This window comes from Pinus tabuliformis, chromosome 3_2 (assembly GCF_031772625.1).
Source record: "Pinus tabuliformis cultivar Carrire ecotype Pingquan chromosome 3_2, CPIR1, whole genome shotgun sequence".
NCBI classification, from domain to species: domain Eukaryota; kingdom Viridiplantae; phylum Streptophyta; class Pinopsida; order Pinales; family Pinaceae; genus Pinus; species Pinus tabuliformis.
In genome coordinates, this window is record NC_142302.1 from 297305820 (window position 1) to 297449998 (window position 144179).

At 39.1% G+C, this 144179-nt stretch overlaps 1 pseudogene; it reads right to left on the bottom strand.

Annotated features, from left to right (window-relative positions):
• Positions 1-132986: 132986 nt before the first annotated feature.
• Positions 132987-133596, bottom strand: LOC149180756 (desiccation protectant protein Lea14 homolog; annotated as a pseudogene).
• Between the last annotated feature and the right edge of the window lie 10583 nt (positions 133597-144179).

Below are 144179 nucleotides of genomic sequence, written 5' to 3' on the forward strand. Positions count from 1 at the left end.
TGGATCGGCTAGTACAAGAGCTGAGGGGGTTGTAGCTCCCTTCCAGAAGTAGTTGGAAAATGAGAGAGGGTTGTAGCCCTCTGCAGTTTGTAGCCTGCGTACTGGTAAAGGACTGCACCAGTACATTGTAAAAGAAGTTTCTTATTAAAGAAGAAAGAGACGAATTGCAGCAGGTGGTTTTCACCCACACTGGGTTTCCACCTTATATCATGGTGTTCATGTGTGTGGCTCTTGTGTGATATTCTGCAACTGTTTACTATTAATATGCTTAATAATTTTATGTTTATGCACAAGTGCTACTATGTGGGAGATATGCAGTGATATTTGGAGCCTACATTAAAACTCTTTTAGTTTATGCACAAGTGCTACTATGTGGGAGATATGCAGTGATATTTGGAGCCTACATTAAAACAAAGCAAATTTTTCATATTTTTTACTGTTTTAGTCATTTTAGTGCGGTCCCATTTTACAACATATGGAAAGTAATTTTCAAAAACCAAAGGATTTTTCATTAACCACAAGCCATATAAAAAAAACCTCTTTCAGTTTATTCATAGGCGTCGTGAATTTGGATATCTGACCAGATCTGTATAGCTCATTTTCATAGATTTAAATTTTTAACGATTTTCTGTTTTAGATATACTTTTGTGGCACATATTACGAGCGACTGGAAACGAATTTCCCAAATTTGAGAGAGGTTTTTCTCCCACATGACCTTATATAAAAAAACCTCTTTCAGTGTTGTAATAGGTACTATGGTTTAGGAGATACGAGTTCATCTTCAACACCTATTTTCAGAAATTCGGTCCAAGTTTAATGTAACTGATTATATTTTGAAGAAGATGGTTGAGCTCATTTCCATTAATACAAGGATGAGATAAATGTATAAATTTTATGAATTTAATAGTGTAGAGGTTTGATTTTGTTATCAGAGAGGCTACTTGGCATTATGTAAAATTTTCCTGAATATCATTTTAATAAAGCAGTTTTCTGCCCTTTGGACCTGGGATCCATCACGGTATTATTGTTCAGTATGTTTTTCATGTAACTCACTTACACATTATGTTTTTTCTACTTTGTTTTAGCATTATCTAAATGATATGTTAGGAATTCATCTGTAATGATGCTCCTTTCATGATGATTTTATTGTTAGTTGTAATGGTTGTCTTAACAGAATTCATCCTTCGCTAGATGCTCTATTGAGCAACCTCGTTATTCTCTTTCATCTAAATTTTCTGCTGTAGATCCATCCTTTGTTTGATGCCTGCAGGGAAGCGGGCTTTCTCCCATATGCTACTCACATTCACAATATTTATTTGGCTGAACATGGTACTTAATTTTCCCCAAGTTTGCTAGCAGAAACCGGCATCGACTCCATAGTCCAAAATCATCCTTTCTTTTGTTGTTTCGACCCAAAACAAATCCAATCAAATCCTCTGAGCTACTATACCTAGCCTAAAATCCATATTTGATACAGTCATCTTAGCTAAAATTCACAAGGCAAGAGCCCTCTCCCGACTTGGTAGGGCTAGCTACCAGGTTAAGTGTGGTTTGATGTTACCCTAGACCTGCCTTCCTTCAACCCGAGGTAGATCTAGGCACTAACATAGTGGCGACCATACTGGGGAAGAGGTGACAAATTTTCTCCGGGAAAGATCATTCAAGTTACATATCTGATTGCTGATGATGGATATCAGTCACACACATATGAAAGCTGAAACATTCACCTGGTGACTCCAACTCAATCCAGAGATTCCAGCGCTCACTGATCCGTTCATGCACTAAAATAAAATGGTAGGGTATGTGGCAAACCCTATGTTTTGTGAAGTTTTAAAAGAAGATAGAGATCAGTTAGTGGATATTGAAATTGATGAAGTATTTTTCATTACCGTGCTTCAATGTTTGAGATCTCTAAAGTTTCGTCCTAAAGCTAAAACTGATTTCTTTGAGTTAGTTGTTGAAAAATTTGAGCATGAGATTCAATATTTAAATGTCCAATTCCAATCATATGAATTCCAAGATCCCAAAAAGTTCTTGGAAACTCTTCGTCCTTCAAAAAAAGAAACAATAGAGCTGACCATGGATTCTTGCATTGACATTTTGCAGTTGGAGGTCTGTGTTGAGGAGTTAGGGCAGCAAATAAAGTCTGGTTCCTTTGATCCTATTGTTGCATATATGGAGTATTTTTTCAGTTTGAATGATAAGTCAAATTGTCTTTCACACAGCCAAATTTAGTTTATGCATCGATGGCTGTCAGCATTTACATTTGTGTCTTGGTTGAAGCACTTTAAAGCAGCATCTTTGTCACAATTACTTGAATGGTTGATATGGCATTACAACATCACTTGATCCATTGATTTTGCAACAAAGTAGGGTAGATTTGTGTAAATAAATAAGCTGCCAAAGGTAGCATTTCAATTTGGATTGGTATGAGTTGTTTTGAGTTTGCAGTTGTTTGACTATATTTCCCAATGGATGAGGCACTTGTTCTACGGTGTTCTTGACACCTCCAGGGAGTTTCCATCCCCAATAAGGCCAATGTTAGTTCCAGTCTTCGCAGCCTATCACCACGGATCAAAATGGGCTCTTACTATGTCTTGTTTTCATAGATGTTTTGCACATGATCTTCAGTGCAAATCATATCCTAACTATTTCCATCGGAAGAAGCTCATAAAAATATTTCCAATGGTATGTCACACTCCCATAACCGGTTTCTGGATCAGAAGATATGATAGAAATGAATGAGTGATTCTTGGTTATGCATGTTTTGAGGTCAGTTGCTGCACACAATGACAAGTTTAGTACAAGATAAGTTTTTGAAATAATGGGAAGGAATTTTTTAAAAGTGAAAAGATTTTTGTCCATCACATACCCAGTAACAAAAGCCTCCTTCAGTTTATGCATAGGTGCTACTATGTGGGAGATATGCAATGATATTTGGAGCCTACATTAAAACAAAGCAAATTTTTCATATTTTTTATTGTTTTAGTCATTTTAGTGCGGTGCCATTTTACAACAAATGGAAAGTAATTTTGAAAAACCCAAGGAGGTTTTTGTTAATCACGAGCCATATAACAAAAACCTCTTTCTGTTTATTCACAGGTGTCGTGAATTTGGATATGTGACTAGATCTTTACAGCTCATTTTCACAGATTTAAATTTTTAATGATTTTCTGTTTTAGAGATGATTTTTGGGCACAGATTGCAAGCAACTGGAAATGAATTTCCCAAATTTGAGAGAGTTTTTTCTCCAAAATTACCCTTTCTACAAAAACCTCTTTCAATTTTGTAACAAGTGCTATTTTGTAGGAGATACGAGTTCATCTTCAACACCTATTTTCAGAAATTCGGTCCAAGTTTAATGTAACTGATTCTATTTTGAAGAAGATGGTTGAGCTCAATTCCCTTAATACAGGGATGAGCTAAATGTATAAATTTTATGAATTTCATAGTGTATAGGTTTGATTTTGGTAGCATAGAGGTTTCTTGGCATTATGTAAAATTTTCCTGAATATCATTTTAATAAAGCAGTTTTCTACCCTTTGGACCTGGGATCCATCATGGTATTATTGTTCAGTATGTTTTTCATGTAATTCACTTACACATTATGTTTTTTCTGCTTTGTTTCAGCATTATCTAAATGATATGTTAGGAATTCATCTATAATGATGCTCCTTTCATGATGATTTTGCTGTTAGTTGTAATGGTTGTCTTAGCAGAATTCATCCTTTGCTAGATGCTCTGTTGAGCAACCTCGTTATTCTATTTCATCTAAAGTTACTACAGAAGATCCATCCTTTGTTTGATGTCTGTAGGGAAGCGAGCTTTCTCCCCTATGCTACTCATATTCACAATCTTTATCTGGCTAAACATGGTACTTAATTTTCCCCAAGTTTGCCGGCAAAAACTGGCATCGACTCCATGGTCCAAAATCATCCTTTCTCTTGTTGTTTCGACCCAAAACAAATGCAATCAAATCCTTTGAGCTACTATACCTAGCCTAAAATCCATATTTGATTCAGTCACCTTGACTGAAATTCACAAGGAGAGAGCCCTCTCCCGACCTGGTACGGCTAGCTACCAGGTTAAGCGTGGTTTGATGTTACCCTAGACCTGCCTTCCTTCAGCCTAAGGTAGATCTAGGCACTAACATGAGCAAAGGGCCACCATCGCGGAACAAGGGAAAAGTAGGATGGAGGAGGAAAACGCGACACTCTTCTTATTACACACAGGATCAGATGAATTCCAAGCGGTAGTCACATCAGAAACAGAGATCATGGGGGAGACTATGGCAGTAGTGAATGAAGAAATGGAAAAACTACACCACACTATAACACCCATAGTGACCATTCAAACTCACTCAAAAGAAAGGGTTTCCATGCTCAAAGAGGCCATGACCACTTTAGATAAAATACATGAGTGGTTTGAAAAGTACTGCGAAGCCCCGACATGAATTCCCAGGAAATATTCGATCGCTATGAAAAATAACAAGGTCCAGCTTCGTATCAAAGTTTAGTCCAGAGAAAAATTGGCCAAAGATGCAGAGAGGGTGTTGGCCTCCTATAGACAATTGTTCAACAGTCTAGAATCAATTATCCAACTACATGGGGCCCCCTCTATGGGAGAGATTGGATAGGTAAAAAATCATGAGGAGATCAACAATGAGGTGCAGAAATTCGTAGATACATATGGAGAAGCCGCCCACACAGGAGATATTCCAATCTCAAGAGAAAATATCAAGCATTACATAGTAGAACTAGTGAGGCTCCTCACCAAGTTGGGTACCTTGAATAATCAAATACATGCCAAATGGAATACCTTTCTCCTAGATGCACTGAAGTGCTTGCACGACACGATGACGGCCAAGCACAAATCTCTCCCATCGTGGCAGAATACAACATAAGGCACACTTATGTGACAGAAAAGCTCGGGCTTAACATTCCAGAACTTGCCATCTGTATATTAGCCGATTAGGATGATAGCCATTTTTGTTTTATGTACTACGGTAGGATAGAATACCCTATGAATCTGAAAGGTCATATAAAATGTCAAGAGTCATTTGGTAGGTGAGAGGTCATGAGGAAGTCCAAGAGTCAAGATTAGACCAAAGGTCACTCTTATCCTATAAATGTAACCTCATGTCTCATTTGTAAGTGTTTTCTTGCTGAGGACTATTTTGGAGATTCATGGACATATTGCTTGAGAGAATTGTTTTCATTCTAGTCAATACAAGAGTTAATTATACACTTTCACTATTGAATTCTTTAAATATCTATGTGCTTGTGCCATGAGTATTTTCCTCACTTGACAGATCGAATGTTCCTGAAAACTATTTGATGTGCGGTCTCCCCACATGCTGTTTCATACTTCAAATCTAGTTTTGCTACATATGAATGGTATTTGGTTTACTCACTCTATACTCATGCCAATGAACTACTTCTTTATGTATTAGTATAATCTCTTTTGACTGCACAATTATGTACACTAATAAATGGTTGATTGTTGTCAACTAATTTACAATCGTTAAGCATTATTTATCTAGTATGCACAAGTCTTATCTAAAGTCCTGCTAATAGTAACTTTATGTGAGATTGTGTGGCTTACCTTTTTGCTACTCGTGGTATATATATGGTACATGATATTTGTAAATTATTCTATTTTGTTTATTAAAATTCAACATTCTACTAAGTTTATATCACACCTCCGTTAGAAGCTAATTCCACAAAATTGATCGACAACTGGGCCTACATACCGGAAGGGATCTCTAGCACACTCGGTGCAGGCTCTATTTGGGAACCTACATTGGAGAGATCCCCTTGAATGTTGGTGTAAAATTCTAGCCCATCAATAGATTTGGTGATAGAAGGAGGGCCATGGCAAGCACTAAAATCCCTCCTCACATAGAGACTTCCGATGAAGGAAGTAATCAACCTTGGCCTCCCACGCCCCCTGAGGTATGATATAATCCTCCTTTCATGAGACCCTTCATGAAGCCACTCTAGGAAGAACCCCACTGTTATCGGGAAATCTAGTGTCTATGCAGAGCTGCTAGTCCCACTAAGGCTGGTAGCTACCTTAGAAACAAACAAACTAAAACCACTTTCGTTTTCCTTTATGGGAAGTAGATAAGAGGGGAAAGAAGGAGACCAACCTCTGTCTTGCACTTGGTTCCTTGCTTGATTCCTCTCCCTTCTGATAGATCTTTGCCACTCACTTCCTCGTCTACCCAGCTTCAAAGAGCACCTGTGGAATCAAAGCAGGATAAAACTATCCAAGAACAGAGATCTACTATCATAAGCAATATAGGACCAGATATATATTGACCACACAAATGCATATATCATCAATCATACAAGAATGTGGAGGAAAACTTGAATAGCTTTATTAATATCAAGAATAGCAAAGAGGATTAAAACCAATTTTTCTGACCCAGCATCATCCTCTCAGCAAGAAAGCCCCTCTTCACCTCATGAAAAGCTTAGATCACCCAACACTATGATATTACACCAAGAAACCAGCAGCACTTCCTTACAAGATACAAAATTCCAACATAGATGTTTGCAAGGGGGGTGAGTCAGATTTTGAGATTTGATTAGTGTCCTCTCTCTGATAGTTCTTGATTCCACTTGGAGATTGATGATCTCTTACTCATCCCTGGGCGAATGCAGAGAGGCAAGTGTCAGAGGACAAGTTTCTGGAAGATTCCATGATCCTCCACCTCACAGATTGACCCTGCCATTTGTCCACTCTTGCCCATCGCACCCCATAGAAGGGCTTTTCAGTATGCATCGCACCTCCCGTGTGCATTTAGGTGGGATGCAGCGCACTTTGACCATGGAGCAGGTGAGATGGTCCAATTTTGACCAGTTCTGAGTAGTTTTTCATGGAGAACTTCTGGAAGATGATGTAATCAGTTGACCTTGTTCTTTTAGGGGTTAGAAAAACACTTTTAGGGACTTAAGAGCCCTTGGTTTATGTACATTTATGATTGGGGTTGCAATGCCCAAAAATGTCTATAACAGTTGCCCCCTAAAGCATGAGGTCGTTAATCTTTTGATGTCGGGTGAAATGATTTATCATGAGGATCCGAAGTCTTTCGAAGCTGAAAGGCGACCTGTAATAAGATACAATACAATACATTATCTTAATGAAATTCATAATATTTTCATGATCTAGCTGAGGCGGGCATTCCCATGCTCAGCTTTATAAATTCAATTTCATGTACATAAGACTGACAATCGTCTGAGTGCAGACTGATGATTCTGGTAGAGCCATCATCCCTTGGATTGGATGATTATCTGTGCAACAATGATGCACATTTGATGTTTTTATTTTCCTGAACATATATCACAGCCCGGATGGATGAAACTAGATCTGGGGTCTTCAATCTCATTCGATCTTCACTCAAAGTACAAGTTGATCCATGTGAGAGATGTTCTGAAGTCGAACATGGAAAGACATCACCTGATTACCAGCCAATGATGTAAGCTGTTAACAGGCGCGAGAGGAATCACCGATAATGATTATGACCGTCAAGGTACTACGGTACAATTCACGTGGTGTGAATAAGGGACTTGGCGTTGAACACCACGCAAAATCTTTCAGTCAAAGGCCATTGATGTAAACCTGTTGCCGGAAGTGAGAAACTTTCCGTTGAGGCATGCAAGCTTCAAAGTACTGAAAGGGTTGTTCCTAGATCGACTTCCTGGATAATGAGTTAATGTCGAAAAGAAGCGATCCGTCATAGGAGGGCCTTAGTGAATCCCACATCAATGACATGGAACAGATCAAATGATTTTAATGGAGGTGAAAACGATCTGATGACATAAGGTTTAGGGTGGCGGTCATGAAAGAATGGAGTGTAAATGTATTGCAGTGGATGAGACATAGGTGAATTCTCTGAGCGACTTCTCTTGAACATATCAGTGACACTGACATGATGGATTGGTAGCGTTAACCCCAAATATGGATGGTCTAATGGACCAATAGTGATATGACCAGTGAACGGAACAACCCAACCCGACTTGGATGCAGAGTGAAAGTGTCATGTTAAAGAGCGACTTGCTACCAATAAAGTTTCTTCAAGTTTTCTTCCCAATTTTTCCCTAGTCATTGCTGACCAGTACCTCTTTATTTTTGTCAAGCTTGAGGAGGATAACATATCCTTGTTCTATAATTTTCCCTTCAGGCAAACCCATCACTATGTTTTAACGAGCCTAGCAATAGTGAAACTCGTTCTTGTCTGTATGGACAAGTTTGTCGCTATTCGGTTTTAATGAGTTTAACGACAAAGATAACTCGATCCTTTTCAATTTTAGAGAGTCTGAAAAGGGACGTAAAGAAAACTCCAACAATCCTTTTTCGTCATATAATCCCTTAAGTCCGAAAAAGTATAAAATAATACAAAAGGGATGAATTTTTGGTATTTTTAACGAGCCGAACAAAACAAGCGCTCGATCTTTTTGTGTAATAATCCCTCAGGTCCAAAAAGATTAAAATCTAAAAGACGGATAGCACTTCCAATCACTTTAACGAGCTGGGGAGGCCAATTACTTAGCAATCTTTTCATATTTTACGAGTCAGTTGAAAAGAGCTTAAAGGAGACTCGTCTTTTGAGGAACGAGTGATAAATTCGGGTAGCAGCTAATTCCAGGTAAGGTTTGGAATTTTCCAATCATGGCAGTGTCACAAGGATGGCTAACAGGATCACTCTTCGCAGCTTTTCCTCAAAAGGGTAAACAATCAAATGGAGGTGAATGATCGGCCAATACAGAGTGGAGGTGATGATGAGAACACGACCAAGGCTTCAAAGGCTAATGATAATGCATTCATGATGGTTATTTACCGAAAATTGGTTCATTTTGTAATGAGCTTAAACTCTGGGGGAACGTTTTCTCATTGCTTATGTTTATTTTTTAACGAGCTTGAATTCCACGTTAAAACTGCTCGATATAATGGTCATTGATTACTTTTATTTTACCATTGACAACTTTTTTCTTTCAAAGGTTGCACTGCCTATTCAATCGCTGCATCAAACTAGTAAGAAATGAATAATATACGCTTGAAAAATGAGTCAAAACACTAATATTTTACTTGAATTATGTGAAAAGTAATTTAAAAGTGGTCTTTACCTCTCATTTTACCATTTCATTTGAACTTTGGTTTGTTGGAGCTTTGGAGGTGCTTTCCCCCTTGATTTTCACTAGCTGATTCTGGGAGATTCTGTGGATGATTCTTGGTGCTGTCTAGACCAGGTGGGAGCTAAACCTGAGCTCTTTAGTTTCATCCTTTCCTTTTTGAATTCTAAGCATGTTTTCTGGTTTTTCTGAGCCTCTGGGTTTGAAAAACTCGCCCTGCCTCCATCGCACCTCTTCTATATCGAAAGGTGTGATGCATGCTGGCTTGGCCATTGGCCAGTTAGCATGCATCCCACCTAGAACACTGTTGGGGGTGTGATGGGCGCAAAGACGGAAATTTATGCACAGTTTTTCATGGAAATTTTTGCCTGTTTTTCACCAAATTAGGATCCTGACTCTTCTCTTGTTTGTTTCAGAGATTCATTGGAGCAAAATGCCTGTTACATGGTGAGAACGTGAGCATGAAGAAGAGGACATGCTTGCTTTACATGATCCGGTTACAGTAAATGCACTGCGGAACTGTGGTCTGTTCAAGTTTTTCCGCATCTCTAGCATGAGGCAACAAATCAACTTGTTGCAATATTTTCTCGATGCATGGGATCCTACCACCCAGGTGTTCCAGATTAGGGGCAAGTCCATCCCCTTGACTATCGTGGACATCTATTTTTTGACCGGTGTATCGAGGCGGGGTGCCCCTATCTCATTATCAGGTTTGGCCCGTGGGGGTGAATCCATGAGAGATTACATTCGCAGGTATTGCAGAGATGTATCTCAGCCGAGTAAGGACGGAAAGATCAATATCCAAGATGTCACTGATAGGTACTTGAGGACCATTCTATTCACTTTTGCTAGACTGGCTGGTAGTGCGGCTCTTCATGTGGCCAACCGATCTTATATACAGTATGCCTTGGAATGCCTTGAACCAAAGGTATTCAACTGGTGTGATGCAGTACTCTCTGTGATGAAAGAAAAACTGACAAAGGTGAAAAACGTAAGATTGAAGAACTTTGGATATGGTTCTTTTTTGACCACTTTTGCCTTGGAAAATATCCCGCTGATGCAGCCGCAGTATGTTTCACATGGTTTACCTCCACCGACTGAGCCACAGATGTAGAGATGGGTCGACCTTATGGCCAGACATGCTGGTCAGTCCCAGGTTTCCTTTTCTGATACCTTCTTTGAGTGGTTCAACCGTTAGGATATGGTTTTTTCCGAGTATCCATATGCTGGTATGGATTTCCGGGGTGACCCAGATTTGGTACTACCGGCTGGCGAGCAGTGGGGTGTCATTGGTAAATTCTTTGACCATATCTCTGTTTATCGTTTCTCTTTATAATGTTCTTGTGATTTCTTCTACTAGGAGTAATCAAAACTCATGTGCTCATGCAGATGTTGGACTAGTTCGGCCAGTAGTACGCCTGAGAGTGCCAGCTGCCGCTCCAGCAGGAGAGGCTGTGGGAAGGGCTATCCTTCGCGACCTTGATGTGGTCGAGACTCTTTCAGCTTTGTAGGATCAGGTCGAAGGCCTCACTCTTGGTATTCCATACGTGAGGACTGACGAGCTGCCTCTAAGGTTGCAGCGACATACTACCGGCGTGCCAAGTCGATGGACTAGGCTTTTACGCATGATTGCACAAGCGGTGACTTGTTATCACCAGCATCATTAGACTAGGGTTCCCCCTAGAATTTTGAGTTTTGGGTCATTTGACCAATTTTGTCTTGGTTACAGAACATTATGTGTAAACCATAAATAGTTATATATATATTTTTTATTTTCGGAGTTTTATTTTGGTTAAGTTACATGATCCTGATGCAAATATTGATGAAATGCTTCTTTTTATAAATGTTGCAAATGTCTATCTAACACATAATTTGCCAATGAGTCCGTTAATGTGTTTAAGTTTCTGGAAATATGTTGATATTGAATAAAATCAAATTGCCTTTCCAAAATCTTGACCCTTAGGAACATGCGATAGATAGCTAGATTTCGGACGGAGTAGATACCAGTGAGCCGTAGTATGATGAGTTGTGAGTCTAGCCTAATGATAAGTCGGTGTATTCCATGTGTGATGGCATCAAAGAGAAGTTCTATCAACGCGCTATATTCAGCGATGTTATTTGTTGACTGACCAATACATACCCCTCTAAAACTTACCAACTCGCAGCTTGGATCAAAAATGGCCCAGGCCGCAGAAGATAGGTTCCGCGAACTACGACTTTCTCCATTGGCATATCCAACAAAATATTCCAATAGGTTCAACATCTGTGACAAATGTAAAAAGTGGATTACTTGACCAAAACAATTACTCTTAGCAAAAACAAAAATGTAACAAAAGCATAGGGGTTACTACACTGAATCATGTGTAGTAACGCTTAAGGTAAAACCCATTACGGGGTTGCGCCAGTGGAATCCCGTCATAATCCATTAACTCGTAGGCCCCTTTTGCGAATACATGTTTAACAATATAGGGGCCCATCCACAAAGACTTGAATTTACCTGCTCCCAATTTATCAGATTCCTGGTCGTAAAGTAAGACCAAGTCACCTTCTGAGAAGACACGGGGTTTGACATTCTTGTCGAACTGTGCCTTGACTCGTTTCTTATGGGCTTCGTTAGCCAAAGCGGCATAACGACGGGTTTCATCCAATTGGATTAGTTCCAATAAACAAGCCTCCTCTTCTGAAGTTCCGGGGAGAAGGTCGACTGGGAGTTTGAGGGACGAGATCTCACACCGAACTGGTAATATTGCCTCTAGGCCATACACCAGTTGAAAGGGTGTAAACCCAGTTGCATTCCTTACCGATGTTCGGTATGCCCACAAGGCTGAGTACAGGATCAGGTGCCAACTCCTTTTGTGGACTCCAATAATCCTTTGCAGCATCTGCTTCAGGACTTTGTTGATTGCTTCAACTTGTCTGTTGGCATGCGGGTAATATGGAGTAGAGCTGTCGTGGGACAACCCCAATTTGGCAACCAATTCAACCATCATGTGATTACGAAAATGCGATCCATGATCTATGACTATGGCCTGTGGAACGCCGATTCTGGTGACTACATGATTGAAAAAGAAAAGGGCAGCTGTTTCGCCAGTGTTGTTTAATGTAGGCATCTCCTCGGCCCATTTGGTAAAATAGTCTACTGCGACTATGATATACCCATGTGGTAAAATAGTCTACTGCGACTATGATATACCCATGGCCCCCCGGTCGAGGTGGGGTTACATGTCATGAAATCTATGCCCCATTTGGCGAATGGCCCAACTGCAACTATTGGTTGCAGAGGTGCGGGTGGTCTCCTGGTTTTGCTATCGAAAATTTGACATGCATGGCAACTTCTAACTGCGGTTATGCAATCTTTGAACATTGTTGGCCAGAAATATCCTGCTCGTAAAAATTTTTGCACCGTAGCGTAACCAGATTGATGCCCCCCACATGCGCCTGAATGACAATCATTTAGGACTTTTTCGACCTCCTCATGGGTGAGGCACCTCCTCAGAACTGTATCGACACCACGACGGTAAAGCATATCACCGACGATCATGTAGTCTTTTGATTGGTATCAAATACGTTTTTGTTCCGAGCGGGAGGTATTAGACCTATATTTTTGGGTTTGGAGATAGATAATTATATCTCCACACCACGGATTGCTTGAAGATATCAGAAAAAAAGATTCATCCACGATGGTTTCTTCGGATTTTTCATCGTTGGACGACGATGGGAGATCGCACAGTAATTCCGCGAATACCAGGGATTTCTTCGATTTGGATTTTACAAATTCTAGATCGAACTCTTGAAGAATTGCTATCCATTTTGAATATTAGCCCCCCAGCAACTGTCGCGACAATATATAAGTCATCGGGTTGCAATCTGACAAAATGGTAGTTTTTCGAAACAGGACATAGTGTCGAAATCTCTGTATTGCTTGAACAGCTACGAGAGCCAGCTTTTCAACATAGGAATACTTGCTTTCTGTATCATTTAAGTTTCTACTCAAATAATATATGGGATGTTCAATTCCATTGTCTTCTTGAACTAAAACCATTGCGATGGTTGTATCCGCTACAGCTAGATACAGGTTAAAGTCCTTTTGATAATTAGGAGCATACATTAATGATGCTTTCATTAGGGATTCCTTTAAAGCATCAAAGGAAGCTTGCGCAACCTAATCCCATTTGAAGGGTACTTCTTTTTTCAATAGACATGTATAACCTTTAGCAAGTTCGATGTAATTTGGAATGAACCTCCTCAAAAAGTATGCTTTCCCTTCGAGTTTCTGAATCTGAAGCAAATTTGAAGGTGGAGGCAAATTTATGATTTCCTGAACCTTACATGGGTCAAGACGAATCCCATCCTTTGAGACTACAAAGCCAAGTAAATGACTAGAACTGACACATAACACACATTTGTGCGGATTGAGTCGTATCTTGTAGTGTCGGCAACGTAGAAATATTGCTCTTAAATGCTGCGGATGATCGGTCCGCTTTTGCGAATGAGCCGAAAGATCATCAAGATATGGTTGAACGATTTTTTTGATGTCATGGAAGGCATAATTCATTGCCCTTTGAAATGTTGCCCCTGCGTTCTTTAAACCAAAGGGTAACTTGCGATATGCAAATGTGCCCCACGGACAAATAAATGCAGTCTTTGACTAGTCTTGTGGGCGGATATTTATTTGATTATACCTGGAGAATCCATCCATAAATGAAAAGATTTCACATCCGGCGCATTCATCAATTATCTGGTCAATAAAGGGTGTAGGGTAGTTGTCTTTTCTACAAGCTTGATTTACATCCCTATAATCGACGCACACTCTAATCGTTCCTTGTTTTTTCATTACAGGAACAATGTTCGATACCCAATCGGTTAGAGGAACCGGGTAAATAAAACCAGCATGGAGAAGTTTTTCAACTTCTGCCTTGATGGCAGCGGCTTTCTTGGGGTGCACCTGCCGTAGCCATTGTCGTACTGGTTTGACATCTGGATACCTCTTTATTTCTTGTTCAACTATACTCGAGTCAATGCCTGGAATTTCATCATATGACCAAGCAAAGAAATTTCTGAATTCACGAAAAAGAGCTTTGTATATTTCCAGTTCTAGAGGAGAACGGCACTTTCCAACATAAATGTTCTCTACAACATCTGTTTTGGTCGAGATATTTATGGCGATAGTCTCTTCAATATTGGACAAGTTTCGCTCGGAATCCACCGTGTTTACAATATTTGATAGGAAATCAAAAACTGAAGGATGATGAAGGTCATCAGGAGTATCTTCTTAACAATCCGGAAGATGGGAACGATGGTGGTATTCTTCCCATTGCGCCCTGTCAGTTATCATTGACTGAACAATTCCTTCGTCGGTGTAATGCACTTGCGACCAAGGATCTAAAGGGGTGTCATTTTCCTTAGACCTATCTATCCAGACGCTTGATGAGCGTCGATTTGGGTTTGCCTTCCATGCCAAAAACATTGATTGCTACAATATTTCTATTGGGCTTGGAGGCAATACCTGCAGATGATCCATGCTAATATCGTTTTCTGAGATCTTTTTAATAGAAGATATCATATTGTAGGTTCCTATCGTTGCCACTTCCACCAGATTGATTGGAGGTGGGAGGGCAAAAGTCCACATTAATATAGGGTCTTTTAGTAGGCCTACTCCGATATTTTGAAGCGAATGGGGGCTTCCATGGATCATCGGAATGCTTCCCGTAACTTGGGAACTATTGGGGAGAAATCTTTGTTGGTCGACGATTTTAATTCCTCCTTGAAAGGGAAATGCAATCTTCCTAAAGTAGGTCGACACAATGACAGCCATAACATATATCCAGGGCCTTCCCAGTAGGATGTTGTAATCGAGGTTTCTGTCGATTACTTCAACATCTATTTCTATTGTTTTCCCCCCCAGTTCAACTTGCAAGTTACTTAAAATCCCATATGGGGTATATGTTCGTCCATCAAATGCTTTTAATGTCGTCGAAGATCGCGACAAGGTTGGAGATCCTAAATTTTTCCAGCAACTCATCAACATAATACATGTAGATGCCCCCTCATCAATAATTGTTCGATGAACAGTTTTGTTGAGGGCTTTCACTTGAATGAGGAAAGCTAGTTGATCTGGTAACTGAGGGTCATATCCTTTGTGATTAAAGGACACAAGATTAGAATCCTTTGGGTCAATCCCACCTATTGCTGATAATAAAGCCTGCTTTTGGGAGGGGCAATTTTGCAGTACCTCAAGTGTCGACATAGCGGACGGTGATTGGGCCAGATCTTCCACTATATTATAATGTTGTGTTGCTCTGGCACACAGATTAAATGTCGACTTGTGTACTACTCCCTTTGGCGGCTTTATTGTTAGCTCTGGAATGATGGGCGGTGCAACTTCTGTCAAAGTTGTTATCGAACTACTAGGTTGATCTTTATCCTTGTTGTTCAACAGTTGTGGATTCCCGTAATCTTTATTCCTTGTCGTTATCAAAGCATCATTTTGCTGTTTCAAAACCAACAACATCAACACTTGGGACGGGGAAGCATTGTCACTAGCAACCAGATTTGTTCCTGGATTTGGAAACAGATCAGTCAATATTGCCGAGGTTTTTGAATTCTCGAAGAATTTTCTAAGATCAGCTTTATACGAACACTCTCTTATCCAATGATCCTCATCACATATAAGACATGGATGATTTGGTTTCTTATCTCCAGAAGGGTTTGCAAAAGATTTTTCAGGTGATGATTCCTCCTATTTCTTCTTCTTCCCTTTGTTTTTCTTCTTGCCTCCTGGTTGCTTGGTTTCTTTGCCTTTGTCTGTTGAGATGACATTTACTTCCGAGGCGAGAAGTTCTTCTTTCGCATTTTGACTAGAAATCTTACGGGCCTTTTGAGATGTAGCCTTTTTTGATTTTGTGTCTGTCGTACCAATCATGACATCGCCGACATGAGAGTCATTGTTCGATTTAGGAGGAGGAGGAATGGAAAATTTCGGTCTGGGAGCGTCAGGGATTTTATCGTAGAGCGTGCTAGATTGAGTATAAATCAAGTCTAAATATTGCGCACGAGCAATAAATTGCTCTTCAGTGACGACTCCTCCCTTTGCCACATCTTCTATAATGGAAGGTAATAATGACCTAATAAACCATTCAGCTAAAAGCTGATCAGGAACATACGTTTTTACCATTCTACGATGACGTCGCCACTCATGAATATGATCGGATATGTGAGTGGCCGTCGTTTTTTTGAAATTGGTAAGGAGTTCTGTTCCCATTTCGTACCTTATGGGTAACTGAAAATGGGTTAAAAAGGTTGTGGCTAGGGTACTGAAGTTATCAAACGAAGCTCTAGGTAATTCGATATACCATTTTGCTGTCAGACCAGTTAACGTTCTCTGGAAAAGGCGAAGCCTAATCGAATCATTGTTTAGGCTGTTTGATGAACACCATAGATGAAAGGTCATCACATGATTCGACGGGTCTTCGCCCAGATTTCCATTAAATTTAGAAATATCTGACGGAATTTTATGCGAAATCGCTGGCCACCAAGGGGCGTAAGCAATTGGATCGTTTATTAGCTGATTTAGATCCGGTAACTCTAAAGTTGCCATGAAGGGTAACTGTTGATTCAGGTTTGGCGAAGCATACCCAGGATAAGATGGAATTGCCTGAGCAGTTGGTCTTTGCATACCAGCATAATGCATTTGATGCTGGTAACTTTGGTAAGGTTGATGGGCATAACCATTGTAGAATGGTTGATTTTGACCATTTTGAATATACGGCTGCCCATTATTTGCAAAGATTTGTTGCTCGGATCCTTGGTAAACTTGTTGGAATTGCGGTTGTTGATATTGCACCAGCCATGGTTGTGAAGCCATGTGTTGTTGTCGAATACTGGTTGTTTGACCAAGATGAGGGGTAATTGTACCCGTTTGGGCCTGTGTCATTCCACTAGTTGGCGATTGTGGTTGAGTCGCAAGGACAAGAGGCTATTGCATTACAACCTGAGAAACCTGAGGTTGGCATACAACAGGCAATGCTTGTACTTGCGACACCGTCACAATAGCCGGTGTAGTTGGTATATTAGACATAGGTAAACATTGTTGCATCGAGTATACAACTCTTGGTTGTTGAGGCAGTATTGGAACCCAACCGCTAGATGTAATTCCAGCATAACCTGAATTTTGTTGTGAACTCTCGTATGGTTGTCCTCCCGGAGGAGACAATGAAAGGGTATATTGCCCCCCATACGGCGATAATCTGGTACTTAAACGAATGATTTGTCCTTGAGGACCAGACTGCCCAAATTGACACCGAGAAGGGTCAATTTGTTGAGGCTCAACATAAGAGTTCCCAGATATTATTCTAGATGAAAAAACAGGAACGGACCATACTGTCGAAATAGCCCTTGAGTGGGCCCCATCTGGTGATTGAGAGCTAGTTGGGACAGATGGTATGCCGGCGATCATTGTTGGAGTGATAGCAGGAAGTTCTGCCGTTGCTGTGTCGGATGACACCGTCCTAGATGTCGACGGTTGTTCAGACATTTCTAGTCTATCCAAAAGATTTCCTAGCGATTCTACAGGAGCTTCCAATAACGGTAGACTAATTTCTGATGAAGAAGGATATAGAGTGATCCCGAATCCAAATTGTGATGGAGTACTAGATGGAGGATCCTCCACAATCTCTTCTATAGCAATTAGACCAGGTGGGAGAGGTAGACTGTCAGGTCCGTAAAATATTTCTGGTGCTGAAGAAGGTATAGAATCTGCAGCGATAGATGTTTGGGGAATAACACCTTCTGAATCAGCTGTAGATGGAGCTGGTTCAGTAATACAAGTGTTTACCTTCACACTAGGATCAGCTCTACTGTCCTTTGGTGGCTGCGGAACTTCTTCTATAAAGGCAGGGATACCAGAAATGTTTGGAGTAACCGGAGTCTCTGGTGGTGTTGGAAAACTTGTTCTAACTTTACCAGGGGATTTGGAACCGGTTAAACAAGTTCACTTTGTCCGTAACAGTTTTGATTCTAGAGACAGAGATGGTTGACTTGTAAGTCTCCGCGAACGACGGGGTTTCAATTGACTTTCTTCCACGATTGCAGATTACTCGACCAACTAAAAATGAAGAGGAAATATGTTTCCAAATTAAATGAATTTTAGACGCTTTGACACAACTTGTTTTTTCAATTTTTAAGAGTCGAGAAAAAACAAAAGATGACTCTAGTCACCTTCGATTTTTAATGAGCTTGAAGTGACAAGTGCTCAGATGGACCTTTTCCTTTAAGGAGTCTGAAAAGGAACGAAAGAGACTACTCTGGAAATCTAGACAGAGGGATTACCAAACCAATTGCAAAACTGCAGAATATTTTTTACGGTATGGCAGTCAATCTTCTCGAATGTTGTGTTCAGTGCATTGCGACCGATAGGGCGGCAGACACGGCTTCCTATGGATAAAGGATAAAGGCTATTGTGGTCTCCCAATATATACTCGACGGTATGTGGGAGCACAAGTCCATACTGGCACTTATCGTCTCAAAGTGGAGGAATCACCCAACCAGCAATGGAAACAACAGTTACCAGGCTTTACGACGTTTGAATACGTCTCTAGCCTAGACTTCTAAATGTTGTGCGTTAGGTTCCAAAGTGTTTTTAGATTCATTAAAATTATTTTACAGTTGATCTTGCTTAAGAAATTTTCCTTTCAGGTTCACCACGTGATGTAGATATACAATTCCTAAAATGCAATCTAAGATGATAAACAATCGTTTAATCTTCTTTTTGCAATGAAAATCCTAGCTACTAAAGAAAGAGAGACGATATTCTTTCAACATAGAGCAGAGAGCACACACTATATGCACTGTCCTAAATCAAACCAACAAACATTCTAAATGCAAATGCACATGCATGTATTTGTTTTCAGCCTTCTTAATGTGTGAATGATAATGTTGTGGGGAAAAGTATCCGATGCGGATGACCCTATCCCTACTCTAAAGGTGACAGTCTTTAGCAACAACTGAAAGTAAAGTTTTGATGATTTCCTTTATGAAAGTACAGAGAGAATGAAGAAAGATTAACCAACCTGGTGTCTTTCGTTTAGTCGATCCTTGTCCTCTCTCTTTGTCTCTTGTTCCCAGCTCCTTGCTCTCTTTGCCGGTCCAGCCACACACAGATCCTGCACAAACAAGAGAGCAAACTACAAGATACATGTACTCATAACTGAAGCATGGATTAGGATGAATCAAATATACATGTAAATACAATACATCAATGCAATACAAGTATATAGGAGAACATGCAAAACTTTATTGATAGAAGTAACAGGGTTCTGAGAAGGTTACAACCAATGATGGCTCCAATCCAGCAGCACCTCCCCAGCAGCAAGAACTCTCCTCTTCACCTCTAGTAAAACAATCACCCAATAGCTCTAACTATAAACCAACAGCACCTCCTTGCTTTACACAAAATTCCAGCCCCCTTAGACCTCATAGAAGAGTTCTATATATAGGAGAGAAGAAGAAAGGATGAGTCAGCTTGAGACTGACATGAAGCTGCCTTGTGTCCTCTCCCTCTTCAGTTAATCTTCAGTTCTTGAGTCCACTTGGAGATCCTTGCTTACACATGGTGATCAAGTACCTCTTACTCATCACAGGGCGAATCTCATGAACCAAGTGTCAGTTTGGAAGCTTCCTGGGCAGTTGACACCTTGCAGGATGACTGTGCCACTTGGCCAATCTCGCCCAGCGCAGGTAGCCTTCATTAATCTTGACTTCCAGCGCAGGTACAAGGAGGGACAGTTGCATTCCAGCGCAGAAGCTCAGTGGAGCAGCTGACATGATCCAAAATAAGCCTGTTTTGAAGTGTTTTCAGGTGGAGAACTGATTGGAAGTGCTGTTGTTTGATGACCTTGTTCTTTTAGGGGTAAGAACAACATGTTTAGGGACTGAGGATCCCTGTGATTATTGACATTTCATGCTCCATGATGCGAGGCACAAAAATGTCTATAACAGTTGCCCCCTAAAGTATGAGGCCGTTTATCGGGTGAAATGCTATATCTAGAGGGTCCGAAGTTCATTCCAGTGCTGAGGAGGCGCCCTGTAATACAATACAATACAATACATTATTTTTCATTCTATTTTCATGATCTAGCTGAGGCGGGCATTCCCATGCTCAGCTTTTATAAATACATTTTGGTACATATGACAGACGATCGTCTGAAGGTAGACTGATAATTTTCTGCTGAAATTATCATCCTTTGAATAGGATGATCATCTGTTGCAATGATGTACATGACAAATGCTTTTATATTTCCTGAATATATATCGCAGCCCGGATGGATGAAACTAGATCCGGGGTCTTCAAACTCGTTCGATCTTCACTCTAAGTACAAGTCGATCCATGTGAGAATTGCGCTGAAGTCGAACATGGAAAGACATCGCTTGATTACCGGTCAATAATGAAAACCGTTAACAAGCGCGAGAGGAATCACCAATAATGACGATGACCCTCAAGGTACTGCAGTACAATTCACGTGGCGTGAATAAAGGACTTGGCGTCGAACGCCACGCAAAATCTTCTGGTCGAAGGTCATTGATGTATACCTGTCGCCGGAAGTGAGAAACTTGCCATTGAGGCATGCAAGCTTCAAAGTACTGATGGGGGTGTTCCTAGATCAACTTCTTGGATAATGAGCTGAAGTCGACAAGAAGCGATCCGTCAAAGGAGGGCCTTAATGAATCCCACAGCAATGACACGGAACGGAGCTAATGACTTTAGTGGAGGTGAAAACAAACTGTGACATATGATTCAGGGTGGCGATCATGAATGGATGAAGGATAATGTATGGCAGTGGATGGGACACGGTTGACACTTTCAGAATGACCCCTCTTGAACATATAACAACACTGATGCGATGGATCGGTAGCATTACCCCAAATGTGGATGGTTTGGCGAGGACCATGGTGATGAGACCGGTGAATGAAACAACCCAACCCGATGTGGTACGGAGGAAAAGTGTCATGTTCAAGAGTGACTTGCTACCATTAAACTTTGATGTTCTCCCAATTTTTCCCCAGTCATTTCTGACCAGTACCTCTTTATTTTTGTCAAGCTTGAGGAGGATAACATATGCTTGTTCTATAACCTGCCCTTCGGGCAAGCCCATCGCTATGATTTAACGAGCCTAGCGATAGGGAAACTCGTTCTCGTCTAAAGACAAGTTTGTCGCTATTTAATCATTTTAACGAGTCTAACGACAAAGAAAACTCGGTTCTTTTCATTTTTAGAGAGTCTGAAAAGGTACGGAAAGTCAACTCCATAATTCCTTTTTCGTCAGCAAATCCCTTAAGTCCGAAAAAGTATAAAACAATACAGAAGGGATGGCTGTTCGGTACTTTTAACGAGCCGAACAAGACAAGCGCTCGATCCTTTTGTGCAATAATCCCTCAGGTCCAAAAAGATTAAAATTTAGAGGAGGGATAGCGTTCCGGTCATTTAACGAGCTGGAAGGCCAAAACTCGGCAAACTTTTCATATTTTACGAGTCAGTGAAAAGAGCTGAAAGAAGACTCGTCTTTTGAGGAACGAGTGATAAACAGGGATAGCAATTGATTCCAGGTACAAATTGGAATTTTCCAATCACGGCAGTGTTACGAGGATGGCTAGGTGGAATCACTCTTCGCAGCTGTTTCTCAAAAGAGGTAAACACACAAATGGAAGTGAATGATCGGCCAAATGAACAGTGGAGGTGATGGATGAAAACACGATCAAGGTTCTTATGGCTAATGAATTTACGATCTCAAAAGGTTATTTACCGGTTCATTTTTTCATGAGCTTGAACTCTGGGGGAAACTTTTGCTCACACTTTTCTATTTTTTAACGAGCATAAATTCAGTCATAAAACTGCTCGAATTTGCGTTTATTTTTTAACGAGCATGAACTATATGCTAAAACTACTCGATATACCAGTCATAAAAAGAACGCCTCCCGTAAGGACCAATTTTTATAGAGCTTATGCCTTACCACAGCTATGCTCACTTTTGGCAAATTTTACTTTTGCCCCACAGGCTTCTTTCATGCAAGTTTGGAAACAGCTAATCTTAAAACCAGATAAATAACCGCCCCTAGCTTGCACTCCAGAAGGTTTGCATGCCCCCAGGTATAGGATAGAATTTCGAGGCTGCCCCTCCTCTCCCCTACCTCTGCTTTTCTTTGGGTGTTCACAGTTACTTGTCATCTTGCCAATCTAATGTTAACGATACTTGTCTTCTCGTTGTTCTAAGGGGTCTTACGCAGTACTCAGGCTTCCCGTCGGCCCACTTTTAACAAACAGCTATTTGTGACAATGGAAGAACACTACTCAAAGATAAAACATTGGTATTATTGAGGGAGGCTTGCCTCTTTCTTATTATTCCAAAGACGGTTCGATTTGCTGCCGCAAATCAATCTCTTTCTTCGGCGATGTCTAATGTTGGGTTACTAAAGATGGTGACCACCGGTTGTAGCAATAGAATCTCTTTGAAGGCTGCCCCTGCTTATCCTTCAAAACATTCGTTTTAATGGGCAAGGCTTGAATTCAAAGACGGTTACTACTTGTTATCGCAAACGGTCTTCATCTTCGGTGTCCCTATTACCTAGACAAGGGGAGCGAGAAGCCAATTATCTCACTCACATAACTTTGACAAAAGAATATTATTCCAGAACAACCCCACTTCCTTCCACGGACGGGGTACGGACTAGTCATATTCTTTTGCGGAAATTCTTCCTTATACCCGGGGTTTCTTCTGCCCGAAGCAGACCAGGGTGCATGCCCCCTGGGTTCCAGTCTTTCTTTCCGAATCACTCGCACTCATCGGGAAGAAGGACTGGGGGTGGAGGCGAATCTTGAGTGAACAGACCATTTAGGAATGGTATTTGACTATTTGCGATGCGAGATCCCGGAAACGAAAGTTGGTCTACGAGCTTGACCACCTTTCCTTCGTGTGGAAAACACATTACTCTAAAGAGTGAGGAGACTATCGCTCCCATGCAATAACTATAGTCCCGCCCAAGGAGTAGGTTATAATCCAAAGGTCCTTGGACGACCATCACGTTCATCTCGACGGTCTTCCCTTTCAATGTAACAGGTACATTGGGGAGGATCCCTAATGGTCGACTGGTTCCTTTATCAAAACCTGAGAGATTTCTCAACTCAGGTAAAAGCGCTGGGGAACCCAGTGCTTTCCAAGCAACAGAGGAAAGGATACTCACAGACGCCCCTTCATCAATGATAGTACCAGCCATGATCATTCTATAGATCTGGACAATGATTCTGAATGGTACACTGGCTGGTAACCGGGGTCTGCCTAGTTGATTCCAATCAAAGGATACAACCAGGTTGCTTGGTGGTGGGACCGAATATACGGCCGGATATGACTCTGATGATGTTCCTTCCTGCGATAAAGGAATGGGCGCATTGCCCTGACGCTCATCGGAGTCGGTGCTGATGAAAAGAACCTGGATGGTGTCATCCTTATTCTCTTCAGTGAGGGTGTCGCATGAAGATGACTCTTCGGCGACGGTGTCATTTGAAGGCGGGTCTTCAATGACGGAGTCATTGGACGATAGAACCTCTGAAGGAAGAACCGGGTCAACTGCCGTTTCGACCTTTAGACTTTCGTCTGGTCTGGATTCAGTAGGTTCATTCTCAATGACCGACACTTCAGCTGACCACTTGAGCGGGCCAGCTGGATTTTCAACTATCGAGGGATTAGGCACGAGTTTTTGGTATCCAGGAGGAAGTCGTAACGGTGATACCGGACGATCTTCCAAAACTCTCTTTGCCTCATCTAAGAATGGACATTTGTGGATGGCATGATTGCCTTCACACAATAGACAGGGTGATCTTGGTCCCCTTCTTCGTCCTTCACTCTCATTAGTCGACGGATTGCAATCAACATGACAACCAGAGGTTGATGCTACCAGATTGTGCAACCTTGGGGACCAGTCCCTTAGTATCCGGGGAATACAAGGACAATCACGATGGAAGTGGATCCCTTTGCAAATGACACATGGCGATTTAGGCCCGGTCGGTGCAGTGTGTGGGTTTTTGTCAGCTTTCTTCTGCTTGCCCCCAGTCGCCTTTGCCAGAGGCTCCTTCTGCTTCTTTTCTCTCTTCTTCTTTTCCTTCTTCTCCTTGGGAGGCTGACTTTTGCCAGCTCTACCTTGGGAAGATGAAGGATCAGAGGAAGTATCATAAGAAGTGGAAGGCTGGTGGGTAGTTCTAGATTGTTCTGACTGTTGATTCGACTGCTCAGGATTAGTGGCGATCTGGACTACATTAGTTGAAAAGAGCCATACAGGGAGGCCGATTGTCAATCCTGGAAGTGACAATGTAGCCATATGAGGCGCACCAACATCTCCCCAAGAGGAGAAGGGGTTTGGACTTCCGCCAAGGTTATTTCCTTGGTTGGTGGGCTCCATACTTTTCAACTGAAAGATCAACGTGGGAATAACAGGTGATTATGTTCCGCTTAAAATAAATTTTATTAACGACGTTTTTAGACACAAACTTGCTTTTTCATGTTTTAAGAGTCGAGAAAAAGCTAAAGATGACTCTAGTCGCCTTCGATGTATTAACGAGCCCGAAGTGACAAATGCTCGGTTGGACTTTTTCAGTTATAGAGTTTGAAAAAGGCCAAAAGAAACTGCTCTGGAGATCTAGGCAGAGGGTGTGCCAAACCTTTCGCGAAACCACAGAATACGTTTTACGGTACGGGTGGTCGATCTTCGTGAATGCTGTGTTCACTGCATCGCGATCAGTAGGGCGGCCGACACGGTTTCCTAAGGATAAAGGATAAAAGCCTATAGGGGTCTCCCAATATACGCGACGGTACGCGGGAGCTCAAGTCCGTGTTAGTGCCACCGACTCTCAGGAGGAATCACCCACCTTCGTAGAGATCGACAGTCACTATGTTTAACGACGTCGGAACACGTCTCTACCTAGACCTCTAGATGTTTGCGTTAAATTCCAAAGCGTTGTTATGTAAATTGAGTTTATTTTAATGTTGATCTTTCTTAACAGTTTTCCTTTCAGGTTCACCACGAGATGTATATATACAACTTCCTATATGCAATCTAAGAATGAGAAGCAAATCTTTTCAATCTTTCAACTTTGAAAACCTTAATCTACTTGAGGGAAAAGAAAGACACAACTTTTTCCACAGATCAAAGAACACACACTAAAATGCACATCTTCCTAAATCGTCAAGCATACAGTCAAATGCAAAATGCACAATGCATGTATTTCTTTTCGTTATCCTTAATGTTGATGCTAGACAGAAAGGAAACTGTTGTATAATTTTGAATCTAATTTCAAGTAGAAATAAACAAGCTTGTCCACAATCAAAAAGACACCTTATGATAGACTTGTTTAAAACACAGGAAATGTATAGATTCAAACCATGAAATGAAAAGCAAACAAACTCAAACAGCCATGAACAGTAATAAAACTAGCTCTTAAGATCACAAAGACACTTTTACAGTTCAGGATCTAAGAGGTCACAACTATACTGGTTCGCTTTTCACAATGGGAAACTGTAACTGAAACAAGAAATACTGAAAGAACATTCACAGTTTCATCACACAACTGAGGCGGAATAATGTCAAGGAGAAGTGGTCTACAGCAAGTACAATGACCAGCAAGCAATCAGCTAAAACTCAGTGAAAACAGGGCCAAGACACAAAGGGAAAGCTGAGCAAGACTATGGCTAACTAGACCAGCGCAGGTTCTAGTCTGCCAGTTTGACTCTCAGCGCAGTTCCCGAAGGGAGCACCTGCGCTGTAATGCAGACTGCCTGTGGACAGCCTGCACTGACTCACGAGAGTTTCGTCTACAAAGAATTCCGGGTCATAAAAAACTCAAAAATGCACTGTTTTTGCTGAAATAAAAAGCTATAGGTCAAGTACAGGCTAAGGGATGATCAAGAGGATGAAGATCTATCACAAAGAGTAAAGAGTCTTTTGTAGATTAGCTCTTTAAATCTTGAATTTGCTCAGCAAATGAGCAAGAGTAGCAGTCCCTCTACTTCGCTTTTGATATAGTCAAAAGCTTTTCGATTTGGTACTCTTTTCTTCAAGAAATGAATAGCAAAATACTACAAACACCAACAAGATACTAGGCTCCCCAGTGGAGTCGCCAGTTTGTTGTGGGGAAAAGTATCCGATGCAGATGACCCTATCCCTACTCTAAAGGTGACAGTCTTTAGCAACAACTGAAAGTAAAGTTTTGATGATTTCCTTTATGAAAGTACAGAGAGAATGAAGAAAGATTAACCAACCTGGTGTCTTTCGTTTAGTCGATCCTTGTCCTCTCTCTTTGTCTCTTGTTCCCAGCTCCTTGCTCTCTTTGCCGGTCCAGCCACACACAGATCCTACACAAACAAGAGAGCAAACTACAAGATACATGTACTCATAACTGAAGCATGGATTAGGATGAATCAAATATACATGTAAATACAATACATCAATGCAATACAAGTATATAGGAGAACATGCAAAACTTTATTGATAGAAGTAACAGGGTTCTGAGAAGGTTACAACCAATGATGGCTCCAATCCAGCAGCACCTCCCCAGCAGCAAGAACTCTCCTCTTCACCTCTAGTAAAACAATCACCCAATAGCTCTAACTATAAACCAACAGCACCTCCTTGCTTTACACAAAATTCCAGCCCCCTTAGACCTCATAGAAGAGTTCTATATATAGGAGAGAAGAAGAAAGGATGAGTCAGCTTGAGACTGACATGAAGCTGCCTTGTGTCCTCTCCCTCTTCAGTTAATCTTCAATTCTTGAGTCCACTTGGAGATCCTTGCTTACACATGGTGATCAAGTACCTCTTACTCATCACAAGGCGAATCTCATGAACCAAGTGTCAGTTTGGAAGCTTCCTGGGCAGTTGACACCTTGCAGGATGACTGTGCCACTTGGCCAATCTCGCCCAGCGCAGGTAGCCTTCATTAATCTTGACTTCCAGCGCAGGTACAAGGAGGGACAGTTGCATTCCAGCGCAGAAGCTCAGTGGAGCAGCTGACATGATCCAAAATAAGCCTGTTTTGAAGTGTTTTCAGGTGGAGAACTGATTGGAAGTGCTGTTGTTTGATGACCTTGTTCTTTTAGGGGTAAGAACAACATGTTTAGGGACTGAGGATCCCTGTGATTATTGACATTTCATGCTCCATGATTCGAGGCACAAAAATGTCTATAACAGATAAAAAGAAAGCTAAGCGCAAATCTGAATTATTTTTCAAAGCGACATTACTAACAAGTTTCTTTTCAAGACAAAATGAAGACAATAACGACACTTTGCGATTTGGAATTGAAAACTCACTTTCGACACTTGAAAAACTACTAATTCAAATCAAATACAAGAGTAACAGTGTAATCAACTATCAAGAACAATTGGATTCTCTTCTATGACTAAAAACGACACTTGCGACACTTCCAAATCAAGAAACGACAATTCAATTATGCTACTTCTTTGTAAAAGAGAACTGAAAATGGCTCAAAATACATAAAAACATTTACAATTCATTGCAAAATGGAGGTGGAATAATGGCAAGGAAGGGGATTTCCAACAGAGGTATACTGACTACAAACAACAAAACTCCTGAATAGAGCTGAAAAGAGTGAAAAAAGCAAAGTCTGAAGGAAAAATTAGCCCTCTCTGATCAGCGCACCTGTTACACAGGGATTCCAGTATGCATCCCACCTACAGCACACGGGAAGTGCGATTCATACTGATATCCTTGAAGAGAGGGTGCAATGGTACAGTGCGAGACTTTTGATCCAGTTCTTGATCACAGTTTGCAGCACAGTTCAGGGATTTAGGCCGAGCAAGTGATAATTAGTAAATAAATCACAGGGGTAGATCTAAGGAGGTTACTAGAGCCACCATAGGGGCAATTAGAGAGTTTGTAAATCGATTGTTCAGTTCATAAACAAAACCCGGAGATAGACTGAAGCAGCATTGATCTACTTTGCACTTACATAGCAAATGCACTTTGAGGGCTAGCTAGCTTGACTTCAGGCTCCGTCTGTAAGTTTATAAAGCAAACAAATATAGACAAACAAACAATATATTCGCTCCCCAGTGGAGTTGCCATTTTATTATCGGGAATTCTAGTGTCTATGTAGAGCTGCTAGTCCCACTAAGGCTGGTAGCTACCTTAGAAACAAACAAACTAAAACCACTTTCGTTTTCCTTTATGAGAAGTAGATAAGAGGGGAAAGAAGGAGACCAACCTCTATCTTGCGCTTGGTTCCTTTCTTGATTCCTCTCCCTTCTGATAGATCTTTTCCACTCGCTTCCTCGTCTACCCAGCTTCAAAGAGCACTTGTGGAATCAAAGAAGCATAACACTATCCAAGAATAGAGATCTACTATCATAAACAATATAGGACCAGATATATATTGACCACACAAATGCATATATCATCAATCATACAAGAATGTGGAGGAAAACTTGAATAGATTTATTAATATCAAGAATATCAAAGAGGATCACAACCAATTGTTCTAACACAGCATCATCCTCTCAGCAAGAAAGCCCCTCTTCACCTAATGAAAAGCTTAGATCACCCAACACTATGATATTACACCAAGAAACCAGCAGCACTTCCTTACAAGATACAAAATTCCAGCCTCTGGATCTCTGGGATGAGGGATCCATATATAGATGTTTGCAAGGGGGGTGAGTCGGCTTTTGAGATTTGATTAGTGTCCTCTCTCTGATAGTTATTGATTCCACTTGGAGATTGATGATCTCTTACTCATCCCTAGGCGAATGCAGAGAGGAAAGTGTCACAGGAGAAGTTTCTGGAAGATTCCATGATCCTCCACCTCATAGATTGACACTGCCATTTGTCCACTCTCGCCCATCGCACCCCATAGAAGGGATTTTCAGTATGCATCGCACCTCCCATGTGCATTTCGGTGGGATGCAGCACACTTTGACCATCGAGCAGGTGAGATGGTCCAATTTTGACCAGTTTTGAGTAGTTTTTCATGGAGAACTTCTAGGAGATGATGTAATCAGTTGACCTTGTTCTTTTAGGGGTTGGAACAACACTTTTAGGGACTTAAGAGCCCTTGGTCTATGGAAATTTATGATTGGGGTTGCAGTTCCCAAAAAATTCTATAACACCCATATTCCCCTCCTTGAAGAAACCCCTGGAGGAGAGGAACTTCCCATGTACGAAGTCACTAATGAACAACTCAGGGCTCTACACCCTATCACATGCCAATTCGCCAGGGGTCTAATATGTATCCTCGCCACTAACTCCCTAGCCAACTCTCGCACCTCCAACCTTCAACATAGGTGTCAAGGCGTCCTTGTTAACTCCATATCACAGTTACTCGGCTTAGCCCTAGATGACTATCCAAACGATGTTGAAAGACTATCTATCGAAGGGTTGGTAAGCCAACGTGAAAATGAAGAAGGGGAGCCTAAGAGTACCTTTACTGGCAAGAATAACTAGATACATAGAGAGGAAATGCATGGGAACAACCGTCAAATCACTCAGGAAACCCACATTAACAATCAACCTCTCACCGGGGGCACTCATGAGATCTTTAGACAAGGAGTCAGGGACTACCTTAGAGACCGCATAAACTTCTACAACAACCATCGTCTCCGTAGAAACCTAAGAGACACCTCGAATGTGATAAACACAAGAGACCTAGGACATCATAGAGTGCCAAGAAGAGAAGGTAGGCACCCCCCTCACACCAGCGGGAGGTTAGGCACAGACAGTGAATCAGAACGTAATGATCGCTACATCCTTTTCGACCCTAGAGAAAACCGTTGTCCCCCACCGCTAGCCTGGATGGAAAAATCCCCCTTAAACCTTAGAGGCCTCCTTCATGATATGCCCTGTTATTCTAAGAAACACCTCCCAAAGTTCGACCCGGAGAAAGGGACCTCAGACGATGACCACATTAGCAATTTCTACTTAGCTTTGTGATGCAGGAGGTTGACGAAAATGAGGTGGTAGTCTTTAATTAGACTAATGGTTAACTTTATAATCAATCAGCTGCATGGAAATAGGTTTTGTGCATGTTCTTTCCTTCTAAAGGTCCCTCTTATCCTAACCAATCACCATCGGTCCCACCTTGACTTTTCCATAGGCTGAGTGCTTCAATCTACACTGTTGATCTCACTTCCCCAGATCCAACAGATATCGTGTCGTGCAATCTCGCACGGATTCTTGCATGATCGATTATCGAGAGCGCGCCAGAAAAGTGGTTTTCCTCGACTACGTGTCAGTCGCTTCGATTAATCACACGGACTTGGAACAATACCATTTACATCCTTTTGGGCACGCGAGAAACCGCTTCCCACTTAGCAAATACAGCCCTTGTGCTTAATTTCATTCTTTAAGAAAAAGCTCTTAAGGAAAGGTTTTTAGCATTTAAGCTCAATATTAACACTTAATACTAATTGACTGCGATTTATAAATAAAGTGTTATAAAAAAAGAAAATACCCGATTAGGGACCACAATGTCGATACACAGATACAATGAATTTCTACACCAAGATTAACACGCAACACCACACTTGATCATTTATTCAACAAAATGTAAATTACAGAGTCTTGGCCCACTCAGCTTGATTACAACAGTTTATGTGACCTCTATTGAATCTCAAACCCTACCTCTATCACTCAAACTCTCTCTTACTCACTCTGTTCTCAATCATCTGATCTCTCTGTCATTACATTCTTTTTCCTTTTATGAGTCAAATCATATCCTAACTGCATTGACAACTCGATCCCTATTTTTATCAGTCTAACAATCAAATCCCTATTTCCAAGCTCTGAGACACATCCATACTAACAACTTATCTCTTAGTCTAAAAATAATACAATATTCTAATTACTACAATAATTGAGATAAAGATTAATTCGAGAGATCCATCCCTCTCTACTAAATCTGATTTTGACTACTCGGGTCAATGAAATTCATCTCTTGTAAGCCACAACATGTGAACATACAATCACATTCCTGGCTAAGTCTAGATGCTCCTACATTAGACTCCCAGGGAAGAAAAGAATCATCCCTCAAACTTTTAGGGTTTACTCCATACTTCTGCAACTCTGCTGTTGTTAACCAATTGGCATCCTCTACTAGTTGTCCCTTCGATTTGACTAGATACTGAAAATGAACATACCCTATGGTTCTTTTGGATACTCTTTTCTCCAAAACAACTTCCACTTCTTTCTTGACCTTCTTTGGCATTTGTTCTTCCCAGTTTAAATTCTGAACTTCATCTTTTGTAGATTCCTTCTATAGCTCTGACTATATCTCCTTGTATGGATACAAATTTGCAACATTGAAGATAGGTGATATTCCAATTCCTTCTGGAAATTCAATTTCATAAGCATTAGTTGAAAACTTCCTCACAATTCTGCATCGCCCTATCTTTTTAATTTTTAGTTTATTATAAGTCCCAATAGGAAATATTTCCTTTCTCAAGTATACCATCACTAGATCTCCCACTTGGAATTCTTTTTCTCTCGTTTTCATATCAGTTGTCTATTTGTATTTGTCACTACTTTCCTGCAATCTATCTTTGACATATTCTTGTAGTCTCTGCATTCGCTCTGCAAACTCTTCAGCTTTTGGACTTCTTGTCTCTTGTTTAACTGAACTTCTAAGTTCATACACACCTCTTGGATTCATTCCAAAAATAATCTGAAATGGACTCATCCCAGTACTTCAGTTTGGAGTTTCATTATAAGAAACTCAGCTTGAGCGAGTACTAAATTCACTGCTTAGGATTTTTATACACTAAACTTCCCAATATGTTCCCCAAGCTCATGTTTACTACTTCAGTCTGTCCATCTATTTTAGGGTGATATGCTAAACTGAAACTGAGGTTGGCACCTAGTTTCTTCCAAAGAGTTCTCTAGAAATGCCTAACAAACTTTGTATCCCTATCAGACACAATACTTATAGGAAATCCATGTAACCTTACAGCTTCTGAAAAAGACAGATTAGCAATATGTGTTGCATCACTAGTATTTTTACATGAAATGAAATGTGCCATTTTGGAAAATCTATCTACCACAACATAAATGGAATCATTCCCTCTTTGAGTTCTAGGTAGTCCCAAAATAAAATCCATACTATCAGCATCCGATGGTCAGTCTAGTATTGGCAATGGTTGGTACAATCCTATATTTTGGCTTCTTCCCTTACCATGCTGACATATCCTGCACTTCTCAACAAATCTCTTAACATCAGTTTGCATCTTTGGCCAATAGTAAAAGGAGTTTACATGAGCAAAGGTTTTGTCTTGTCCAAAGTAACCAGATAATCCTGCACTGTGTTTCTCCTTGATTATTTTTTCCTTCATAGAACAATTGGGAATGCACAATTTGTTACCTTTAAACAATAAACCTCCTTAGATAAGATAATATAACCACTGACTTCTGTTATGCATTATTTGATTTTGTACAACTGCATAAATATCTTTGAATTTTGCACCATCTTTATACACATCAACCATTTCTTCAAATCCTACAACACCAACTTTTAATTCTTGTACAATGAAATTTACCCTGCTCAAAGCATCAACAACTTTGTTCAACTTACCTTGTGTGTTTTATCACAAAAGTGTTAACTCTGTAAAAAATCTACCCACTTGGCATGTTTCTAGTTGAATTTTGGTTGATTATTTATGAACTGCAATGCGTGATTGTCAGAATATAATACAAACTCCTTTGGTAGCAAATAATGACTCCATTTTTTTTAAAGCTTGCACAATAGCATAAAATTCTTTATCATAAGAAGAATACTTCTTCTTAGCTTCATTTAGTTTCTCACTAAAGTAAGTTATTGGTCTCTGCTCCTGGCTTAAAACTACTCCAATTGCAACTCCACTAGCATCAGTTTCAACTTGGAAAACATTCCCAAAATTAGGTAAAGCTAAAACTAGTTTCTCTGTAATTTTCTTCTTGAGCAAATTAAAATTTCAGTCTGCTTCTTCTGTCCAATTGAATGGTTGATTAGTCTCTTTAATTTTTTCAATAATTTGTGCACAAATCTGACTAAACCTTCCGATAAATTTTCTATAAAAACTTGCAAGACCATGATTCTTACCTCAAATATGTTTCTTGGAGTAAGCCAATTACAAATTTCTTGGACTTTCTCTGGATCCATTTTCAAACATTCTTTAGAAACTACAAATCCTAAATAGATTAATTCTTCTTTCATGAAACTACATTTATTCAGATTTATCAACAGTTTCTCTTTCTGCAGAGTTCTCAAAACCAACTTAAGATGCTCCAGATGTTCTTCTTTGCTTCTACTGAAAACTAGAATATCATCAAGATAAACAATGAAAAACTTTCCTGCATATTCCTTCAAGATTTCATTCATTAATCTCATGAATGTGCTAGGTGCATTAGCGAGTCCAAAAGGCATCACTAACCACTCATACAACCCACTATTTGCTTTAAATGCAATCTTCCATTCATCTCCTTCTCTAATCCTTAGTTGATGATATCCACTCTTTAGGTCTATCTTAGTAAAATACTTTGATCCACATAAACAATGCATCAAACCATCCATACTTGGTAAAGGAAATCTATACCTAATAGTAATCTTGTTTATGGCTCTAGAAATTGTACGCATATGCCATTCACCACCTTTCTTTGGAATGAGTACTGTTGGTATAGCACATGGACTAAGACTCTCTCTCATTAATCCCTTATCCATCAGTTCCTACACTTGTCTTCCAACTTTTGCATTCTCTTGAGGAGTTAATCTATATGCTGCTTTGTTTGGCAAACTTGCTCCAGGTATTAGATCAATATGATGACTAATACTCCTGATGGGTGGTAATGCATTTGGAAACTCATCCACAATCATTCAACAACGTTTTGATTTCTTCAGGTAAATCATCTAAGTTTGTAGAAGTTAAAATTAGCTTAGGTCTCCTTATGATAGAAAAATGCATCTGTTCATCATTCTTGACTTCTTGCAACAATTTATTCCCACTCATCAGCATAACACTATCTCCAGGCGCTTCATAGTCTACTTCATCCTTCAATGGCAGCAGTGTGTGTTCATTTCCATCCTCCTCCAGAGTGTAAGTATTCCTTCTCCCATCATGAATAGCTTTCCAATCAAATTTCCAAGGTCTTCCCAACAATATGTGGCATACATCCATTGGATTTTTATCACACAATACCACATCCTTATAAGTACCAATCTGGATCTCTACCTTGCATTGTTCTGTTACAATAAGTTGATGTCCTTTTTGCAACCATGATACTTTGTAAGGGGTAGGGTGTACTATTTTCACTAGTCCCAACTTGTCCACCATTTCTGTAGAAACAAGGTTATCAATGCTTCCACTATCAATTGTCACTTTACGTCATTTTCCTTTGGACTTACATGAAGTTCTAAATAAACTCGTTCTCTGAGCCAGTTTTCCTGTCTCTTTCTCTGCCTTAAGCAATACCCTTTTCAACAACAAGGATTCTCCTACTTTAGGTGATTCTTCCTTGTCTGCAATTTGAGGTTTCCCTTCCCTTGCCTCGACCACATTCACATTTCTCTAATTCATTTCTTTATTATGAGGACAGTCCCATGATCCATGTCCCCATTCTCCACATGTATAACACCGAATTTCTCTTCCTTGACCTCTTCCTCTAGGTGAAAATCTTCCTCTACTAAATTGTACTCTCTGTGGTGGTCTATTACCTGAACTTCCTTCTTCACCCTGAGGTGCTGAAATCTTGGTCTAGTAGTTCCTCTACCTCTTGCTGGACATTTTCCTTTGTTCCTTTAATTCCGTTTCCTTAAAATCTTCTCCTCTGCCTTCAAAGCTACTTAATAGGCATCTTCAATTGTCTTCAGACTCAACAAGCAAATTTCATCTTGTATGTCGTATCTCAAGCCATAGATATACCTAGATACCTTCTCTTCATCATCCTCTACATGTCCTGCTCTAATGTTCAACTTATAAAACTCTTCTGTATATTCTTTGACAGTCATTTCTTTTTGTCTCAAATTTTGCAATTGTTTGAGAATATTTAATTGATAATCTTTTGGCATAAATTTGGCTTTCAATTTACTTACCATTTTATCCCATTGTTTGATCTTGGAATTCCCTTTTCTTGTTGTGGATGTTTGTAGTTCATCCCACCAGATAACTGCATGACCCTTTAATCTGGTAACTATAAATTTCACCTTCCTTTTGTCATCAAACTCCTCCTCATAGTCAAAATACTTGTCTAATGAATTGATCTAGTCCATCAACTCTTCTACATTGAGATTCCCATCATACAGAGGTATTTCCATCTTTGGTCTTCCACTTGCTTTAGCCAACGCCTTGAGAACTTTGGCAGCTTCACTTTCATTCTCATCTTCTTCCTCAGAATATTCTTTTGTCGCATTGGAGTCTCCTTCATCAGTTGCTCTCCTCTGAGCAGTCTCCATTGTCTCCATCCTTGTATTCAGACTCCTCATCTCATCGAGTAGAACTGCATTTGCTATAGGTCTCCCCCATCCTATGCTAGGTCCTCTCCTCCGTGGCATGTTTGCTGTAGAAAAAAATAATCTTTGTTCTCTGACACCAAAAATGATGCAGGAGGTTGATGAAAATGTGGTGGTAGTCTTTAATTAGACTAATGGTTAACTTTATAACCAATCAGTTACGCGCAAACATGTTTTGTGCATGTGCTTTTCTTCTAAGGGTCTCGCTTATCCTGACCAATCACCATCAGTCCCACCTTGACTTTTCCATAGACCGAGCACTTCAATCTGCATCATTGATCTCACTTCCCCAGATCCAATGGATATTGCATTGTCCATTCGTAAACTAGCCGAACAATCTCCACCATCGAAGTGACCCATCCATTCAGGTGACTACCATGCAATCTCGTGCAGATTCTTGCATGGTCAATATCAAATTGAGAGCACGCGAGAAAAGTGGTTTTCCATGGATAAGTGTCAACCGCTAAGGTTAATCATGCAGACATGGAACAATACCATTTACCTCCTTCCGGACGCGCGAGAAACCACTTCCCACTTAGCAAAGACAACCCTCATTCTCAATTTCATTCTTTAAGAAAAAGAGCTTAAGGAAAGGTTTTTAGCATTTAAGCTAAATATTAACACTTAATACTAATTAACTGCGATTTATAAATAAATTGTTATAAACAGACAAAACACCCGATTAGGGTACAAAACAACAATACACAGATACAACGAATTTCTGCACCAGGATTAACACGCAATACCACACTTGATCATTTATTCAACAAAATATAAATTACGAAGTCTTGGCCCTCTCGGCCAAATTACAATAGTTTGTCTTACCTTTGTTCAATCTCAAACCCTATCTCTATCACTCAAACTCTCACTTACTCACTCTATTCTTAATAATCTAATCTTATTGTGTTATAGACATTTTTGTGCCTTACAGCATAGAGCATGAAATGTCAATAATCTAAGGGATCCAAAGTCCCTAAACAAGTTTTTCTTACCCTTAGAGGAATAAGGTCAGCAAACCACAGCACTGCAAATCAGTTCTCCACTGAAAAACACTCAAAAACAGGTCAATTTTGGATCATTGCAGCTGCTCCACTAGGCATCTGCGCTGCATAGCAGGTACAACAAAGGCTACCTGCGTTGCATAGCAAGTAGAACAAAGGCTACCTGCGTTGGGCGTACTTGGACATGTGGAGGAATCTTTTTCTCAAAGTGCCAGTGCCCAGGAAGCTTCTAAAAAGACACTTGATGATAAGATTCGCCTAATGATGAGTTAAGAGCTTCTAAAACTCCAAGTGGAAGACAGAAACTCCGAGTGAAGAACTGAAGAACAACTGGAGTTGAAGAGGACAACAAGTCACACATCAAGCTGACTTATCTTCACTCCAAAACTCTACATAAGGATCTCATCCCATGGGATCTGGGGCCGGAATTTAGTGCAAAGAATTGCTGTTGGTTTACAGTTGTGAGCATTGGGTGATTGCTTGAGGGAGGTGAAGAAGAGATTTCTCTCCGCCGGGAAGGTGATGCTGGATTGGACCTCTCATGGTTGTATCACCGCCTGAACCTTACTTCCATATATTAATAAAGCATTTGAGGTTCTTCTATTCGCATGTGTTTCAATGGTGTATTGTCTTACTTGCGTCTTTGATTTATGCTAATCCTTGAATCGATTATGAATGCATGCTTCTTGTAGTTTCATCTTCTTGTCTTATTTGCAGGATCTCGTGTAGCTGGGCCCGTGAAAAGACTTGGAGCTGGGAGCAAGCGGCAATCAAAGAAGATTGGATCGACCATTTGCGCAAGACATCGGTAAGTGGATCTCTTCCTTTTATCTCTTGCATGTCATAAAGAAGAAACTTTAGATAGCTTTGCTTTCAACTGTTGCTAAGGAACTGTCACCCTTAGAGTGGGTTAGGGTCATTCCGAGTTGGATACTTTCCCCCACAACAGACTGGCGACTCCGCTGGGGATCGTGTCTTGTTGGTAGCTTGTGTTTCTTGCTATTCATTTCTTAAACAAAGGGAGTACCGAATCGAACTGCATTCGAGTCCTTCGAATGCAAAGTAGAGGGCAGCTACTCTAGCTCAGTGCTGGGCATGTTTATGATTTGAAGAGCTGATCCACAAGGACTCTTTTTAGCTCTTTGTGATAGTGTTCATCTTCCTTTAATCATCCTCTAGTGTATACTTGACTGATAGCCTCTGATTTGGCCAAAAACTGTTCATTTTTTAGCAAACTGTGACCCGGAATCTGAGAGAGACGAGAGTTGTCTCATTCAGTGCAGCTGCAACAAAGGCTACCTGCACTGCAACGCAGGTCCCGAAGGGGCTACCTGCGCTGCATCTCAGATCGACAGTGCAGCACCTGCGCTGATCCAGTTTTGCCTTGTGCAACTTGGATTCTCCACTGTCTGTTGCCCAGTTTTCAGTATTGTTTTTGCAGCCTGTTGTCAACCTGTATACCCAGCTGAAACCACTTCTCTTTGCCTTCATTCCGCCTCAGTTGTATGAAGAAACCGTGATTGTTCTTATTGTATTTCTTGCTGTCATTCACTGTTTCCCATAACGAAAGCGAACTAGTCTTGTTATGACCTCTTGGATCTAGACCTGTGAGAAAGCGTCGTTGTGATTCTAAGAGCTAGTTTATTGCTGTTCATAGCTGCTTGAGCATTTGCTTTCGTTATATGGTTCGAATTTCATTATTTCTTGTGTTGAAACGAGTGAATCTTAAGGTGTTCTTTTGATTATTGGACAAAACTTGTTTGTTTACGCTTGAAATCGAATTCGAAATTATACAACAGCTTTCTTTTTGTAATTCACCAACATTAAGAAAGAAGAAAAGAAATACTTGCATTGTGCATGTGCATTTTGACAGTTTGCATGTCGATTTAGGAAAAGTGCATCAGTGTGTGCTCTATGATCTGTTTGAAAAGATGATGTCTTTCTTTTCCTTCAGTAGTTAAGGTTTTCATAAGTTGAAAGAATTGAAAAAGCTTGCTTATCATTCTTAGACTGCATTTAGGAGTTGTCTCATACATCACGTGGTGATCCATAAAGGCAAACTGCTAAACAAGATCAACCTAAAAAGAACTGAATTTATCTAACAACGCTTTGAAACATAACGAAACACAGTAGAGGTCTAGGTAGAGACGTGAACCGGCATCGTTAAACATAGTGACTGTCGATCTCTACGAAGGTGGGTGATTCCTCCTGAGGGACGATAGCACTAATACGGACTTGTGCCCTCGCGTACCCTCGAGTATATTGGGGGACCCCTATAGGAACAAAGCCTTTATCCATAGGAAGCCGTGTCGGCCGCCCTACTGATCGCGATGCAGTGAACACAGCATTCATGAAGATCGACCACTCATACCGTAAAACGTATTCTGTGGTTTCGCGAAAGGTTTGGCACACCCTTGCCTAGAACTCCAGAGTAGTTTCTTTTGGCCTTTTTCAAACTCTATAACTGAAAAATTCCATCCGAGCATTTGTCACTTTGGGCTCGTTAATACATCGAAGGAGACTAGAGTCATCTTTAGCTTTTTCTCGACTCTTAAAACATGAAAAAGCAAGTTGTGTCTTAAAAGCGTCTAAAATTAATTCAATTCGAAAACACATTTTACCCTGTGCATTGTTGGTTGATCAAGTAATCCACAATCGTGGAGGAAAGTCAATCGATGAACCGTCGTTCGCGGAGGAATACGAGACAAACGTCTTTGTCCCCGGAATCGAAAACAACCTGGGCAAAGCGACCTCGTTCAGCTGGTTCCAAATCTCCTGTCAAAGTTAGAACAAGTGTTCCAACGACATCTGAGGTTCCAGTTACTCCAAACATTTCTGGAAACCCTGCCCCTATTGAAGAAGCTCAACAGCCCCAGAAGGACAGTAACACTGATCCTAGTCTGAAAGCAAATACTTGTGTTATTGAATCAGGTCCATCGGTGATCGGTTCAGAGAGTCTTGCTCCTCAAACAACTGTCGCTGTCGAAACAACCCCTTCTTCGGCACCAGAGATATTCTACGGACCTGACGGTCTTCCTCTTCCACCCGGTCTGATCGCAATAGAAGAGATTGTAGAAGATCCGCAAGCAACTACTCCAACACATCTTGGAGCAGGGATCACTCTACTTCCTACTGCATCAGAAGCTAGCCTATCACCTAGAGAAGTTCCTGAAGAATCACTAGGAAATCTATTGGATAGACTCAAAATGTCTGAACAACCGTCGACATCTAGGACTGTGCCGAATTACACAGCGATAGCAGAACTCCCTGCAGTCATTCCGACAATGTTCGTCGGCATACCATCTGTCCCTAACTCTCAACAGCTGGAGGGGGTCCCTTCGGGGGCCATGACGACAATATGGTCTGTTCCTGTTTGTTCTCCTGGGATAATGCCCGGTAACTCCTATGTTGGAACTCAACAGATTGATCCTTTTGGAAATCAGTTGGGGCAATCCGGTCCTCGAGGTGTAATAAATCCTCTCGGTTCCGGACTACCACCGTATGGGGGGCAATATGCCTTTTCATTACCCCCTCCGGGAGGTTACCCATACGGGAGTTCACAACCATATTCAGGTTATACTGGAATAACTACAAGTGGTTGGATTCCTATGCTACCCCAGCAACCAAGAGTTGTGTATTCTATGCAACAACAAATGCCTGTGACGAACATCCCAACGACACCAGCAATTGTGACTGTGTCGCAAGTTCAAACGATACCTGTTGCATGTCAACCTCAGTTTTCTCAGGTTGTAATGCAACAACCCTTTGACCCTACAACCCAACCACAATCGCCAACTGGCGGGGCGACACAAGCACAAACGGGTACCCTTACCCCTCATCTTGGCCCAGTGGTAAGCATCGCACAACAACCAATGGTATCACAACCATGGTTGGTGCAGTATCAACAACCGCAGTTCCAGCAAGTGTACCAAGGTACCGAGCAGTAAATTTTTGCGAACAATGGACAACCGTACCTACAATACGGTCAAAACCAACCACTCTATGGTGGAGTAGTCCATCAACCGTATCAATCATATCAACATCAATTACATTATGCTGGTATGCAAAGACCAACTGCTCAGGCGATTCCGTCGTATCCTGGGTACGCTTCACCTAACCTGAGTCAACAGCTGCCATTCGTGGCAACTTTGGAGTTACCCGATTTACATCGGTTGACAAACGATCCGATTGCTTATGCCCCTTGGTGGCCAGCGATTCCTCACAAACTTCCCTCCGACATTCCTAAATTCAATGGAAATCTGGGTGAAGACCCATCGAATCACGTCATGAATTTTCATCTGTGGTGTTCATCGAACACTCTGAACGATGATTCGATAAGACTTCGCCTCTTCCAGAGGACATTGACAGGTCCGGCGGTCAAATGGTATATAGAATTGTTAAGAACCTCTTTCGACAATTTCAGCTCCTTAGCCACGACTTTCTTAACCCACTTTCAATTACCTATCAGGTATGAAACAGGAACCGAGATACTGACCAACTTCAAACAGACGACAGCTACTCACATATCTGATCATATACATGAGTGGCGTCGTCGTCGAAGGATGGTGAAAACATACGTTCCTGATCAGCTATTAGCTGAATGGTTTATAAAGTCTCTACTTCCCGCTATAACGGAGGATGTGGCCAAGGGGGGAGTCGTAACAGAGGATCAAGTCATTGCTCGTGCTCAATATTTAGACTTGGTATATACTCAGTCAGGCACGCTCTATGACAAAATACCTGATGCCCCCAGACCTGAATTTTCAATTCCTCCCCCTCCTAAATCGAATATTGACTCTCATGCCGGAGATGGCGTGATTGGCACTGCAAGCGCGAAGTCGAAAAAGGCTTCACCTCAGAAAGCCCGTAAGACTTCAGATCGAAATGCCCATGAAGAGATTCTTGCTTCGGAAGTAAATGCCATATCAGCAGATAAAGGCAAAGAAACCAATCAACCAGGAAGCAAGAAGAAGCAAAACAAAGGGAAGAAGAAGCAACAGGATGATCCGTCACCTGAAAAAACTTCTTTGAACTCTCCTAAGAAAGGGAAAAAGAAATGGTCCTGTATGATATGTGACGAAGATCACAAGACAACAGATTGTCCATACAAAGCTGAGCTCAAGAGATTCTTTAAAAGTCCAAAGAACCCAGCTGTGCTGACTGATCCATTTCCCAATCCAGGTCAAAATATGGTTGATAGTGGAAATGCTTCCCCGTCGCAAGTTCTGATGTTGTCGATCTCTAAGCAGCAAAATGATGCTTTGATTTCGACAAGGAGCAAAGATTACGGGAATCCGCAACTGTCAAGCAGAAAAGGTAAAGATCAACCTAGTAGTTCGACAACGACTTCGATAGAAGTTGTCCCACCCATAATGCCAGAATTAACAATAAAACCACCTAAGGTTGTAGTACACAAGTCGACTTTTAATCCTCGTGCTAGAGTGGCGCAGCATTATAACATAGTGGAAGATTTGGCTCAATCGCCATCCGCTATGTTGACTCTAGAAGTACTACAAAATTGTCCATCCCAAAGGCAGGCATTGTTATCGGCAATAGGGGGGTTGATCCTAAGGATTCCAATCTTGTGTCCTTCTATCACAAAGGGTATGACCCTCAGTTACCAGCTCAACTAGCTTTCCTTATTCAAGTAAAGGCCCTCAACAAAACTGTTCACAGAACAATTATTGATGAGGGGGCATCGACATGTATTATGTCAATGAGCTGCTGGAAAACGTTAGGGTCACCAACCTTGTCGAGATCTTCGACAACACTAAAGGCTTTCGACGGTAGGACATATACCCCTTACGGTATCCTAAGTAACTTGAAAGTTGAACTAGGTGGAAAAACAGTAGAGATTGATGTTGAAGTCATAGATGGAAATCTGGATTACAACATCCTACTGGGAAGACCATGGATTTATGCCATGGCAGCTGTCGTGTCGACTTATTTTAGGAAGATCGCTTTCCCGTTTGAAGGAGGGATTACGGTCGTCGACCAACAGAACTTCCTCCTTAATGGTTCACAAGTTATGGGAAGCATTCCCATGATCCATGAAAGCGACCATTCAATTCAAGATATAGGAGTAGGCTTGTTGAAAGACCCCACAATGATGGGAACTTTCTCGCTACCAAATCATATGTACATAGGAAATGTACCATTGGTGGCTACCTGCAACATGATATCTTCCACGAAGGTCGCAAAAGACAAAGTCATCATGGATCGGGCAATGGTTTTACACCCGAGCCCAATCGAAATATTGTAGCAATCAATATTTCAGGCATGGGAGGCGAGCCCAAATCAACGCTCGTCAAGCATGTGGGTAGATAGGTCAGGAGAATGTGGTACCCCTTTGGATCCTTGGTCACGAGTGCATGCAAGTGACGAAGGAATCCTGCAGTCAATGATGATTGAGGGGGCACCATGGGATGATAACCACCATCGTTCCCTTCCAAAGGAAGATACTCAAGGCGACCTGTATCACCCTTCAGTATTTGAATTCCTAACAAATACTGTAAATACGGTGGACTCCGAGAGAAACCTATCCAATATAGAAGAAACTATAGCCATAGATATCTCGACAAAAACAGACATTGTAGAAAATATTTATGTTGGCAAAGGTTGTTCCCCTTCAGAACAAGAAATATATAAAGCTCTTTTCCGTGAATTTAGAGATGTCTTTGCTTGGTCATATGATGAAATGCCAGGCATTGACTTGAGTATCGTTGAACATGAAATTAAGATGTATCCTGATGTCAAACCAGTGAGACAACGGCTTCGGCAGGTGCACCCCAAGAAAGCCGCTGCCATCAAGGCGGAGGTTGAAAAGCTCCTCCATGCTGGTTTCATCTACCCGGTTCCTCTAACCGATTGGGTATCGAATATTGTCCCTGTTATGAAGAAACAAGGAACAATATGAGTGTGCGTCGATTATAGGGATGTAAATCAAGCTTGTCCAAAAGACAACTACCCTACACCCTTCATCGACCAGATAATTGATGAATGCGCCGGATGTGAAATCTTTTCGTTTATGGACGGATTTTCCGGGTATAATCAAATTAATATCCGCCCACAGGACCAGTCAAAGACTGCATTTATTTGTCCGTGGGGCACCTTCGCTTATCGAAAATTACCCTTTGGTTTAAAGAACGCAGGGGCGACGTTTCAGAGAGCAATGAATTATGCTTTCCATGACATCAAGAACATCGTTCAACCTTATCTCGACGATCTTCCGGCTCATTCGCAAAAGCGGACTGATCATCCGCATCATTTAAGAGCGATATTTCTACGTTGCCGACACTACAAGATAAGACTCAATCCGCACAAATGTGTGTTTTGCGTCGGTTCTGGTCGTTTACTTGGCTTTATAGTCTCCAAGGATGGGATTCGTCTCGACCCTTGCAAGGTGCAGGCAATCATTAATTTGCCTCCACCTTCGAACTTGCTTCAGATTCAGAAACTCCAAGGGAAAGCAAACTTTCTGAGGAGGTTCATTCCGAATTACGCAGAACTTGCTAAAGGTTATACCCGTCTCCTGAAAAAGGATGTACCTTTCATCTGGGACCAGGTTGCACAAGCTTCCTTTGATGCTTTGAAAGAAGCGCTAATCAAAGCATCATTAATGTACACCCCAGACTATCTAAGGGATTTTAACCTGTATCTGGCTGCAGCAGATACGACCATTGCAATGGTGTTAGTTCAAGAAGTCGATGGAATTGAACACCCTATATGTTATTTAAGTAAAAACTTAAATGATACGGAAAGTAGATATTCTCATGTTGAAAATCTAGCATTAGCAGCTGTTCAAGCGATTCAAAGATTTCGACATTATGTCCTCTTTAGGAAGACCACTGTATTGTCAGATTGCAACCCCATGACTTATATACTGTCGCGACAATTGCTTGGGGGAAAATATTCTAAGTGGATAGCTATCCTTCAAGAGTTTGATCTGGAATTTGTGAAATCCAAATCAAAGAAAGCTTTAGTTTTCGCAGAATTATTATGCGATATCCCGTCATCGTACAACGATGAAACGTCCAAAGAATCGATCGTGGATGAAAGTTTGTTTCTGATATCAGCAAGTGATGAGTGGTATGGAGATGTAATAGTTTATCTCCAAACCCAAAAGTTTCGGCCAGACACCTCTCACTCAGAACAAAAACGCATTCGATACTAAGCGAAAGACTACATGATCGTCGGTGATACGCTTTACCGTCGTGGTGTCGATACGGTCCTGAGAAGGTGTCTAACCCATGAGGAAGCTAAAAAAGCCCTGAATGAATGTCATTCAGGCACCTGTGGGGGGCATCAATCTGGATATGCTACAACACAAAGAATCTTACGAGCAGGATACTTCTGGCCGACCATGTTCAAAGATTGCATAACCGCAGTTAGAAGTTGCCATGCATGTCAGATTTTTGATAGCAAAACCAGAAGACCCCCCGCTCCTTTACAACCAATAATAGCTGTGGGGCCTTTCGCCAAGTCGGGCATCGATTTCATGCAATGTAACCCCACCTCGACCGGGGGGCATGGGTATATTATAGTCGCAGTTGACTATTTTACCAAATGGGCCGAGGCGATGCCTACATTGGATAACACTGGTGAAACAGCAGCCCTATTCTTTTTTAATCATGTGGTCGCTAGATTCGGCGTGCCACAGGCCATAGTAATAGATCATGGATCGCATTTCCGCAATCACATGATGGTTGAATTAACTGCCAAACTAGGATTGTCTCACGACAGCTCTACTCCGTACTATCCGCAAGCTAACGGACAAGTTGAAGCGATCAACAAAGTCCTGAAGCGCATGCTGCAAAGGATGGTGGGGGTTCAAAAAAGAAGATGGCATTTGATCCTGTACTCGGCCTTGTGGGCTTACCGAACATCGGTAAGGAATGCCACTGGGTTCACACCGTTTCAACTGGTGTATGGCCTGGAAGCGATCCTACCAATCCAGTGCGAAATTTCGTCCCTTAAACTCGCAATTGATCTCCTCCCCGGAACCTCAGAAGAAGAAGCTCGTTTCTTAGAGTTAATCCAGTTGGATGAAACCCGTCGTGATGCCGCCTTGGCCAACGAAGCCCATAAGAAACAAGTCAAAGCGCAGTTCGACAAAAATGTCAAACCCCGTGTCTTCTCGGAAGGTGATTTGGTCTTGCTTTATGACCAAGAATCCGATAAATTGGGAGCTGGGAAATTCAAGTCCTTATGGATGGGCCCTTATATTGTTAAAAGCGTGTTAGCAAAAGGTGCCTACGAGTTGGTAGATTATGACGGAATTCCACTGGCGCAACCCCGCAACGGGTTGTACCTTAAACGTTACTATGCCTAATAGTAACCTGTATGCTTTTGTTACATTTTTGTTTTCGCTAAAGCGTTTGTTCTGGTTTAAGTAATCCGCTTTTTACACTTATTGCATATGTCAAATCCATTGGAACCATGGGTTGGATATGCTGACGGAGCGAGTCGTAGTTCGAGGAACCTATCCTCAGCAGCATGGGCCATTTTTAACCCAAGCGGCGAGTTAATGAGTTTCAGGGGGGTATGTATTGGTCAATCAACAAATAATATCGCTGAGTATAGCGCGTTGATAGAGCTCCTCTCTGATGCCATCACACGTGGCATACGCCGGCTAGTCGTCAGGCTAGACTCACAGCTCGTGGTACTACAGCTCAATGGTACCTACTCTGTCCGAAATCCAGCTATTTATCGCAAGTTCCTAAGAGTTAAAATCTTGGAAAGACAGTTTGATTTTATCCAATATCAACACATTTCCAGAAACTTAAACACATTAACCGACTCATTAGCAAACTATGTGTTAGATAGACATTTGCAAAATTGATAAAAAGAGAAGCATCATCGATGTTTCATACATGGATCACATAAAAACTGGAATAAACTCCGAAAATCAAAAATATACATAACTGTTTACGGTTTACATGTAATGTTCTGTAACCAAGACAAAATCGGTCATATGACCCCAAAACTCAAAAATGGCTGGGGGGCACCCTAGCCTAGTGATGCTCATGATAACATGCCACGGCCTGTGCAATCATGCGCAGAAGACGAGACCATCGTCTGGGAACACCAACAGTATGTCGCTGCAATCGTAGAGGCAACTCGTCGATCCTTACATCCGGAATCCCAAGGGTAAGACCCTCGACATGTTCCTGCACAGCTGTAAGAGTCTCGGCCAAGTCAAGGTCACGGAGAATAGCTCTCCCAGGAGCCTCCCCTGCGGGGGCAGCGGCCGGAGCTCTCGGACGAACTGCTGGACAGACAGGGCCCACGTCTGCATGCACACATGAGTTTGATTAGAGTCTTGATAGAGTAAAGCACAAGGACATTATAAATAAAAATAGTAAACAGTGATAAGGTCAAAATATTTACCAAAATCACCCCACTGCTCGCCATCCGGTAGTACCAAATCCGGATCACCTCGGAAGTCCATCCCAATATATGGATACTCGGAAAAAGCCATATCCTGCCGCTCAAACCACCTAAAGAAGGCATCAGTAAAAGTAATCTTAGATTGACCCGCATGTCTAGCCATGTGGTCAACCCACCTCTGCATGCGTGGCTCAGTAGGAGATGGCAAGTCGAGAATAATGTACTGAGGTTGCATCAGGGGTATCTTCTCCAAAGCGAAGGCAGTCAAAACTGAACCGAAGCCAAAATTCTTCAGTTTCCCGTCCTTTACTTTGGTCAACTGGTTTTTCATCTGAACTAGTACTGCATCACACCAGTTAAAAACTTTCGGCTGAAGACACTCCAGGGCGTGCTGCACATATGACCTGTTGGCAACATGAGGGGATGCACTACCGGCCATCCTACAAATCGTGTACAGAATAGACCTGAGAGACCTGTCAGTGACATCACAGATAGAAATCTTGCCGTCTCTGCTCGGCTGAGATCCCTCCCTGCAATACTGACGGATATGATCTTTCACGGAATCACTCCCTCGGGCCGAACCGGACAAGGAAATGGGGGCACCCCGCCTTGACAACCCAGTCAAGAAGTAAATGTCCACTATGGTCAAAGGGATGGACTTGCCCCTAATCTGGAACACTTGGTTAACAGGATCCCAAGCATCAAGCAGGTACTGCAGTAAACGTATCTGTGCCCTCATGCTAGATATCCAGAAGAATTTTAGCAAGCCACAGTTCCGCAACGCGCTCACGGTAACAGGATCATGGAGGGCAATCATGTCCTCCTCTTCATGCTCTCGTTCTCGCCACGTAAGAGTCATTCTGCTCCAATAAACTCTGCAAAACAAACAAGAGGAGGAGTAAGATCCCTGACTCAGTAAAGAAAATGGCAAAAATCTCATGAAAAATTGTGCAACCAAGATGTTTTCTGCGCCCAACGCAGGTAGGGAAGGGTCTCACCTGCGTTGGGGCACAAACTGCCTTTGAAGATGAGAACCCCAACGCAGGTTTCGATATAGGGAACCTGCGCTGATGGCAGAGCGCCCTAGAGAAACCCCAGGGGCTCATGGGGGCAGGAAAACAAGCATAAAACTGAGAAATTAGACCATGAAAAGATAGAGCTAGGGTTTAGCTCCTACCTGGTGGAAACGGCGCTGAAAATCGTCCACAGAATCTCCTGAAATCAGCTGGTGAAAAATCAAGAGGAAGAGGCACCTCCAAAGCTCCAACAAACCAAATGCACATGAAATGGTAAAATGAGAGGTAAAAACATCTTTTAATTGCTTTTTACGTAGTTCGAAGTGAAATATTAGTATTTTTACTTCATGTTATCTGTTTCTAACAAAGTTTGTTGCAGCAATTGATGATACAGTACTATCTCTGAAAAAGAAAAAGCTAGTCATGGTAAAATATGAATTTGATCTTATCAAACAAGCAGTTTTGGCAAAGTTCATGCTCGTTAAAAAATAAACGCAAGATCCGAGCAGTTTTCGCAAGTGTTCATGCTCGTTAAAAAATAAACGCACATGTGAGCAAGCTTCCCCCAGAGTTCAAGCTCATTAAGAAAAATGAACCGGTAAATAACCATTTGAGACCGTAAATTCATCAGCCATAAAAGCCTTGGTCGTGTTTGTGTACCGTCACCTCCACTTTTCATTTGGCCGATCATTCACATCCACTTGATTGTTTACCTATTTTGAAGAACAGCTGCGAAGAGTGATCTCACCTAGCCATCCTTGTAAAACTGTCGTGATTGGAAAATTCCAACCTGTACCTGGAATCTGCTGCTATCCCTGTTTATCACTCGTTCCTCAAAATACGAGTCTTCTTTGAGCTCTTTTCACTGACTCGTAAAATATGAAAAGTTTTCCGAGTTTTGGCCTTCCAGCTCGTTAAAAGGACCGGAAGAGCTATCCCTCCTCTAGATTTTAATCTTTTTGGACCTGAGGGATTAGTGCACAAAAAGATCGAGCGCTTCTCTAGTTCGGCTCGATAAAGATATCGAACATTCATCCCTTCTGTATTGTTTTATACTTTTTCGGACTTAAGGGATTAGATGACGAAAAAGGACCCCTGGAGTCCACTTTATGTACCCTTTTCAGACTCTCTAAAAATGAAAAGGACCGAGTTGTCGTTGTCGCTGGGCTCGTTAAAAATATTAGATAGCGACAAACTTGTCTTTAGACAAGAACGAGTTTCCCTATCGCTAGGCTCGTTAAAACATAGCGATGGGCTTGCCCGAAGGGCAGGTTATAGATCAAGCATATGTTATCCTCCTCAAGCTTGACAAAAATAAAGAGGTACTGGTCAGAAATGACTGGGGAAAAATTGGGAAGAACCTCAAAGCTTAATGGTAGCAAGTCGCTCTTGAACATGACACTTTTGCCTCCGTAAATATCGGGTTGGGTTATTATCATTCACCGGTCCATTCACCATGGTCTCGCCATACCATCCATACATGGGGTAATGCTACCGATCCATCACATCAGTGTCGTTATATGTTCAAGAGATGTCATTCAGAAAGTGTCAACCGGGTCCCATCCACTACCGTACATCATCTTTCATCCTTCCATGACCGCCACCCTGAATCATATTTCACAGATCGTTTTCACCATCATCACTAGCTCCGTTCCGTGTCACTGATGTGGGATTCATTAAGGCCCTCCTTTGACGGATCACTTCTTGTCGACATCAGCTCATTATCCAAGAAGTTGATCTAGGAACACCCCCTCAGTACTTTGAAGCTTGCATGCCTCAATGGCAAGTTTCTCACTTCCGGCGATAGGTATACATTAATGACCTTCGACCGGGAGACTTTGCGTGGTGTTCAACGTCAGATCCTATATTCACGCCATGTGAATTGTGCTGCAGTACCTTGAGGGTCATCATCATTATCGGTGATTCCTCTCGCGCTTGTTAACGGTTTACATTATTGACTGGTAATCAAGCGATGTCTTTCCATGTTCGACTTCAAGAAATTCTCACATGGATCGACTTGTACTAGAGTGAAGATCGGACAAGTTTGAAGACCCCGGATCTAGTTTCATCCATCCGGGCTGCGATATATATTAAGGAGATAAAAACATAGACATGTGCAACAGATGAGCATCCTACTAAAAGGATGATAATTAAAAGCAGAGAATTATCCGTCTCTTATCAGACGATCGTCTGTTTATGTACGGCAAATGTATTTATAAAGCTGATCATGGGAAATGCCCGCATCAGCTAGATCATGAAAAGAAAGTATGAAAATATAATATATTGTATTTTGTTACAGGTCACCTCCCGGCGATTGAATGAACTTCGGATCCTCCTAATAAAGCATTTCACCCGATAAATGGCCTCATACTTTAGGGGGCAACTGTTATAGACATTTTTGTGCCTTACAGCATAGAGCATGAAATGTCAATAATCTAAGGGATCCAAAGTCCCTAAACAAGTTTTTCTTACCCTTAGAGGAATAAGGTCAGCAAACCACAACATTGAAAATCAGTTCTCCACTGAAAAACACTCAAAAACAGGTCAGTTTTGGATCATTGCAGCTGCTCCACTAGGCATCTGCGCTGCATAGCAGGTACAAAAAAGGCTACCTGCGTTGCATAGCAAGTAGAACAAAGGCTACCTGCGTTGGGCGTACTTGGACATGTGGAGGAATCTTTTTCGCAAAGTGCCAGTGCCCAGGAAGCTTCTAAAAAGACACTTGATGATAAGATTCGCCTAATGATGAGTTAAGAGCTTCTAAAACTCCAAGTGGAAGACAGATACTCCGAGTGAAGAACTGAAGAACAACTGGAGTTGAAGAGGATAACAAGTCACACATCAAGCTGACTTATCTTCACTCCAAAACTCTATATAAGGATCTCATCCCATGGGATCTGGGGCCGGAATTTAGTGCAAAGAATTGTTGTTGGTTTACAGTTGTGAGCATTGGGTGATTGCTTGAGGGAGGTGAAGAAGAGATTTCTCTCCATCGGGAAGGTGATGCTGGATTGGACCTCTCATGGTTGTATCACCGCCTGAACCTTACTTCCATATATTAATAAAGCATTTGAGGTTCTTCTATTCGCATGTGTTTCAATGGTGTATTGTCTTACTTGCGTCTTTGATTTATGCTAATCCTTGAATCGATTATGAATGCATGCTTCTTGTAGTTTCCTCTTCTTGTCTTATTTGCAGGATCTCATGTAGCTGGGCTCGTGAAAAGACTTGGAGCTGGGAGCAAGCGGCAATCAAAGAAGATTGGATCGACCATTTGCGCAAGACATCGGTAAGTGGATCTCTTCCTTTTATCTCTTGCATGTCATAAAGAAGAAACTTTAGATAGCTTTGCTTTCAGCTGTTGCTAAGGAACTGTCACCCTTAGAGTGGGTTAGGGTCATTCCAAGTTGGATACTTTCCCCCACAACATAGTGTCATTACATTCTTTTTCCTTTTATGAATCAAATCCTATCCGAACAGCATTAACAACTCGATCCCTATTTTTATCAATATAATAATCAAATCCCTATTTCCAAGCTCTGAGACACAACTACACTAACAACTTATCTCTTAGTCTAAAAGCAATACAATATTCTAATTATTACAATAATTGAGATAAATATTAATTCGAGCGATCCAACCCTTACTAAAACTAATTTTGACCACTCAGGCCAATGAAATTCATCACTTGTAAGCTACAACATGTGAACATACAATCACATTGTTGGTTAAGTCCAGATGCTCCTGCATCACTTTCCAAATGATGAAGGTCCAATTCGACGACATATCATCCCACCTATTCCCACATACCCTTGAAAATAAAGCGGCCACTTGGTATCGGATGCTACCTATCGCCTCCATCTGAACATGGGACGAGTTTCGAAAATCCTTTCTAGACAAATTTTCAGAAGATAAGACACCTTCCATGCTCCTCACCGAGCTTAGCACACTGAAATGCCATAAGAAGGAGAAGGTAAAATATTTTAATCAACGTGTCACCACTATTCTGAACAAATTCCCCATGGATGTAGCCCTTGATGATTCCATCACGATTGATTATTACACAAGGGCCTTGTCGCGGGACATTGTCGTATTCGTTAAGCATGAAGCAAAGCTCACTCTGGTAGAGAATTTTGCCATGGCTCTCGAGGTCGAAAAAGATATTCTTTCGATCGGTGCCTTGGAACATGAGTCACGAAAAGACACAAAGTCCTCCAGTAAGAAAAACCAGACCTCCTCAAGTAAAATGACAAATAAAGAGAAAGACTCCTTCGGTTTTGAAGGACTAACCAAATCTCTAAAACAGCTAACCAATGATGTATCTGAGCTAAAGAAAAGAACCAGTGATGCTTCGAGAGGGTCCAAGCCCACTAAGCCTTTTTTTTGGAAGACCAATAATTTCCCCCCAAGTTCTTGCAAAATCCTAGCTCAACCTTCAACATAGAAGAGTTAGGCAAAGATAACTTCTGCACTTTCCACGAGGCTTCACATGCCAAAAATACCTGCCGACAATGGCCCCATAATATGACTATCATTTTTGCCCAATTGTTAGAAGACCATACCGTTGAGGAAGCAGAAGAGGAAGCTGATGAGTCGGGAGAAGATGATCCCCCCCTTGGTGATGATTCCCTGCCCACTGTGTTAACTTTCGAGGTCATCTCAAGAGGATACATGTGCACTGCACAAGAACACTTTGTCACATAGACTCCCCAAAATCCCCCCAAAAGTTACAATCTCAGGAGTAAAGACGTTGTAGCGGACCCTTCCGTGGAAGACAAGAAAAGGGCTTTGTTGTATAGGATCTTTCCCCCAGCTGATACTAGTCAACCATCTTCCTCCTTACCAAGAGGAACAGATGATCTATTCGTGAACAAATCGCTAGCCAAAATGAAAAGGAACTCTTCCACACCTAAAGATGTATCCAAAGAGGTTACTACTAATACCACCGCAGCAAAACCACACATAATGCTAGAATATTTACCCACGGATTTTAGATTACAATATCATCAAAGATTTAAAGAAAACACGAGCTAATATCTCATTATTCAAGTTGTGAAAATTGACCATTGAGCATGAGGTAATAGCCAAAGCCTTCTCTTTCTCCCCTGCCCTTGTTAAACCTGATGTGTAAAACAAGCGAAATTCCATAGGCCGATCCCCAGCTGTGGTTGACCTCCAAGCCATAGTAAATGCCACAAACACCAACTCGAGAGGCTCAACTCCCCCATTCCTCTTAACCTTTGAAATGTTTAATTTCAATATCCACAATGGCCTCATCGACTCCGCCGCATCAACCAATATTATGCCATTGTTGGTATGCAAGAAACTGAATATTCAATTAGAGAAAACTGATGCCAAAATTGTCCAATTTGACAGGTATCAAGTCCCCGCCATAGGAGAATTAAATAATGTCATAATTCGGTTATCTTCTGATTCCTGAGTGCACCAGTGCATCAACATTATCATCATGGACATCCTAAAAGCCTATGGTATTCTTCTCAGCAGAGAATGGTCTTGCAAATTGTAGGGCTACTTCGCCACAGATTGGTCTCACTTATGGATGCCTACAAAGGAAGGAACAACCAGATCAAGGTAAATAGTGAACCTTGTATGAAACATACTTTTACCAACCTTGAAAAATCTAATGAGACAATCAGTTATCCACAACAAGATCTGTGAGTATGCCTCCTTGAATATTCATTTGGATGCTATCAGCCTCAAACCTCAACCATTTCCCTGGATACCCAGATTGAAATCCCCATGCAAACCCCACGCCATGGTGAGGAAATTTTTTCCTTAAACTTACATACATCAAGTTTACCTTCCCCTAGCACAGAGATGTGGACATTATACTATGATGGTTCAAAAACCCAAGATGGATCAGGGACTGGATGTGTTCTACTAAACCCCAAAGCGGATAGATTTTTGATCTCATGTAGGTTAGAATTCCAATGTACCAACAACACTGCAAAATACGAGGCATTGGTGATTGGCCTAAAAAATGCTATCGACATAAGAGAAGATTGTCTGAAAGTCATGGGGGATTCAGAAATCATTACGAGACAGGTACACAATACCATCCATTGTTTGTCCCCGCATCTAAAGAACTACCAGCAAGAGGTATGGCATCTCATAAATTATTTTAAAGCTTTCAATATCATGTATGTTCCTAGGTTTAACAACGTTGCTGCTGATACTCTAGCTAATGTCGCATCTAGGTTCAAACCCCTTAGAGATGGTTTTTCTATTGAAATTATCTATAAACCATCAATACTAGACAACATAACTAACTTGCACATGTTCAATGATGACCAATAGATTCTAGAATTCATGGCAAAAGTGGAAGTATTCAAAGACGTGGCTATCGACGAAGAGGAACATGAGAAATCATTACAAGATGAGGCAGATTCCTGGAAAGGAAATACCTTACCAAAATGGGTGGTGTCATTCGAAAAAAAATTTGACCTTCAGAATCGTTTTAGAGGTCCGCCAAATGCCAAGACACATAGTTCCACTCTCTTGCATGGGTAAACCAATCTCAGGACCGAGTCTGACGCCCAGTACATTAACATGGGAACATGGTGCACCCCAGAGGAAAGACAAGCTTTCATTAGTTTATTTCAAAAGTACCATGATGTCTTTGCTTGGACTTATGAAGACATGAAGGCGTATAATACCCAGATTATTTAGCATGTTATTCCTACTAGAGAGGGGGTCCAACCATTTAAGAAGAAACTGAGGAAGGTGCATCTCACGTTAGAACCCCTCATACAAAAGGAGTTAAAGAAATTGTTGCATGCCCACATTTTTTCAAGGTCAAACACTCGACATGGGTATATAATCTGGTTCCAGTAAGAAACAAATCCAGAGAAATACGCCTATGAGTCGATTTCCAGAACCTTAATCAGGCGTTGGACAAAGATAACTAGCCAATACCATCCATGGAGAAAATCCTCCAAACCGTCTCAAGAGCCGAGGTCTTTTCTCTACTGGATGGATTCTCCAGTTAAAATCAGGGTTTTATATCATAACTAGATAGGATTAAGATGACATTCCAAACAAAGTGGGGGACATTCGCTTTTTTTCGTATGCCATTCAGACTCATAAATGTTGGGGTGACTTTCTAGAGGGCTATGGATATCGCTTTTCGAGGGTTAATGGGTCAGAGTGTGGTGTTCTACCTGGATGATGTCACCATTTTTTCAAAAAGACGAAGTGACCATCTCAAGCACTTGAAACGGATTTTTGAAAGATGTCAAAAATATGGGATCTCTCTCAACCCTAAGAAGAGCATATTTGTAGTTTCGAAAGGCAACCTGCTGGGCCACATCATCACCAAGAAAGGAATCACCGTTGACCCTAATCCCGTGAAATCCATAGCACGGATCCCTGATCTGAACACCAAGAAAGGTATGCAAACTTTCCTCAGAAAAATTAATTTCCTGCGCAAGTTTATTTCAAATTTTTCACAAATCGTCAAACCTTTACAAAACATGATAAAGAAAGATATGGTTTTCAAATGGCATCAGGAAAAAAAAGAATCTTTTTATTCGATTAATGTAGCTATCACAAAGGCATCTTCCCTTTCAAGCCCTAATTTCAGCAAATATTTTATCTTGTACACTTTTGCTTCAGATTCATCATTGGCCATGATCCTTACCCAAAGGACTGTGATCATGATGAATGTCCTATTCCATTCATGAGTATAGGACTCCAAGGGGCAGAGCTAAATTACCCGGACATCGATAAGCAGGCTTATGCTGTTTATAAAGCAGTGAAACACTTCAGGCCCGACATCCTAAGGAATCATGTCATCGTGATGGTCCCCCATCCTGTCGTCAGATCCCTCTTCGTAAAAGAAGAGTTGGGGGAGAGAAGAGCCAACTAGATGACATGCCTCCAAGAATATTATTTAAAATTTAATCCCTGCCACACTGTAAAAGGGAATGGTATTTGTAAACTAGATGTCGAGGCCATGGATCATCAGGACAGAGAGTCTAATCGACTGGCTTAGGAGACATAAGGATGGGAGCACGAGATTGAAATGTACCACAATGAACTACTCAACTCACAAAACTCCTCATCATGGTATGCCAATTTAAAAAAAATACCTAATGTAGGGGTCTTTACCTGAAGCCATGTCCTCCAAAAAGAGGAGAGCCATCAGGCTTAAAGCTGCCTCATATCAGATGGTCTAGGAGAACCTTTTTAGGAAGCATCACCTCGGTGTGTTACTAAGATGTCTAGAATAGGATGAAGCTGAGTAGGTGCTAAAAGATCTACATGATGGACCAACAAGAGGTCATTATGTAGATGACACCATGGATCACAAGGTCATGCAGGCAGGTTTTTACTGGCCCACTCTGTTCAAAGACGCTCATGCCTATGTATGAAACTGTCGGATTTTCCAAAAGCATGCAGGGAGACAAGCAAGGTCATTTGCTCCTCTACAACCCATAGTAGACGAGGAACCCTTTCAACAATGGGGTCTGGACATCGTAGGTGAGATCATCCCTAACTCATCAAAACAGCATAGGTACATACTCACAACCACTGACTATTTCACCCGATGGGTATAATAAATCCCATTACGAAAGGTTAATGATGATGAGGTAATATCTTTTATTAAGCAGTACATCATGGCCAGGTTCGGAGTTCCAACCTTCCTTGTTTTTTATAACGCTACTTACTTCTCATCTTTGAAATTATATGATTTTTCTCTAGAAAATAGCATAGTGTTAAAACATTCGGCCAATTACTATCCCCAAGGAAACAGATTGGCAGAATCAACCAACAAGAACCTCATTTGTATTATCAAGAAAACCCTGCTCTCTCAACAGAAGAATTGGCACAATGCCCTCAGTAACGCTCTTTGGGCTGACCGGGTCACTCCTAAAACCTCAATAAGCACATATCTGTATTTCCTGGTCTACGGGAAAGAAGCCATCCTGCCACCTACTCTATATCTCCCCACCCTTAGGCTAGCTCAAGAGTCACAAGGCACCCTGTGCCCATCTATACAAAGTCGGATTGATACCTTGGTAAAACTGGATGAAGAAATGTCTAAAACTAAGGAGAAGTTCACCATACACCATGCCTAGATCAAAAGATGGTTCGATAGGAAATCCATAGGGTCCCACAAATTTGAGGCAGGGTACCTTGTGCTCAAATGGGATAGGGCTCATGAGGACAAAGGAAAACACACAAAGTTTCAAGCTTTGTGGGTAGGTGCATTCCAGATTGTAGAAAAAATTGGTCATCACACTTTCAGATTACAAACCCTGGGAGGGTGAGTGGAACCCCTCCTAGTGAATGGCCATGACCTCAAACGTTACTTCACCTAGAAAACCTAGAGTTTCTAGCCCCACCTTTTACTATAGTCTACCATTACTTTCATAGATAGTTGTCATTTACTGTCAGTTAGTTTCCATTTCTAGTTTAATCGTTGTCTTTTGGAATAAAGTAGAGATGGCAAGTTAAAATTAAAACAACCCTGAACTTTTGATCCCTCATATGTTCTCTGGATCCGTTAACGGACCAAATCTTAAGTTGCGACAAGAGTATAGTAGGGTGAATTAGTGACAACAGGGAACTCGATGGCATACACAGGTCCTCATTTGCGCCCACGTCGGTCTATCCCCACTGCTTACATGGTCAAAATTCTTGAAGCCATTCTAGCTCACTCGTAGTCCTCGGAACGAAAGAGAAACTGAAGAAACTAGTAATGAGTATACATATATCCCAGGAAAATAATAAGGACTCTAAAAAAGCCAAAAACAACCTCTTTGCAAGTCAAATAAGTTGGGATCCCTTGTCTGCCTAGTTTTTAAGCCTTCCTCAAATAAGTGCATATATGCACAGGAAAAATAAGTGCCAATGAGCACCTACACCTTTTCATAATAAGGGCTAAAGGACTGAGAAAGGCTTCTGGCACAAAGAGGTGAAGCAATGACTCTGCTAGGATACTGACCAAGCTCACTCATAGTGGAGCAATGTTCATGATTTCTAGGTAGTGACTCTGCTGGGGTACTATTCATGATCACTGGCAGTAGAGCAACACTAGAGTACCATGACCACTATACCGGGAATAACTCAAAACTCATACAGTAACTTCAGTTTCCCTTTTGGGCCCAAGGCAGTAGGAGGTAGCACCCTATTACCTGTGCAAAGATCATGTCAGGGCAGTTGAGACAACTGACCAAGTTCGAAAGGGGGACCAGGAATACGATCACTGGGACCCGTAGCTCCATGAAGTGATATTCACTCAAGTCCCCTTAACCTGGGTTCGTAAACGTCAGAGATCCTGGGTTCTTCTAAGGAATTTCCAATTTTTGTAGTTGTTACGACAACACCTCCAAAAATCCAGGTAACCATTAAATTTATAGAGCCCCTACATCAAGCCTAAGCTTCGGCACCGCCAGGTCCTGCCCAATGGTTTGTCAGTGTTGGTAAACCTGAAGATAAATCCATGTCTTTGACTAAGTTAAGCCAAGTTTCCAGTTCACGCCTTGGTAGACCATGTTGCATAGTCAAAACGTGACTATCACTTGTAATCACGATCAGGGCAACCATTGCTACCACAGTGACTCGCGGGTCACAAGGTCACATAGTCGCACCTTGAGCCGCTCAACTATCCTGCGACCCCACGACCTTGCGACCTTCCGAGTCACAAAGTCGCAAAGTCGCAAAGTTGCCTTAATTATTGTCAGTCACTTGTGGGACTATGTGACTATGCGACTCCGCGACTTGCAAGGTTGCAAGGTCGCAAGGTCGTGCCACCTATTCACACCCTCCAACATGACCTCGCAACTCATTCAAATTTGCGACTTGTGAGTCACAAGGTTGTAATAGTCGCACTCCCAACCCTCACGACCTCCACTCATACGATTATTTTACAAATAGGAGGGCACCCAGTCGCATTTTTCAAGGCTTCGTTGGTTGCACTAGAAGCCAGAAGCCCCTCGGACCCAAATTCCCGCACTTGTCTAACTCTAGTAAGTATCAGTCCTCCATCTTGTAATGATTATTTTCTTCCAAGTGTCACTGACTGCACCTCCTGAAATCCAGCTTATCTCTCACCCTAGGGTTTAGCCTTTTACTTAGCTTTCCTCTTTGTTTCATGCTTCATAGTTTGCCCTAGCCTTTTCCCCTTGCCTCCACTCAGAGTTTTAGCTTTTCCTTGCATCTGATCCCCTCATTTGATCAATAATCCGAAACTCCATCCTTTTGAAAGTGACGCCAGTCTCCCAAAGCCATTCAGGGCCTTCTCTAAGTCGTTCTAAGCCATAGTCGCGCTCCCTGTGGCAATGATACCCTTTCCCTCATGACTTCGTGACTTCTCATACCCATGACCTCCGACTGTTTGTGACATGTGACCACCACCTACTGTGTGATCTGCGACAAAATTTTGCGCATCGTGACCTTACAGTGGCTCCCCGACCTTTGACCTCAGTCGCACAGTTACATTCTTAACATTGGAGACTATGCGACTTGCCTTCCCTGTGACCTTCCTTTCACCGACTAGGTCTGCTTTTATTTCTCCAATTTATTTCCATGCCCTATCTCTCATCGTGGGAATGAATTTGTGACATGCCAGGTGACGTCGAGCTCGAGGGCATATCCATTTCTTATTTTGAAGACGAGATGGGTCACCCGACTACTAAAGCATCTCAAGGCACCTCGCGAAGTGGGGCATGGGAAGCCGATCCAAACAAACAACCACCTATCTTTACATACATGGATTGAAACATAAACAAAACCACCAGGCTCTCCTGGTATGAAATCTATGAGGAATTTTCTAAGAAGGATATCTTGGAAAAACAGGACTTCCAAGTATATATCAACGTCAAAATGTCAAAATTACATAAAGTAGCAGCCCATCCACGAGTATTCCTATGCACTAAAACCATCGAATGGATCTTACAGTGTACAACCATAAATGACTGCATGATCAGGGGTCATGATGGAGCACCCATAGCCACCATTGCTTCAACAAGCATCATCGCCTACTACAAATTGCCTGAGAAGCAGCATATTTTTAACACCAAGTGGCTTGCCGGGTTCACCATCCCAACGAAAGAAATCTTGAGGGATTGGTGGCAAGAGCCTACGAAATTCTTGGTTACGACAGACCATGCTTACAAGACAGAGGGGCTGCGTAAAGCATATCAGTTAATTGTTGTAATGATGTGCCAGCTATATGGCAAGATAGAATGTGATGTTTTTTTTGGCACATGTGTTCCACTCATGTATGTTGTTGTCACTCAAGGAATTATTTTTAATTGACCGAGCATCCTCTCATCATCCTTCAAGACAAACATAGCCGCCACCCAAAGCCCACCCCTCGAGCAACCTCCGAAATTTTATATGTCTTCATACCTCCTTGATGTTGTCTATTCGAGGTGCCACTTCGAGCACTGGAGCTGTAATTGGGACACATAGGTAGCCCAACCCGTCCACTGCCACTACAAAGTCTTCTTGGACATAGCTTATAGAAGCATGTTGGATGTGATATACAAAACATTTATCATCCCATTATACCAGCTATTGTTCTGGGAAGAACCACCTTGCATGTCACAGAGAGCCATGAGGACCGTGGTTAAAGTAGCTCATTAGTTCCCCATTGATGAAGGAACGATTGCCAGGGTGTTTGGTACTCATAAAGCTCCTCACGCTCTACCCAATTTTGTCACAGATCGGACACTTCTACAATAGGTCTATTACCAGATGACACAGGGTTTCTCGAAGGTTTTGAACGAAGGCAAGAAGAAACCTTGGCTGCCTTTCCCTCTCACTATTCAGGCGTACATAGTAGAAAACTTCAAACATGTAGAAGGAAAGGCTGAAGAGCTGGAGGGGAGCCATTTCATGACCCTGAATTACCAAATGTATGACCTCGAGAAAGTTGTAGCTGCCCACTGTAAGAAGGCGAAATTCAATTGGCCTTACGCCCACACTGGGAAGGATCTCAAGGATGGGATTAGGAATTGGTATAGCTCCACAAGGGAGATCAGCCCCAGTGAGCAACAAGCCATAGAAGATGAGCTCCTTGATGATTTCTAGGATGATGTAAGCCTCAGAGAAATAACACCAAAGGGAGTCGAGGAATCAGGGATGCGAAAAGCAAAAGAGGTTGAAGACCCTCTAAGCGACAAGGAGGAAGAAGAAGTTATTCTCATACAAAGAAATGCCAAATTGGCAAGAAAGAAGTGAGAGCTAAAGAGGAGAAGAGAACTAGATAGCAAACAATTGCAAGAATCCAGCAACCAAAGCCAGAATGAGAAAAGGAGAAAACAAGAAGAAGAAAAGAAAGAGCAGGATGAGATAAAGAAGAAAAGGCAAGAAGATGAGAAAAGGTGGTAGGAAGAGGAAAAGAGAGAACAAGATTAGATAGAGAGGAAAAATAAATAAGAAGCTAAAAAGAAGAGACAAGCAGAAGGAGCTACAAAGAAAATACAAGAGGAACAACAAATATTAGAATAGGAGTTGAAGAACATGGTCGAGGAGCTAAAAAGGCAATGGGCACTAGTAGAAGGAGAAAAGTGGACAGGGAAAATGAAGCTGAAGTAAATGAACAAGGAGAGACAAGAAAAGCAGTCGACTCAGGCTTTGGATGTACCTCCTGTTACTCCCCTCAATGGTGGACATCTCCCCCTCTGAGAGCTAGGCATCTCAGAAGATCAAGATGAAGAGGTTCTAGATCTAACTAAAATCACATTTGATGAAGTAAACCTCGAAATTATACAGGAGAGGAAGAAATCTTGCAGCCAGAACCCAGCTGACCCATTGTCAGTAACTACGATAATGGATATCATGCTAAATATCACAACAAATCCTCAAATGATCGCCTCCGTTGGAACAACATTTGTGGCTGCCACAAAACACAATGTAGCTTGGATGAGTAAGCAGATTGTAGATTTGCAAAACAAGCTATACGCATCCGATCAAAGGGCCATTGTTGTGGAACAAGGGAAGATAAGGATGGAGGAGGAAAATGTGACACTCCACTTATTACAAACAGGATCATATAAATTCCAAGCAGTAGTCGGATCAGAAATAGAGATCCTAGAGGAGACTATAGCAGTAGTGTATGAAGAAATGGCAAAACTGCACCACACTATAGCACCCATAGTGACCATTCAAACTCACTCAAAAGAAACGGTTTCCATGCTCAAAGAGGCCATGACTACTTTAGATAAAATACATAAGTGGCTTGAAAAGTACTCCGAAGCCCCGACAGTAGTTCCCAAGAAAGACTGGATCACCATGCAAAATACCAGGGTCCAACTTCGTATCAAAGTTTAGTCCAGAGAAAAATTGGCCAAAGATGAGGAGAGAGTGTTGGCCTCCTACGGACAAATTTTCAGCAATCTCGAATCAATGATCCAACTACATGGGGCCCGTCAATAGGAGAGTTTGGCAAGGTAAATCAAGAGGAGATCAATACTGAGCTGCAAGGATTTGTAGAGACATATAGACAAGCCGCCCACACGGGAGATATCCCGATCTGAAGAGAAAATATCAAGCATTACATAGTAGAACTAGTGAGGCTCTACACCAAGTTGGATACCTTGAATAATCATATACATGCCAAATGGAATACCCTTCTACCAGACGCACTGGAGTGCTTACACTGACATGATGGAGCCACAGGTCTCTCTCATCATGGAAAAATACAACATATGGTGCGCTTACCTAACAGAAAAGCACGGGATGAACATTACAGAACTTGTGATCTGTAGATTAGCAAATTAGGATGATAGTCATTTTTCTTTTGCATACTACAGTAGCACAAAATTCCCTATGAACATGAAAGGTCACATAGAATCCCAAGAGTCATTTGGTAGCTGAGAGGTCATGAGGAAGTCCAAGAGTCAAGAGTAGAGCAAAGGTCACTGTTATCCTATAAATGTAGCCTCATGCCTCATTTGTAAGGGCTTTTTTGTTGAGGACTATTTTGGAGATTCATAGACATATTGCTTGAGAGAATTGTTGTCCTTCTAGTCAATACAAGAGTTAATTGTATGCTTTCACTATTGAATTCTTCAAATATCTATGTGCTTGTGCCATGAGTATTTTCCTCACTTGACGGATCGAATGTTTCCAAAATCTATTTGATGTGCAATCTCCCCACATACTGTTTCATACTTCAAATCTAGTTTTGCTACGTATGAATGGTATTTGGTTTACTCACTCTATACTCACGCCAATGAACCATTTCTTTAGGTATTAGTATAATCTTTTTTGACTACACAGTTATGTACATTGATAAATGGTTGATTGTTGTGAAGTGATTTACAATCATTAAGCATTATTTATATAGTATGCACAAGTCTTATCTAAAGTCCTATTAATAGTAACTTTATGTGAGATTATGTGGTTTACCTTTTTGCTATTAATGGTATATATATGGTACAGGATATTTGTCAATTATTCTCTTATGTTTATTAAAGCTCATACATTCTACTAAGTTTACATCACACCTCCGTCTGAATCTAGCTCCACAAAACTGAACAGAATCCAGGTCTACATATTGGAAGGGATCTCCAACACACTCAGTGCAGGCTCTAGTTGGGAACCTACACTGGAGATATCACCTTGACTGTTGGTGTAAAATTCCAGCCCATCAATGCGAAGACAAGAAGCAAGTCCAACTAGGGCTAAACATGCACTTTGGCAAGTTGATGTGCATGACTACCAACAGACACTTCAAGATCAGCACATACATTATGCATTAGTGTGTTTCCAATTCAACCGTACCCAAGAAGACCATGCACATGTTAGCAAACAAGTTGGATGAAGCAGTCGATCCAATGCACTAGTTGCAATTAAGGCAAGAGTTCGCTTCAACAAGATGTCACCATGAGGTGCATGCACACCATCACAGACAACCAAGCTTGGCATCAACTCACTAGCTTCACCATCACAAGCACATAAAAGAGTTGGTCTCACCACATCGGATCAAGTGTGAGTGATATCTTGCAAGGCTTTCTTAGGCCACGTTGTCTCACATGAGTACATGTGCATTGTAATGTTGATTCATGTCAAGTGTAATTCGAGTTTCAACAATTGGATGTAACAGTCATAGAGTAGGTGAAGAGTCATGAGAGTAGTTGAGTTGTCATCAAGGGTCACCCCACCCTTTGCTATAAATAGTCTGTCATAACTCATTGTATAGGATTTTGGTCAGCCAAGCTTCTACTAAGACTATCTTGAAGAAGGCTTGGAAATTATTGTAATGCACCTTGGCTTCTCCACTGCACAGAGCTAGTACATCTCTTTGGAGGAGCACATAGATGTGGCTGTAACATTCCACTGATGGGGCTAGTAGGTTTACATGGTGTATTGTTTGATTGTGACTTACACTTCCTTATATAATAAAATCCAACACATTTTCATGCATATGTTGTTATTGTAGTTGGACTTCTCTAGTTGCCTTAATGATATATGTTGTTTAACTTACGTACTTGTATATGAATTGATTTGTATGCAAGTATATGAATCTTGTTGTTAATGTTGTCACTTTCCGTGTCGACTGCTCTGCCGGAAATTAGACAGACCTTTCTTTGAACCTTGTTATATCAACTGTCACACTCATCTCAGACTGATATGTGAGTGATGTTCATGTTATCTTACCTTGTGTGTTTTGACTGCCACATCCGTGTCGATTACTCTGCCAGAAGTTGTGCATGTCCTTTGTGTTGTGTGTTCCTAGCTGAGTTGGGACTGATCCCTTTCAACCTAGAACTCACCTTCACCTTCCTCTCCCTTTTAAGTGTTGGAACCTCTCACACCCATTCCTTGAGTCACTGCATCAGTCACATCCTTTCTACTTACAAAGTTACTTTACTTGCCTTTGTGAGACATCGCAGTCAAGGCATTACCTTACGACCCACTGTTGGGACTCCTACACCAAACTGTTTGAGGTCTAATTTAGACTTCTTACCACGTAGATCCCCTTGACATGTTAGCAGGTCTAGCACCATCAACAGATACCAAATGGTATGTAACTAGATCAAAATATCATAGAAACATGAGAAAAAATAGATAAACAAATATAAAATAAGCTACTTTGAGATGAAACCTCCCTTTACATGACATAAATGAATAATTCTTCGATGATTCAGATGAAAAGACCTCCTTGGTATATATACGAGTCTAAAGCATCAAAATATATCTAGGTCCTACATAATAATAATGATGTAATGCGTCAACAATAAGAATACTATGTTTTTATGCAGCACAATAATAACAATATGGGGGCTACACTAGTATTATAGGGAGCTAACAAAATTTTTTGTTTACTATGAATATCAAAATTGTAATGATTGTAGTGGTTAATTGGATCATTACACTTATGTATAATAGCCATAATTTTGTGATATTTCCCTTTTCGCACTTCTTCCCCTTATTGAAACAATTTTTTCAAACTTTATATTTAAAATCACTTGATTATCCTCTCTTATGGCCTACGTTCTCTAGGTGTTGTTCTTACATGTAAGCCTCATCAACATTTCTAGGGTTGAAGAGAATCAATTATGTTACATCGATGGTTGTGTAGACCCCTGATATACTTGAGGAATATTTGTAGGCTATTGGGAAATAATATAATATAATCACCATTTTCCTAAACTTGGTGATGTACACTTACTTGCTTGAACTTGTCCTCTACCTAAAGTGATGCCAATAGATACATTGGTCATCATGTGTGGTGAGTATTTTAAACACCTCCCAAGTTACTAGTGGATCACTATCAAATTTAATCATCGATGTCTAGCCTTCCCACTAGGTTAATGCCCGACACTCCATTTTATGTCAACAAATATTTTTTTATTATTTCTCATATATATTATGGACATGGAAATATGCTTCTAACTATTGAAACTGATTATTCAAACTAACATCATCAGTCTCGCCTTGTCATTGTAGGTTTGAACCCTTTATAGTGAATTTTTTCAAGTATATTCTTACCAATATAGAAAATAGGCAATGACACAAACACAAATACACACTTACTTTAACATAGATATTTTACTCTAGAAATGCAAACTAAGAAAACTAGAAAGATTTTCAATATATTCTTCCTTATCTATATATATATATATATATATATATCCAAGAATCCATGAACATCCAATCCATTTCCTTTGGATTTAAATATAGTCGTAGTTACTTGACTAGAATTACAAAACCATAAGACAAACCACCATGCCCCACCAAATCACTAAACGAGAAAACTGGGTGCCAGAAACAACTAAACAAATGCAAAACACCACCCAATTCTATTTTTATTCTCATGGGTACTACCCCATAAGCCCGCACATGGGAGTATTTTTTCAAAGAATACAACCCATACCCAACATTCTCTCACCTGTTGTTTTCTTTTCATACTGCTGGTCATAGGAGTACATGATCAATAACCCAAGGTAGCAATTCCCATTGTTTCTCTATGCGAAGAGAACTTCTTAGTGCTCAAAGAATTCGTTAATGAATCTACAATATTCTTGAAAGTGTTCACTTTTCCCAGTAGCACATTATTCTCCCTAATCAAATATCTCACAAAGTGATATTGAAAATAAATATACTTTATATTTGAATGATAAGGTGTCTTCTTCAAGAGAAATATTTCACTCCAACTATTGCAATATATCATTTCATCTTGTTTACCAACCCAATATCTAAAAAAAACATGTGTAATGATAATTCTTCCTTTCTTGCATAAGTGGCTGCCATGTATTCAACTTTTATATTTGAGGGTGTGACTAGAGACATTCTCTTCCTCATCTAATTGATTTCTCCTCCAAATAGGTTAAACATATACCCACTTCTATATCTTTTGAAATCCATATCTTTATACCCAAATTTATCAATAGAGCCCTATATGTGTAACACTTAGTCAAATCCTATTCTTTATTGGTAGCAAAATTCATACCCAGTTATGACACAAAAATACCTATAAACCCTCTTTACTACCTTCCAATTCTCCTTCCCTTAATTCGACATATACCTGCTCAATACTTCCAATACATGTGTAATGTTCGATCTAGTGCAAACCATTGTATACCTAAAACTCCCAACCACACTACCATATGGAAACCATGATGTGTCCACTTCCTCTTCTTGTTATTAGGACATTGATATCAAAATAACTTTACACCTATAAGAACAGGCACATTTACTATCTTACATCCTTTCATGTTAAACCTTTGCAACATTGTCTCCATGTGTTTCTTGTAATTTAGCTATAGTTTCTTATTTTTCCAATATCTTCTAATTTCCATGCCCTAAATAAAATTTTAGGCACCGATAAGTCTCGTGTGAAATTTAGAGGACAAATGAGTTTTAACTTCTTGTGTGATATCCCTAAAATTTCCAATCTGCAACACAACATCGAAAACAAGACAAAATAAATAATATGATAGCCAACTAAAATACACACACTGATCCACTTTTGTACTTGTGAAGCCAAGCCTCAATATATTAGTGTCAAATTTTTGATACCACATCCTTAATGATTTCAATAACCCATATAGGGACATTTTTGGCCTTCTAGCTTCTTCATTCAGATATATATTTCTAGATCCCCATGTAGGAATGTTGCCTTTAAATCAATATATTTTAATTTAAAATCAAAAGAGAAAATAAATGTAAGAGAATTTAACATGGAAATGGGAGAACAAATCACACCAAAGTCAATTCTCTCTTCTTGGGAATAACATTTTTCTACTAAATGATATTTGTCTTTCTTGCCTTATGTATTCAACTTCTTAAATACCCATCTGTTTCCAATGGGATTTATTCTAGCCAACAACTCCACAAGATGGCAAGCGTGATTTTTATCTAAGGATTCGATTTCTTCAACCATGGTCTATTTCTATAGTTTTCCATATTCTGATTCCACTTTCTACTTTCCATCCTTCCTAAATTGATCTCCTCAACACTATAGTATATCGTTCTTCTTATTGTCATTCTTGTTCTTATACGAAGCCTCATTCATCATCCTCTAATTCAAAAGCCATATTTTCTAGTTCTTTCTGCCTTAGTAGTATTTTCTATTTGATATCTTTTATTTCTAAAGATACCACATCTCTACTATACACAACTTTAGTAGTTTCATGGTTCCAAAGCTTAAAACCTTTAAAACCATCTTTATATCCAATAAAGATATAATTTTCAACTTTATCATTTAGCTTGGTCCTATTCTAATTTGGAACATCTACATAAACATCAGAGCCCAATACCTTGATATTTTAAACAGAGTTTTTCTTACTATTCCATACCACATGTGAACTATTTTCACACAATAGTAATGAGGATGATCTATTTACCATATTACACATAGTTTCCATTTGCCCTATCAAAAATTATATTTAAACTCGACATTAGTAAGCATTCTCCTTGCCTTCTACATGATCATCATATTCATCCTCATTGCAACTTTGTTATATTGAAGTGTGTATGGATTATTCTTGTAACTTTCTATACCATAATTTTTACCACACTCTTTGAATTGATTCCCACAATTTTTTCAACCATTATTTTTCCCTAGCACCTCAATTTTTTTTATTTTTCTAATTTTCCATAAGATCCCTAAATTCTCTTTAAACTTTTCAAATACTTCACATTTCTTCCTTAGGAAATAAATCCATGTGTTCCTATATAATTCATATATAAATGAGACATAATACATATATTTACTTAGTGATGGAACCTACACAATTTCAAACACACTAGTGTGCACCAATTGTAATATTCCATCTACCTTTGTAGCACCAGAGAAGAATATTACCTCCTTCTTCTTTCCTCATAATTTTTTTTACAAAAGTCAAATTCGAGAGAGAAATTAGACATACCTTTTACCATACCATTACTATGTACTACAAGAAGGCCCTTCTCTCTAATATGTCCCGATATTTGATGCCAAAACATAGTATTTTCTCCAGAATCTATATGAATTTTTCCTTCTTATAATCCACTTTGTGAACAAAGGAGCTATTGCAACCGTCACTAAAATATGATGCCAGCAACCTATACGTAATTTTAATCCAAAATACACTAAAAAATACCATTTCTACTTAAACCATCTTATAGGTATAATTTTCATACCCATTTTTTACACCATCATCACTCATCTTGCTTACACCAATCAAATTTCTCACCAATCCTAGGATGTATAAAAGACCAAGGAGTGATCTACTCCTTCCTCCAATTAGTTTCAACTTTAAATTTTCTCATCCTATGGTTTCGTCTTTCAGGAGATTTCTTATGAAAAAATCACCACCGTCATATCTTTCATACTTGCAAAACAACTCCCTATGAGGAATAATATGAAAGGATGCCCCTAAGTCAACTAGCCATGCTCATGATCTACATGCTTACTTGATGAATCCAATTACATGCCTCCATCCTTCATCTAAGGATGCTTTTTCTTCTATAAAAGGGGCATCATCAAATCCCTTCCCCTTCTTGGAAATTTCATATCTGCAATATTTCCTATAATTATGCTCTTTTCCACATACCCAACATAACTTTCTGAATTTTCATCGAGATTTAGATATTCCTCTATACTTTCACCTCCCATTTGAGTACTTATGTTTATTTATATTTAGGTAGTTTCCTCTTACAAAAAATTCAAATGTGTTCTGAATTTCCATATTTTTTGCTCTCATCTCTTCTAGTAACAAGGTTGAGAATATTTCATCAAAAATTTAAAGTAATTACATTACTAAGTTTATAACCAACTAGAATATCCCGCAATTTTGATAGAGAACATAAAAAAATGGTACAATTAACTTCAACTAAAATCTTAATATCAACAAAAAATAACTGATTTACCACAATACTGAATGGGTTTAGATGCTCTATAATTGATTCTCCATCCTTCATTGTTAAGTTATACATATTTTTATTTTGGAATAGTTTGTTCACTAGGGACTTGGATTGATATAAATCCCATAACCTAATAAAAAAAAAAAAAATTCTAGCTTATCTTGAAACATTTGGCAATATTGATTCTGACACAAAGAATGACATCGTTCACTTTTGCCTTTTGATCAGACTCAGTCTAGTATTTTGCTGACATACCCATAGATGTCATGTTGGATTCCACAATGATCCATTAATCTTTGCCCACCAATATATCTTCATTTTGAGCTTCCATAACCTAAATATTTCTCAATCTATATTATTGAACGATTGACCACTTCTTTTCACCACAAGGATTTTTGTAGGTTCCCACTATAACAAGGTCTTCCATGAGCCTATGAAAAAATAAAAAACCCTTAGAAACAAACGTGTTCCCTTGAAGCCAAAATTGGCTCTTATACCAAATATAGGTTTAACCTTGTACAATTAATTGCTCCAAATATACATTAATAATGCATAAAAGATGCAACGGTGCACACACACCAACATAGATATTTTACCCTAGAAACCAAAACCAAGAAAACATATATATATTGAAGAATCCATAGATAATCAATCAATTTATCCAGGATTAGAATACAACATATTTTTTCAACGATAATTACAAAACATAAATTAAACAACCACGCACCCAAAAACTACTAAAAGTGAAAATTATGGTGTAAATTGGCGAAAGTGAATGCATAAAAATATATAAAAAAAAAGAAAAAAATTGTGGCACTACCACAAACCCCCACACAATCGAGATTAATCCCCCTATTACCCCTTCATTATTCCGTACAGAATGCACAACACATGGAGGTTTTCGTCCAAGAATATAACACATACCCAATAGGTAAGCCTTGATGTCCACTTTCACTTCCATTCAAAATAGAGGTTGTGAAAGTGTGGTCATATTGGAAGTGATTTCCTCTTTATCAAGTTCTTTTTTTCGTCATATTTAGGGTTTTCACTATATCTTGGTTTCTCATTTAATCCATCTTCTAAGTTAGAATGGAAAACCTCCCCAAAGATCCAAACTTATCTTCTGAAACCACCATGAGGAGGGCCATGTTAAGAAATATATTGGTGGTTTTTCTTCTATCCTTTCAAACCTCTCTTATACTACATCCTTAGGTTTGTTGTGATTAGACTCATTTCCCATGTCTAGGATTCTATGAATTCCTCCCTAAGCCATTTCCTCAACCCTGCAACTTCCCATGAAAACCATATGAAAAATCATTGTTGTTGGTATTATGGCTTGTGTAGTTGTAGCTAGTTTGTGTTGGCATTAATGTCAACCTTGTAGCATGTCATGCAGGTGTTTAGTAATCCATGTTTTTGATAGGTTGTATCTAGTTTTGTTTTCATTGAGTTGGTTATGTTGCCTTTGATTTCAACCTTTTGTTGGAAAAATGATGCATTGACACTAACCTAATGATGGTCTACATGTTGGAAGATGTACGATGATGCCCATGATGTGGCTTGATTCTTGAACATGTGTTAGAGATGTTTGTGGTTGATGAGATGTGAAATTATAAGTTTCCATGTTCATGTTTATGCACATGAATTGTGGCACATGTGTTAGGTCCCTATAATACTAGTGATGCCCCCATTAATATTGTAGTTGTATCCCTTATTAATATTGTTGTGCCCCTATTCTCCCCATATTGTTATTACTGTGCCCCATAGAATCCCTCTATTGTTATTTTTGTGCCTTTATATTATTATTATTAGGTCAGCTTGGTTATATTGTGACCCCTTAGACTCTTATATATAGAAAGGAGGTTTTGTCATTTGAATCATCCAAGAAATGTTCTTTTGTGTAATGTAAAGGAGGTTGCCGCCTTGAAGAGGCTAAATTCTATGGCATTCCACTATCTTTTCTATCTTTTTGTGAGTTGGTTTCATAACATTTGGTATCAGAGCTTTGGATTCTAAGGTTTCGCTGCTCCAAATAGGTCATAATGGCATTTTCGCTATATTTTTTTTTCTGCGATGTTTCAGAAGTGAAAAATAAAAACCCATTTGAGATGAAATCGCACTGAACCTCAGGTCCGAATTTCAAAGCTTTTCATGCTATATTTGTGGAGATATGATTTGAGGAAGTTGGTCTTTTTGCAAACTCCTGAATTACATTCCAAACAGGTAACCTGGGGAAAATCGTCATAACTTTCTCTCTGAGGATCAGATTGAAATTTTGTAAGAAGGTACAGAAAGAGGACGGACTGTAGTTTCTTTTATATATATTTTTATAGCCAAAGGTCGAAACAGTGACACGTGGCACTTCATACAATTTCACTCTTCTAGAAAGGTCTATAATGAGGTCATCTTGGGAGATTGTGCATAACTCTTCCTTGGAGAATCCAATTTGGATCAGACTGGTGGCATTGGAAAGAGGACACAACGGGCTACTACAGATCGCAATTTCAGAACTCGGTGATTTGAAATTACATAGATACATCAGATTCAATATCAAGCTCCTACAAAGTGAAAAAAGGTGTGTAGTTTTTTTATAAATTTTTGCATAAGCTTGGTTTGAAAAATTAGTTTGAAGGAATTCAAAGGGCATAGTAAAGCATTATTATCAGTAATTTATGCCCCGAGGAAATAAAATGAAAACACCTAGTAAGCAACCTGAAAGCTCTAGCATGACTCATGAAGAAGAGGAAAAAATGCAACATGATATATCAAAATTACGAGACCAAGTGCAATAAGTGTCACTTGCACAAAAAGTAACAGAATATGAGATGGATGTTTTAAAGAAATATGTAGAAGCTAAGATGGATGGTTTAAATAAAGGTGTAGAAGCGAAGATGGATTGTTTAAAGAAAGGCATAGAAGCTAAGATGGATGGCATGGAAGCTAAGATGAATGGCATGGACGCTAAGATGAATGGCATGGACGCTAAGATGAATGGCATCGACGCTAAAATGGATGGCATGGACGATAAGATGGAAGAATTGAAGATAAATTTGAATAAGTTGCTACAAGAAATGGTCACTAATGGTGAAAGGGTACTAAAGGAAGCTCATGATGAGAACAAAATAAATGTTAATCATGATTCCATAGACTGTAATGTTCGATGGAAGACCCACCATATTCCAAAAATCGATATGAGGAAGTTTGAGGGCAAGGATCCTGCAACATGGATATTATAGATGGAGAAATTTTTCGATCTCAATAATGTGCAAAACACACAAAAGGTACATATTGCAACTTTATATTTGGAACCAAATCAGTTTGTATGGTATCAATGGCTTTGCTCTCGTAAACAAATTATCACTTGGGCAATTTTTACGAAAGAATTGATAGCACATTATGAGGATACAAAAAGCAACACTTTTTTAGGAAGTTGATAAGTTTCAAACAAAAAGGTTCAATAATGGAGCACATTGAGGAGTTCCAAAGATTAAACATAAGGGTAAAAAATATTCTAGAGGAGCATAGGATTGATGTGTTCATAGGGACTTTAAAGGATAATATACAACATGATGTTCACCTTTGGGAATCTGATTCATTAGAGAAGGCATTCATGTTAGCAAGAAAAATGGAAAGCAAAATTATGGCAACCAGGAAGCATACCACTCACAACTATAAAGATGGAAGTGTTGTTGCCCCTAGCCTTCCACAACCTATAAAGTTGACACCAAAACAATTGGAAGAAGAAAGTGATAGAAAATACACTAAAGGTCATAAGTGTGTTGAGAAGAAATTATTCTACATAGATTGTGAAGAGGAAGAAGAAAAGGAGCAAGAAAGGTCAAAAGAAGAGTATATACGCCATGAACAAAGCCTAGACAAAGAGGAAATGAATCCAACCATATCTTGTAATGCATTGGCTGGAATTACCACTCCTCAAACCATCAAGATAGAAGGACAAATCAAGAAGAAAAAGGTAATAGTGTTGATTGATTCAGGAAGTACCCACAATTTTATTAATTGTAAGATAGCAAAAGAATTGAATTGCTTCATATATCCAACACTAGAGTGTCAAGTGATGGTTGCAAATGGAGGAATGATAAATTTCTTTGGAAAGTGCCATAATATCAAGTTATCCATGGGAGAATATGTATTGAAAAGCCCAATGCTTTCCATTCTGATGGGAGGTGCCAATGTTGTACTAGGAGTCCAATGGCTACAATCCTTGGGTACAATAGCTTTTAATTTTCAAGAACTTTTCATGAAATTTTATGCGGAAGGAAAGGAAGTTGAATTGAGGGGTATTGCAGGGAAAATGGGAAAGATAATAAGCTCTAACGGTATGACAAAACTTCTAAAAAAGGAACAATGAGGTGTAATTGCACAATTATGTTCGCTAGATGTTTCCACATCGAAATCATCTATTTCTCTAGATCTCCAAAAAGTCTTGGACAATAATTCCAAGGTATTTGAAACTCCCAAAGGTCTCCCACCTATTTTTGATCATGATCATGCTATTCATTTGATTCAAGGAAGTGTTCCTCCAAACATTAGGCCATACAGATATCCCTATGCCCAAAAGAGTGAAATTGAACATATGGTTGTAGAAATGCTTGAGGCTAGTATAATTCAACCTAGCCAAAGTTATTTCTCTACTCCAGTAGTATTGGTGCACAAGAAGGATGGATCATGGTGCATGTGTCTAGATTATAGGGAGCTAAACAAGCTCACTATTAAAGATAAGTTTCCCATTCCTCTCATTGATGAATTATTGGATGAATTGCATGGATCAATTTACTTCACCAAGTTAGATCTTTGTTCATGATATCATCAAATCAGAATGAAGACTCAAGACATTCTTAAAAAGGCATTTAGAACTCATGAGGGTCACTATGAGTTTTGGTCATGCCTTTTGGCCTTACCAATGCACCTTCTACATTTCAAGGTTTGATGAATTCCATTTTCAAACCCTTCCCTAGAAAATTTGTGTTAGTATTTTTTGATGATATACTAATCTACAACAAGTCTTGGAAGGATTATGCTAAACACGTTGATAGGGTGCTACAACTATTGGAGGAGAAACAATTATATGCAAAAATACCCAAATGCTTCTTTGGAGTACAAGAGGTGGAATATTCGGGTCATGTTGTATCTCATGAACGAGTTAAGGTAGTCCCTAGCAAAATTAAAGCCATCAAGGAATGGGAAATCCCCACATCCATAAAGCATTCGCGAAGTTTTCTCAGGTTGACAGGGTATTATCGCAAGTTTGTTAATAATTATGGGAAAATAGCAGCACCTCTAACAACATTGTTGAAGAAAGATGCATTTTCATGGACTCCAAAAGCAACAAAGGCCTTCGAATATCTTAAAGAGATAATGTGCCAAGCATCGGTCTTAGCTACACCAGACTTCACAAAAACCTTTATTGTGGAATGTGATTCTTTTGGAAATGGAATTGGTGATGTTTTAATGCAAGATGAAAGACCCGTTGCTTTCGAAAGTCGTCCAATCAAGGGAAAGTATTTACGCAAAGCTATTTATGAGAAGGAAATGTTGGCAGTACTACATGCACTTAAGAAATGGTGACCCTACCTAATGGGAAGACACTTCAAGGTAAAAATAGATCATGATAGCCTTAAATACTTTTTAGAACAAAGATTATCCTTTGAAGAACAACAAAAATGGGTCACAAAGATGTTGGGTTATGACTTTGAAATCATATACAAAGAACAGAAGCAAAATGTTGTGGCAGATGCCCTCTCAAGAAAGGATGAGGATGTGGAAACTATTATCCAACCAGATTGGATAAACAAAGCAAGGGAGGAATGGAAGAATGAAAAAGAAGTGTGGGAGATTATTCGAAAGTTACAACAAGATTCCAGTATGTCTGATACATTTAGCTGGAAAAATGATTCATTATGGTACAAAGATCGCTTATACCTCTGTAAGAATTCCCAACTCAAACAAAAGATTCTTCTAGAATTGCACGCTTCTCCCATAGGAGGGCACTCAAGATTTTTAAAAACTTACCACAGGGTTAAGAAGGAATTTTTTTGGGATGGCCTTAAATCGGATATTCAAAGTTTGTAGCGGAATGTTTGGTATGCCAACAAAATAAAGCTGAATCAATTAGGACACCAAGTCTATTACAACCTTTATCCATTCCAAGCCAATGTGGGAGGAGGTTTCAATGGATTTTATCATAGGTTTACCCAAGTCTGAGCGAAAGAGTGTCATCATGGTGGTAGTTGATAGACTTACCAAGTATGCACACTTTTGTGCATTATCACATCCTTTTAAAGACAGTACAATTTCTAAGCATTTATGGGAACAATTCAAAAACTACATGGAAACCCAAAGATTATTGTAAGTGACAGAGATCCCATTTTTACAGGAAATTTTTGGACAAAATTATTTTCTTGTCTTGGTACTCAGTTAGCTAATAGCTCATCTTATCATCCTCAATCTAATGGACAAATGGAGATAGTAAAAAAATGTTTGGAAGGATATCTTTGTTGCTTTGTATTTGAGAAACAGACACAATGGGTCAAATGGTTGCCTCTGGCTGAATGGTGGTATAACACTTCCTTCCATACTACAACAAAAATGACCCCATTTATGGCACTTTATGAATATTAGCCACCATCCATCACATCATATTTAAGAGAAAATTCTAAGGTTCAAGAAGTGGAACATCACATCAAGCATCAACAAAAAGTTCTCCAACTCTTAAAGGATAACCTCGTGTTGGCGCAGAATAGAATGAAACAACAAGTAGATCAACATCGCAGTGAAAGAATTTTTGATGTAGGTGATTGGGTATTCCTACAGCTACAACCATATAAACAAATTTCCCTCAAGCAAGCTAAGAAGGATAAAAAATTGTCACCAAATTATTATGGTTCGGACAAGGTGTTTCAAAAGATTGGTACTATGGCATACAAATTGGAGCTTCCTGCAGCTTCTCGAGTGAACCCAGTTTTCCATGTTTCATGTTTAAAGAATGTTATAGGCGACAAGCTCCCAGTTCAAACAATATTGCCAGAACTTGACGAGGAAGGAAAAATTATATTGGAACCGGAAGTAGTCATAGAAACAAGAACTCGACAACTACAAAATCGATCCATTTCAGAGTATCTCATGCAGTGGAAGAACTTATCCGTTGAAGATTCCACATGGGAGGATGAGAATTTTATACAGAAGCATCCATAAATACTTAAGTGTTGAGGACAACACTTTTTTGAAGGAGAGGGGCATGTTAGGTCCCTATAATACTAGTGATGCCCCCATTAATATTGTATTTGTATCCCTTATTAATATTGTTGTGCCCATATTGTCCCCATATTGTTATTACTGTGCCCCATAGAATCCCTCTATTGTTATTTTTGTCCCTTTATATTATTATTGTTAGGTCGGTTTGGTTATATTGTGACCCCTTAGACTCCTATATATAGAAAGGAGGTTTTTTCATTTGAATCATCCAAGAATTGTTCTTTTGTGTAATGTAAAGGAGGTTGTCCCATCGAAGAGGCTGAATTCTAAGGCGTTCAACTATCTTTTCTATATTTTTGTGAGTTGGTTTCATAACAACATGATTGTTGTAATTGATGATGAGTTTGTAGAAATGTTATAGGTGTGTGTAGAGGTGTTGCAGCTTATGTAGTTGCTAGAGGTGAGTGGTTGACATGATGACAATTGGTTTGGAGGCCCTAGCATGCTAATCAATTATATATGGTTTGATTCATTGACATGATGACTTATAGTCTTCATATGAGCTTGATATAAGGGTGTATTTATTCTACTAGCTTAGGAGGTGATTGCATGCATAGATAAGATGATTCTGGAAGCTTTGGAGAAGATTTGACATATTTTTGGGTGTTAAACCTAGGTAACACAGCCCAATATCATATGGGAAACATGACAACTCAGGTTGGCTTCATTAGAAAATAATTAGCTCTGTCATGAACCCTTTTCCCGAAGGCAAAAGGAGATTTAACTTGTATACACTCTATTTTCCCGTATTCCTCGTGTATCAAATGATTTCCAGAGAATGATACAATGGTAATTACCCATGGTATGAGTTGGAATATTATGTTGACTTAATATTTAGCTCATATAAGTGTTTAGAATATGAATACATTGACGATATGAACAGTGGAGATGGGGACAAATATGTTTAAGTAGAGGAGTAGATCCATCATTCACAAGTTAGATTGTTGAGTGCAGGGAGAGAAGATGGAGTAAAGACAAAGGAGGTGGATCGTATATAGCATATGTGCATATGGACAGTGATATTGAGCATTGGAGAAGCTACACGATGTTTAAGATCTTATTGTGAATAAAGTTAGTGTGTGGAGGTGTTGTGAATGTCAAAGAAATGAGCAGAACAAATGGTTGTTGTGAAAGATTGAAAATGAACATTAGTTTGTAAATATATTCTGTAGTGAGGTTCAAATTTACTATAGGAGTATTCTTATATGCTGCTAGTTGATCATGGAATTAGTGATTTTATGGTTTTATTGGAGCCACTATTTTCTTTTTTAGAGAGCATCTTCTTTGTCGTATTTTTATGATGATTTGTCTATATTCTTTCTGTTGAGAGTATGATTTCCAAGATGAATTAGTTGAGTTGAGATTATAGGATCCAATCTGAACATATATGAAATGATGTCCGAATAGAGTATAAGAGCAGTGACTTCATGAGATTGGAGAAGTGATTTTGAATCTTTAACGAAATGAAAAATTCCTCCATCCAATCGAAGTTGGGTATTTCAATAAAAGTTGGGTGAGGATCATTCATCATGATGCGATTCAGTAGATGGTAGTTTGTCTATACATTTGAGAACATAATATTTCGATCTGATTAGTAGAATCAAATCTTGTAGATTATGGGAGTCAGATGATTATATATGAGAACTAGTTTCCTAGCTAATGGGAGTAAACTATCTATGCAAAATACAAAATGCTTGACATAATAGAGATTTTAGAGCAGTGTAGTGATAGCAATGGTGGTTTTCCTCCCAGAAGGTGTTGGCATTATGAGACAAGTGTTGTCCTTGATGGCAAATCACACTGATGACAAATCATAGTGCAGAAGGATAGCAGCAAGGAATTGATGATCAGTCTACAAGTATGAAGAAAAATATATACACGCTGGTTCACTATATACCAAGTCGCGTATACAAGCAGGTTCACTATATACCAAGTCGCGTATACGCAGGTTCGCTATATACCAAGTCGCGTGTACACGCAGGTTGGCTTCAGTAAAAGAGCGTGTATGTGGAAATCTTATCTTTGGTCCACGGCGGTTATTCCTTGGAAGTTGTGCCTATGGTTTTGGACCTTGGTGTCTCGACGGACGTGTTGATCCCTAGTTTTGAAGTTGATGGTATTGGATTTCTATGGTCTTGGCCCTTGGTATTGAACAAGGCCTAAGGCTATATAAAGGGAAGGAAATCATTAGGCAAGTGTATCTGAAATGTCTTGAATATCTGATGAAGTATTAGATCCAGTATGCAGGTTATGGGTTGATGATGCATTGCTTGATCTGAGCTAAGGAGAGATCTCACCGGTTGATGGAGAACAAGATCTAAGGAGAGATCGGGATCAAATGGTTTGAAATGAACTATCTTTATGATGCTTATTCTAGATCTACATACTGACGCATGTATTGTTCTATAAGTGTTATGAGTATGACTGATGTCTGGTACAGCTGCAAGTTATGAGAAATTATTTTTAGATATGTACGCGGTTTGTATTTGGCAAAAGCGCGTATACACGCGGGTTTGATTCATCGAAGTAGCGTATACATTGTAAATCTTGATATTTGAAGTTGCAGATGGATCTAATGGTTATTACAGAGTTCTGTGTCTGCTCTGTGTTCTGGTGACTGTTGTTAACAGGGTTTCAGTGATTCAGAGTTTGATGATTGTTTTGAGCTTCAATGATAGTTATGGGTCCAGTATGAAAATTGGATGAAAAGTGGCCTTTCAGATTAGGTGTTGTGCTTCAGTGTATCCAGTCTGAAAATTGATGAAACGTGGTACCTGGAGGTGAGAAGATTGTAGGCAAGCACCTACGTACTAGTATCTAAGCTAGTACAAAAGCTAAGGGAGATCTTTGGAGCATTGTAGCAGGTAGCAGCCTGCGTACTAGTAAATGGATCGGCTAGTACAAGAGCAAAGGGGGTTGTAGCTCCCATACTGGTATAAGACTGCACCAGTACAAATATTGTAAAAGGATTTTCTTATTAAGAAGAAGATTGAGATGACTTGCAGCAGGTGGTTTTCACCCACATTGGGTTTCCACCTTATATCTTTGTGTTCATGTGTGTGGCTTTTTGTGTGATGATCTGTTCCGTTATACTGCACCTGTCTACTGCTAATATGGTTAATAATGTTCTGATGCATTTACTGAAGATAAGCTAACTGAATCATAAGATTTCTGGATATACGCTAGTTGCTTTAGACACAGCAGCGTGTACACGCGGGTTAACTTAACTGAAGTAGCGTATATGTTTTTGAGCATTGAAAAAGATTGATTGATCTGATAATACTGATTCACCCCCCCCTCTCAGTATTATTTCCAACAGAAGGGATTCCACTAGATATAACGTGTCTCATGTGTGATGATGGTTTTTATAGTTGTTATTTGATGGTTTTGTTTTAGTACATGTTTCTTATATGTGTACATGTTTATCATTTATTTTACTATGATCTACGTGAAGCTTCTAACAAGTGTGTGATTAAGTAAATTAAATAAAAGGAAAAAAAAATTAATAAGTCACACTACTAATTCGCCCCCAATCCCCCCCCCCTCCTTCCCCTGTGCTCTCAATAGGTCTCAAAGTTTCCAAAAATAGGTATCATAGTGAGGCTCTCATTTGTAGCTTGATTGTTGGAGAGTAGATCTCATGTTTGTTGATAGAAATTTGCAACTTTTTAGAATGAACACTTAAGGAATACATATACACAATGCTGCAAATTTTAAGGTATGACAGGAAAGTATGAAATATAAATTATTTTCTTGTGGTTATAAATCATGTATATTGGTATGTGAAGGATATGATGCAGATTTTCTTGCATCCAAATAAATGAATCAAAACGATCAAGAAAGGCGAATCATTCTTGAAAATATCCATAATGTAGACTTAGAGAAAGTTGGAGATTTAAAATCTACCAAGGAAACTAGATATGTTATATGGAGCAAGTTTTAGCAACAGTGATGAAGAGGTTGAGAAAAGCAGTAGAAAGAAGAATAAGAAGAGATCCATGAAGAAGGAAGCTCCAGTTGAACAAGTTGTGCAAGACGATAACGAATATGATGGCATAAGCCACAACAATTTACTTATGAGTTATATTTTTTATAGTAGTGGTGATAATAATTTAGATTTGGTTAGTGAAGAAAATGATGATCATAGCTATATTCTCCTTGAGGTAAAATAAGAATCTGCATCAATTGTTTTTGAAGAGATTTCTGGTGAAATAGGTAGAGTAATTGATGCATACAAGGAGCATGAGAAGAGATTGCAGATTTGTGATGGAAAGGAGAAGAATATCAAGGAAGAGATGGCTACCTTGAGGGAAAAACTCGTAGAACAGAAAATAATAGAAGAGGTCAACCACAACAAGAAAATATATAGGAAGGATTATGTTGAAGTGCTCGAAGGTGTGGTTGACAAATTGAGGAAGCAATGTGAGGAAAATAATGAGCAGTTGGAGCAACTAAAGAGCACCATAGCAGTGAACAAATCTAGCAGCAATTTTTAAAAGGGGAGAGATATGTTTGCATGTAGGGAAGAATAATAAATAAGAACTAATGAAACCTACAACAAATAATGTGACCAACAATAAAAAAAAATAAAGGAAAAAGAAAAAAAATCACCAACAAGAGTAGAGAACAGAACCAAAAGGATATTTCACATCAAGAAGATTGTTTTCTCCTATGCTTGATAGCAACAAATTTTAGAGGACAAATCGAAACTCTTTTTCCCCCTTGAATGATAAGATTGAATGCTTCAATTTCCATGCTTTTTGACATGTGGAAACTGACTGTAGGAGGATAACGCACACATTTGTGTAGCAGTATGAACAACCAAGAAGAGGACCCACTTTTAGGTATACAAGTTCATTTAATGGTTACTGTCTTTCCCGTAACCTGTTTGGCCGCAAGGTTATTTATTGTAGATCTATTATGAGGAGATGGAGATTTGGCATGAGAAGTAAATGCTCAGATCCTCTCACTTCTTATCTTGGCCACATAGAGTGTTATGTGTCTCAAAACTCTGGGCACATGGCCAAGGATTGCAAGATGCCTATATTCTTGATGCCTTTGTTTCAAAAGCAGTAGTCAAAGTAGAATACACAACTGATGAGGCTCATCAATAGGTAAATTATATGGACCTTAATGCCACTCTCTAGCTTATTAAAATCAACATTTCTCACATTTCTTTACATGTTTTGTTATATTTTTTATAGTGACAAAGGTAGATGAGATGTTATGTCATGTAGAGTAATGTGCATTAATTTCAGGATTTGGAGCAATTTTGGCTAATTTAAGTGCACAAAATCAAAGTAGACAAGGAAGAGGTATTTTAGGAGATTGGATCTCCCTCCTTAACTCCTCACTCACTTGAAGGTTTCTCCACTAGATCTCATCAACTAAGAGTTACAAGCAATCAAGCCATCGAGGTTATTGGCAGGCAAGCCAGTGATAGTTGAAGACAAGTTGATCTCAAGGTGGGAGCCAAGCCTCCCTATATTTAAGGAGGTTGTTGGTAGCTTCAGTTGTAGAAACAAGAAGTCCTAGAGCCTCATTAGGATTTGACGTTTTTTGCTGTAGCCAAGAGGCATTTTCGAGCTAAGACATAGTGAATGATAACACTTATGTACTTTTGATATTTTAATGAAAATGAAAAGCATTCCCTTGATGCAACACTAAGTTGACTTAGAGGACTAAATCTCTTTGGTTAGGGCCCCACCCTAGCAACAAAGGTTCCTCTTTTTGTACATGTATGCTTAGATTACATTCCTAGTTAGCTGCTGAAGTGATTTTGGTTGTGTTTAATTTGCAAGTATTTGGATGATTACTTATTTTTCATCCATTTGTGGATAGATAGATTAGTGGTACAATAGTGACAGTAAACATTTTATAAAAGCTTGTGATAGTGGCCTTTTCCTCATCTACCTTATGAGGTCATGGGTTGAGGGTTCCATTCACATAGCCCAAAAACGGATTTATTGTGTGACTACTACATAACTTAGGATTTATTATTGAATAGATCATTATCTCTAAATTCCTTAGAAGTATCCACAACTGTCATTTTGATCTCTTGAGTTTGCTATGGTTTAAAATCACTTCCATTCATAAATTTAGCCATTAGCTATTAATAAATCTTTTTTTCCTACATTCAACTCATCTTTTCCATGTATAAATGAAGTTGTGCATAAATGAAGAAAAGAGTGTATGTTGTTGCAGGAGATATTGATCTATAGTGAGACCTCATCTCATTTGCCTCATCCATGCCTTCTCATTTGCTGCAAAAGTCCAACAAACCCTAATCTAACTTCTTGTTTTGTAAGCAAAGTTGACGTTTTCCTTGAGCAAATCAAACCATCTTGAAGCCTTGGACTAAGGCTTGGTTAGTGTTCACCTCCTCTATGCCTTATTTCCCCATCGCACACCTTTCCCACACTTCATTCAACTTTTCCTACCTCCTTATAAGCCTTCGACCTGTTTCCTGTAGTAAATAGGGCATTGTGTAGTAGAACTAGGGCATCCTATAGTACTACAAGAAACCCTATAGCAGCCTGTTTTAAGCCCGAATTGAGCATAGACTTTCCTTCCATATCCTTGACTCCATTCCAAACCTATTTCCCCATACCTGTCTCCCTTGCCAAACAAAATATTGGTTAAATTAGAATTTGCATTCATAAAACTAAAAATAAAAAAGGATTTTTTTACAATTTCTAAGTTACACATGCATGCAATAATCACAATAGTTCTTAGATAATATTCCATGCTAATTTAGTCCAGATAACTATATTTTGTATACAAGGTTAAGTTAGGTCTCTTTTGCAAGCACAATGTGTAGATTATTAGCTAGATGATTTCATGTCACTTTATAACACCTTCCAATTCATCACTTTCATTTCCTAGAGTAGGAGTCATTGCATTTTTTCATTAATAATATTTTCCCCCTTTCCATTTGGTAGTTAGACTCCTTCTAGTCAATAGAAGACTGGTTGGAAAAACCATAGTGGTCTATCACCCCAGTTGCAAAGTGGCATGAGTAGACCATTGCATATACTATGTATACAACACTGTCACATCCAATTTTGTACAAAACGCAGGTTGATGAAGTGAATTTGGTAGCCCTAGGAGTTGCAACATTCTTGCTACAATACTGGTGCTCATCACTTTTTGGTGTCGTTGCCCAAGAGTTGTCTAAGTAGATGTGACTTATGCTTTCCTTTTCTTCATTTAGCAAGTATTGCAATCTTTTCTTTCTTTCCAATTCTACAACGTAGTTCCATTCAGCAAAGAGTTGCAAACTTCGATTTCTTTCAAATTTTGCAAAGTAGTTCCATTGAGAAAATAGTTGCAATATTTGCTTTCTTTCTAATTCTTCAAAGTAGTTCCATTCAACAAATAGTTGAAATCTTTTCTTTCTTTCTGTTCTGCCAGAAATTCTTAAAAACCCCTAAAAAAAATGGATTTCCTTTCATGCCTGGTAGGAGTAGAGACAATTTAGGAAACTTTTTGCCAAATACCCACACCGCATCTAACAACCAACATTCCCTCTTCTTCGGTGGCTCTAAGCTAGAGGTCCCATATACCTTTTTATTTGAGTTTTTTGTCATACGTAGAACTTACGATCACACCTCTAATGACCAGAAATTGAAATTTTTCCCATCCACCCTCAAAGATGTAGCCTTCCACTGGTTCATGTGTTTACCTAGGGATAGCATCACCACCTTCACTCAGATGCATCAAGCATTCAAAAATAATTTTAGGGACTATTTCAGGTCCAAACATACCAAAGAGGAAACTTTTAGAATGACCTTGGGACATGACGAATCTTTGGAATATTAGGAGGAAAGGTTCCAACCCAACTACAAAAGGGCCAAGTGCACCCTCGATCCTGAATAACTTAAGCTAGTCCTTCTTAGAGGGATCAGGGAAGATCTCCTAGAAACCCTAAACCTGCTATCAAGAGGGGAAATCTATCAGTTAGCCTATGACGATATCAAGACGATTTTCAAAAATGATTATAGGGTAGCCAGAAATATGGGTAGGGCTAGTCAAGCTTTGGCCAATTCATCCTCCTCAAACACATCTATAAAAAGTGAAATTGGGAACATGTTGGGAGACTTCAAGAGTGTAATGTTGCATACCTTTGCTCTGCAAACACCACGTAAATCAAGAGGAAGCGGGAGGAAGAAGAAAGATCCTTCTCTATCTTCTTCCCTAGATGCACTAGAAGGCACCCTAGGAACAAATGTCCATTGAATCTTATAGATATCCTCTCGGTCTGTGAGGAGAAACACTCCATAGACAAGTGCCCTTCTCTTCCTAGATTGAAATCTATGCATCAAGGAACTGAACGGGTGACTGAATAACTCTGTTATATCAACGAAATGAGGCCTCAAGTACCTCGACCATACCGCCAAGGCATGCAAGGGGCATCCTATCAATATTCCAACCCTAACCAAAATGAATCCATTCTCCCTTGGTTCCCTCCTGCTCATCCTTCGTGGTCCACACCTTCTCCCTCGTCTTTTTCACCTCAATACCATTCCCAACCTGCCAATCAAGCATTTCAGCCATATACTCCTCCACAACCTTAGTGGAATGCACCATCGTAGGGGTGGAGGCCCCCATACAACCAATATTGAGCCTTACTACCTCCAACTCCATATCAACCGTAGCTCCTTCACCCTACTCCACCTAAGAAACCTCAGATACCTTCTCAACCAATCCTGAACCCGAACAAGAAACAGACACAACAGGTCTACAGTGGGGAAGCATCTTACCCTTCCTATGTTGTGGTAATTCAAGAAATCAACCTTAGGTTTGGAAGAGTGCTCCTAGATAATCAACCTCCATCACCACCTGAGGAGCTTGAAGAAGAAATGGAGGAGAGTGTCCCTCAAGTGAATCCACCTACTTTTCCTGATAGATTAGTCCATCCTATCCAGCACACCACAAAAGAGATTGAACTTCTGGGTGAATTTCAAAACTTGTGTGTTAAAATCCCGCTCCTCCAAGCTATCAAGGATGTCCCCATCTACAACAAGCTAATCAAGGAGAAATGCTTCAAACATTTTGGGAGATTTTTATAGCACCATTTAACACCCTTGGTATTTGTGATTCTCGGTTTATGGCCTAAGGTAACCCCTCCTTCCAGACTTGGTCCAAATATTTTAAAAACAGTGTTTTATTCCCTGTACGCTACTTTTCTCTGAGATAAAAGCTTGTACACACAGTTTAGGCAATACCCAACCCGTGTATATGTGTTAAAACACTTTAAAAAAATAAATTTCCTTAATTTTGGCCGAAGTTCACAGGTTTTACCTGCTGATTACCTCCTAATGCCCATGGCCCAACTGTTTCCCAACTAAAAAACTAATTGGAAGAAGTATAAATAGACTTCTATGGGAAGGCCTTAAGGAGGAGAAGAGATAGAGTTATTATACTAAGATTATCCCTGACTGAGTCTGAAGTATCCCTGTGCTTCATGCACTTCCCCAAGTTTCAGGAAACCATTGTTTCCTTGATTGTTGATATTCTCCCTCTTGCTTGAGATATCATGGTATTGGTTATGGAAGGAGGTTGTTGAAGACTGGGACTGGATGGACCTGGAGGACAGTTTCGCTTGGATCCAGAAGAAGAAGACTCAGGTGAATTCTCTCCATGTTAGTTATAGCTTTCTACAATAAAAAGAAGCATTGTCTTGTTTCCAAGATTAATTGTGTTTATGCATCATATAGTGTTGTAATTCATATATGAATGCTATTTTGATGTATAACTAATCATTTGCTTATATGATACAAAGTTAGTTTCATTAAAATGCTTTATTTATATTCTACTATGTATGTTCGAATTGGATGATTTTTAGGTTCGAAGTTCATCAGGAGTTGCAGAGGGTTTGAACCCTGCTGGATCTACCCAAATGAAGGACATTCAGGTATGGTCGCTCTCACATAGTTTGTTTATATAAGCATGTTGCGTAAGTTGTATGAGTGTTTCTTACTATAGTTTTCTCTTGCTCTGTTGGGGTTCCAACCCAAAGCCCTAGGGTACTTATTCTCGTAATAGAATTGGCAACTCCATTGGGGATAACAATCTTTTTATTCCTAGTTTGGGTTGTTTACTGTCATTCAGGGCTCACTTTTTGGTTTGCTCGTTGTTACAGTATTATTTGGTCTGGTAGAGTCTCAGGCCTTACGCCTGATCTTTTTGATCTGGCTTTGTTTTTTAATTTTTATTGTAAAGCTTTGTATACGCACTTTACTCTAGTTACAGTAGCATACACACGCTTGTTTCTATGAAGTGAACCCTTGTATAAGCGAGTTTCCTTTATCAAAGGTGCATGTATATGCTTCTGTGCTTAAACACAGTCGCGTATACCATTTTTTGCATTGTTTTTGTAAATCTATCTACCCAAAAAGATTTGTTGCTTGGTCTGTTTAGTCTTTGAGTGGTCAATTTCTCTCTGAAGAATTTCATTATTCCGCGAGCTTACTGTTTTGAGGTCTCTTCTATTTTGAAAATATTTGGCCAAGATTTGCTTTAGAGTGAGTTTGTGATTGGTGTTTTGGCACGAAAGACTTCGTACAGAGGTTCTTGATTGTTCTGGTCCTCCAAAACAACAGATTATTTTCAATCTTAGTGTCAAGCTCACTTGTTGGTCTACTTGCTTTGCTTTTCGTCATTCTGTGGCCTTATAGCTTTTCTTGCTTTTTGGAAGTCTTTTGTTTTGACGAATTTGAAAGTATTTCTTTCCTAACTTCTTGATCAGTTTGTCAAGATCTTTGCTGTTGTTTGGGTCATTTAGTACAAGTAGAAGCCATTTTGTTCAAGTTTACATTCATTGTCGAACTTGGAACTTGAAAAAACTCCGTGTGCTCTTTTTTTGGTCTTTGAGTTCTAATGGCATCTAGAGTGCTTTCAAAAGGTTGTTTTGACTGTTTCTTGAAAAAGAAAAGATCTTTAAAAACATTGTTTTTGTTTTCTTTTGCCAAGTTTGATTTTGGTTTATTTTGATTTGTGAAAGTGAATTGTGATCTTCTAGGATTTTCCCTTCTTGTTTGGAGAGAATTTTGTATTCAAAATTTGTATTCTTTTCAACACTTAAGTTGGCTTATTAATAGTTATACACAATTTCTTTCATTCCTTTTTAGAGTAATTTAGGATCTTGCATCTTCATTACACCTTGCATTAGGGTATTTTTGCATTTTTAAAGCATCAATAGTCTTTTTAGTTTTTGTATGTGTGGAGTGTGTCTTAAGAAAAGAAAAGAAAAAGTTTTTTGCTTTATAGGAGTTTCGTAGAACCCACGTAGAAATCTCTTTTCATCAAAGAATAAACAATTACATTCATGTAGTTAGTTTTTCATTGATTTCTTTTGTGTCATACAAACATCATTGTTTTCATTTCCATCTAAATCCTTGACTTAAAAGAAAAACCATTAAAATCAAGTGCTTAATTAAAATAAACTAGAACTTTTGTATTGTCATCATAATACACCAACAAGTTTAGGTTTATTAGGGCCTTGGATTAGGCGAGTGGAGAGTTAACTCTCCAAGGCCGATCTAAATTACAAAACATAGAAGTTTGATTAAAGAGAGAAATATAATAGCGTTAGGGAGACCATGGAAGCTCCATGGCTGGGAGTAAAGCACGAGGGTTTGTGAAGATAAGGATGAGAGATACCCCGTCTCTTACTTGTCAGATCTTACCTCACGACTGTTCCGCCCGGCTTCTGATATGAGTTGGTGACCATAGTTGCATATCCTAGGAATTACACAGGTGGCTCCGGAGGGGAATCCTGTGGCACCTGATGTTGACATTGTATCACATTTAGTAGTACTTCTAGAGGGAACCCTTGCGAAGCTTGGGGGCTTGCACTGGCAAAGGGTCTTGCCTAGAGGTCAGTGTAACTACCTCTGATACCTTCGCTAGTACGCCTGGGGCGTAATTACCCAAGTCTGTTTTCAGAAGGCCCTTATTATTAACTTTCTCATATTTTGGTGTCCAGTCCTAATCACCTGGAGCAGAAATACTTGGAAGTTGTTTGATTGTTGATATCTTTAGGGACATTTTAGTGAGTGTTCTATGCTCCTAGCCGACCTAGCTTTATAATTTCCTTGAGTCTTTAAGTAGATTTTTTTTAGATAATTCAAAGTGGCTGACCGACCATCTCGACGATCTCGAAGACTTTGTGTGCTTTTACCTATGAGTCCAGATCCTTCTTGTAGAAGGCATAGGAGCGATTCTACCAGTGGTTTCCAACAAGTGGCAGCAGGAGCATCGGAGATTGATCCTCCACTTGGGGGCATTAGTTCATAGCATAGACCTGGTACCAGTACAGAGTTAGAGAGGAACACACCAGTTCTTTCTCAAGTACTCTTTTAGTTGGAAGATAGTATTGAAGTAGAAGAACTTTCAGAGTTAGTTGCAGCTCCAAACTCTCCTCTCCCTCCTGATCATTTAGATGTTTTGTTATACGTTGGAACTCTAACTCATAGGCCTTCGAGCCTAGGTCCACATACATCTATCCCTTCGATGACCACTGTTAGTAGCATGGCATCCACAACGAGTGTTGAGAGCATGCAGACTCCCATATATCTACAAGGAGGAGGAACTATTTCCATCCGTTCTAACACTCCCAACACTACTATATTTGGGACTACTTCCATTCCATCGGTGAGTGGAAGTTCTCAAGCTGCTGCATCTAGTTTTGTATTCTTCCCTTTTGGAATGCCATCTCAAGGTATTCCTTCAGTTCCTTTAAATATACCATCAACTGCCTCTACATCCATGATGAGTGGATTGGCTTCTTTTCATGGTTTCCCATTTGGAAGTGGTCATATACCACATTCCAATCTGACAGTAGGATCAATGCCTTTTCCTTTTACAAGTCAAGGCAATAACCCCATCCAGAGTTGGACAAACCTTGTAGTTAGAGGGATAGGAGCTGGGAATCAGTTTTTCAACTAACAAGGGAATATGCCATATTCTTTGGTTAAATCATTTCAAATATTTTCACCCTTTTCTAATGCATGGAACCCTTATCACGGGTTGCTAGCTCCTTTCAATACTTCGTTGGGGGGAAACTTCACTGGTTACGAAGGATTTTCAGCAGGAGTTGGTCAAACTCTGAATTTTGCTGGACCACAAGGATCACCTTTTGGTTCAGTAGGATCTACAGGTTACTTCGAGCAACCTGGTGCCTTTTAAAATTGAGGTCATTCTTTTCGGACCTTTGGGAACCATGCCCATTTTGGATGGAATTCCCAAGGTCCTCCACGACTTCCTTTTATGGCCATGCTTAATTTTCCAAACTTAATTAAATTGACAAATGATCCAATTAGGTGCAATCTGGCTTAGCCTCCGATCCCAACTAAACTTCCATGAGATATTCTAAAGTTCGAAAGGAAAAGTGGTGAAGACCCGGGAAGCCATGTGACCACATTTCACTTATGGTGCTCATCCAACTCCCTGATAGATGATTCGATTAGGTTCAGGTTATTTCAGCGCACCCTAACTAGGAATGTGGCCAAATGGTATATAGAGTTGCTAGGGGAAACCTATACTTATTTCACTAATTTGGCTAATATCTTCTTGAACCATTTTAAGTTACATGTCCGCTACGAAGCTGGACCTGAGCTTCTGGCCAACTTTCATCAAGACACGACAACTCACATTTTGGATCATATATAGGAATGGAGATGGAGAAAAAATCTTATCAAAGCTGAAATTCCACCAGAGTTCCATCTCGAATGGTTTCTCAAATCATTACAACCTGAGATATCACAGGGTGTTTCTCTTTCCAGTGTTTATTCGGAAGAGCAGGCTATTTTTTGAGCCTAGGAATTAGAACTCATATATTCTCAGTCTGGGACTCTTTAGAAAATCCAACCTGACGCTCCTAGATCCAAGGTTTATTTAGCAAAACCGAACCCAAGCCCTCACACCAATGGTATAGTTGGATCAATTGACGCAAATACGGTGAACCTTTTGAACCAGTTGGAGCAATTGTCTCTACAAGCACCTGCTTCTAACCAGGCATCACTATCTACACCTTCACCTGCCCAACATACCTCTATAAATGTCGTCCAAGCCTATAACCCCAATGGAAATAAATAAATCGATGGGAAGAAGAAGGGAAGAGGTAAAAAGAAGAACCAGGAAGGGAAGGGTAATGAAAACAAGCCTGACAATGGTGCCGGTGATGGTAGAAATGAGTCAAAGAAAAAGGCTAAATTTCCATGCAAGTTATGCAATGGAGATCATTTGACTCACCTCTTCCCTAAGATTCAAGATGCTCAGCGCTTGTTAGTGCAGTAAGGGTCCTCTAGCTCCCAAGCTATCCTGACTAACCCTTTCCCCAAGGGCAACAATTACTTGATGGTGCGAACTCAAACCCTGGTACCTCCGCAGGGGGCAACCAGTAAGGGGAAAATTCCTCAAATGTGTATATGATGAACTCTCATGTTGACGTTGCTACACGAGCATGCGATTATGGTGAAACAGAAACATCTAAGGCTAAATATGTTCCTGAAACCATGGACCCACTTCATATTGAGCGACCATTTGCTGAGTCTATACCTAGAGGTACGGAAAGGTTCCATAAAGTGCTTGACTATTAACCCTAGTGCTAGCGAAGCCTATAACTACTCGATTGTAGAGGATCTGGCTCAAAGTCCTTGTGCTATATCTGCATTGGAGGTACTCTGGTTGTGTCATGCTCAGAGAAGTGCTTTGCTTTCGGCAATCAGGGCGGTGGATCCAAAGAAATATTTACTGCTCACTTTTGATATGCTAAATGTCAAAAAGAGACTTCCTCACCATATGGCTTTCCAGATAAAGTCCACTTACCAAAAAATCAATATTTTTCGTATAGTTATAGATGAGGGAGCTTCCACATGCGTAACGTCTATGTCGTGTTGGAAGGCCATTAGATCACCTTCAGTTATTCCTTCACCAACTCTCTTGACACCATTTGATGGACATTCTCATAGGCCACATGGAATTATCTCGGCCTTTCTTATATGTGTTGGAGGAAAGGTCGTTAATATTGAGGTAGAAATGATTGATGCCAACCTAGATTACAACCTCTTCTTAGGAAGGAACTGAATTTATGAGATGGATGCCTTAGTTTCATATTTATTCTGCATCCTTTGTTTTCCTCATGAGGGGAGAATTGTTAAAATTGATTAGTTAGATTATTCTCCAAGTGACTCCCATGTAACATCGGATTCTAACATTCCATTGGTGGATAACCCTCGTCAACCTATTGAGAATTTAGGAGTTTGGATGTACTCTTTGTTGATGGGTATATTTGACCTTCCCCCTCCTATAGCTAGGAATAATGCAATTTCATCCTCCAAGGGGCCTTCACGGAAAAAGTTCTTTCGAACTCATTATTTTTCAGACCCTTGGACCTTACCTTCATTTACGACCACATTAGATGGAGGGCAGATTGGTGGAATGGCATTTCCCATATCTTCAGCAGAACTTAGATATCAATCTATCATTAAATCTATAGATAACCATCCCACTCCCTTTTCAGAGTAGGAGTTAGATGGTGATGTGGCTCCAGCTTGGACCCTTGACTCTACTTCTACTCTGGATTGCTTAGATACAGTTTTACCATCTGAAGAAGCAATTTTAGAAGTAATGATGGGTGTAGATCGATGGTGGGAATATTTACATCATCCTTCATATTTTCTTCCTCCATTGCATGAAGTCGAATCCAGGTTCTCCAATCTACTTGCTAGAGATGTTTATACAGTTTCAAACCCTTTGGCTCCAGCACAATTATTTGTCAAAGGTAATATGTCAGTTATCTCAAAATTTGTACCTATAAACATCTCTAGGAATCCTAACATTATAGAAAATGTCTTCATTGGAGCGGATTGTTCCCCTGAAGAGATTCAAATTTACACCGACCTCTTTAAAGAGTTTCGAGATGTGTTATGAGGAAATGCCTGGAATTGATCCATCTATAGTCCATCATGAGATTAAGACATATGAAAACGCGAACCAGGTCTTATGAGTAAATGCCTGGAATTGATCCATCTATAGTCCATCATGAGTTCAAGACATACAAAAATGCCAAACCTATTCGTCAAAAGCTTCAACCGGTCAATCCTCAGTAAGCAAAAACTATTAAAGCTGAAGTTGAATATTTTCTTAACATGGGTTTCATATACTCGTTCCTCTAATGAAGTGGGTTTCCAATCTAATCCCGGTAGATAAAAAGCAAGGAACGATCCTAGTGTGCATCGACTTTAGGGATTTGAATAAATCTTCTCCAAAAGGAAATTACCCCACAACTTTTATTGATCAAATTATTGATGAATGTGCGGGTAATCAAATTTTTTCGTTCATGGATGGATTCTCTGGTTACAATCAAATTACTATCCGTCCAGAGGACCAACATAAGACAACTTTTATTTGTCCCTCGGGCACATTTGTGTACAAGAAGATGCCTTTTGGTCTTAAAAATGTTAGAGCTACGTTTTAGTGGGCCATGTCTTATGCTTTCCACGACATCAAACATGTTATCGAAGAATACTTGGATGAATTAGCTACTCGTTCTCGAAAGAGAATCGATCATTCCAACCACCTTCGATTAGTTTTTGAGAGATGTCATTTTTATAAAATCTGGTTGAATCCGAATAAGTGTGATTTTTTGGTCACATCCAGTCGGTTGTTAGGGTTCATTGTATTGACTGAAGGGATTCAAGTAGATCCTTTCAAGATTGAGGCAATTATTCAGTTGCCTCCCACGTCTTCCATTCGACAACTTCAAAGTCTCTTGGGAAAAGAAAAATTCTTGAGAAGATTTATAGCAAATTACATCGAGATTACCAAAGGATTTATGCATTTTCTTAAGAAAAGAATTCCATTTTTATGGGACGACCTTACGCACTAATCTTTTGATGCCTTGAAGCAGGCATTTATCTCTGCTCCAGTGTTGAGTCCACCAGATTATGGAGAGATTTCCTTTTGTATCTTGCAGCAGCAGAATCAACCATAGGTATGGTTCTAGTTCAGGAGGATGATGCTCTCACTAAGCATGTAATCTAATACTTGAGTCAAGTCTTAGTAGGTCCTAAACTACACAATTCTCCTATCGATAAATTGGCCTTGCCAGTTGTCCATGCTGTCCAACGGCTTCGTCATTATATTTTGCTATGCAAAACGTTTGTCTTAGCGACTGTCAATCCTTTTCAGTTTATCCTCAGTAGGCGAGTGATTGGGGGAAAATACAATCGTTGGATTTTTATTTTGCAAGAATTTGATCTCATGTTCTTATCAGCCAAGTCTAAGAAGTCATTGGTTTTTGCATAATTAATTTCTAAGCTACCTTGTGAAGAAGTCATTGTGTATGAGGAAAATTTCCCCGACTGACATTTATTCCTCATTTCTTCACAAGATCCCTGGTGTGGAGATATCATCATATATCTCCAAACTTTGAAGTTCATGCCTTCTTCCTTCAAGGATGAGCTTCGAAATTTACGTCACCTTGCCAAAAACTGTTATCATTGGTGATACATTATATCACAGAGGGGTTGATTCAATCCTTAGGTGTTTCTTACTTTGGAGGAAGTAGAATCTGTACTCAATGATTGCCACAATGGAGCTTGTGGTGGTCATTTATCAGGGCTTGCAATAGCCCAAAAAAATTTGCGTGCCGGCTACTTTTGGCATTCAATTTTTAAAGATTGTATTGAAGCGGTCAAACGTTGCCACCCTTGTCAAATCTATACTCGAAAAATATGCGTGCATCCACCTCCACTTTTTCCTATTATCATTGTTGGTCCATTTACGAAGTGGGGCATTGACTTTACTACTTGCAATCTACCCTTGGTAGTGAGTCACAAGTACATCATTATGGTCGTAGACTACTTTACGAAGTGGGCTAAGGCCATGCCTACTTACAAAAATGATAGTGAAACAACAACCTTGTTTCTCTTCAATCAGGTTATTTCACATTTTGGTATCCCGAGAGGGATTGTCACTGACCATGGAAGTCACTTCTAGAATCAACTGATGATCGAATTAGCTCTCAAGTTGGGCTTCCGGTAGGAGAATTCATCTCCGTATTATCCTCAAGTAAATTGGCAATTCGAAGCCATGAATAAGTCCCTCAAGACTATCCTGCAAAGGACAATCGGCAAAAATCGCTCCAATGGGCACATCATGTTTTACCCAGCTCTCTAGGCATACCGAACCTCGGTGAATACTGCCACCAGTTTTATGCCTTTTCAATTAGTTTATGGGCTGGAATCTATTTTTCTTATCAAATGTGAAATTACGTCCCTTAAGCTAGCTATATAACCTCTTCCAGAGACGTCTAGTCTTGAAGAATGCCTTCTTCATTTGGAACATCTTGATGAGCAATGTCGAGATGCCGCCATAATAAATGAGGCTAATAAGAAAAGGGTTAAAACTCATTATGATAGAGTTGTATGTCTTCGGGTATTTTCTGAAGGAAAACTTTTCTTAGTCTATGACCAAGATAAAGACGTCTTGGGGGCAGGCAAATTCAAGTCTATGTGGTATGGTCCCTTTATAGTAAAATGAGTTTTAGGAAAAGGGTCTTATGAATTAGTTGATTTTGAAGGGAACAAGTTGGCGGAGCCCCGAAATGGGCTCTACCTTAAGAAGTATTTTGCTTAGGTTCCGGCCGAGCAATTGTATATATTGTATTTTTGTACATATTTGTTAGGAATTTTGTGATATCGACATTTTTTTGATCTGCTTTGGTAGGTGTTGATGGATGACATGATATATTTTCGATTTGCTAATGGTGCTAGTCGGCACACTCGGAATCTTTCTTCTACAGCTTAGGTGATTTGTTATCCATCTGGGTAGTTGATGGTGTCGAGGGTAGTATGTACTGGTCTTGCTTCGAATAACATTACCAAATATACTGTTGTTAGTAATTTACTATCTGAAGCAATTTCTTATGAGATTGATTCGTTCATAGCTTATCTTAACTCACAACTGGTAGTGTCACAATTAAATAACATTTATCGGGTTTGTGATCCTTATTTATATCACCAATTTTTTAGAGTCAGAGTGTTGCAATGATCATTTGTTTATATTACATATGTTCACATTCCACAATCTGAGAATTCATTAGAAAACTCTATTGCTAATCAAGCATTAGATTGGCATATTAATCATCCATCAAATTAAACAAACATAAAAAATTTGGATCTGTATATATATCATAAAATTGCCTGTGTATAGATAAAGTGTTCAAAAAATAATATACAAAATTGGGACAAAATGCCCTCAAAATTTGGGTCCATGCCCATAATCATGTCCAGTCTGTCTATCAACCCGGCTTAGAATGAGCGGCTAAAAAGTTAACTACTGCATTGGCTACATGCTGAAGTATGCAGACCCAGTCCCGTGGTACCCCTACCATGCGACACTACATCTCCTCAGGTAGGTCCTCTATGGCTATCATAGGTACCTGGTGAGTAAGCCTCACCAAGTTTCTCTGAACTACATATAATATTCTCTCTGCTTCAGTTACTGCCTCTTCGGCACCTCTTCCCTAATGCTTGTGCCTCGGAAATCCATTTGGTCTCACTAGAACCACATCTGGAACATGGTCATTTTTTTCAGTATTTTGTCTCATCAAAAATATTTATAAGTTCATTTCATATTTATAAATGCAAAAAAAAAACCTTAAAAATTGTTAGCTATTTCTCCCCATGTTACGTTTTGTGGGAATACCAAGTCTAGATCTCCTCGAAAATCCATACCAGCATACGGGTAGTCATTGACTGTGATGATCTATTGGTACCACCAGGTGAAAAACTCATCATCAAAAGTCATCCTAGGCACGTCCCCGCCTCCAAGGAATTTCATCAAGTTAGCCCATCTACCCATCCGAGCATCTCAAGGGCTGCTGATAGAGATGGATACTTTGGGATGTAGCCCAGGTACCTTCTCGAATAAGAATGAGAATAAGATAGTCCCATATCCAAAGTTCTTTGTCTAACCCTTTGGAATAGAGGTTAGCTGACTCTTCATGTTTGTCAAAAGAGGTGTGCACCAGTCAAAAACAGTGATAAGGCACTCCACTGCTAGGCTCATGGACACTCGTGAAGCATGATGCAGTGAAGCTAATATATTTATCCTCGCAATGGAAAACAGTAGAATTTGTTAGAAAAATTATATATTACAGAGCAATGGAACACATAAAATATTGCAGAAATATAAACACAGAAAACGCATAAAACAAGAGAGACATAGATATACGTGGTTCACCCAGTTTGGGCTACGTCCATGGAGAAACAACCAGTCCTTCCTTTTATACTATCCAGCAAACTGAAGAGATACAACCTACAATAGATCCGCTATAACACACTCTTCACTCTCAATCTCCTCTCTCTTCCTCACTCAGAATCCAGATATATATAGACACAATACAATTCCCTCATATATTTTGAGGGGTTTTCTTTTAGGGCAAAAAACCCTAAATTAAAAATAACTTCTACTGTCAGATCATCTACCTAATGAACGACCTAGATTGACTAGAAATTACTAGACTTTTACAAGGCAATTTTACATCTATTTTTAGCTTTAGGGGCGCTGTCCCTGAACCCCCACCGGGGGACCGCTGGCCCCCAAACCCCCTGGACCCCCCCGTGGGGGACAAGTCCCCCGCACAACCCCCCGCGTGGAGGGGTGTACAGTCTTCCTAGGGTATACATCCGGCTGAAACCTTTGAGTATAGAAGATAATCAGGCTCCACACCCAACAATCTCCCACTTGGAGACTGATTATAGCAATTCCACCGCTGCTTCATTTGCTAGACAATGACTCCACTTTGGACCTGGCTGTTTTTCATCTTCTTCATCATACTTGAAGACCAATTGAAACTGAGCAGATTCTCAGTTTCTCCCTGGTTACAACTTTTGTTAACATATCTACAAGATTCTGGCTAATGTGTATCTTTTCTAGCTTCAACTGTCCATCTTTCAATGTTGACCGTATGAAATGGTGCTTGAGCTATATATGTTTAGTCTTGGAATGAAATGCAAAGTTCTTTGCAAGATGTATGGCACTCTAGTTGTCACTGTATAACCTGCCCAACTCCTGCTTCCTACCCAATTCATCCAGAAACCTTTGTAACCAAATCATTTCTTTACTAGAATCTGTAGTAGCAACATACTCTGCTTCTGTTGTTGAAAGTGCAACAACACTTTTGATTTTTGAAACCCAACTGACAGCTGTTCCACCTACAGTAAACACATATCCTGTAGTGCTCCTCCTGTTATCTCTGTCACCTGCCATATCTGCATCAACATATCCCTGTAGAGCAATGTTTCAACCACCAAAGCATAATGATTGATTTGTGGTACCTCTCAAATACCTAAGAATCCACTTCACCGCCATCCAATGTTCTTTTCCTGGACTATTCATGTACCTGCTTACAACTCCCACTGCATGTGCTATATTAGGCCTTGTGCAGACCATTGCATACATTAAGCTTCCAACTGCTGATGCATATGGAACATTAGCTTCCTGAGTCTTGTGACATGCCTCCTTAATTTGAAATGGCTAGCCAAAGGTATACTAACTAGTTTTTCATTCTGCATATCAAACCTTTTCAACACCTTTTCTATGTACTCACTTTGAGACAATGTTAATTTGCGATTCTTCCTGTCTCTAGTTATTCTCATACCAAGGATTTGTTTTGCAGCACCCAAATCCTTCATTGTAAATGAGTTTGCCAATTTCCTTTTGAGCACATTTATTTCTTGCATGTTAGAACCTGCAACAAGCATGTCATCTACATACAATAACAATATAATATAGCTTCCATCATTTTTCCTTTTGAGATAAACATAATGATCAAAGTGACATCTAGTATAACCTTGTTTAGGCATAAACTTGTCAAATTTTAGATACCACTGCCTTGGAGCCTGTTTTAAGCCATACAAGCTCTTCTTCAACCTGCACACTAGTTTCTCCTTCCCTTTTACCTCATATCCTTGTGGCTGCTGCATATATATCTCTTCCTCCAAATCCCCATGGAGAAAGGTTTTCTTTACATCTAACTGCTCAAAATGCAAATCTTCAACTGCTACTAGACTTAAAATAGTTCTAATTGAAGTCATTTTAACAACAAGAGAAAATATTTCATCAAAATCAATACCTTTCTTCTGTGCAAACCCCTTCACTACAAGTCTAGCGTTGTACCTCTATTTTCCTCCATCTTCTTCCTTCAGCCTATAAACCCATTTATTCTACAATGTTGTTTTACCTGTAGGCAACCTGACTAAGTCCCAAGTCTGGTTATGTGCTAAGGATTCCATCTCTTCTTTCATGTCTTGCTCCCACTTCTTCCTGGTTTCTACCTGCACTTCTTCTTCATAACATTCTGGTTCACCAGAATGAGTCAACAATACATAATATAATGAAGGAGAGTATCATTCAGGGGGTCTACTTATCCTCGTAGATCTTCTAACACCACTTTTAGGTGTTTGAAGTGCTTGTTGCTATTGTGGTTGTTGTTTTGGCTATTGATCATTATGATTTTCAAGCACCATCACTTTTCTTGTGATATCGTCAAGCACTGTGTATTCTCTGTTTTATTTTTCTTGTTTCTTTTCCTAAAACTGATTCTTATACAAGACCTTTTCATTGAATATTACATCTCTACTCCTAATGATTTTGTGATTTTCATAATCATATAAGCGATAACCAAAATCATTAACACCATATCCAATAAAGGTACGTTTCTTTGATTTTGCCTCAAGTTTTTTTCTATTTTCTTTGTTAATGTGGACAAAAGCTTCACAACCAAAAGTCTTTAAAAATGAGTAGTTTACCTTTTTACCTGTCCATGCCTCGTCTGGAATACCACCATCCAAGGAACTTGAAGGCCCTCTGTTTATTAGATAAACATCAGTATCTACAGCATCTACCCAAAATTGTAAAGGCAATCTTGCATGCAATCTCATGCACCTTGCACACTCCATGATTGTCCTGTTCGTTCTTTCTGACACACCATTTTCTTGTGGTGTTCCTAGAACTGTCTTCTCTCTACGAATTCCATTCTCTGAACAGTACCTATCAAACTCTTTGCTGCAATATTCACCTCCATTATCTAATCTGAGACACTTCAACCTTTTCCCTGTCTCATTTTCAACCAAAGCTTTCCATTTATTGAAAGTATCAAATACAACAGATTTATTTCGAATACAATAAATCCACGTTTTTCTGGTTGCATCATCAATAAAAGTAACATAATAACAAGAGCCACCAAGAGATGATAGCTGAGCAGGTCCCCATACATCTGTATGCACAAGCTCTAATTTTTCGCTCTTCTTTTCTTTCCCAACTCTAAGGAATGTGATTTTCTTTTGTTTTCCATAAACACAATTCTCAAGGAATTTTAAATCAACATGCTTCAAACCTGGCAACAAATTTCTTGAGTGAAGAATCTGCATCCCCTTCTCACTCATGTGCCTAAGCCTATGATGCCATAATGCCGTATCTTCTCCTATAGAGGTTAAAGCATTAACAGAATTAGAAATACCATTACATAACTACAATGTACCAACCTTTTTTCCTTTCGCTATCACCAGGGATCCTTTAGTGACCTTCCAGGTTTTATCTGTGAAAGTAGTTACGCAACCTTCACCTCCCAACTGCCCTGTTGAAATCATATTTTTCTTCAGATCTGGAACATGCCTTACCTTCTTCAATAGCCACTGATTTCCATTTTGCTATTTTATGAAAACTGTACCCATTCCAACGATTTTACAGGGTTTATCATCACCCAATTGAACTTGTCCAAAATCTCCTTGAACATAATCATGAAAATGTTTCTTATCAGGTGTGGCATGAAATGAGGCCCTTGAATCTACCACCCAGACATCAACAATATTTTCTAATGAAAGAATCAAAGCATCTTGCAACACATCACCTATTACATTCACTTCATGATTAGTTTCTTGCTGCACGTCTCCTTCTTTTCCCTTCCGAGGCTTGCAATCTCTCTTCAGGTGTCCTTTCTTCCCGCATTTCCAGCACACTATCCCCAATCAGGACTTGGATCTACCTTTTCTTGACTTACTGCGATATCCTGGCCTCTTTCCTCTTTCCATTTTTCTTCCCCTAGTCTCTGCAGTCAAAGCATTACCTGATGTCTCACCGGAGCTTTTCCATCGCAGTTCCTCACTAAGGATTGCACCGACAACATCATCAAACTTTAAAGTAATAGATCCAGAGATAGAGTTACTAATGGCCATAACTAAACCATTCCAACTTTCTGGCAATGAGCATAGAAGTAATAGAGCCCTAACTTCATCATCAAAATTTACCCCTACAGAACTTAACTGACTTGTAACTGTATTAAAATCACTTAAATTATCTGCAACAGATCCACCTTCTGACATCTTCATATTAAATAAATACTTCATAAGAAATACCTTATTTGAGGCCAAGGGTTTTTCATATAGTTTGGCCAATGCTGACATTAAACCCTATGTTGTCATTTCCTTTGAAATATTAAACGCTACTGACGCCGCTAGACATAGTCGTATTGTTCCAAGTGCCTTTCTATCCAGAATATCCCATTCTGTGTCTGTCATACTCGTTGGCTTCTTTGTCTTTCCGTTCAATGGTAGGTACAGATCTATCTGATACAAATAATCTTCCATCTGCATCTTACACAGCTGGTAGTTTTGGCCGTTGCATTTTTCGACCCTAAACCTACCATCTTCCGCCATTGCTCCCACTCGAACCAGGAACCCTTATCTCCTACGAGTTTATCAGCCAAATAGACCTTCGGCTCTAATACCAGTTGTTAGAAAAATTATATATTACAAAGCAATGGAACACATAAAATATTGCAGAAATATAAACACAGAAAATGCATAAAACAAGAGAGACACAGATATACGTGGTTCACCCAGTTTGGGCTACGTTCACGGAGAAACAACCAGTCCTTCCTTTTACATTATCGAGCAAACTGAAGAGATACAACGTACAGTAGATCCGCTGTAACACCCTCTTCACTCTCAATCTCCTCTCTCTTCCTCACTCAGAATCCAGATATATATAGACGCAATACAATTCCCTCATATATAGTGAGGGGTTGCCTTCTAGGGCAAAAAACCCTAAAGTAAAGATAACTTCTACTGTCATATCATCCACATAATGAACGGCCCAGATTGACTAGAAATTACTAGACTTTTACAAGGAAATTTTACATCTATTTTTAGCTTCGGGGGCACTGTCCCCAAATCCCCGCCGGGGGACCGCTGGCCCCCGGACCCCCCAGCTGGGGGGGATTTACCCCCCTAGACCCCCGGAGGGGGGACAAGTCCCCCGTGCACCCCCTCATGTGGAGGGGTGTATAGTCTTCCTGAGGTATACATCCGGCTGAAACCTTTGATTATAGAAGATAATAAGGCTCCACACCCAATAGAATTCTCATAGTTAAACTTTACACGTGTTTGATTGGAATATAACTTCCAATATTTTCCGTTTGTCCAGGACAATATATGTATACATAGTCTTCTACTGAAAGACTACCCCTTGTCCTGCCAGTTGAATGAATGATCTCCCCTCTTAGGGCAAAAAACCCTAAAGTAAACATAACTTCTACTATCAGATCATCCACCTAATGAACGGCCCAGATTGACTAGAAATTACTAGACATTTACAAGGAAATTTTACATCTATTTTTAGCTTCGGGGGCGCTATCCACGAACCCCCGCCGGGGGACCGCTAGCCCCCGGACCCCCCAGCTAGGGGGGATTTACCCCCCTGGACCCCCGCAGGGGGGACAAGTCCCCCTTGCAACCCCTCATGTAGAGGGGTGTACAGTCTTCCTGAGGTATACATCCGGCTGAAACCTTTGATTATAGAATATAATCAGGCTCCACACCCAACAGAATTCTCATAGTTAAACTTTCCACGTGTTTGATTGGAATATAACTTCCAATATTTTCCGTTTGTCTAGGACAATATATGTGTACATAGCCTTCTATTGAAAGACTACCCCTTGTCCTGCCAGTTGAATGCATGATCTCCCCTCTTTGGGAGAGACCTGTAATAACGTAGATGTCTTCAACCTCTATCTGTAAAGGCATATGATCTATCATGATGGCATCATCCTCTACACTCCAGTAGTGGATCAGCAGTTCGAGCAGGCGTGTGTTGGCTTTCATGTTTGGCATTTTGAAAATTTTCAATAAGCCACACCCTCTCAATGCATCTAGTGCATGATGGTAATTCATTACCTCATTGTCAACTGTGGTATGCTCTCTCTCTCTCTCTCCATGTGATGGTCATCCTGAAAAAATTTGAGTTTCAACCGTTAGATGTTGTGTTTAAACTTCAACTTGCGTACACGCAGGTTCCCTTTACACACAGTCACGTGTAGGGCTGTTGTATATACAGGTTGATCACATCCAACCTGTGTGTATGTAGAGTGGGATTTTTTGGCATGAATTCCCATGGTCAAATCTTAATGAAAACTTCTAAGAACTATCATAAAACATTGCAAGCATGATTTGAGGGTTACCTAATAACTTCGGTGCGATTTGAATGATCCAATTGTTCAGAGGCAAGTTTGCTCCTTTTTTATCCACAACTCTTTGCTCCAAACATAAATAAAAAATTTGTGAGTCCAAAAGTCATTATATAGCTTTGAAATTGCAAAATATTTTTTCAAAACTTGATTTTTCGTCTCATGAATGTTTTGACCTATGGGCTTGGATTGTCGAGAATGGGTTATTTTTTCAGGATATGTTGGAGACTCCTTCGAGATCTTATTTCAGTCCCATGACCGCTAACCTTTCATGGCAGGTATCATTCACTCACTAGCATATAGATTCAGGAAAACCATTTTTTCCATTGCATCTTGCATACTAGCCTCCATTCAGCGATACATTAACCATAGGGTCAACCTCATCATGTCTTGGTTAGGAAACCATGTTCACTCACCGATTTTTAAATCATGATGTGATGGTAGAGCCATCCTTTACATGGTCATTATAGTTAGAACCTCACTGACATTGGTTGCCCATGCTATTATACTAAGTGGGCTCGAGAGTCCTCTTTTATCCCACCATGACTTGTGCATTGAAGACACATTCTCTTTTCTTCGATGCTTATTTCTAGCCTTATACCCTAGAGGCTCCTTTGGTTGAGTTGTACTGCTTCATTGCATTTTGACTATTTAAACATTTTTGCCTTGAGGTAGCTTCACTTGGACTCATGTTTAAGCCACTTATTTGACCATGTCTTCTACAAAATCAATTATGCAATCACCCAATTTCTGCAACTTGACACATCCTTTGACTCGTGGAAGGAACATCCCTTTAAGTGTCCTTGACTAGTTTCGCCTCCCTGCATTGAGCATAAGATTATTACCATCCCAGGAACTAGATCATCTGTTTCACTGACACTTGTTCTCTCCACTGTACTATAGCATTCTTTTATTATTTTTCCAGCTTAAAGGAAAAGACAAAAAAGTTATATATTCCAAAAAGAGCAAGAATAGGACAACATTTCCGTATATTATTGGCAGCTAGAGTCAGTCATGTCGCCCGTGAACAAAGAACTCAAAAGAAAGTCTCTCCTCCATTTTGGGCAGGATTTAGTTTGACTTAGGTACGCCTTAACCTTGTTATTGAGTCAGTTCTCCTCCGATTGGTTATCTCTTCCAATCATATGGAGATTTTCGCTTTTCCTCTTGCATGATGAATTTATATAGAGTTACGTATGCTGCCATATATTCATCATTGAGTCATGATTTTATTCAAGGGAAGTAAGCCTGAGTCGGCCTCTCTGTGATGTCCCTTGACCTATTTTCAGTTGGCCATCCCTGGTTGTCAGTGTCATGTTTGTCATCACATCAGTTATATTGGTCCTTTTTTCATGCCAGTCTGAGAAGGTCCCCATTGACTTCTTGTTGGCGGGTCTTGGCCTTATCGACGACGACATATTTCTCTGAGGGCAGGCCTAGAGCCGCACCCTGGCCCTATTTTCATTATTGATAGGTCACCTCGTGCTCAGCATCAATCAGTATCAAGGGTCTTTGATTGAGTTGTTTCCCTTGTGTTCGACATCATCTTTCATTATCACACACTAGGATTCATGCAATGCATTGGTTTCCATTTGAACCTATTGGTGGATTCCTCACCTTTTTGTCAAATTTCATTATTGGTTAGTTTAGAGGGTTTCTATCATGTGCTAGCTACATCTTGTGTACACTGTAAACGTGCTTCGATTGGGTTACTACATCTTTTTCATCCGATTCCTTCTTTCTAGCGGATCGTTTCCTATCGACTACGAATCATTGCTCTGGGACAAATATCTAGAATCCATTTGACAGAACCTTGGGGTTTGCAGTCATCAGTGGAAGATTCCCTCACTATCGATAGTGGGAAACCATTATTGTCCCCTGATTGATAGATTCTTCTAGGTGTTTGACTTCAGCTCATTCATTCACACTTGTTATATTGTACTGAGTACCTTGACACTCATTATCATTATCGGTAAGTAGTCTCATGTTTGTTAATGGTATACATCAGTGCCTAATAATTAAATTATTTCTCACATGGTTGACCTCCGATCATTTATTCCCATTGTGTAGAAATGTACCATGGCGGTCAGTGAAGACCTCGGTTTGCATCAGCATGTTTTGGTTCACTCGTCAGTTGCTCCTATTACTCCTAGTTGACACCATCCATCGTATATGTTGCAATTCTTCACAGTGACATCTTATATGCTAGCATCCGAGTTGTGATGTAGTATCATTTAATTCCATCATATTCATTTGGTACTATTGGGATTAGTTGTTGACATCAGTGATCAACTTCGTCTTTCAGCTTCATTGATCATCTTCTTATATGTGATATTTAGACGTGTACTTTTTCAATCACAATCAGATGATCCATTATGTACTTTCAGTTCTTTATACTTGTATACATATTGGAGCTACTTGTACTTGATATGTGGACGTGATTTAATTTCTCTCAGCATGGGCATGCCCACCTCAAATAGTAGTTTCTTCCTGATCTCTTTGATGGCTTGGCAGGCTAAATTCTAGTGAAGTCCTTCTCAATCTTGGGAGGGTTCTTTCCATATACTTAATACATTTCGACCATCATGTTCCCCTCCTGACCTTATATATTAGGGGGCATCTGTTGTAGCACCATTTACCACCCTTGGTATTTCTGATGCTTGGTTTATGGCCTAAGGCAACCCCTCCTTCTAGACTTGGTCCAAATATTTTAAAAACAGTGTTTTATTCCCTGTACGCTACTTTTCCCTGAGACAAAAGCGTGTACACACGGGTTAGTCAATACCCAACCCACATATATGTGTTGAAACACTTAAAAAATTAAATTTCCTTAAGTTTTGGCGGAGTTAATGGGTTTTACCTACTGATTACCTCCTATTGCCCGTGGCCCAACTATTTCCCAACTATTTCCCAACTAAAAAACTATTTGGGAGAAGTATAAATAGACTTCTATGGGAATGCCTTAAGGAGGAGAAGACATATATTTATTAAACTGAGATTATCCCTGACTGAGACTAAAGTATCCCTGTGCTTCATGCACTTCCCCAAGTTTCAGGAAACCCTTGTTTCCTTGATTGTTGATATTCTCCCTCTTTCTTGAGATATCATGGTATTGGTTATGGAAGGAGGCTGTTGAAGACTGGGACTGGACGGATCTGGAGGACGGTTTCACTTGGAGCTGGAAGAAGAAGACTTAGGTGAATTCTCTCCATCTTAGTTATAGCTTTCTACAATAAAAATAAGTCTTGTCTTCTTTCCAAGATTAACTGTGTTTATATATCAGATAGTGTTGTAATTCATATATGAATGTTATTTTGACGTATAACTAATCATTTTCTTATATGATACAAAGTTAGTTTCATTAAAATTCTTTATCTATATCCTGCTATGTATGTTCAAATTGGATGGTTTTCAGGTTCAAAGATCATCAGGAGTTGCAGAGAGTCTGAACCCTACTGGATCTACACAAACAAAGGACATCCGGGTATGGTCTCACATAGTTTTTTTATATAAGCATGTTGTCTGAGTTGTATGAGTGTTTCTTACTGTAGTTTGCTCTTGCTTTCTTGGGGTTCCAACCCAAAGCCCTAGGGTACTTATTCTTGTAACAAAGGTGAAAGAAAGAAACACATACCATTAAATTCCTTGGACAATTGTCCAACTTGATGTTGGGGCAGGTGATTTTCCCGAGGTATCTAGATCCTAGAAATCCTGTGGTAGATGGGCACATCAATGGTATCAATGTCTCCCATTCCTTGATCGATCGTGGGGCTTCCATAAATGTGATGACTAAGGAGACTATGCTTAAACGGAATCTCTAAGGATCATTAAGAAAGATCACAACAATATTGTAGCTTGCAAACAGGTCCACAGTAGTTATTGAGGGAGTTGTTGAGGACATGATGGTCTCCATTGATTCCTGGGAATACCCTGCTGACTTATTATTTCTCCAACCCAAGACCAAGTTCAATGGTTATCCTCTCATTCTTGGAAGGCCATGGTTAGCCACTGTTGATGCTTACCTAAGTTGCAAGGATGGGAATATGATCATTAAAAATGGGCATTTATCCAAACAATTGGTCTTCTACCCTCCTGCGCAACCATCTCTAGAGCATGACATACCTTTATGGTTAGAAGAGGAGGATGAAGATGAAGTATACTCTTCCCCAATATGTACCATATATGCTATTATAGGAGGGGGGAACCTGATGAAGATGACCTGATTGAGAAAATCCTCTAGAATCAACACCCCAACACCATGTTCCTTGAGGCATTAGTGAAGAAAGTTGAAGATAACCATTGGACTGATTTGTGCCTAGCTAACTCAATTCATACTCATATCAAGATGATATAATTTGGTCGAGAAAGAACATTGAAAATCAAACCCTCTCTCTCTACACATCAAGAACAGGAGTTATGTGACATGCTAAGAAAGCATCTGGATGCCTCTGCCTAGAGCTATAAGGAGATGAAGGGAGTGCAACCTTCATTGTGTACTCACCACATTTACATCAAGGAAGGTTGAAAGCCAGTGTGCCAACCTCAGAGTAGAATGAACCCAACCCTCAAGGATATAGTCAAAGAAGAACTACAGAAGTTGTTGGATGCGGGGTTCATTTACCCCATCTCAGATAGTAAGTGGGTATCTCCTCTAGTTGTAGTTCCAATGAAAAATGGAAAGTGGAGGACCTGTGTGGACCACAAAGCGCTAAAAAAAGCCACAAAAAAAGACCATTTTCCTCTACCTTTCACTCACCAAGTATTAGAAGTCTGGAAATAAAGAATTTTATTTCCTTCTTGGATGGATTCAGTGGTTACAATCAAATCTAGATTAGCGCAAAGAACCGAGATAAAACCACCTTAACCTATCCTTGGTGTACCCTTGCTTATATGGTCCTTCCTTTTGGATTATTCAATGACCTTGCCACTTTTCATAGGGAAATCCTGAGCATCTTTGCAGAGCTAGTCCATGACTCTGTGAAAATTTATATTGATGATTTCACCCCCTATGGGTGTGATTTCTTGGAGGCTCTCTCTAACTTGGGAAAAGTATTAAACAAATGCATTGAAATGAACGTATCCCTTAGTCCTATGAAGTATGAGTTCTTGATGACTAGATCGATTGTTCTAGGTCTCTCAATATCCTAGGAAGGATCTCAAGTGGACCCAATAAAATTGTTGTCATAAAGAACGTCCCTACTCCTTAGAAGCAGAGGAAGGTCAGACATTTCTTAGGCTTAGCGGGATACCATCGGAGATTCATAAAAGACTTCAGCAAAGTAACCTCACATTTGTTTAGAATATTGTCCAAGGACTTTGAGTTTTAATTGTCAAAAAGTTGCCAAGAAGCCCTACAAACCCTATACGACTAGTTGACTACTGCATCTATACTCCGAGGCCCAAATTGGGCTCTTCCTTTCCACATCCATGCTAATGCCTCTAACAAATATATAGGAGCATATCTAGGCCAGATAGATGAAAAATTACCTTATGTAATTTACCTCATTAGCAAAAATCTGTCTAATGTGAATTGAACTATACTGTGACTGAAAAAGAGATCCTAGTTGTTGTCCATTCCTTGAATAAATTTAGACATTACATCACTAGTTACGAGACCTTTGTACATACTAACCATGATTCTATTAAATATTTGATGAACAAGCCTCATGTGAATGCCTGAATTATTAGATCATTACTTTTGTTACAACAGTTTGATCTAACTTTTATTGATAAGCCCAGTAGATGAAATGTAGCTGTTTATTTTTTGTCCAGATTGGCTTTGCCTGTAGGTGAGGAAGGAATGGTTGATGACCAACTACTAGATGAGAATTTATTCAGTATTTCAGTTCTCTCTCTATGGTTTTATGATAGAATAAACTAATTAGTAGGTGCACAGTTCCCTCTAAATATATCCTCCAAGGAAAAGAGCATAATTATACGGAAAAGTGCCCCATTCACTTCCATTGCAGGCAATCTCTTCAAGCTAGGCCCAGATCAAATTCTGAGAAGATGTGTCAGGGAGGAGGAATTTTTTGACACCCTTTTGGCCTATCATGATGGGCCGTGTGGAGGTCACTTTGTAGCCAAGAGGACAACATTCAAGGTACTACAAGCTGGCTACTATTGGCACACTCTACACCAAGATGTAAGAAGATATACTAGCCAATGTGATTGGTGCCCAAGGATGGGGAAACTTACTCCTAGGGATGAAACGACTTTGCAACCTCAAGTGACCTTTTAGCCATTTGACAAGTGGGGCATCAATTTCATTGGGCCCATTGAGCCACCATTAGGACAAAAAAAGTACATAATTGTGTGCACTCATACTTTGACAAAGTGGGCTGAAACCAAGGTTGTGAAGGTAGCCATAGAAGAGAAGGTAGCTGAATTATTGAGGGAGAATGTATTTTACAAGTTTGGGTACCCTAAAGAGCTAGTCATTGATCAGGGCACTCAATTCACCTCACACATGATTGAGAATATGTTAAGCCAACATAAGATCAAGCATAAGAAATCAAATCCTTACCACCCTCAGGTCATTGGATAAGTAGAAGTTACCAACAGATGATTGGAAAGAAATCTCAAAAAGGTGGTGAGCAGGAGCAGGAAATATTGGGCTCACGGACTAGTGGAGGCCACTTGGGCCTACAATACAACTTGGACGATAAACACTCGATTCACCCATTATGATTTGGTATGTGGGAAGAAGGTTGTGCTCTCCATTCAGTTTCAGTACAACACTTTAAGGATGAAGAAACATTTGTATTTGGATGTTACAAGGGCACAACAAGAGAGGTTGCTCCAGCTTAGTGGGTTAGATGAATTCAGGATGTAGACCCTCCTACACATAGAGGTGCCTCAAGTACAAAGAAAGGTTTCTCATGACAAAAAGATCAATGATAAAATGTTTCAAGAAGGTGATTGGGCTCTGCTGTATGACTCCAAGTTCAAGGATTTCAAAGTCAAGTTGATGAACATATGGCTGGGCCCATATGTGATAGAAAAGTACCAACAAAATGGGGTTGTTCAGATAATAACCATTGATGAAGAAGGTATCCCCTTGCTTGTCAATGGTATATATTGAAAGCCTACAAAAAACCTCTTTCAAAGGAATAATTTGTTAGTAGTATCAGTAAGGTAGTGATGTTGATTCGAGGTGTCTCAGCTTCCACCTCACTGAATTCCTAAAGATTGTTGAATTTAAGAAAAAAGGAAAAAAAAAAAAGATACCTAGGTGAAAACCTCCATGATGCACCTAAGGCCCACTTTAGGGTTGAAAACCTCCTTGAGGTAGCCTAAGGTGAAAAAAAATAAAAAATAAAAGAAAAACAAAAAAATAAAAGATCCTCGGGTGAAAACCTCCCTTGAGGCGCCTAGGGAAGGAAAATGGGTTGAAAACCTCCTTTAAGGCGACCTATTTGTCTTTCAAAAAAAAAGATAAAAGGAAAAACACACACACACACAAAAATGTTATGGCAAGGACATCAAACCTGCCCACTGATAAAAGTCTGTGGTTTTTGCAGGTTTTCAAGGAAATAAAGGACACCACATTCAAAGGGAAGATAGCCAAGGAAAACCCCATTCTCCCTTCATTAATTTCATATATTCCATGACCACCATGTCCCATGCATCCATGCACATCTCCAACCATCAAAAATCCAATTTTCATGCAATTTTCTGACTTTTGTAGGATTTCCTGTACTTACTACAAGATTTTTCTGTAGTACTACACCAAGTCCGAAAAATCTATAGGAATGAAATCCCAGTTGAGGAATAATAATGAAGGTATGTTTCGGGTTGAAAGAGGAGGCCCTTTACCTCACCACATATAAACCAACACCTTTTCATGACCATGTCACCCTCTGTGTCCATCAAGAATCCTCACAGAAAAAGAAAAAATAAAAAAAAATAAAAAAAAGAGAGGAAACAAAGAAGTAAAACAAAGAAAAATCCAAGGGCCATACCATCACTAGCCTACCTCACCTACCACTCCATATTCCCCATTTCCACCCCTTCCAATCCTACTTCCATAATGTGCAAAACACACAAAAAGATAGAAAAGATAGTTGAACGCCTTAGAATTCAGCCTCTTCGAGGGGGCAACCTCCTTTACATTACACAAAGGAACAATTCTTGGATGATACAAATGAAAATACCTCCTTTCTATATATAGGAGTCTAAGGGGTCATAATATAATCAGAGCCAGCATAACAATAATAATGTAAGGGCACAATAATAACAATAGTGGGCTTCTATGGGGCACAATAGTAACAATATGGGCAGTACATGGGTACATCAATATAATAAGGGGGTTGTACTATTAACAATAAGGGGTTAACCTAGTATTATAGGGGCCTAACATGCCCCTCTCCTTCAAAAAGTGTAGTCCTCAATGCTTGAGTAGTTCTTGATGCTTCTGTATAAAATTCTTGTCCTCCCATGTGGAATCTTCAGCAAGTAAGTTCTTCCACTTGATGAGATACTATGAAATTGATCAATTTCATAGCTGTCGAGTTCTTTTTCCTGTGACTGCTCCAGGTTCCAATATCATTTTTCCTTCCTCTTCAATTTCTAGCAATATTGTTTGAATTGGGATCTTTTGCAACTTTTGAATAAGTGGCCATACTTCTTCGTCCTTCTTCCATTCATCCCTTGCTTTGTTTATCCAATCTAGTTGGATAATAGAAATAGGACAAAACAATGCTTCCACATCCTCATCCTTTCTTAAGAGTGCATCTGCAACAAAATTTTTCTTCCATTTTCTATAGATGATGTCAACGTCATAACCCATCATATTTGTGACACCTTTTTTTTGTTCTTCTAAAGATAATAGTTGTTCTAAAAAGTATTTAAGACTATCATGATCCATTTTTACCTTGAAGTGTCTTCCCATTTGGTAAGGTCGCCATTTCTTAAGTGCGTGTAGTATTGCCAACACTTCCTTCTCATAAAGAGCTTGCTTGAGATGTAGTAGTAAAAATACCCAATCACCTACATCAAAAAAAATTTCACTCCGATGTTGATCTACCTATTGTTTCATTTGATTTTTCACCACAGTGGCATTATCCTTTAAAAGTTGGAGAACTTGTTGTTGATGCTCGATGTGTTGGGTTGTGCTATATTCTTTCCATGACTAGCCCACGTAGTTAACCGGGGGTTAGAGGGGGAGAGGTCACAGGGGGTTTGAGGGGCACCCGTAACCCCACTTTATGGGGTCCGAGGTAGCGCCCCGGAAAGTTTTGGTTTTGGAACCTATGTTAGGTTGGGCGGACCCACCTATGGTTTTGTGCATGATTTTCACACATGTTTTTAGACGCGATGGTTTTCGGTCCATGGTATTCGACGCAATGGTTTTTCGATCCATGGTATTGGATGCTTCAACATGTATAAATATGTATTGTAACATTGAAAGGAACATAATGAAAAATCAAGCTGGTAGTCCCGGTTTTGGGATCCAAGGGAAAATCTCTGTGTATATATGTTTTATGTGTTATTCTCTCGCATTGTTTATTTTTTGTGTTTTAGAATTCATATGCAGGTATTTTCTGTATGGGGTTAAAACCTACATTTGGTATCAAGGCTATTTTGGCTTCAAGGGGACGCTTTTGTTGCTGAGGGGTTTCACTCGGGCCTGTGGTAGACCATGTTCAGTGGGATATCTGCAAGATCGATTCTAGTGGTGAAAGAAGATGGCGAGTAGTCGAAAGATAGAGATCGAGAAATTTAATGGTCAGAGTTTTGAGTTGTGGAAACTCAAGATGGAGGATCTGTTGGTGGATAAAGATCAGTGGATCATGGTAGATCCAAGTACTAAACCAACGAGAGTGTTTGATGAAGAATGGAAGAAGTTGGATCGAAGGCAAAGAGTACAATGCGATTGTGTGTCTCAGATTCAGTATTGTTGAATGTGTTAGGGGAAGCTACGACGAAGGCTTTGTGGGACAAGTTAGGGAATTTGTACCAATCTAAGTCTCTGGTGAATAAACTGTTCCTGCGGAAAAAGTTGCATAACCTGAGGATGAAAGATGGAGACTCAGTGACATAGCATATGAATGCATTTAATACTGTGGTAAGCCAGTTAGAATTTGTTGATATTAGAATTTCAGATGAAGATAAGTGCATCAGTTTGTTGTGTTCTCTACCAGATTCATGGGATAGTCTGGTTATTGCAATAGGTAGTAATGCAAATGATTTGTAGTTTGATGAAATAGTCTCAGCCTTGTTGATGGAGGAGATGAGATGGAAAAATATGGAGAGCTAGAATGGTGATGCCTTGTATATACGAAGACGGTCCCAGAACAGAAACAAAAATAAGTCATTGAGTGGGAGATCTAAATCTCTAGGAAAACCTGTAAAGGTGGTGTGCTGGAAATGCGGAAAGGAAGGCCACTTCAAAAGGGACTGTAAATCTAAAGCTCCTGACAAAGGAAAGGGATCTGATGAGGCTCCTTCAGCAAAGCTGAAAACCACCTCAGATGAAGGTGGGGATGTGTACTTGACTTCTTCAAATACACATGTAGATCATGAGGCATGGTTGATTGACTCAGGTGCATCCTTTCACTTCACTCCCCATAGAGAGTGGTTCTGCGAGTATGAGAAATATGATGGTGGTGATGTCTTCTTAGGGGATGACAGGAAGGCTAAAATCATTGGTCGCGGAAAGGTAAAGTTGAATTTGCAAGGTGGAAGAGTTAGAACACTTTCAGGTGTTCTACATATTCCTGCATTGGCCAGAAATCTAATTTCTATAAAGAAGCTGGATGATGCAGGTGTAAAAAAAGTGTTCGAGAAGGATACTTTCAAGATGGTTCGGGGAGCACTGGTATTGATGCGGGGAGTTTGGATTGGAACTCTATACAAGCTGCAAGGTAGCACGGTTGTTGATGGGTTCAACAGTTTTGTGTTTCCTGAAAGTGAAGCAAAAAATCTAGTAGTCTCTGGAGAGAATACCATGTTGTGGCATCAAAGTCTTGGACATATTGGAGAGAAAGGCCTTCGAATACTTCATGGTAAAGGTATGGTATAAGGTATGAGTAATAGCTCTCTGGATTTTGATTTCTGTGAAAATTGTGTATATGGGAAGCAGAATCAGGTGAGTTTCCCCTCAGGTGGTAAGAGGGCGAAACAGATGTTAGAGCTTGTGCACAGTGATGTGTTTGGACCTGTGAAGGTTCCATCACTAGGTAAGTCTATGTACTATGTATCATTTATATATGACTTCTCAAGGAATACATGGATATATTTCCTTAAGAAGAAATCTGAAGTCTTTAACAGGTTTAAAGAATTTAACGCTTTTGTGGAAAATCAGACAGAGAAGAAGATAAAGGTGTTGAGGACAAATAATGGTGGAGAGTTTTGCAGCAAGGAATTTGAAGAATTCTGTAAAAAGTGTTGTATAGCACAACAAAAGACTACTCCATATACACATCAGCAAAATGGAGTTGCAGAACGAATGAACAAGATGTTGATGAAAAGGGCAAGAAGCATGCTCAGTGGTGCTGGGTTAGGACAGGAATTCTGGGCAAAGGCGGTGGATACTGCATGTTACCTGGTCAACAGGTCACCTTCATCAGCGTTGGAGGATAAGACTCCACATGAGGTATGGACTGGTAAGAAACACTCTCTTTCACATCTACGGGTATTTGGATGTGATGCATATGTACATGTTCCAAAGGAGAAATGAACCAAGTTGGATAGTAAATATGAAAAGTGCATCTTTATTGGGTATAAGAATGGTTTAAAGGGTTATAAAATTTGGAACCCAGTAACAAGGAAGGTTGTGTACAGCCGAGATGTGGTGTTCAAAGAGGTGAAAGATGTTATTAAACATAAAGTCCAACCAAAGGAACTTGAGAAGATAGAGTTTGAGCTAAAGGAGGAAGAATCAGACTCTACGATAGAGGAGCAAGCAGAAGATGAAGAGCCACAAACTCTGGCTGTGAGAAGATCAATTCGAGAAAGAAGGCATCCAGAGAGGTATAGTCCATCTACTTTCTATTCAAATTTTTCTTTGTCTCTTACAGATGATGATCCCAGAATTGTGAAGGAAGCAGTGGATTTAGAGGATGGAAAACTCTGGAAAGAGGCCATGGTTGATGAAATGGCATCTTTGCATAAAAATGAGGCTTGGGATCTGGTGGAGTTGCCGGTTAGAAGGAAACCCATTGGAAGAAAATGGGTGTTCAAGAAGAAGACAAATGCAGAAGGAAAGGTGGAGAAATACAAAGCTCGGTTGGTAGCAAAAGGTTATTCCCAGGTGCCGGGAATTGATTTTGGTGATATTTTTTCTCCTGTTGCCAAGGTAACTTCTATTAGATTACTTTTATCTGTTGCGCTGCTTTTGATTTTGAGGTAGAACAGATGGATGTGAAGACAACATTTCTTCACAGGGATTTGGAAGAGGGGATCTATATGAAGCAACATGAAGGATTTACAGTGAAGGGTAAGAAAGAACTAGTATGCAAATTAAAGAAGTCTCTGTATGGGTTAAAACAGTCACCAAGGATGTGGTATCAGAAATTTGATACATTTATACGGGGACTTGGCTTCACCAGAAGAAAAGCAGATCACTGTGTGTATTTTAAATTAATTGGTGACCATGTTATTTATCTAGTCTTGTATGTGGATGATATGTTGCTGGTTGGAAATAAAAAAGAAATTATCTAGGATTTGAAGACCCAATTGTCCTCCAAATTCGACATCAAAGATCTTGGTGCTGCAAACTATATTTTGGGCATGGAAATTAAAAGAGATCAGGAAAAGAAGAAGCTCTGGTTAAACCAGAGGAAGTATGTCTAGACAATACTGCAAAGGTTTAATATGCAGGATAGTAAACTGGTGAAGGTTCCTATTCCTGTAGGTGTGAGGTTATCTATTGAACAGTGTACCAAGACACAAGAAGAGGAAGAGGACATGTCCCATGTTCCATATGGAAGTGAAGTTGGTAGCCTGATGTATGCAATGGTCTGTACCAGACTAGACATTTCACATGCAGTGGGAGTGTTGAGCAGGTTTATGTCAAAACCAGGGAAGGAGCATTGGAAAACAGTGAAGCGAGTTTTCAGGTATTTGCGTGGCACTAGTGATTATGGTTTGTGCTACCAAGGAAGACCAGGATTGAACAAAGTATTGGATATTCATGGCTTTTTTGATGCAGATTGGGCTAGAGATCTGGATCAGAGAAGGTCTACAAGTGGGTATGTGTTTAACCTATTTGGAGGTGCAGTCAGTTGGATGAGTAAGAAACAATATGTAGTGGCACTATCAACTACAGAGGCAGAATACATGGCAGCCACTCATGCAAACAAGGAAACAGTTTGGTTGTAGAGATTGTGTTCAAGTATGGGGTTAGTACAGGAAGCTATAAGGATAGACTGTGACAGCCAAAGTGCAATTTTCTTGGCAAAGAACCTTGCATATCATTCAAAGACAAAGCACATTGATGTTTAGTATCACTTTGTGAGGGATATGGTAGAAGACAAAAAGGTGTTGTTGGTAAAGGTGGACACTTTTAAGAATACTGTAGATGCATTGAAAAAATTTGGGAGCTCTGAGAAGTTCTCTTGGTGTAGAGAAACAATGGGCATTGTAGGGCTAGATAAATGACTAAGCTCTCTTGTGGCCCCCTGTGAAAAGAAAACAATAAGTGGGAGAATGTTGGGTTGTGTTATATTCTTTCCATGACTAGCCCACGTAGTTAACCGGGGGTTAGAGGGGGGAGGTCACAGGGGGTTTGAGGGGCACCCGTAACCCCACTTTATCGGGTCCAGGGCAGCACCCCGGAAAATTTTGGTTTTGGAACCTATGTTAGGTTGGGCAGACCCACCTATGGTTTTGCGCATGATTTTCGCACATGTTTTTGGATGCGATGGTTTTCGGTCCATGGTATTGGACGCAATGGTTTTTCGGTCCATGGTATTTGATGCTTCAGCATGTATAAATATGTATTGTAACATTGAAAGGAACATAATGAAAAATAAAGTTGGTAGTCCTGGTTTTGGGATCCAAGGGAAAATCTCTATGTATATATGTTTTATGTGTTATGCTCTCGCATTGTTTATTTTCTCTGTTTTAGAATTCGTATGCAGGTAATTTTTGTATGGGGTTAAAACCTACATGATGTGATATTTCACTGCTTGAACCTTTTTCTTCTTGATATTTCCTTCTATCTGTAGAGTTTGAGGAGTGGTAATGTCTTCCAATCCTTTACAAGATATGGTTGGATTCATTTCTTGATGCTCGATGTGATCTTTCACTTCTTGAACATTTTTCTTCTTGATATGTCCTTCTATCTTGATAGTTTGAGGAGTGGTAATTCCAACCAATGAATTACAAGATATGGTTGGATTCATTTCTTCTTTCTCGATGTGATATTTCACTTCTTGCACCTTTTTCTTCTTGATATGTCCTTCTATCTTGAGAGTTTGAGGAGTGGTAATTCTTTTTAATGCTTTACAAGATATGGTCTGATTCATTTCTTCTTTCTCTGGGGTTGGGTCCTGACGTATATCCTCTTCTTTTGATTTTTGTTGATCCTTTTCTTCCTCCTCTTCAAACTCTATGTAAAATAATTTCTTCTCAGCACACTTATCACCTTTAGTGCATTTGCTATCACAATTGTAACAAAGCACTTTTTCTCTTTTTTCTTCCAATTGTTGTGGTGTAACCCTTGTAGGTTGTGGAAGGCTAGGAGAAACAACACTTCCATCTTTATAGTTGTGAGGGGCAAACTTCCTTGTTGCCATAATTTTACTTTCCACTATGTAACAAAGCCCTTTTACTCTTTCCAATTGCTGTGGTGTTGCTCTAAAGAAGGTGTTGCTCTTTGTATCCTCATAATGTGTTATCATTTCCTCTATGAAAATTGACCATGTAACAAGTTGTTTATGAGAACAAAGCCCTTTATACCATAAAAATTGATCGGGTTCTAAATATGAGGATGTAATACATACCTTTTGTAATAGTGGTACACCATGTAGATCAAAATATTGCTCCATCTGAAGTATCCAATTTACCGGATCCTTGCCATCAAACTTCCTCATATCGCCTTTTCTTGATTTTAGTAGTTCCAAGTTGAAATGACTATAACTCTGTAATTTCAGTTCTTCTAGTTTTGAAATTGCGACTTGTAGTAGCCCTGTGTGTCCTCTTTCCAATGCCACTAGTCTGGGCCAAATTGGATTCTCCAAGGAAGAGTTAGGCCAAATCTCCCACAGAGACCTGATTATAGACTAGTTCAGTAGAGCGAAATTGTATGACGTGCCACGTGTCACTGCTTCAACATTTGGCTCTAAAAAATATATACAAGAAACTATAGTTCGTCCTCTTTCTCTGCCTTCTTACGAAATTTCAATCTGATGCTCAAAGAGAAAGTTATGATGATTTTCCTCTGGTCACCTGTTTGGAATGTAATTCAGGAGTCTGCAAAAAGACCAACTTCCTCAATTCATATCTCCGCAAATATAGCGCAAAAGCTCTGAAATTCAAACCCGAGGTTTAGTGCGTTTTCGTCTTGAATGGGTTTCTTTTTTTGCGTCTCAAACATCGCAGAAAAAAAAAAAAGTTATAGTGAAAATGCTACGATGACCTATTTGGAGCAGTGAAACCCTAGAATCCAAAGCTCTAATACCAAATGTTATGAAACCAGCTCACAAAAAGATAGAAAATATAGTTGAACGCCTTAGATTTCAACCTCTTCAAGGGGGAAACCTCCTTTACATTACACAAATGAACAATTCTTGGATGACACAAATGAAAATACCTCCTTTCTATATATAGGAGTCTAAGGGGTCATAATATAATTAGAGCCGACATAACAATAATAATGTAAGGGCACAATAATAACAATAGTGGGCTTCTATGGGGCACAATAGTAACAATATGGGCACTACATGGGTACGTCAATATAATAAGGGGGTTGTACTATTAACAATAAGGGATTACCCTAGTAGTATAGGGGCCTAACACACCTATTCCTCCTCCTAAATAAAAAATAAAAAATTAAGAGGCAGCTACAGGATTTCCTGTAGCACTACAAGAAACCTATATTAACCTATATTATAATAGTAGCAGTCTCCATGCTCCTCCTTTACCATCCATGCAGAGGAAGAGTATCAACACCCCTAGAGGCACTATGGCACCTATCCAAAGCTCAACAACAACAAAAGAGGCCAACACCTGCATATCACAACAAAGAAGAGCAACCTCTCAGCTAGGTGAAATCAATAAAACAAGAGGAAAAGAGAATATGTACCTAAACCAAAAGAAGCACAATAGAGACACCCTCCAGCATGCATCAAATGAGCTAAGGAAGCCACAATTATTGCACCTCACCTACACTGTCTCCTAAGTATGAATATGATAAGTCTATAAGAATATGAAAATGTTGGTTTTATAAGCTGAAGGTGGCAAGTTAACTTGACCACCCTTAGCCTAAAAACAAAAAGCTAAGTTCTAGTCAGCACAACATGTGGCAAGGTCACATCAAAGGAAATAAGTTGGAAAGGTGGTCGAGTTAAGTTGTACAGGAGTGGGTAATGATTATGAGAAAGGGCTGCATGATAACTAATAGTGGGTCAGCGGTCCAAAAGGAGAAATTACGTACCGAGCAAGCAACCACACCGCTCCAAGGAATGAACCATAAATAGAAATATTACCTAACTTTCATCCAAGCACCATTCATTTCAAGATTTAGAGAACTGGGACCACTTGGAGGATCCATCAAAGAAGAAATCTAGTCTCGGCCATCCTACAGTGAACACCTATAGGAAACATAGAAAAACTATAGGAAACAATGGGAATTATCAAAAACTCTACGAGGGGGTGCCTAGGGCCCATCTATTCAAGAATTCTCCTCAAATAGGGAATTACAATGAAAGGTAGGTGGCCCATATCCTTTATGTTTTAAATTGATAGCTAGAAAAGAGGAAAACAAAATAAATTTTAATTTTTTCCTAGTAATTATAGTGTGCATAGAGATAGAAAGGAATTGTGTGGGGATAAACGAAGAATTTTATTTATCACCCTCCTAAACTCTAAACCCTTAGTCACCTCGGAAAGCTCTTAAGCTAAAGCCACCAAACTACATACAATAATATTGACAGAGAGAGAAAATGACAGGAGGTTTCAAGAGAAGGGAGCCCACACGAACATCTAGAATACATCTCCATCCCCCTGTGGTAGAGATATTCAAAAGGCATCAATGGTTGGGATTATTCGAGCTACTTAGAGGATATGATGATGATGTAGCTTAGGAATTTGCAATGTCACTCACACCTCAAGCTAGAGTTACTACCACTTCTGTGGTGAGAGGATTTTCAGTAATAATTACTCCTGAAAGCATTAGCAAAATCACTACACTTCCTGTGAGTTTACAATGGAGAAATGAGGATAAATCTAGCAGCACTTATTCTAGGAAGAACGTTTTCTTGGAAGATGGGGAGCCAATTAAGGACAAAAATGGGATTAGAAGGGAGAGCATTCCTAATCCTTGGGATGAAGTAAGTTATCACATTCTCAAGTATATTTCTTGTGAGGGAAGGCTCAGTATAGTCTATGGTTACCAATTTAGACTCCTCCATGAGCTAGATTTTGAGAAGAGTTACCTCCTAATAGAATAATTAGTGTGCCATAATTCTTATTGTAATAAATAATAGACATGAGCATCAAGGTATGGGAAGGAAAGCATCAGTAGCTGGCACATCATCGACTAATCAAGATCATACTAGAAGATTCCCTAACCCAATTAAGAGTCCCTATTCTATGGTCCACATTTACAGACATGGATAGGGAATATCTAATTGAAGCAATTAAGTATTAAAGAGACCTAACCTCTAGTGGTGAGGAAGAGGAAGAAGAAACCAAAGAAGAAGAGGAAGAAGAACCTGAAGAAGAAGAGGAAGAAGAACCAGAAGAGGAAGTGGAAGAAGAACCTGAAGAAGAAGAGGAAGAAGAACCAAAAGAAGAAGAGGAAGAAGAACCTGAAGAAGAGGAAGAAGAACCTGAAGATGAAGAAGAGGAACATGAAGAAGAAGAGGAAGAGCCATAACAAGAATAGGAGGTAGAGAGAAATAAAACAGAGGGAGAAAAGAACAGTGGCGAACAAGCATAGAAGGATGATACAAGCCATGAAACATATACCAAAGAAGGGGAGGAATCCCTAAGAGTGTCTCCTGAACCCACATAGAAGGAGGTAGCTACTTCCTTGAATTCCCTAAGCACACCTATAAAGTCAACAAGAAAAAGGTAGAGGCGAACTTCCCTATATTTCAAAATAGGTAGGAGCACTAGGATAAAACAGGGGAGACCGCAAACACCTAACAAGACTCCTATGATCATTGAAGACTCACCAAAAGGACAAGAAAAACTAGTCTCCCCATAAATTGAAGGTGAAGAGGGCACTACAAAACAGGCTTTCCCAAAGTCGCCAATAACATATGTTATGAGGCATGTCACCAGGTCAACCTCAGCAAAGAAAATAAAATAACCTTTTAACTCTTTTAAAAAATGGAAAAGCCTCCTACAGGAAACATAGACAGTCCCATAGGAAGTTTTGTCAGCACTACATGAAACAAAAAAAAACAACAAGAAGGATAGGAAGGATAAAGGAAAGGAAACAAAGCAACAACACAAGTACATGGGGAGACAGATACTCCAAAGGCAATAAAAGAAGAATTCCAAGAGCTTCAAGAACCTAGCCCACAGTCCAATCTCAGCTCGTATTACAAATTCATTGAGGGAAGCATAGTAATACCATAGAAATTATTCGTCCCTCTATTCTTTGAGCTTGAGAAGGAGAGAGAAAGGACAGATCGCTGGATGCAAATTGCTAAATCAAAGAATGTAGAGGATGTGGGCCATATGGAAGAGAGGTTGTTATAGATGGGCAGAGAGTTGAGTGAGATAAGAGATAGGGAAAGAGTGATGAAATCTAAACTAGAGGCTAAGAACACATGGCTGACGAGAGAGCCAATTGGCCATTATAGCAAGCCTCTCTATGGAGGCACTCCAGTGCAGGATGCCAACAAAATCATATGCCTTTTACCAAAAATATCAATGGTTGCAATTTCAGATAAAAACCCTAGCACAAAGAGGGACTATGCCTTTCCAAGATTGTAGCCAGTTCATTAAGCTCTGTGACCAAAGCACCCTGGAGGATAGGGCCAGGATATCTAAGTTATACTTACATAACTTGGAATTAACAAACTTGAATGTGTGGGACCCCAATCCAAAGTTGGGGGACTTACAACTAATGGCCTTGGTATCATGGATGAGTCATGAGGAGGCTAGGGCTAAGAAAGTAAAGAAAGTGTTGGAAAGAGAAGAAAAAGATCCCATTTACATCAGAGTACAACAAATCAATTCCATGGTTGTCATTAGCACCCACAACCTCATCAACAATGGTCCCCAGCTTTCACCAAGATACCTAGCTACACAAGAGCAAGCATTCACTCATTTTGAGGACACTTTTAAATTTCTAAGGGATGGAAGACACCAAGCATGCCAAAGGAGATGAGGAACCTTACCATACAACCTAAAGACCAGGGAGTATCATTCCTTTGAAAGAATGAGGGATGCACTAGAGAGGACCCCATTGTCTAAGAAGGCACTGCATAGGCTCAAAATCAACTGGATTGGCTTAAAAATCAGTCCACCATTGCTATTGGGTATGTTAGAAGGAATAAATGAAGAAAAAGAAATAAAGCAGTGGGAGGAAATAAAGAAGCATGCAGGATTTTATCCACAAGAGGAGAATACATCAACAGAATCATGGAATGTCAGAAAGGCCACAAGAGCAATGAAAAATGTGTAATAATGATGAGAAACACTTTCAGTAGGGATGTGATGATGTCGCTCATCAATAGGTAAATTATATGGACCTTAATTCCACTCTCTAGATTATTAAAATCAATATTTCTCACATTTGTTTACATGTTTTGTTATATTTTGCATAGTGAGAAGGGTAAAGATGAGTTGTTATGTCACGTAGCATAATGTGCATTAATTACAGGATTTGGAGCAATTTTTTTTAATTTAAGTGCAAGAACTCAAAGTAGACAAGAAAGAGGGATTTTAGGATATTGGATCTCCCTCCTTAACTCCTCATTCACTCAAAGATTCCTCCATAAGATCTCATTAACTCGGAGTTACAAGAAGCCAAGTTACCGAGGTCATTAGCATCCAAGCCAATGATCTCGATTTGGGAGCCAAGCCTCCATAAATTTAAGGAATTTTTTGGTATCTTCAGTTGTATAAATAAGAAGGCCTAGAGCTTCATCAAGATTTGATGTTTTTTGTTTTAGCCAAGAGGCATTTTTGAGCTAAGACATTGTGACTGATAAATATTATGTATTTTTGATGTTTTAATGAAAATGAAAAGCATTCCCTTGATCCAGCACTGGGTCGACTCAGAGGGATGAAGCTCTTGGGTTAGCGCCCAACCCTAGCAGTAGAGGTTCCTCTTTCTATACATGTATGCTTAGATTACATTCCTTTATAACTGTTGAAGTGATTTTAGTTGTGTTTAACCTGCAAGTATTGGGATGATTAATTAGGTTTCTTCCATTTGTGGATAGATATATCAATGGTACAATAATTATAGTAAAGACTTCAGAAAATCTTGTGATGGTGGCCTTTTCCTCAACACCCTTATGAGATCATTGGTTGAGGGTTCCATTCACACAACCTAAAAATGGATTTATTATGTGATCATTGCATAACTTAGTATTTCTTTTTGAATAGATCATTGTCTCTTAATTCCTTAGAAGTATCTGTAACTGTCATTTTGATCTCTTGAGTTTTCTATGGTTTAGAAGCACTTCCATTCATAAACTTAGCCATTATCTATTAATAACTCTTTTTTTCCTACATTCAACTCATATTTTCCATGTATAAATGAAGTTGTTCATAAATGAAGAAAATAGTGTATGTTGTTGCAGGAACTTTTGATCTGCAGGGAGACCTCATCCCATTTGCCTCATCCAAGTCTTCTCCACCTACGCTATGAAATTCCACCAAACCCTAATCCAAATTCTTGTTTTGTAAGAAAAGTGGACATTTTCCTTAAGCAAATCCAACCATCTTGAAGCCTTGGCCTGAGCCTTGTATAGTGTGCACCTCCTGTATGTCTTCTTTCCCCATGAAACACCTTTCCCACACTTCATTCAACTTTTCCTACCTCCTTATAAGCTTTCAGCCTATTTCCTGTTGTTAAACAAGGCATCATGAAGTAGTACTAGGACACTATGTAGTACTACAGGAAACCTTGTAGCAAACTATTTTAAGCCTGAATTGAGAAGAAATGGTAATCTGATCTTAGGTTAGGCCTCCACTTGGATTCCATACCCTTGACTCCATTCCACAACTATTTCCCCATACATGTGTCCCATGCCAAAGAACAAATTGGTTAAATTATCATTTTCATTCATAAAACTAAAAATCAAAAAGGCATTTTCTGTAATTTCTAAGCTAGCACATGCATGCAATAGTCACAATAGTTCTTAGATAAAATTTCATGCTCAGCTAGTCCAGATAACTAGATGTTATATACAAGTTTAAGTTAGGTCGATTTTGCAAGAAAAATGTGTAGATGCTTAGCTAGATGATTTCATGCCACTTTATAGCATCTTCCAATTTAGCACTTTCATTACCTAGAGTAGGAATCATTCCCTTTTTTCATTAAGAATAACACTTTGTTTTCCATTTGGTAGTCAGACTCCTTCTAGTCAATAGAATATTGGTTTGAAAACCCCTAGTGATATATCGCCCCAATTGAAAAGTGACAAGAGTAGACCATTGCACCTACTCAATATAAAGCATTGTCACCTCCAAGTTTGTACGAACCCTGGGTTGATGAAGTAAAGTTGCTTGCCCCAGGAGTTTAATCATTCTTACTGCAATACTGGTGCTCATCAACAACCAAGGAACTAGCGAAGGAAAATGTGGAAGAAGAAGGAGAAGAAACTAGGAAGGTAGGGAATTGAACTTTGATCATGTGATGATGATGACATGTGGTATATTGATAGTGTATGCTCACACCATATGTAAGGAGATAGAAGGAAATTTCACTTCTTGAAGAAAACCAAGATGGGTCATGTTTCTTTTTAAGGAAATGGAACCACAAGAGTATTTGGAAGCAGTAAAGCCAATCTTGCTGAGAAGAGGACCAATGCAGATGATGTATGGCTCATCGAAGGTCTAAAGCACAATATTTTGAGCATGAGCCAAATGGTTGATAGAGGTAAGGAAGTGGTATTCAACTCCAAAGGTTGCATCATCTAGAAATAAGGATCAAAGAGAGTGTTTTCTAAGGGAGTCAAGGCACTCGATAATGTGTATGTGTTGAAGGGAAGAGTGAATAGGTAGAAGAGACCAAAGGAGTACTCTTCCTCATCATATTTTGAGTAGGATAAATCAACACCTACTGCAGCCCATTCCTTCATGTTAGATCAACTTGAATTCATAATTATATATGAGACCAGTATGGTCTCAAGGGCAGTGTTGATAGCTAGATAAGTACCTGAAGTAGAGTTGGAAAAATCCATGAGGACAAAGATCTAATAAAGACTAACACATGGTAGAATTCATCCACAAAGTGTTACTAACAATGCACATGGCTTGGTAGAGATTGTTTTAATGCATGAGAAAGGAGCATGGGGAGCGTTATTTTGTTTTGATGATTTTCTTGAGATCATGCGCACATCTCAGGTGCTAATTCTAGGGTCCCAATCCTTGTTCCTTATGTTTTATATTCGTTTTCACTTGTTATTTTTATAGCTGGTGTACTTACTCTTTATGGTTGAAAATACATATATATCTTCCTTGTTGAATCCATGTCACAATCACATGCACAATGAATTGAAACATCAACTAAATATGTATGGGTGCTTAATTTCGATGATTTCATCAATGTATTTATCATTATATCATCATTTTATGTTGGTTTGAAGTCCAGTCCTTAGTGAGTTGAGTCATCATGGTGATATGCATGTTATCAAGGAATTTTATGGAGTCATTGTGTAGCCACATGTATGGACTAATGATGATTTAACAACCATGATGACTCATATTTCAATCATTGGTCCATAGAAGATGATTATAGCAACAATGTTCTTTATTGTAAAATCCATGTAAAATGCTCATGACACTATGTACTTTTGTTGTGGTGTCATTGGTCATGTAGTCATGAGTCATGAGGTCATATGAGAGTATTGTATGAGGCCTTATGTCATTGCTATAGTCATGTAATTGTAATGTATATGTCATATAGTAATGCTCATGTGGAGTCTTGTTGTTTTGTGTCTTGTGGAAGGAAGCATTGTTTGCAACAAAAGTGATTCATTGTAGGTTGGAGTTAATTTTGGAGATGGAAAATGTTCAGGGGGGGAATTATATGTTCTTTTTTACCTCAACCATCCATTGTTGCCATTTTGTTCTACCTAGAGGTGTTCATGGTGAGCCTCATGCCATGACTATTGAGGCTATTGACTTCATGATATGAGAAAAGAGGTTTTGATTAGCTAATTTTTTTCTTGATTGGAGATATGCATGTATTTTTTGCTATGGAGTATGGGTTGGTTGCTTCATGTATATGCACATATTAAGTTGTTGTTCATTGTTGCTTATGTTTGCTGTTGTATAATTGTTGCTCCTAATAGAGGTGTTTGGTGTGATATGTTGCTCTGAATGTTTCTTAGTTCATATCTTGCTTGCTACTAATATGGAGAGCATGGATGATTGTTGATTTCATTACTAGTCAACCGTTTGGAGGAAAAATTCTTTAGTGCTTATATTTTCAATCATTTCTTCCTTATAATGTGGAGTTGACCCTTTTCAATTCATGTTAAAGTGGAAGTGATAGAAGAGGAGATTGATTTGAATGTTGTGTGTGGTTGTCGTCAATGCCAAAGGGGGATATTGTTGGCATTATGTCTTGTGTAGTTGCAACTCGTTTGTGTTGGCATTAATGTCGACCTTATAGAATGTTCTACATGTGTTCAATCATGCATATATTTGATTGATTACAACTAGTTGTGCTAGCATTGAGCTTGTTATGTTGGTTTTGATGTCAACTTTGTGTTGTACTCACGATGCATTGGGTATGTCTTTTGATTACCATCATGATGTATTGATATCAACCTCATGATGTTGATGATGGCCTTGATGTGGCTTGATGATTGGAAAAGTGTTAGAGATGTTTGTGTTTGATGATTTAGGAAAGTTTAAGTTTCCACATTCATTTTTATGAGCATGACTTGTTGTACATGAGCATTGGACTTGAAGATGAAGTTGTAGAGATGTTATAGGTTTGTGCAGATATGTTGTAGCTTCTGCAACTCTTACAAGTGAGTGGTTGGCATGATGACAATTGGTTTGGAGGACCTAGCATGTTGATTAGTGGTCCTAACATGTTGATTAGCTAGATAGGGTTAGAGGCATTAACATGATGACTTAGATCCTTAATATGAGCTTGATCTAATGGTGTATTCATTCTACTAGCTTAGAAGGTGATAACAAACACAAAGAGGATGATGCTAGAAGTTTTGGAGCATAGTTGACTCATTTTGTGGGGTCAAACTATGGTAACATTGTCCAGTGAAACATAGGAAGCATGTTAAATTGGGTTGGATTCATTATAAAAGCATTAGCCCTATCATGAACACATTTCCTAAAGGAAAAAAGAGAGTTACCCTATCCAGACTCTATTTTCCCATATTTCTTCCACATTAAATGATTTCCAGAGAATGATATAATGGTAATTGCCCATGGTATGAGTTGGAATCTTCTACTCACTTGATTTGCAACTCAGATAAGTGTTTATAATCTGAATACATTGATGATATGAGTAGTGGAGATGGTGGAGAAATATCTTTAAGTAGAGGAGAAAATCCATCATTCAAAGATTAGATTTTTGAGTGCAGGGCGAGCATATGTGAATACAGACATAGGAGGTGGAGCCTCTATAACATATGTACATGCAGATAGTGAGAGTGAGGATTAAATAAGCTTCAGAATGTTTCAGACCTTTTTGTGATAAAATTTAGTGTGTGGAGGTCTTGTAGATGGCAGAGAAGTGAGGACAACAAATGTTTGTTATAGAAGACTGAACCAGAACATTAGTTTGTAGATCTATTTTGCAGTGGAGGTCAGATTTTTTGTAGGAGTATTTTTATATGTTGTTGATTGATCATGGCATTAGTGATATGGTGGTTGTATTGGAGCCACCATTTTCTTGTCTAGAGAGCATCTTATTGGTGGTATTTTTTATGATGATTTTATGAGAGTCTTGTTGTTGAGAGTATGATTGTAGAGCTAAATCCATTGAGGAGAGAGACTAGGATCTAGTTTGAAAATATATGAAACGAGGCCCACATATCTTAAAGGAAAAGTGACTTCATGAGAGTGGAGGAGTGATTTCGAAGCTTCAACAAATGGAACCAATCAGAGTTGGTCGAGTATCATTCATCGTGGTCTTCAATAGATGGTAGTCCATAGATCCATGTGAGAACATAGTATTCAAAGCTGATTGGTAGAATCAAGTCTCATAGTTGATGAGACTCAACTAATATTATATGAGGTCAAGTCTCCTAGCTGATGGGAGTTAACTAACTATGCAAAAGACAAATTTCTTGACATAATATAGATTCAGAGCATTGCAACAACAATAAGGGTGGCTTTTCTTTCAAAAGGGTTTCCATGAGATATCTTGTGTGTCATTTGTGATGATGGTTTTTTTTTTTTGTTCTTTGATTATTTTCTTTTAGTGCATGATGCTTATACCTCAACATTTTTATCATTTACTTTCGTATGATCTATGTGAAGGTGCTAACAAGTGTGTGCTTTAGTAAAGTAAATGAAATGAATGTTTTTGAATAATTCACACTACTGAGTCACACCCCCCCATAGTTCTAAAGGTTTCCAACACTTATACAAATATATTATATATAATTCTATGGATACTCCAGTAGTTCATTAGAATATATCTTATGATAATCTGAAATATTTTACTATGCAAGCTTATTTCCTTAGATCTCAGCTTTATTATCACAAGATTATTGCTAAAATTTCCGAAAAGACTAAAATAAAATATTAAAGCGTATGAAAACTAACAAATGGATCACACAAATGAATGCCATGTATGATAAAGGAAACTTGATATAGGCTAAAACCTAGCTAGTAGGTTATATACATTCTCTACTCTCTTTCCTTCACTTATCAAATGTAAATTCAAGGAAACAGGAACATATTACAAAGTTTCCTTTGACAATATGGCCTATTTAGCCACTACAAAATATTCTTCCTACTCTAATATGCTTTCAGATGTCACTCCTATATGCTCTACTAAACTATGGAACAAGTATCACACTAAAAAGAATGGAATCCATTCTCTTCCTAGTACTCCAATATTTAACATAGCATAAAAGTTTCCCATAGTTAAGGAATTTTCATGCCCTCACCCTCAACTAGTGTTAAGGTTTTTTACATTCTAAAATTTTCTTCATAATAAAAATGGGACAAGCCCCACACATGAGTAATCATGGTTAACAACACATTTACACAGATTCATGGAGGTCAACAAGTTATGTCAAGTTGGGGAAGGCATAACTTTCACATATGAACTTTTGAGGTTATTTTCACCCCATTCGAAATATCTTGATGTGTATAATAGTTTTTAGGGTTTTAGAACCATTCTCGCAAATTTTTTATCCCTCAAAATTCCATTTGATGCCTCAAACTATCTCTAGAAGGTTTCAAACCCCAAATCTCCAAATTGGGACTTGCCACTAAAATGGGTCTTTCAAACCAATTACTGTCTTTTTTTCACTCAAAAAGTACCAATATAGATAAAAAAAAATTATACAATAATCCATTCTACCATCAATTATTAAGAATTTTTGCATTGTCCCACCATATACGAGTGCACTCACATGTTATCAAGAAGGGGCATTATGGCCAGTATTTCTTATTATGACATGAAAATAGAAGGGTGAGTAACATGAGCATGAGAAAGGTATGCAATTGAGAATCCCCAACAATGTGGGAAGAATTGAGAAGTTAATTAGAAAATAATGAGGTTGACTCACTAAATTTTTTCCTACATGTCTAGAAAGATGGTAGAAAAGAGAAAAAGCATAATATGTTATGGGCAATTTTATGATTTATGGTGTTCTAATCTAGCATGTAAGATGGAAAATTTATGGGATATTTCCAATACCGAGAATATTGGTAAGGGAGTGCTTGTCTAATATATCCAATAGAATGTTCTTAGTTGATTGTTACAATGTTACCTCCATGTGTGCAAGAATTGTAATCTTTTGTTTGTAGTGCATAGGCTAGGTGTGATGATTAATGAGTTGTGGACCTATGCTTGTGAGAGTGCACAATGCCTTTGTTAGTCCATAGATTAAACTCAAGGTTGTAAATTTAACATGGATTGAACATATTTTTGGAAAGCCATTCCTCCATAAAAATTCCATATGTTTGAACATTCCTTCAAAATAACATGATGTACTTATTTTATTGTTATGAATAGCAACTTGCAAGTTGTACCTTTAAGTTCTTATGGTGGTAAAAAAAAGGTATTTGGTGTTTGCCTCTACATTATGAATTTATAATTATACATTAATACACTTTTATATTGCATCCATAAATATGTTTTCTAGGTGTACAAGGGAATATTAGTGCAATAAGGGTGAACACCATGAAGAGAAGTGATTGTAGTAGCCCTTCAAGGAAATTCGAAGCAGTTCTTTTGTAGATCAACGTTTTCTTTTGAGACCTCTTTTGAAGTGAGACCTTGGTGCACTGGAGGTTGGCAGTCGAGATTGTTTCAATGTGGCAGATCTAAATAATTGGTTTGGCATCTTTTGCATTAGCATCGTGGAGTTATCTTCAACCTAGCCGTGAAGGAGGTGGGATCAGATCAAAAGGAGTGGATCTATGTAGTACATCATGGCGGTGAATGCTGATTGCTCGGGGAGAGTGGAGATTGGGGATCGGTGATGAGGTAGATCGCACCTCTTCTATTTGCTTGAAGCTGAGATTTCTCGTGGTGTAGCAAATTCCGCGTGGATCCTTTCATCAATGGCTCAACACCAGCGTTTCTCAGCATGGATTGTGGAACTTGTGCCTAGGATGCGTGCATGGTACTCTGTCAATGATCTCTAGGATTACGGCTTGAGGAGTCAAACCCTGATTACTACACCACAGGCAATCTCAGCTTCAAGCAAACAGGAGAGGTTCAATTTGCCTCATCACCGATCCCTGATCTCCACTCTCCCTGGGCAATCAGCATTCACCACCACAATGTACTACATAGATCCACTGCTTTTGATATGATCCTACCTCCTTCACAGCTAGGTTGAAGGCAACTCCACACCCCCATTGCAGAAGATGCCAAACAGATTATTTAGATCTGCCACGTTGAAAGACTATCAACCTCAAGTGCTGAGGTCTCATGTCAGAAGAGGTCTCAAAAGAAGATTTATCTTCAACACTTTCTTACTCTTCACACTCTTCTTGAAGATCAGCTTGTGAATCTTACACAATAGACTATGCCTCTTGATTCTCGTGGTCATCAACAGAACCACATTGTTTTTTTGACTTGAATATACTACCCATGTTAATTCCAAATTCCCACATGAGAAAAAGATCATCATCAAAATAAAAATATCTTCAAATAAAGACATGTTTTTAAAGTCTAGCTTATTTCGCTTTGAGATTCCTTTTTGACTCCACACGGTCCTCGAGCTCCAACAACCCCGTTACCACATAGGCCGGAAACTTCTCCCTTTGGCAGCTCTTCAACTCTAGAACTTTGTAAACTGTGGCTTTTGTGCCACACAGGTCTTAGTGCCCTCCCGTTACCACATAGGCTCTTCAACTCTAGAACTTTGTAAACTGTGGCTTTTGTGCCACGCAGGTCTTAGTGCCCTTGGCTCTACCGAAGAGCAACTACACTACCTCTCACAAGCTCGAAACGTTCTCAATATCTAAGTTGCACATATTTGTGAAGATGGGTTCAAATCAGCAAGAAATTTCATATTTTCATTGTGGCATATAATAATTTAGAAGAAAATTTTCCAATTTTTTTTTTCAGATTTCCACAAACTACACCTTCTAGGTTACTCAAAAAATAAAATTTCTAGGACAAATCTACTGGTAGCAATACCAGATCATTGCTATCCAAACGCTCCCTCTACAACGAATTAGGCTAAAGGTCTCTCAGGATCTTGGCCTCCAAGGAAGTCTCTAGTTCTTTTTCACTACTATTTGAAACCATTGATCTACACAAGTGAAAAACAAAACAAAAACAAAAACAAAAACAAACAAAACAAAAAAAACTTCAAATGAAATGTTGCTGAAGTTTCTTCAAAGGAGAAACTATCGAATTCCACCTTCTCCAGATTTGAAAACAAACAAATAAACAAAACAAAACAAAACAAGAAAACTTCAATGAAATGTTGCTGAAGTTTCTTCAAAGGAGAAACTATCGAATTCCACCTTCTCCAGATTTGATCATGTTTGTAAGGCACGGGAATCTCTCCCTCCTTTTCCATAGGCAATGTTATCTTGCTAAAGACAGGCATGTCTGCAATAAGGCCAACCTTAATTTTGTAAGGGATAATGCCTCCGGGCTTGATATCATCATGTGTCCTTGATATAATCGTAGATTATTGTTATGGGGATCTTCACAGTTTCAAACCCATGGGCATGAATTGTGCCTACATCAGGGATCAATCCAGAGACAAGCTTCCTGCCATCGCTCTCTACTAGATAATCAATGTCCACCAAAGGGATCGGAACAGGGTTGGGATTATTTATAAGGACATCGACAACAATTTCAGCCTTCTTCAGATTGATAGATGGAATGTTGATTCCTGTGACATCTGCCATCGATTTTCCAAAACCAATAGCTTCCTCAATCTTCTCTCCTATGTTATGGATGAAGTCCTTCACCTTGCAATCGGGGTTTGACTCCTCAAGCACTAATCCTAGAGATCTTTGACAGAGCCGCATGCACGCATCCTGGGCACAAGCTCCACGATCCATGCTGAGAAACACTGATGTTGATCCACTGCTGAAAGGATCCACCTGGAATTTTCTACACCATAAGCAATCTCAAGTTCAAGCAAAAGAAAGAGGTGTGATCTACCTCATCACTGATCCCTCATCTCTGCTCTCTCTGGGCAATCGGCATTCACCACGACGATGTACTACATAGATCCATTGCTTTTGATCTCATCCTGCCTCCTTCACGGCTAGGTTGAAGGCAACTCCATGCCACCAATGCAGAAGATGCCAAACAGATTATTTAGATCTGCCACGTTGAAACAGTCTCGACTGTCAACCTCTAGTGTGAGGAGGTCTCACTTCAGAAGAGGTCTAAAAAGAAAACGCCGATCTACAAAAGAACTGCTTCCGATCTCCTTGAAGGGCTGATACAATCAATTCACTTCACAACAGAGGCAACCACACAACACATAGGCCTCTGACTTAGTGCTTTGATACCAAGATAAAATTTGATATTCTATTAATTATGTGGCTCGCCAGGTAAGATACCTAGAGAGTACCCAAGCACTTCACACTTCCACACTGTGTACAATCATGAGAACAACCTAGTATATCTAGGCTTTCTCACAATCAGGTTGATTTCAACCACTCCCAAGATAGTAGGATCTGAGGTCTAAGATTAGAGTCTCAGTCCTATCATCATCACAACAGTAATCTAAGTTTGGATTTCTCCATTAATTCTAACAATATGTTTGAACATTCCTTCAAAATAACATGATGTACTTATTTTATAGTTATGAATAGTAACTTGCAAATTGTACCTTTAAGTTCTTATGGTGGTAAAAAAAAAAGAAGGTATTTGTTGTTTGCCTCTACATTAATACACTTTTATATTGCATCCATAAATATGCCTTCTAGGTGTACAAGGGAATATTTGTGAAATAAGGGTGAACACCATGAATCCATGGAGAAGTAAAAAAATTATATCAATAATTTTCTAAGCAACACTTCTAGGTATGAATAAAGTCAAATAATAAGGGACCAACTCATTGGATGAAAAGCTATTTTCAAGTCGCATTATCAGTTGCTTAAAAATTAAATTATCAAAATTCATTATCAAAATTAAAAAAATAGTCTCATTCTATTCTAAAAAGAGGAATGTCATTTCATCTAGTAAAGGATTTGGCATGTCCTTCCATCTCAATGACAATGAAGGCACGAACATTGTTTTTCTTATGAGAAAGAATTAAATTTTCTCTAATCAATCTCATAAAGAAAAAAATTATTGAGTGAGCATAAAAAATCCTAAAACCAATTATGCCTAATTAATGCATTAATGTGTATCTACTAAACAATATGAAGTGATTAATAAATAAGTGTAGAGATAAATGATTAGAAACAGAAATTGACCCCTCTACTAAAAAAAATGATGTCATTAAATAAGTGTATATATAAATGATTTAGAAAATAAAATTAATTTAGCCTTCTATTAAATAAAATGAAGTGAATAAATAAGTCCTCAAGTTAATAAAAAATGATCTTATGATGAAACATCAAGAAAAAACCCATATCAACTTTTGTCTAATGGAAAGGATAAGTTATTATTGTTAAATGACAAAGATGATAAATGCTAGGTCCCTATAATACTAGTATAATCCTCATATTGTTATTCTTATTGCTCATAGAAGACCACTATTATTAATTTTGTGTGCTTATATTATAGGCCTTAGTTATATTTTAACAACTTGAAATTCTATATATATCATTGAGGTCTTCTCATTTGAACCATTCAAAAATTGCTCATTTATGCTATGTAAAAAAACTTACTTTCAAATTCTAATAACCCTCCATGCAACTAATTTATTATTACATAAAATTCCTTCAACATAAAAGTATTTACATAAAATTCCTTAAACATAAAAGTACTAAGTTCTTCTTAGCAACTTCCTTGTATTACTCTTATGGAATTAATTGCATTTATCCAACAAAACTTCTGAAGTTTCCATTATGTATGTAATTATTCATTCCAAATCTTTATGTTTCATCGGGTTTGAATTTCTTCATTCCAAATCTTTATTTAGGATCATTGGACCAATAGATTCATTTACAACTTCCTCATGTGCAATTGCATTTGCAAACCGTCCAATATCGAAATATTATTTAACATGTACATACCCTTTTTTACACCCTTTTTCCACTAAGATTATTTAACATGTACATACCCTTTTTCCACCATGCTTAGTGTCGATACTATTTTTGAGAATATTACACCATTATAACTTTTTTAGAAGTGGGGGATTCTACACGTCCATTGAATGTGGTATTATTCCTTAACTAATTTGTGACAAACCTTAACTTCTTTGAATTAAATATGGTGATATCCCGTGAACCTCTATTATAGCTATACTATTACAATGTTTTGTATTATAGTTGTGCTCTTACAATCATTCATGATCCTTATCACTATTGAATGTGGTTTTAATTGTTTTGTTTAGAAACTCTATTCCACACATAGGCCAGAAACCTATTCTGATTGCCATGTATAACGCTTGACCTAACACCATCCAATGGTTTGGATCCTTCGGCCTTAAATCTACAAGGAGAATAGTTCTAGGGTTTCATTGTGAAATTAACGACCTAGTCAGTTTGTTGTTTCGCCACATTCATTTGTCACATGTTTTTCTCCAATGATGTCGCTCAGCAACTAGGGCTTTACTTACCGGATTTACAACGCCACTCACTAGGTGTTACCTAAATACTTCCTTTCAGCATGTCTTCAACATCCGTCACTTATATATTGTTGGCTCTCTCCTTGAGTGACCATTTTTTCTTTAGTAGCGTGTCAATCCTTATACCAGAGGTAACTCTTATTTAAGCTTTGTTTCTCAGCGTTTTACTCTACAATTATTTAATATTGCTTTAGCTGAACATTACATGCCACAAAGAGGTTAATATTTTATTTTCCTATTCCAATATGAGGTTACAGTTCTCTAATATTGCTTTAGCTGAAAATTACATGCCACAGACAGGTTAATATCCTTTACTATTCTATTATGAGGTTGCCGGAAATTTTTGTGTCTTAATTTTCTTGGTTTTATCTTCACTATTTTCACTTTTATTTCAACAATTACAATTTGTTGAGATGTTAATGTTATTGTCAGTGAGTTGTTATCATATTTGATTATGTTGTGTGTTTTTTTTTTTTCTAGTTAAGACTAGCCTAAGTACCAAGGAGTGCCTTAACAGTGCACCCATTCACCGTCAATCCAAAACCCGTGGGCTTTGATTATGTTGTGTGTTAAGTGTTATAGACAATTTAATTTTACTTCAGTTCTAATCTATAAACCTAAAGTTCTATTTCAATTATTTTTTATTGATATTTACAATGTAATTTATTTAGTCATTTTGAATATTGAGAAAAACAATTTTTACTCTACTTTTTCTCTTTCCATTCTGTCCTAGTATTAGAGTACTAACTCCCATAAAACTCTAGAGAAAACAATAATTCAATTTTTTTAGGCTAACAAAAAAAACATGAGTGGCCCAGAGAAAACAGCACTTGCACACCTATAGAAAAGGCTCAGAGCATAGTATCCGTGGTTGAGCCAAGAAGAAATTGAACAGAAGGTGGTAAACTAACGAATTTGTCAAATTCTTAAAACTTGCACACCGAGTGCATTGAAGGACTACGCACAATTGCGCAGCAGTTCCCGTGGGAGTTGCGCACACGGAATCTCTTTCCATTCTTTGTCATAGTATTGGAGTATGAAGTCGCATAAAACTCTAGAGAGAGCAACCATTCAAATTTTCTGCGCTCGCAAAAAAAGCATGAGAGTCCAAGAAGAAAAGAGCACTTGCACACTTCTTAAAAAACAAAACTCAGAGCATAGTATCCGCAGTTGAGCGAAGAAGAAATTGAACACAAAGTCGTAAACTAACGAATTTGTCAAATTCTTAAAACTTCCACAGCCAGTGCATTGAAGGACTACGCACAATTGCGCAGCAGTTCCATTGGGAGTTGTGCACACGAAAGGCTCGGCTCACCAAATTCAAAGGTTCGTGCAAACGACAAAAGAGTTTAAAAAAGTCAACAGGCTATGCGAAACAACAAACTAATTTCTCGAAAGTCATTTAAATTAACAAATTAACTCAATATCATTTTCTTATTCTAATATTTATATTTTATATTTATATCTATTTATTAAATAGATTAATACCTTTCATAACCATTAAAAATACTTTATTTTAATATATATATATATATATATATATATATATATATATATAAATTAAAGGTGAGGTTATTTGTCCCTTTGTCTTAATATAACCATCTTCTAATTTAATATATTAAATTAACTTATTTTTATGACATTGGTCTAACTAACTGATACCACTTGGTCAATATAGCCATTGCCCTATCAGGAATTGTAGCCATTGGAGGTTCTTCTCTGACTATTTAACATGCAAAAGATTGATGTTATTCTCTATTTAACATGCAAAAGATTGATGTTATTCTTAAACTTGTCGTGATGATGAAGCACACTCGTTGGTTCGAAAAGCGTCGACAAATAAAATATCATGTGATTTACGCTGAAAAATCTCTAGTAAGCCTCAATTCAACAAGTTGTTTTTCTGTTTAACAAACAAAAAAGGTCGTTTATGTCCATAGTCAAATGGAATGAAAAGGCTCGACCTCCCTGATTTCTATCATTTATTTCAAAGGTTCAAAATTAGTTTCATATGTTCATACGTGGAAAGGATTTAAAGAAGTGTTTTTTAAAAGGATTTAAAAAGTTTGTTTTTAATTTTTAAATGTCCTTTTATAAAGAGAAGGGTTTTTTATTTAAATGGATAAAAAAAAAATCTCTTAAAATGTGGAGATTATTTTATTGGCAAAAACAGATTTCTTTTTCTTAAAGAAGGGGTTGTTTGATCTAAAATTAAAAAAAAATTAAAAGGGGGTTTTTGAAAAAAAAAAGGGGGTGTCATGTCCAATAATTAAAGGAATGCAACGAGTGAACTCGGAAATAAAGAATAGAGAGACAAATTTTGGATACAAAAGCGAGTCCATGACTATATTTTAGATAAGATAACTAGCCCATCCACATCACATAAAGCTTGGAAATCTTGAAATTTGAGTATCAAGGTAATGATAAAATGAATAGAGTTAAATTATAGACATTGATATTACAATTCGAAACCATAAATATGACTAGCACATAAAATGTGGATGAGTTCATGACTAGAGTCATGGGAATAGTTATGATATCAATCTCATTGCTTAAACCATTTAAGATCATAAAATTGTTCAAAAGGTCCTTCGAAGTCTTCCCAAGAACTGTGACATGATTGTAATAGCCATTCTCTAATCCAAAGATTTTACAACTTTCTAACTAGAACAGTGACTCGATCACTTCTCGCACACGAAACAAGACTCAACTTCGCAAAATATTCCATGGAACAAGCTTTCAAAGCGCAAGTCTCTTTCGGCAGAAGTAGAAGCAGAGGATATAGAGGCAGAAACAAGCGAGACAAAGGCTGAATCATAGGCATATCAGAACATCATCGTCCAGCAGAGTAGTGGAGACCTCCACAAAACCAATCTCAAAGAAGAAGACCATGGAGAAAATCCAATGTCCAATGTTATTACTATAAGAAATTCGGGCATTATGAACATGAATGTAGAAAGAAACAATGAGATTATCGAAGAGGCAGTGTCCATCTCTCCAAAAATGAAGGAGCATCGCGTGAAATAATGTTTCTTTCATGCCATATTCCTCAAGACACTCACAACAAGGATCTTTGGTTGTTGGAGAGTGGCTGCAACAATCATATGATGGGTAACAAAAATCTGCTTTCTTATCTTGATCATTGAAAAACATGAAAAGTTACTCTTGGAGACCATTCTTTCATTAAAGTTGAAGGAAAAGGTATTATCCCTATTCTTACTAAAGAAAATCAGCATAAATACATACCTGATGTTTATTATGTTCCACATCTAAAGCATAACGTCGTTAGTGTAGGAAAACTCATGGAACATGGTTATGATGTAATATTCCAAGGGCACACATGTTATATCTATGGGAATTTGCCTAATAGAATACTAATAGAAAAGGTTGAAAAAACCAAGAATATGATGTTTCCTTTGACTCTAAGAAGTCGAAATCTCTCATAGTCTTTAGTCCACAATGTGTCAACAATCAATGAATCTGAGCTATGGCATTCTATATATGGCCATAGCCCATTCAAGACTCTAATTCAACTTCAGAAACAATCAATTGTCATTGGCCTTCCTACCATGAATGAAAAAGACTGTAATTGTGAAATTTGTGTTATGTCCAAGCATAAAAGTGATAGATTTCCCACATCTTCCTCTAGAGAAAAAGAACCTTTAGAGCTTGTTCATAGAGATTTATGTGGTCCAATGCAAACACAATCCGTTGGTGGTAGTCTTTATTTTCTAACATTCATTGATGATTATAGAAGGAAAATATGGGTATATTTTCTCAAAATAAATCAAATACTTTCTCAAGATTTAAAGAGTCCAAAGTAGAAGAAAAAAAAGAGAGTGGAGAGCCTTTGAAAGTACTGAGATCCAATAGACTAGGAGAGTACACCTCCAATGAATTCAAATCATTTTGTCAATAACAAGGAATCATAATGCATAAGACAACAATATATACTCCACAACAAAATGGAGTAGCCAAAACGAAAAATAAGTAGATTATGAACATGGCCACATGTATGATGCATGAGAAGAAGTTTTCAAATAATTATTGCAATGAATTATTTTCTACAATAGTGTATGTGCTCAACATATCTCCAACAACTAGTCTTCAAGATACAGTACCTCAAGAAGCATGGTATGCTAAAATGGTAAATGTAACTCACTTTAGAATTTTTGGATTAGTGGCATTTTCACATGTTCCTCAGTAGCTATGAAATAAGCTTGATGATAGGAGTAAAATATGTATTTTCATAGGCTATAGTAAGTAGAAAAAAGCCTTCGGACTTTATAATCGAGTTACCAAGAAGTTTGTTTTAAGCAGAGTTGTAATTTTTTTTTTAAATAAATCTTGGTATGATAATGTTGATGAATCTTCAAATTAGTATTTTTATCCACCACAACCACCAAGATTGCATGTTCAACCAAAACCATACCATTGTGAAAATGGTACATCTTCAAGCAGTGAATCCACCAATGGTTCAACATCTTAGGAAGACAATGAGAAAACAAGAAGCATGAGAGAAATATATGAGTAGGAGCATGAGTTTGACTGAGTAGAATATGTTTTCATTTAGTTCATCTCAACCAACTTATTTTGAAGAAGCGGTTAAAGAAAAGCATTGGGTAGATGCAATGAACCAAGAAATTGCTTCCATAGAGAAGAATAAGACTTGGGAATTAGTTGATCTCCCAAGAGAGAAAACTAGAATAGTTGTAAAATGGGTATATAAGACCAAACTGAATGAAAAATGTTGACACCTAATCATCAGGATTGGGTGAACATAATGTAAATAAATAAATAAGTAATGTGAATAGTCATCGGGAGATGAAGTGAACAGTCTCTCCCTCATGTATATAATGAAGACCAACCTGAAGGAATAAACATACGAATCATTTTTGCTTTGAGGAGTTACTGACTGGTGTGACATGGTATCAGATCCAGCTCCCAAAATAGTTGTAACTCCCTTCTACCTACTGCTCTCTATCCACTGCCTACTGCTTTCTATCCATTGTCTACTGCACTCTCTGTCCCCTCCATGATCGTTGCCTCTATCTAAGGGACTGTTGGAAGAAGCAACAGCATAACGTTTGAATTGTTTCACTGCGTTGAAAGAACCATTCCGCCCATTGTTTCGAAACCTTGCTGGAGTTGTTGGGTCATCCTCAGATGATGGGAATTCTGCTGGTGCGTGTTCCGAAGAGCCAACGAGGACTCCAAATGGATGCCAATCTTGCAGAAAGTTTTTAATGCTGGCCTGGTATTTTTTTAATGCTGGCTTGGTATTTTTTTAACGCTAGCCTGATATTTTTCTAACGTTGACCTAGTATTATATTAACACTGGCCAAATATATAAATTTCATCTAGTTACCTCTTTATGAGGTCTAATCTCTACAAACTTTGACTTATAAACTTTTCGATATTTTGGCATCTCTTCAAGTAAAGTTACAGTCCACATGGTAATCACTATTCAAATGCGCTATGAAAATTATCCAAGGTACAACAGCACTCGCATAAGTCAAGTGATACACTGTTGGCTAGCATCTTCACACTGTTTGGCATTGTATTAAAGCTGTTTTGGTATGCCATACGTTGAACGTTGTTTTGGGACATTGGTAAGCCATGTAAAATATGTTAAATGGTATGCGTTGAACCGTTTTGAAGTTGCATTGTTCATTGCGGTGGTGTATTGGTAAAGTGTTGCGCTGATTCGAGCCCATGGTGGTAGCCAAGAGATGCTATTGGAGTGTTGTATATACCTCCGTTGAATGCATTGTAAATTTTTTACACTGTCTAATTCAGAGCACTGTCCAGTTGAATGCGCTGTATAGTTTTGTGTATTTACATTCTTGCATATTGACATTTGAATTTTCTATCCAGTCATATCAGAAATACATTTTTTTCCATTAGGAGAAAACAAAAAATTGCAGCAGAAGTTTTTGTTACAGGATGCATTCAATCATATCCATTGTGGGAATAGTTCTCACTAGCAAAGAGAACTATCCTGAGTGGTCTTGGATGATAAAAAACACCCTCATTTTCAATGAGTTGTGGAAAGGAGTGTGTCTTGGAGACAGAGACAAAGAGCCAGAACAACCTACATCAGACAAAGAGCTCATCATTTGGGAAAACAAGAACAACACAGCTTATGCATTAATCACAGCATCTGTAAATGAAGAGGTGAGTCGTCATATTTCACCATTTTCAACTGCTTTTGAAGCCTTACAAAAGCTGAAAGAACTCTATGACTCACATTCAGCACTTGAAGTTGTTCAACTCATGATTAAACTCTTCACTCTTGAACTGCAAAATAATGATCCTCTTACTCTTGCATCTGAAGTAAAGTCTATAATGCATGATATCAAATCCACTAAGGTTGAATTGGATATTCCTCTTATTGCTTTTCTCAAGGCACTTTATCCTATTTACTCCAATTATCTTGAGTCATTGCAAGCAAATGGAAATCTCAAAGATATCACCTTTGACTCTCTTGTGAAAAAGTTTGTTGAAAGAGAGAAAGCTTTTGGAAAGAAGATAGCCCCTGAATCTTCTGAAGAGGTTGTGTGCCTTGTTCATAAAGAAACGAATCTTGCTCAAGATTCTTTAAGAGGAAGAGGTGGTCAAAGAGGAAGAGGAAGATATTTCAGAGGCAGGGGGGGCAGACACTCTCAAGGACAAAAGGTAGATTTACACTGCATACGCTGCAAAAGAAATGGATCACATGATGCCTCTACATGCAAGTTACCATGGGACAAAATTGAGCAGCAAAGAAACTATAGAAAGGTAAAATTGATGATACAGACAAAGGTAAAGCACCTGAATCTTCTCACTATGTTGTGGCATAATGTAATATTGGAGTAAATGAAGATTTATTTAATGCTTCACTTGCTTCTTGGAAAAATGATTGGTTGCTTGATTTTGGAGCAACCTGCCACATGACTTATAGAAAATATTTTTTTGAAAAATTTACTGACAATGTTGATGGAGTGATATACTTTGTAGACCAATAAAAAATCAAGCCATCAGGGCTTGGCACAATCAGGCTTAAACTGCCTGGTCTTCCAGAATTTCTTCTGCATCATGTTCTATATCTCCCACAGCTCAAGAGAAAATTGTTTTCCTTGGTCCACATTTGCGAGCAAGGTCACTCCATTCATATATTTGATGGCAAGCTTGAGGTAAAAAAAGCATCTGACCACTCACTTGTCATGAGGGGAATAGAAGAAGAAAGACTTCTCAAGCTGTAAGGAACCTCTGCTCGTGCACAACATTTCTCATACAATTCTCATTATGAAGAAGGTACACTTCCATCAAGTTTATTATGGCACGCTAGATTTGGACATTTGAACTATGATAGTCTTTGCTTGTTGAAGAAAAATGGTGTTGCTAGTTTGCCTACAATTCCTAGGAAACGTAAGCAATGTGATGCTTGCATTCTAGGAAAGCATAGCAAACAGTATTTTCATGATTCACATTCAAGAGCACATAGAAAACTTGAACTCATTCATTCAAATTTATGTGGTCCAATGCATGTTCCTTCTGCAAATGGAAATAAATATATGATGACATTTATTGATGACTACACCAGAATGTGTTGGGTTTATTTATTGAAGAACAAATCTGATACTTTTCAAACATTCAAGAACTTTCATAACTCGATTGAAAATGATGCACAATCTCATATTGGGTCTATTTGCACTGATAATGGAAAAGAATACACATCAAATGAATTTGAAAACT